General features: G+C 42.8%; 1 protein-coding gene and 1 long non-coding RNA gene across 3 annotated transcripts; one reads left to right on the forward strand and one right to left on the reverse strand.

Moving 5' to 3' along the window:
• Positions 1-15,799: 15,799 nt before the first annotated feature.
• On the reverse strand, positions 15,800-115,537 carry CARMIL3 (capping protein regulator and myosin 1 linker 3). 2 transcript variants are annotated; one of them, XM_063454867.1, is made up of 41 exons: positions 114,748-115,537; positions 114,449-114,535; positions 113,878-113,975; positions 93,816-93,866; positions 92,355-92,414; positions 92,135-92,253; positions 90,939-91,039; positions 87,250-87,320; positions 54,910-54,983; positions 54,751-54,826; positions 54,144-54,232; positions 53,290-53,384; positions 53,106-53,192; positions 52,779-52,888; positions 49,223-49,300; positions 48,671-48,747; positions 48,013-48,117; positions 47,284-47,353; positions 46,911-46,992; positions 46,373-46,469; positions 46,107-46,161; positions 36,840-37,012; positions 35,117-35,185; positions 34,735-34,828; positions 34,269-34,364; positions 34,065-34,193; positions 33,524-33,637; positions 33,229-33,401; positions 32,348-32,435; positions 31,670-31,792; positions 31,401-31,464; positions 26,575-26,804; positions 26,317-26,414; positions 25,960-26,212; positions 25,723-25,812; positions 24,854-24,917; positions 24,483-24,562; positions 23,792-23,978; positions 23,430-23,519; positions 20,084-20,173; positions 15,800-15,982 (listed from the first exon to the last, which is right to left on the reverse strand). In XM_063454867.1, the coding sequence occupies exons 2-41, from the start codon at positions 114,486-114,488 to the stop codon at positions 15,939-15,941; spliced, it is 3,984 nt and encodes a 1,327-aa protein (XP_063310937.1). In that variant the 5' UTR covers positions 114,489-114,535; positions 114,748-115,537; the 3' UTR covers positions 15,800-15,938. The 2 variants fall into 2 exon arrangements, with proteins under 2 accessions (XP_063310937.1, XP_063310938.1); XM_063454868.1 differs by lacking the exons at positions 23,792-23,978; positions 24,483-24,562 and having other exon boundaries at positions 114,449-115,536.
• LOC134611227 (uncharacterized) lies at positions 70,832-92,431 on the forward strand. The gene is made up of 2 exons (XR_010090887.1): positions 70,832-70,920; positions 91,880-92,431. It is a non-coding gene; the product is annotated as an uncharacterized LOC134611227 (long non-coding RNA).
• Positions 115,538-144,179: the final 28,642 nt, after the last annotated feature.

Here is a 144,179-nt window from a genome sequence, read left to right on the forward strand (position 1 = left end):
GGTATGGCTATCTGGGGTATCACATTCCCATAAAGTCTGGTCCATAGTCCAAAGGCAAGAGGCGGGCAATCAGCCCCCTCCAAGGACACGTGGCGAGGTCGGTTTCGCCACACTTCTCCCCTTTACCCCCCAGACTAACAGGGTACTTGACCTCCTGCCGGTCAGTGCCCTTGTTAGTCCAGCAGCCCACCCACAAGACAGAAACAGCAGAGCAGCCCACCCACAATAAACAGTTACTACACCTGGGTGAGGGAGAATCTTGTCCAGGTTCAGGTGCCTCACCACGGCTGTGTGGGGGACTGGTAGGCTGCCTTGGTGGGTTGCTGAGGGGGCAGAGACCAGCGGTACTCTGTCCTGGTGCCAGCACTACCACGGGAGTAGTCTGGTTGGAGCCTGGTTGCTGGAGACCGACTGTCTCCTCTTTAGCTGCACAGCTCTGCTGCTGGAGACCGACTGTCTCCCCTTTGGATACATAGCTCCGCTGTTGGAGGGGGAGACCGACTGTCTCCCCTTTGGCTAAGCAGCCTTGTTGCTGGGGGACAGGACTGACTGTCCTTACCCCCTGTGCTGTAGGTGCAGAGACCACAGTCCCATCTGCACAGTTGTGGGGCTTACAGTCTCCCCCTGGTACATTAAGCTGCCGCTGGGGAGAGGGGGTAACAAACTCCTCTCCCTTACACACTTTCAGCCGCTGGGGAGCAGGGCTGACCCTCTGTACTCCCTGTAGGCAGGGCGCAGAGACCACGGTCCCATCTGCGCTGGTGAGGGGCTTACTGTCTCCCCTTGGTGAGCTGCGCTGCCGCTGGGGAGAGGGAATAACAAACTCCTCTCCCTTACACACCTTCAGCCGCTGGGGAGAGGGGATAACAGGCTCCTCTCCCTGCACCGTAGACTGCCGCTGGGGAGCAAGAACGGCACCTTCAGCTCCCTGTAATGCACACTGCCGCTGGGGATCTGGGCCAACTGCCCAGCATCCCTGTAGGGCCGGTAGAGAGACCGCAGTCCCATCTCCACCTGCCATCTGTGGGTCTTCCCAGGACCAATCCGTGAGGCCCCTCAACATTTGTGAGTAAGGGCCACCTGCTTCCCCACCTGGCAACTCTGGCTGCTGCTGGGGATCTGGGCCGGCTGCCCAGCATCCCGGTGGGCCCGGTGGAGAGACCTTGGTCCCATCTCTACCTGCCTGTTGTGGTTCCTCACAGGACCAGTCTATGAGGACCCCCACTTCGGGTTCCTCTCGCCGCCTCAGGGAAAGATGGCTAACCTCCTCGGATGCAGCCTCTACTCGGCTGCTGTAACGCTCCTGCTGCTGAGCATACTTCCTCTCTTTTGCCAACCGGAATTCTCGGTCCAGCCTTGTGTTTCGCTCAGCCATGACCTGGTTCCAGATCACCCGGCGTGTCTCCATGGGTATATCATCCCCATACTCGGCCACTCGCTGCCTCACCTCGGCCAGCCAATCATCTCCAGAGCCAGAACCTTCCATACTTGTCTGCTCCCAGGGGCGCTGCACGACTGCTAGCGTTGCCCTCAATTTGTAAATCCAAACAGTGTCTCTGAGCTGCTTTACCTCACACTAGGACGCCATCCCACCGCTTGCCACCAATGTAACGGATCGCCTGGCACCCCGACTGGGTACCTCCGTTAATGGATGCTCCTAGCGCTCCTGAGGACTTCAAGCACTGCAGCAGACACCACAACCACCGACTCTGAGAAGCATAGGAATCCTCTCTAGCATAGGAATGCTGTATACAGCCGAATAGGAAAAACCATACGATAGGTTTACACTCCTAGCAGTCAAACTGGAACAGCATGCCACGAATCCTCCCCCCAATAATGAGACGACACTCCACCTTGAGGGTTAAGCAGGAACTCTGGACTGGCTCATCCAGCCTGGCTTTTATTTCCAACTCACACATACAGGCCACACCCAGGGGGAGGCATAAAAGAACCAATGACATAGATGTTACCTCCCACACATCCCCTCCCCTTAGTGTGACACATAATCCCATTATGCATACAGTGTAAAATATACTTTTACACAACTTTCATAACTTTAAAACCATACATCACATTCACATAAAAATACATATCCACAATCAATCCATTCAGGGAACAACATATTAAAAAATGGCATGAATCCGACCAGGGGTTCAAAAGTTACTAAAAGTATCTTTTGTTCCTTTCTGGCAGAAAAACATCCCCACAATGCACCCTGGTTTCCTCCCTTCTGCCCTGGAGTTAATTGGAGAAGTGATCCAATTACCCAGGACTAAAGGCAGACTCCATTAACCACATGGTTGCAAAACAACATAAAACACTTTAAAATACATAAAGTCACATTTACACATAACACACAGACATTTCAACTATCCCCAGATAGCTGGGATCTGCGCGCACAAAACTACCGAATAGCGCGCAGATCCTACTCACACAGTACAATTGCCATGGAGCTAAAGTCTTTCCCATAGTCTTTCATTATATGAATAGGCTCCATGGTATGGCTATCTGGGGTATCACATTCCCATAAAGTCTGGTCCATAGTCCAAAGGCAAGAGGCGGGCAATCAGCCCCCTCCAAGGACACGTGGCGAGGTCGGTTTCGCCACAACATACATAGACATACATACAGACATGCATACAGACATACATGTATGCATACAGACATACACAAACATACATAGACAGACATACATACGTAGACATACATGCATGCAGTCAGACAGACATAGACATACACACAGACATGCATCCAGACATACATACATACATACATACATAGACATACGGACAGACATACATGCATGCAGACAGACATACATACACAGACAGACATACATACACATACATGCATCCAGACACACAGACATACATGCATCCAGACAGACATACACGCATACAGACAGACAGACATACATAGACATACATGCATACAGACATGCAGACAGACATACATACACATACATGCATCCAGACACACAGACATACATGCATGCATACATACATACACATACAGACAGACAGACATACATGCATACAGACAGACATACATTCAGACAGACAGACATACATGCATACAGACAGACATACATTCACACAGACATACATACATACATACAGACATACACATACATGCATACAGACACACAGACATGCATACAGACACACACATACATGCATACAGACACAGACATGCATACAGACAGACAGACATACACAAACATGCATACAGACAGACAGACATACACATACATGCATACAGACATACATACAGACAGACACACATACACATACATGCATACAGACACACAGACATACATACAGACACACACACATACATACACACACATGCATACATACAGACAGACACAGACAGACAGACAGACAGACACATACATGCATACAGACAGACAGACACACATACAGACAGACAGACACAGACATACATACACACACACAGCTCATTTTCCAGCCACCCTCCTGTCTCTTACCTTTTCTTTGCAGGAGGGTGGCTGGGGATGATGGGAGTCGGCGCTGCTCCCTCTTCATTGCCGGGCTCTCCCTCTTTACGGCTAGGCGGGCGGGCGGGCGCGCTCCTCCCGCGCGGAGTGAGCTGGGAGGAAGTGAGCACTTCCTCCCAGCAGCACTTGCGGCGTTTTTTTTTTTTTTTTTTTTTTAAAAAGGGGCCCGGTCGCGCTATACAACGGCCACAGCGCTGACCGGGCCCCTGAAGGAGGGGGCTCATCGGGTGGCCCTAAGTGTGTGGGTACACAGGAGAGCAAACCGACAGATAGAGAAGCAAGGATAAAGAGAAAGCAGAGTCAGGAACAAAGCCAAGGTCAAGCACTGTCAGGATCGGGACAGGGATCCAGCACGCAGAGTACAAGCGTAGTAGGTACGTATACCGGACCTTAGAATGGCCGGACTTAACGTAAGGAGTAAGAAGAGAATGGTCAGAGACAAGCCGAGGTCGAGGGAACGAGAAGACAGGTAAGCGAGAGACAAGCCGGGTCAAAGGATAACAGAGATAAGCAGAGTAATACAAACAAGCCGGGTCAGAACCAAAGAGACAATAGACATACAAGAGCACTGAGTGACTAGACTGGCTAGAACCACGACAGGGCAATGAGAAAATGCGGGAAGCACTATTAAATACCCCGGTTCTAAGAGGTAATCACACCCCCGACGAGTCCTGGTTCGTGTTCAGGGTTTGAGTGACTGGTCGAGCAGGCTTGGCGTCATGACGTCGGCTACTGAGCGTCACGTCATAAAAGGGCGTGGATCCCTCGCGGCCGGCGTGTAACCGACCGTAGGAACCGCGAGGAACGGAGGAAACAGCCCTTCTGAACGGGAAAACGTCTAAGTCTCTCCTCTTATCAGAGGTAGAGACTACAGGTACCCTGACAGTACTCCCCCTCTCAGAAACGCCCACCGGGCGGAAGCAACCGGGACGAGATGGAAAGCGGGAGTGAAAAGCCCTGCGGAGGCGAGGAGCATGTACATCCTCCTGAGGTACCCAAGTCCTCTCCTCAGGACCATATCCCTTCCAGTCGACAAGATACTGTAACTTCCCTCGAGAAATTCGAGAATCGATGATGGAGTTGATCTCGTATTCCTCCTGACCCTCAACCTGAACAGAGCGAGGGGAGGAAACAGTGGAGGAAAATCTGTTGCAAATTAACGGTTTCAGCAAGGAAACATGAAAAGAATTAGGGATGCGTAAGGCAGATGGAAGTACTAGGCGATACGCAACCGGGTTAATACGAGTCAGAACCCTGTAAGGGCCAATGTAACGAGGAGCGAATTTCATAGAAGGAACCTTTAAACGAATGTTTTTTGTACTCAACCATACCCTATCACCAGGAACAAAAACAGGAGCCGCCCTTCTGCGTTTATCAGCGTGTTTCTTGAACAACATGGAATTATGTAGGAGAATTTGTCGAGTCTGATCCCACAACTTCCTCAGATTGGCAACATGAACATCAACCGACGGTACCCCTTGGGAAGGAGAGACCGAAGGAAGAATGGAAGGATGAAAGCCATAATTCATGAAAAAGGGGCTAGAACGAGTGGAATCACAAACAAGATTATTGTGTGCGAACTCTGCCCAAGGAATCAAACCGACCCAATCGTCCTGATGTTCGGAAACAAAACAACGCAAATATTGTTCAATTTTTTGATTGGTACGTTCGGCAGCTCCGTTAGACTGAGGGTGATAAGCAGAAGAAAAATTCAATTTGATGCCTAATTGAGAACAGAAGGATCTCCAGAAACGTGAAACAAATTGGGAACCTCTATCAGAAATAATTTCGGAAGGTATCCCATGTAAACGAAAAATTTCTTTAGCGAATATTTCCGCCAATTCAGGAGAAGTCGGAAGTTTAGGTAAAGGCACAAAATGAGCCATCTTAGTAAACCTATAGACTACAGTGAGAATAACAGTCTGTTTTTTAGAAATAGGCAAATCAACAATAAAGTCCATGGCCAAACAGGACCATGGTCTCTCTGGAATGCCCAAGGGTTGTAATAGACCACATGGAAGAGTATGAGGTTGCTTGGTCTTAGTACAGATCTCACACACTGCAATGAACTCTTCGATATCCTTTCGTAAAGAAGGCCACCAGAAATCTTTAGAGATTAAGGAAAATGTCTTGCGAATGCCAGGATGCCCCACCACCTTACTCTCGTGAAAACACTGTAAGAGCTCCCGTTGGAGTTCAGGAGGAACGAAGTGTCTTGCCACAGGAGTCTGCCTAGGTGCCAGATGTTGCAACTTCATGATTTGGTCAAGCAGTGGAGAATGAATTTTAAGACTTGTGTTGGCGATAATATTGCACTTGGGGACTATAGAGGATAAAACTGGCTCAGATACAGTAGAAGGTTCATATTGGCGAGACAAAGCATCAGCTTTAGAATTCTTAGAACCAGGTCTATAAGTGAGTACGTAATTGAAATGGGTGAGAAATAAAGACCAACGAGCTTGCCTGGAGGACAATCGCTTGGCCTCCCCAATATAGGACAAGTTCTTGTGGTCCGTCAAAATAGTAACAGGATGTAAGGTCCCTTCCAATAAATGTCTCCACTCCTTTAAAGCCATGATAACTGCTAGTAGTTCCCTGTCACCAATGTCATATCTGCTCTCCGGGCCAGATAGCTTTTTGGAAAAAAAACCACATGGATGTAATGGTTTATCCACACCTAACCTTTGGGACAGGATAGCGCCTACACCCGTCTCTGAGGCGTCTACTTCGAGTAGAAAAGGCAGAGTAGTATCAGGGTGAACTAAAATTGGTGCGGAAGCAAAAAGTTCTTTGAGAGTTTTGAAAGCAAGAAGTGCTTCAGTAGACCAATTCTTAGGGTCAGCCCCCTGTCTGGTCATATTGGTGATAGGAGCAATAATAGACGAGTAACCCTTAATGAAGCGCCTATAATAATTGGAGAATCCAATAAACCTCTGAATGGCCTTGAGACCCTTAGGTAAGGGCCAGTCTAAAATGGACTGGAGTTTATCTGGATCCATCTTAAACCCTTCCCCAGAAATCACATAACCAAGAAAGTTAGTCTGAGACTGATCAAAACTACATTTCTCCAGTTTGCAGTACAAGCCATGTTGAAGAAGTTTGCGCAAAACCCTTCTGACTTGTCTGTGGTGAGTCTCAATGTCCCTAGAATGTATAAGTATATCATCCAGGTATACAATAACACAGTCATGTTGAAATTCCCTAAGAACTTAATTGATCAAGTCCTGAAATACTGCCGGCGCATTGCAGAGACCAAAAGGCATTACGGTATACTCGTAGTGCCCATATCGAGTGTTGAACGCCGTCATCCACTCGTGACCCTGCTGAATCCTCACCAAGTTATATGCCCCTCTGAGATCTAACTTGGTGAAAATCTTGGAACCCTTTAAACGATCAAAGAGCTCGGTAATCAAAGGAATCGGGTAGGCATTTCTAACGGTTATTTTGTTCAAACCTCGGTAGTCAATGCAAGGTCTCAGCGTACCATCCTTCTTTTTAACAAAAAAAAACCCAGCCCCGGCAGGGGAGGAGGATCTCCTAATGAATCCTTTGTCTAGATTTTCACGAATATACTCCTCTAGGACTAAGTTCTCTTTAGTAGACAAAGGGTATACATTGCCCCTGGGAGGCATAGTACCAGGGAGTAGATTAATCTTACAATCAAAGGTCCTGTGTGGAGGTAAAGTATCGGCCTTCTTTTTGTCAAATACCGCCTTTAAGTCCAGGTACAGTGGCGGTATTTGTACTTCTGTAGAGTCGGTAGACTGAGTAGGTGTATTAACTATGCAAAGCGGTGAGACTTTCTGTAAACACTTCTCCTGACAATTCTGACCCCATGAGATTATCTCCCCTAATTCCCAATCAATAATAGAGTTATGTCTCTTTAACCAAGAATACCCCAGGACTATGGGAACAGAAGGAGATGAAATGAGTAACAGAGATATGTCTTCCTCGTGCAAAATACCAACAGTTAAGTTAACGGGTATGGTTTCACGAAAAATCACAGGCTCAACTAAAGGTCTACCATCTATGGCCTCAACGGCCAAGGGCGTCTCCCTTAACTGAGATGGGATAGTGTGTTTAGTGACAAAAACTTGGTCGATAAAGCTCTCAGCAGCTCCGGAATCTATCAATGCCACAGTCTCTACTACTCCCCTCTCCCAAGTTAAGGAAACGGGTAGCAGAAGCCTATGATCTTTATAATTATGAGTAGAGGACAAAATAGAAACACCCAAGGCCTGTCCTCTAGAGAAACTTAGGTGCGAGCGTTTCCCGATCGATTAGGACAATTTAGGCGTAAGTAACCTCTGACTCCACAGTACATACACAGCCCCTCCCTTCTCCTGTACTGTCTCTCCTCTTCTGAGAGATGAGTATTGCCTATCTGCATAGGTTCTGGAAAAGGTAAGGTTTTGGTCTCAGGACTTAGAAATGAGGGAGCTAGTTTGAAGGAAGGTCTACAGGTTCTATCTCGAGTGTTCTGCCTCTCTCTTAAGCGTTCATCAATGCGAGAGATAAAAGAAATTAAATCCTCCAAATTCTCAGGAAGCTCTCTGGTAGCAACCTCATCAAGAATTACATCTGATAATCCGTTTAAAAATACGTCTATATAAGCCTGTTCATTCCATTTAACTTCTGCCGCCAAGGACCTGAACTCTAGTGCATAATCCACAAGTGTTCGGTTATCTTGTCTAAGGCGCAACAGTAATCTGGCTGCATTGACCTTTCTACCAGGAGGGTCAAAAGTTCTTCTAAAAGCAGCTACAAAGGCATTATAATTATATACTAACGGGTTGTCGTTCTCCCACAAGGGATTGGCCCATCTCAGAGCCTTCTCAACGAGTAAGGTGATAATAAATCCGACCTTCGCCCTATCTGTAGGATAGGAACGGAGTTGTAATTCGAAGTGGATACTGATTTGGTTTAAAAAACCTTGACACTTCTCAGGAGAACCGCCATAACGTACAGGTGGGGTAATACGGGAGAAGGCACCTACAGTGGCTACCTCTAAACCTGAACTTACAGGAGAGATAGAATTATTACGCATCTCTTCTGGTGGATTATTAGGACGAGATAATAACGCCTGTAGCGCTAAGGCCATCTGATCCATTCTATGTTCCATGGCGTCAAACCTAGGATCGGAAGGACCAAGCTGACTACTTGTACCTGCAGGATCCATTGGCCCTGTCGTAATGTCAGGATCCGGACAGGGATCCAGCACGCAGAGTACAAGCGTAGTAGGTACGTATACCGGACCTTAGAATGGCCGGACTTAACGTAAGGAGTAAGAAGAGAATGGTCAGAGACAAGCCGAGGTCGAGGGAACGAGAAGACAGGTAAGCGAGAGACAAGCCGGGTCAAAGGATAACAGAGATAAGCAGAGTAATACAAACAAGCCGGGTCAGAACCAAAGAGACAATAGACATACAAGAGCACTGAGTGACTAGACTGGCTAGAACCACGACAGGGCAATGAGCAAATGCGGGAAGCACTATTAAATACCCCGGTTCTAAGAGGTAATCACACCCCCGACGAGTCCTGGTTCGTGTTCAGGGTTTGAGTGACAGGTCGAGCAGGCTTGGCGTCATGACGTCGGCTACTGAGCGTCACGTCATAAAAGGGCGTGGATCCCTCGCGGCCGGCGTGTAACCGACCGGAGGAACCGCGAGTAACGGAGGAAACAGCCCTTCTGAACGGGAAAACGTCTAAGTCTCTCCTCTTATCAGAGGTAGAGACTACAGGTACCCTGACAAGCACCAAAAAAACAACTGAACGATACAAGCACTAAAGGGAACTGAACAGAAACCTCGATAGGGCAAGGTACTAAGGAAACAGGTGAGTATAAATACCCTAGAGTTCACTTTGATTGGCCCCTGTCATATCCACGCCCCCAAAACGTGAGTGTATGGGGAATGTGGCATGACAGGGGCCAATGGGAGACTGTTTTAAATTTCGTCTCCCACTGTCCCTTTAAGAGCGCGCCCGAGACACGCGGCGCGCTCTTAGAGTCAGGCGGGACACGTGACCGCTTCTCGCGGTCACTGCCCGCCTTCCTGATCTCGCTGTCGGATGAGCCGCACGCGGCTCGTGCAGGAGCCAGACCGCGCGCGGCGAGAAGAGAGGACCCCGGCCGGCCCCTGGAGAGGGTAAGTACTGCTACAGTACCCCCCCTGAAGACACGCCCACCGGGCGGGGAGGACCAGGCCTGGCAGGAAAGCGAGAATGGAAAGAACGCACAAGGCGAGGAGCGTGAACAGCGTCAGCGGAAATCCAACTGCGTTCCTCAGGCCCATAGCCCTTCCAATGCACCAGATATTGGAGGCGACCCCGAAGAAAACGAGAGTCGAGTATAGCGGCCACTTCAAATTCCTCATGGCCCTCCACAGAAACCGGGTATAACGGTTGCACAGGAGAGGTTTTAACAAGGAGGTATGAAATACGTTAGGAATGCGTAGATTCCTAGGAAGATCCAAGGCATACGAAACAGGATTAACCACATGTAAGGTTCGAAAAGGACCAATAAAACGAGGAGCCAACTTCATAGAAGTTACACGAAGGCGAATATTGCGAGTGGAAAACCAAACCCGGTCCCCCACGGCATAGGATGGAGCCGCCCTGCGATGCTTGTCTGCCTGAACCTTCTGGCGAGCAGCGGAATCCACCAAAGAACACTGAAGCTGCTCCCAAGTAATACGTAAACCAGCCAAATGTTCATCCAGAGCTGGCATGCCCTGTAAGGAGAATGCAGCTGGAAGAACCACGGGATGCCGGCCATAAATAATGTAAAAAGGGCTCTTACCAGAGGATTCATGAGCAGCGTTATTACGAGCAAACTCAACCCAAGGAAGAAGGTCAGCCCAATTGTTCTGATGGTGGGATACGAAACAACGAAGATACTGCTCTAGTGATTGGTTGGCACGTTCAGCAGCTCCATTAGGCTGGGGGTGGTAAGCGAAGAAAACGAGAGAGAAATACCCATCTCTGAACAAAATGCTTTCCAGAATCTGGAAATAAACTTCCAATAAATTTCCTTGGATGAGGGCAACTTGACAAGAGACACAAAATGAGCCATCTTAGAAAAACGATCCACTATCCTCAGGATGACAGTTTTACCATTCGAAGGGGGCAATTCAACAATAAAATCCATGGATAGATTGGACCAAGGCATCTTGGGTATGGGCAACGGATGCAACAACCCACAAGGAACTCTGTGGGAGGACTTCATACTGGCACAAGTAGTACAAGCATGTAAGTAATCGGTGACGTCCTTGCGTAAGGAAGCCCACCAGAAATTTCTAGAAACTGCTGATAATGTTTTAGAAATACCAGGGTGTCCAGCAGTTTTTGTGTCATGATACAATGACATAATGTCCCGTCTCTTGGGGACATCAACGAACAGTTTATCAGCAGGCCACTCTCCAGGTGCCATGTTTTGTTTAGCTTGAATTGCTTGTAAGAGGGTAGAAGAAATAGATAGAACAGAAGTAGCTATTATTCTGTCGGGGGCAATGACAGGGGTAACATCAATTTCTAGTTTGTCAGCAGTTTCGAATTGTCTGGACAGAGCGTCTGCTTTAGTGTTCCGATCACCTGGTCTGTATGTGATTATGTAATTGAAACAGGATAAAAACAGAGACCACCTGGCCTGCCTAGAAGACAATCTTTTTGCTTCACTAAGGTAGGAAAGGTTTTTGTGATCCGTAAAAATGAGGATGGGATCCTTAGTACCTTCTATTAGATGTCTCCATTCCTTGAGTGCTAAAATGATAGCAAGGAGTTCGCGATTGCCTACATCCTAATTCTTTTCTGCTTTGGACATCTGTCTGGAAAAGAAGCAACAAGGATGCAATGGCTTTTCAGGTGAATCTCTTTGAGACAAGAAAGCACCTACCCCTATATCAGAAGCATCAACTTCAAGAATAAAGGGTAAGGAAGGGACAGGATGCTGTATAATAGGGGCAGAAGCGAATGAAGCTTTCAGGAATTCAAAGGCCTCAAGCGCTTCCGGTTTCCAGACATGAGTATTACCATCCTTTTTGGTCATTCTGGTTATAGGTGCTACAATGGCAGAAAACCCTTTAATAAAGCGCCTATAATAATTTGAAAAAAACAGAAAACGCTGAATGGCTTTCAAACCCTGAGGTAGAGGCCATTTTATGATGGCAGAAAGTTTCTTGGGATCCATACGAAAACCCTTAGCAGAGATTATATAACCCAAGAATTGGACTTCTGATTGATCAAATGAACATTTTTCGAGTTTACAATATAGACCGTTAACAAGAAGAGTCCTCAAAACTAATTTAACATGCATGTGATGAGTCTGTAAATCAGTTGAATAAATTAATATGTCGTCCAAGTATACTATTACAAGGCCTTAATTCGCCATCTTTCTTGGATACAAAGAAGAAACCAGCCCCTGCCGAGGAAGAGGATCTTCTTATAAATCCCTTTTGTAAAGATTCTTTAATATATTCCTCCATAACAAGATTCTCTTGAGGAGATAAAGGATATATTCTCCCTTTGGGAGGCATAGCACCAGGTAGTAAATTAAGAGCACAGTCATAAGGTCTGTGAGGTGGCAACTTTTCAGCCTCCCTTTTATCAAAAACAGATTTAAGAGACAAGTACTGAGGGGGTATAACAGTAGACACAGGAGGAATATTAGTATAATTCAAAGGGGTGATTTTAACAATACAAGACTCTTGGCAAGCATCACTCCAAGATACTATTTGTCCTGACTCCCAGTCAATAGTGGGATTATGAGTATGCAACCAAGGATACCCTAACACAAGGTGAGAGGAAGGAGAAGTAATGATCTGAAACCGAATGGTTTCAGAGTGTAACACCCCTGTAGACATATGTAATGGTACAGTTTCATGTGTGATAACTGGAGAGCATAATGGTGTACCATCTATGGCCTCAACGGCCAAGGGTATGTTATTTTCCTTAACAAAACCGGAATCTATAAAGTTTTCAGCCACACCGGAATCAACCAGGGCTAGTATATTCCCTGCTATGCAGTTTCTACCAAGGTGCAGGGAAACAGGGAGAAGCAATTTATTAAGAGGCAAATGTGAGGACTCTGATGTCACACCCAAGGCCTGTCCTCTATACGGTCTTAGGTGCGATAGTTTTCCGGACGCACGGGACATTCTTGTCTCATATGGCCCCTCCTACCACAATAAAGGCAAAGTCCCTCTTTTCTCCTATAAATTTTTGCGGCGTCAGTAAGTTTAGCAACCCCTAACTGCATGGGTTCCTCCTCTGACCCTTTAGATCCCTCGGGAGTCTCAGCTCTAGGTGAATTAAAGGGGACAAAGCGTCTATTTCTGGACTTGGTATATAGCCTGTCACGAATCCTGTTATCTATATCGATGAGATAGTAGATAAGGTCCTCTAAGGGTACAGGAAGGTCCTTAGCTGCTACCTCATCCAACATAGTTTCAGATAGGCCTTCCATGAACGCAGTAGTAAGCCCATTGTTAGTCCAATCTACTTGTGAAGCAAGGGTACGGAACTGAATAGCATAATCGGCTACAGATTTAGATCCTTGCTTAATTCTCATTAACGCCCTGGCGGCATTCTTTGACCTTTTAGTCGTGTCAAATGTTCTACGAAAAGCCGTGAGGAAGCTATTGAAATCATGTACCATAGGTCCATTAGCCTCCCAAATAGGATTTGCCCACTCAAGTGCTTTATCAGTAAGCTGGTGCATAAGAAAACCCACCTCAGATCTATCAGTGGGAAATGAACGTGGATACATTTCAAAGTGGAATTCCACTTGATTAAGGAATCCCCTACATGTCTTTGCATCCCCTCCATACCTAGGTGGCGGGGTTAGATGTGCTGAACCATTAGGCATATTAGCTGTGTCTGATACAGGGGTTACAGGAGGCGCAGGTACAGGTACCGGAGCTGTTCTGGATAAAAGTGTCTGGATGGCTTGAGCCATTTCATCCATACGGTGATCCTGTTCTGCAAATCTAGCCTCATGAGTGGCCATCTGTTGTCCTAAACCTGCGGGGTCCATGGCCCTATCGTAATGTCACGGTAATATACCCCAACACGCAAGAATAGTCCAGATAGTCTAGAGGCAAGAAAACAAGATACGTCTTACCGGACCTTAGAATGGCCGGACTCAGACGAGTACAAGAAAAGACAGAGTCCAGAACAAGCCGAGGTCAAGGGAACAGAAAGACAGCGTAAAGTAGAACAAGCCAGGGACTGGTACACAGGAGCGCAAACCGACGGATAGACAAGCAAGGATAAAGAGAAAGCAGAGTCAGGAACAAAGCCAAGGTCAAGCACCAAAAAACCAACTGAACGATACAAGCACTAAAGGGAACTGAACAGAAACCACGATAGGGCAAGGTACTAAGGAAACAGGTGAGTATAAATACACTAGAGTTCACTTTGATTGGCCCCCAAAACGTGAGTGTATGGGGAATGTGGCATGACAGGGGCCAATGGGAGACTGTTTTAAATTTCGTCTCCCACTGTCCCTTTAAGAGCGCGCCCGAGACACGTGGCACGCTTAGAGTCAGATGGGACACGTGACCGCTTCTCGCGGTCACTGCCCGCCTTCCTGATCTCGCCATCGGATGAGCCGCGCGCGGCTCGTGCAGGAGCCGGACCGCGCGCGGCGAGATGAGAGGACCCCGGCCGGCCCCTGGAGAGGGTAAGTATGCTACACTAAACAAAAATACAGCCAAAACGGAGAAACCAAGTGTGAAAAACATACACCATATGAATCAATAGCTTGTAAAACCTTTAGCAGCAATATCTTGAAGTGACCGTTTTATGTATGATTTTATCAGTCTCTTGCATCAGTGTGGAGGAATTTTAGTTTACTCTTCTTTACAACCTTGCTTCAGTTCATTGAGGTTTGCTGGCACTTGTTTAGACACAGCTATCTTAATTTCCCAGTAAAAATTCCAAAAAGACAAATGGTATAACAGTTACTCATTCAAGAACAAAATTGCAGCAGCTCCAAAATGCCGTCATATAAACTATTTAAACGTAATGATCCTTAATACATATCAGAAAAGGTATATTAGGGTTACCTTCTTCAAGTCAAAGAAAAAATATTGATCCGCACTCATTGCCACAGAATTTCAATCAGGTTGAGGTCTGGACTTTTAGTGAGCCATTGCAACACACACATTGATTCTTTTCTTTTTCTGCCATTCTGTTGTAGATTTGTTGGTGTGTTTAGGATCATTGTCCTGATACATGACGCAATTAGCTGTCAGACAGATTGAGTCACATTTGACTTTTGAACACTTTGGTATACAGAGTAGTTCACAGTCAACCCAATGACTGCAAGGTTTCCAGGTCCTATGGCTGCAGAACAAGCCTAAGTCATCAACCCTCCACCACCATGCTTGACTGTAGGTATGAGATGTTTGTGCTGATATGCGGTGTTTTGCCAAATGTGGTGCTGTGCATTATGGCCAAACATCTCCACTTTGGACTTGTCTGTCCTCAGGACATTGTTCTAGAAGTCTTGTGGTTTGTTTAGATGCAACTTTGAAAACCTAAGTCATGCTGCCATATTCGTTTTGGAGTGAAGAGGCTTTCCCCTGGCAACCCTTCCAAACAACCATACTTGTTCAGTCTTTTTCTAATTGTAAGATGAACTTTAACACTTAACATGCTGAGGCTTGTAGAGTCTGAAATGTAACTCTTGGGTTTTTTGCAATTTCTCTGAGCTTTGCACAAGTCTGAGCTTGGGGTGAATTTTCTGGGCGTTCACTACTTGAATGTTTTACACTTTTGAATAATCTTTCTCACTGTAGAAAGATAGACTTTAAATTGTTTGGAAATGGCCCTATAATACGTCACAGTTTGATGGGCAGCAACAGTTGCCTCTCTAAGATTATTGTGGATGTATTTCCTCCTTGGCATTGTGTTAACACACATGCTCCAGACCAGCAAAATGCAGTAAGGGCGTACTTAGTTTTTCACACATGGTGTCTCCATTTTGGCCAATATGTTATATGTTGTTGTTCAGCTGAGGTTTTATTTACCTAATTGTAAGATCTGCTAAGACACAGGTGATTGCTATTATGTCCTGATATGAAAAACCATAGAATTCAAAGGTAGTGTACTTTCTTTTTCCCATGACTGTATATAGATGCTAACAATAAATATGATCATAATGAGATTATAGCAAAACAGGACAGGGAGAATTTAGATTTCTATAAGTGTAAAGGTCAAACAGTGGCAAAAGCAGGAAAGTTCTTTCTTCTATGTTTGAACTAACAGACACAAACAGAGTTATAAATGTTTACAATTTTATTGTGTGCTGAAAACAATGCACAAATAGATGTTGGTGACTGTCCAGTACAGCCCAGTACTCTCTTCTTCCACCCATGGCATATCAGTTACATACACCGTTCTTCCTTTTGGCAGTGAGTCAGGCAGAGGAGGGCAGGCTCTTGGCATCTCTCTCTTTGGCTTCTATAGTATAAAAAATGTACATATTATTATTATGATGTTATTTATATATAACATATGTTTGCTGCCAACCTAACCATTTATATTATATATACACAAAGATGTACGTTAATCTTTTCACTGTAGCTCATGGTTTAGGTCCTCTCTGTAATGGCACAAGATGAGCTATAACCAGCTTGAGAACTGACTGAGGACCCACTGAAGGGCAAGCCATTTGAGCTGTTGCTTATTATTCTCTTGCAAAATTATTATTTTTTTAATGCTCATGTCTATGAGAAGCAACTGAATTCATTGACTCTGTATGCAAAGCACTGGATTCATTGATTCTCTAAGAGAAGCAATGGATAGGCAGATTGTCTCGATTGCTGCACATGCCCCATATGTCATCAATGATTCTCTATGAGCAGTCCCTGACTGGACAAACATTATCTAGATTTATGACTTCAACAGAGGAGGACTGGGCTGCTAAGAGAAGGCTGTCTCAGCACTGGATTACAGTTAAGCTTAATTGCAATGTAAATTATCATAATTTTTTAAGCACTTTTAGTGTCCCCTTATCTGCACAAACTAGGTGATTACAAATACAAAGAAACAAGTCGTGCGCTCAAACTCCCATTACTCCTGGGCGGCAGCAATGACCATAGTACACATCAGCCAAAATACATATAGTAAAAACCAAAGAAAAAAAGTTACCTGCGCTAACTAGGTGATAACACGAATACTTCTAATGAAGATATATTCAGAAGCAGTGAATGTGAACTTTAATAATACAACGATAACATACATAGCATAGATTAAGGTAATTTAACTTTTATTTTATTATTATTTTTATCAAAGGCAGTTTCAAAATGTTTTATTGATTTTTTTACTCCTTTCTTCTGGTTACATGTTCCATTATCATCTCTTTTACACTATATTTAGGTATGTAAAGACATTCACAATTTGTGTGTTATTTTGGATAGATGGTTAACATTTTTATTTATGTTGCATTGAGATGTGTTTGCTTTTGTTATATAACATTAGTTCTGATTAAAAGTATTGTTTTATAAAGCAGTAGGTAATTACATTTTGTTGTTGATCCAAATCTGCCAATTCAGGAGTTCACACAACCACTACATTACTCTTTAAAAAATAAAAATAAAAAAATTGTGACAAACAGTGGCTGTTCTGTTCCTGTGCACAGAGGCTGGGATGTGTTAGGCTTTACCTTATCTTGTCTACCTTCCTCCAGTGCTGAGTACTAAATCTTTAGTGTCACACTCACTAGAAGGGACAGATTAAGGGCAGCAGCGTGAGTGCACTGTCTCCTTACGTTTGTGCTTCATGCTCTGCTGCCCTTTAAATCTTTTCCTCCTCCTCGCACTTGCAAACCAGACACTTGAGAGCATAGAGCTAGAAATGGAAGATGGGATGAGAGCATGCACAATGGTGCTCTGTTGTTATGAACAGCAAGTATGCCAGCAGTAGGCCATACATAAGTTAAACAATTCATGACAGCAGCAGTGCACAGGTCCAAAGACATAGCTTGCCAAAGGCTAAATAAAGGCTGAATCTCAATGAAGCTGTCCAGGTGTCATGTCCCAGTAGTTTTAACCCTGCAACTAAAAACATTGCAGCTTTTGCAGGAACAGCTATTTTTCATTGCAGGGCTGACACACAAACAGCCACTAGAGGCGCTTCAGCCAGAATAGCTGAGTTAAACTCAGCTATTCCAATCAAATGGTCTCATAGCACATCATAATGCTTTTACTGTGCATGCATACCAGCCTCCCAATGTTACCTATGGGAAAACACTGGATTGGTTGAAACCATCTACACTGATGATCTCAGCCAATGAGGCAATCAGGGAGACCAGTGCAGACATAGCTGAAAGGTAAGTAATACCCTTTAACCCCTCACATGGGTGGGAGGGGGGCACTACAATAGGTAACAGGACACTACTCTAGCTAAATATCTCTATTCCTAACACTTTAGTGTTCCTTGAAACATGTCCTTGCAGAAAGCCAGCCTTTGTCCTACATGCTGCTAATTATTAGAGCTCCACTAGAGCAATCTAGGTAATCTACTTTCATTAGAATAAGAAGATGAACTTGGATGTGACAAAGAAGCTTGAAATCCAGTACTGGCATCCATGCATGATGTTATCCGTGTAGCAGCTGCCGTGCAGTTACCAAGTGTAATTGATGCAGCTTACTGAAAAAAATCTGTATTTATTATTTTCGATGTTTGTCTTGTTAGGCACACTCTCAAACTTTACCTTACCCCCTTAAGGACTTGCGCTATATGTCTGTCCAACCGTAATTCACCTCTTTCATATAAAATGCACCCCCTTATTATATATCATTTTATTCAGGGGAAACAGGGCTTTCATTTAATATCAAATATTTAGCTATGAAACATAATTTAATATGAAAAAAATGGGAGAAAATAAGAAATATTGTTATTTTTTTAGTTCTACATGACATTTTAACTGTCAATGTCATAATACTGTTTGCTTTTACTGCAATAAAATACACATATTTGTATTCAGCAAAGTCTCAGGTGTAAAACAGTACCCCCTATGTACAGGTTTTATGGTGTTTTGGGAAGTTACAGGGTCAAATATAGCATGTTACATTTAAAATTGAAATTCGCCAGATTGGTTACGTAGCCCAGGAATTAAATTTACACCCATAATGGCATACCATTTGCAATAGTAGACAACCCAAGGTATTGCAAATGGGGTATGTCCAGTCTTTTTGTAGTAGCCATTTGGTCACAAACACTGGCCAAAGTTAGCGTTAGTATTTGTTTGTGTGTGAAAAATGCAAAAAACGCCAATTTTGGCCAGTGTTTGTGACTAAGTGGCTACTAAAAAAAACTGGACATACCCCATTTGCAATAACTTGGGTTGTCTACTATTGCAAATGGTATGCCATCATAAGAGTAATTTTAATTCTTGGGCTACCATAGGGTCTCAAAGACAACGTAACCAATCTGGCGAATTTTAATGTGAAAAAAATGAAACACAAGCCTTATATTTGATGCTGTAACTTTTGAAAACACCATAAAACCTGTACATGAGGGGTACTGTTGTACTCTGGAGACTTCACTGAACACAAATATTTGTGTTTCAAAACAGTAAAAAGTATCACAGCAATAATATTGTCTGTATAAGTGCTGTTTCTGCGTGAAAAATGCAAAAAAGTAACTTTTACTGGCGACATCATCGTTGTAATACATTTTAGTGTTTTGAAACACTAATATTTGTGTTCAGCGAAGTCTCCCTCCCGAGTAAAACAGTACCCCCCATGTCCAGGTTTTATGGTGTCTTGGAAAGTTATAGGGTTAAATATAGTGCTAGCAAATTAAATTCCCTATACTTTCGGCATGGGTTGTCAGGCAGGTCCCGCTAATTGTAATTAATTAAGATACCTAATTATGTAAAAATATTATATAAATATATATGTAGAATTAATATATGTATATATATACGTATGTGTATATATATATGTATATATATATATACATATATACATTTTTTTTAAATATTTTTATTTATATATAGGTTTAATCAGTATCAGTCTACGTGTAATTTGATATTAATATATATATATATAATTATATATATATATTAATAGTAAAATACACCTAGACAGTGTATGTGTGTGTGTGTATATGTGTATATATATATACTTAGATCATATATATATATATATATATATATATATATAAAAGTATATTATTATTTTTTTTACACTGATTTTAATTACATTTTATTTTATTTCCAGCCAGCAGGGGGACTAACTGTCATTACAGGCAGTCCCCCTGCTGGCAATGCAGCAGCAAGCTAACCCGGCCATGTGATTGTGAGGTCCTCGCAAGGACCTCACTCTCACATGGCCGGGAGGGGGGCGCAGGAGGAAGGATCTGCTGCGGGGGACTCCCTGGGACCCCAGTTGAGTCCCCCAAACCGCGATTGCCGGCGACCGGGTAAGTAACAAAAATCCGGAGGGCGTACTATTACACCCTGCAGCGTTTAGAGCCACTTAGAATATGGCGTAATAGTACGCCCTCCGGTTTTAAGGGGTTAATATCCTGGTAAGTCAGGAAGGAAGTACTCACCAGTAATGTGGCGTAGTCCATGGTGTAAGGCGTCACCACTTGATGGCAATTTCTGCTCATTTGATGCCATTGTCATACGTGTTCCGTTACCTGAGCGAGCAGAGATAATTGTAAGATGAAAACAGTTTTCACCCTCATCCACATTCATGCATCTCGACCTTTTACAGTTCTATCTGAAGCACTACAATACTAAATACTGTCCTACTACAACAACATTTGTTATATGAATGTTTCTATTTCTCACAGTATGCAGACAAAGGCAGCTCTATAATTAGGTGATTTAGGCGTCCGCCTAAGGCCTCACAGCTGCCTAAATCGCCTTAGGGCAGATTGAACTGTCTGGTCTTTGGTCTATGATTGAGGGCCCAACCAGAGGCAGCTCTCTAATTAGGCAATTTACGGTGCAAAGCCCCTCCATTCAGTCTGCCCTGGCAGAGAGCCCCAACACTGCCTCCTGTCTGCAGCTCTGCCGGGTGTGAGCTGCAGACTGAGGTGTCTTGCGATCTCCAGCAAATCAGAGCATTGCTGCGGGTTACCTGGGTAATGCTCTGACTGGAGATTGCAAGACTTACCATGTGGTCTGCAACTCACACCTGGTGGAGCTGCAGACCAGAAAGCGAGCCCACCGGACTACCAGGGGAGTCTACCAGACCACCATGGAGAGAGCTGGACCACCAGGGGATCGTTACTGGGAAAAAAGGTATTTATGACCCTAAATAAAAAGTTTTTTTTTTCCAAGATATTAACGTTTATCCAAAATTGTTTAACCATTTGAAAAACGTATCGAAAAATATTAAAGGATCACTATAGGGTCAGGAACACAAACATGTATTCCTGACCCTATAGTGTTAAAACTACCATCTAGCCCCCCTGGGCCCCTCATGCTCCCATAAATATAGCAACATCTTACTGTATTCAAGCCAGAAGCTGTAACTCTGCATGCTGTTTGCCTCAAAAAAAAAAAAAAAAACAAGCAGTCTGCTGACCTCATTAGAAGTGGTGGCCTTATCCAATCACAATGCTTTCCCATAGGATTGGCTGAGACGGACAAAGAGGCAGATCAGGGGCAGAGCCAGCATGATTCAAACACAGCCCTGGCCAATCAGCATCTCCTCATAGAGATGAATTGAATCAATTCATCTCTATGAGGAAAGTTCAGTGTCTGCATGCAGAGGGAGGAGATACTGAATGTTTGGATGCATTTTAGGCAGCCATGACCCAGGAAGGATCTCTAACAGCTATCTGAGGAGTGGCCAGTGAAGTTATCACTAGGCTGTAATGTAAACACTGCATTGTCTCTGAAAAGACAGTGTTTACAGCAAAAAGCCTGAAGGTGATGATTCTACTCACCAGAACAAATTCAATAAGCTGTAGTTGTTCTGGTGACTATAGTATCCCTTTAACCCCTTAAGGACACATGACGTGTGAGACATGTCATGATTCCCTTTTATTCCAGAAGTTTGGTCCTTAAGGGGTTAAATCAGGGTCATAGTTACTAGGTAATATTGGCTGAAAAAAAGACTCACTCAAGCCTTTCGCTGCTGTTGATCCAAAAAACTAATTATGGCAATTTCCAGTTTTGACACAAATTTAGAGACATTCAGCCTAGGCTTCCATGTTCATGTACGAAGATCAGTTATTTGATCATAGTCACCAGTGGAAGCTGGTGAATTTTTAACTTTTTGGAAAACTAAAAATGACTCCTAGAACATGTTTCTACTCCTTCTTCCTCTAATATGGCATCCCCGTGTGTCCACCCATGATTAGCAATATAAATCTATTTTCCTCTATTATCGTCAAAATATTTGGAATAGAAAAATATACATAGTTTACATTGCTATTCCTTGGTAAAGACACTGGGATATGTATTTTAGTTTAGAAATGTAATCCTTATATAAAATAGTAAATTTATATATACTTATATAAATTCTAGATGTAAGCTGTATGAAAAAAATAAACCTATTGAGTATGTATATTTTGTATTCAGCCTAGAAGTCCAACCCATCAGTAGTTCGGTGATGAAGAAAAAAGGTTTTGTATTCAATTACCTGGAAGGCAGAGAGCACCAGGATGGCGAGTGTGACCAAACAATGATGCTTCTCTATAGCTGGATCATCTTCATGCACCCAGGGCAACTTTTGTGTTCTTAGGAGTAGGGAGGGATTTAAGTGGTGCCTACCTTCTTACCGTAAAGACATGCCGGAGCCAGCCGGGAGGCAACACCTGAGGGCAGGTACGCACCCATAATCGGATCGGTGATGCATGCCTGCCACCAGTATAGGAGCAGAAATGGCTGAAACGATCTCACTAAACACAAAACATACGAGTGCTGGCTGGGCATACAGCATTATTGCAATTCATTACTACCATAATGCCCAGCCATTTCTCCTATGTACAGGGGGCCTACAGCATAACATCATGGCTGCAAAACGAAGGGAAGCAAAAGAAGTGGAGGTCAACAAACACGCCACCTGCTGATGTCTGTTAATGGCTGCTCCAGAAGACAGGCCAGTGTTTTTGGGCATTATTATTGTAATTTATACAGCACCAACATATTCTGCACCACTTTACAATATTATGAAGGGGCTAATTTAATAATACAAAATGTTACAGGAACAATAAATAAAGACATGCTTCAAGGACCACTATAGGCACCCAGACCACTTCAGCTCAATGAAGTGGTCTGGGTGCCAGGTCCCTCTAGTTTTAACCCTGCAGCTGAAAACATAGCAGTTTAATTCAACTCTAGTGCTGCGATTCTGACTGTGAAAATCACAGTGAGAAGACGCTGACGTCCATAGGAAAGCATTGAGTAACAGCAAATATGAGTCTGTGGTGAGGGGGGTGTGTGAAAGAGTAATCTACAAGACCTACACAGAGGCAGCTACACATTTTTTTCTCAAACACATTTTAAAAGTTTGCTTTTAAAAATTAAAATACCTACCAGAAAATTAATCTGTATTCCATATTTACTTTTTATCCCAACAAAAACTGGTGGGGCCCTGTCCCTATGGGTCAGCCGCCACTGGTGGTCAATAACTCTTACTCTGTGTGCAGTCGTCTCCACATTTCTCTGCACATTCATGTCCCTCATACTTCGTGTATGTTTATCTATCCATCCATTGTAAAACCACTCCCATCTTTGTCTGCATTGTAGTGCAATTACCTTTGCTGCATAGCACTGGGAACCATGTTCTACGGAGAACCCATATTTAATAATTCATCATTTATAGTAACAGGAAAGGTGCACAAAATCGTATACAGTACCCTACACTCTGTGGTGGGATCTCTGCTTCAGCGTGCTGCAAATCTGCATGATAGGAAACAAAAGGTGTAAAATGCTCACCAGAGGAAGGTGGTTCTGCTGAATCACATGACTGCAATCTACGTGATCGCTGAGGCTTCAGAGGAGGCTTGCGGACAGGGGGGGCATTATCTTCAAAAGAGAGAATGGGTAAAAAGTTAGAAGCAAAGTTGGAAAGGAGTGACTGAATGGAAAAGATTATGTGAGTGGGCATGGCAAATGAGAAAGGAAGGGCAATGCAGAGAACAAATAGCAGAAAAGAGGTAGCAAGAGAACTGAAGACATTACAGAAGGAAATATCTGGGTAAAACATGTAGGTAGAAATATAGTGTGGGTAGAGGTGAGTGAGAGAGGGTGCAGTGTATGGTGGGCAGTCTTTGCAATGAACACTGGGCTGTTCCCACCTCCCCCTTGGGGGGTCGCTTCTTTCCCAGGATCTCTGATTCGTGGTTTGGGAACTGGGATTTCCTTCTTGGGCTCTTCATGACATTCCGTATCACCATGCCCCCCCCCACAGGACACCTTCCTACCCCGAGGGGCAGCGACCGGCCGCATTTCTGCAGGAGGGGGGCAGGAAACATTATGACCCCCCTGAAAAGACAAGGTGGGGGAGGAGCAATGAATGGGAGGTAAACATTCTCTATTACCATGTAGGGACATACTCATTCTTCCATTCAATTACAATCATTTGGCCTGCATAGCCATGCTATAGTCAGTAGTTCTGTTCTGTGTTTACTATGTGTTTTAAAAAGCCTTTCAATATGTTACAAATTTATTTCAGATTTCAGCTTCAATGAACCAGAGATACCATGAGTTTTAGCTTCTTTCCATTATAGCTAAAGCGTGTAGCATTGGTAAATATGTCACTAAGCAGCAATAGCTGCATCTTAACAGATGGTGATGCAATTCATATATTGAGATTATGTTGTTTATCATTCATCCTTTTCCCTTTCATACAGTCCCCTCCATGTCCCACAGCTCATTTCTGCCCATTATACTGTCACATGTAGTGAAGGTGACAGATTCCATGACCCATAACTCTCTTCTAGCTGTGTTAAACTGAAAGGACAGGTCTCCCTTGGGCAGAATCATTACCTCTTCTCTTGAAAAATTCTTCTGATTTCTTTCGCCGTTGGATAAACAAGGCTGTTTGTCCTCAAACGTAGCACCCTCCTCTGAGAGACACAGAGAGAGAGAGAGAGAGAGAGAGAGAGAGGGAAAGAGGAAACGGGGTAGGAGAGAGACAGACAGAGGTGAAAGAAAGAGATGGGGATACAAAGAGGGATTACAGGTAGTTACACAGAGGACGCATATAGAATAAAAGAGAGGAAGAGGCAGACAGAAAGGACACAAGAAAAAAAGAAGAGTGTGGAATGACTTGCTGATGGATGACAGAAGGGCAAAAAATGTAGTGTTAGGAATTAAATGAGGGAAAGAATGGTAGAAGGAGCAGTACAACCACTTACCACCATCCCCAGATGAGCGGCGTCTGTCATCGGGTACACAACTAGAACCACCGGTGTTATCTATCTGAAAATAGCAGCAATTTCTTTACTCAAACATTACAGTAACTCATTACAAGTCATGAAAACAGAACAAACAATCCAACAAAACAGCTTAACTTCAATTCATCACTTTTAAATGTATTCCTTTATTCTTGATAAGCCTATAATACTACCATAATGACAATAATGCATCAATGTTTCTAGTTACTTTTACAAGTAAAAATATGTATGCACTATATTAATTGCAGTGTCACTTACTAAAACCATCCCCACTTTCGGTTTGCTTTTCACGGGCTAGTTTCCCAAACTTTGTATTTCATTATGATTACACTTTATGGTGATATGTTCATCGATATGAAATAATTTTTTAATCCCCTGCTGACTGTATTGTACCCAGTTTACTAGAACATCTACTTTTGTGCCTGTAAAAACCCTAACATGCCTTTCATGTTTTAATTACCTCATCAAAAACTCACACCAACAAACAATTCTAAAAGTATGTTAACAGTCTTGTTTAAGTATAGAACGGTCTCTTGGAGGTGCACAGCATAGTTACTTATAACAATTAAAGGAACACAGTGTTAGGAGTATTAATTAATAATACCTAATTCCTAATAACTGTAGTGTTTTCACTGAATAACTTTCATCACTCAAGTTAAAATAATACTTTCAGTGACACATAATGACCTATGAAAATGCTAGACCAATATCTAGCAGTAAAGATATTTTTTCTCACTCTGGGAAGAAAACCTCTTAAATTCTAAATGATTAAATAATCTACTACAAGGCACATTACCTCACATGAAAGCACAGTCTCCTTTCTCACTTACCTCTCTCCAAACACGCCCACCATCCATCCCAGGTAAGGGAACTCCTCGGACCCTTGCAGGTTGCACCTCCTCCAGTGGCTGCTCACAGGACTGAAAATGACAAATTAACTGATAAATTTTGAGGATTATGTAAAAATATTCTGGCACTTCTGTTTTTCAAATCTCTTCATTTTCACTGCCCCCTTTGATTTTATTTTAATTCCATCCCTCCTCCAGATTTTATTTTGTTACTCTTACCGGAGTTCCTCGGCCAGGCAAACCCCTCACACTTCCAATATTTGGGGCTTCAGCCCCATTGGTAGCTATACTTCCATTGGTCATTAGTAATCCATCCAGTTTAAGGTGTTCAGTACTCCCCTCTGGTCCAGGAGAGGGTGGTGCAGGTCTTCCTCTTTCACGTTTTGGGGTTCGGCTTCTGCGGAAATGGAAAAGGCTACGGCGCCGCCTTTTTGGAGGTCCTTCAGGATCCCCTGACTGGGCTGAAGATACACTGAGGAAAAGACAAAAGAGGGTAAAAATGATGTTTGCATTTAATGATAAAGTCAAATGATGATGATACATTAGTGGTAATGAAGTCACAGCTTTACTAATTACCTGTGGGATTGTGTTAGGACTGTACGATGGAAAAAATCTTCCAAGCCTTCATCTAATGGAGCTTCTGGTCTCTCCGAGTCAGAAGCAGGACCACGGACCTAATGGGGAGGAACAAGAAATGAAATACTACTATATTTCTACATGGTGATTGGCAAGTTCCCCAAACTGATTAATTATTTTATGTCTTGGGAATGTTATTCTAAGAGAATGATAAAAACTATTAGTTCAATTACAACTTAATCCAGCCCTAAGTCTCACCTTGCTTCCTCCTGGAGCTCTGCGAGATTGCTGTTTCGGTCTGTCCCGGGTCTGATGCTGTAACTTACTCCCTTCTGTAGGAAGCTCAGAGAGCCCTTCCAAAGACACACTGAGAGAGCGAGACAGCTGACTGCTAGCAGATGAGGAGAGAGGTGGTGGAGAACTGAGGTCTCTGGAGCCTGGAGACCCTAAATCCAATGTCCTTGGACTTAACTCTTGCTCACTCACACCTAACAGACAGGGAGTAAGAATATGAGTTCATAAAACTAAAATATAGTACTGTATGTTAATGTAGTCTTTGCCATATTTCATACTGAAGCATGATAATTCAGGTGACAAACCTAACAATTCCAAGTATGGGACCAATGCTTGAGTGAGTTTGTATGTTCATGGAACATTGGACATCTAACCAACCATATCTAGATACCTACTGGACAGCTACCATAACAAGGGTACAATTAATTAACATTTAGGTTAAAAAAAAGAAACGAACTTGGACATTTTTAAAACTCTGCTAGTTTTGCTTAACCCCTTAAGGACGGAGTCAATTGTACACATCAAAACAAAACGAAAACAAAACCTGGAATTTGCTCTATATGTCTGTTCAGGCGTAATTCACCTATTTCATATTAAGTGCACCCACACTTATTATATATAATTTTGTTCAGGAGAAACAAGGCTTTCCTTTCACATCATCTATTCATATATATCTAAGAATTTATTATGAATAAAATCTAAAACAGAGTAGGAAATTAAGATTTTGTTTATTTTTTTTTAGTATTGCATGACATTTTAACTGTGAATGCCATAATGCTGTTAGCTTTTTTTTTTTTTATAAATTCTTTATTTTGAATTTTTCAATAGTATGGGGGTTAGGGTACAGAAGAGAAAACTTGGGATCAAGGGTTCTTTCACAGAGACCTTGGGTCGCATTAGTATGTTACATAACAGTTGTAAAGATGAGGTAGTTACTTCGCATTTTGTTCTGTAGCCTGTGCGGTTCTGCTTTGTTGCTGTAAGACTCTGTTCCCTTTTGTTAGAGAGGATTCTGTAACGTGTTCGTAGAGGGGGGAACTTTGTGTTGCAGTATATTAGGTTGTAACAGTTGTATCGATTTTGCTTATGGTTCGTATGTTGCATGGTGGTGTGCTTATTGTGTCGTTCGTTTCAGTGTGTGGTCTGTGTGTTTTGTGAGGTTCCCTTCGGGGAGAGTTAGGGCTACCATGTGGGGGGGGGGGGAGTGGTTGTTCTGGTGGGGGTACTGGTCCTCTCGCCTAGTGTGTAGACCTGTTGTCTTCTGGTTCCATATAGTTTTGCCTGAGCTTTACTAGTGTGTGGGTCCTTGGGGTTGGGCGATGTTGTTCCTAGGTCTCTTGTGGCCGTGCCTATGGTCTATATGTATGTTTCAAATCGGGCCATTCCCTGGAGTAGGGTATGTTGGCCAGGGTCTCGTTAGGTGTATCCTGGTCTGTGTATGGCAGGTGGTGATTTGCCACTTTTGGCTCCGTCTTGAGTGGTTGTTTGTTCCTTAGACCTGGGGTTTTGGTTTCTGTCGGGGGGTGGAATGCTGTTAGCTTTTACTGCAATAAAACACACATATTTGTATTCAGCAATGCCCATGAATAGGTTTTATAGTGTTTTGGAAAGCTACAGGGCACGTTCCATTTTTCAGTTTATGCCCATTGAAATTTGCCAGATTAGTAATGTTGCCTTTGACAACGTATCATAGCCCAGGAATGAGAATTACCCCCATGGTGGCATATCATTTGCAAAAGGAGAAACCCAGGGTATTCAATATGGGGTATGTCCAGTCTTTTTAGTAGCCACTTAGTCACAAACCCTGGCCAAAATTAGCGTTCATATTTGCTTTTGTACGAAAAATGCAAAAAAACTAATATGAATGCTTACTGTGTTTGTGACTAAGTGGCTACTAAAAAAGACTGGACATACCCCACTTGCAATAACTTGGGTTGTCTACTTTTGCAAATGGTTTGCCATCATGGGGGTAATTCTCATTCCTGGACTACCATACGGTCTCAAAGGCAACATAACCAAATTTCAATGTGAAAAAAAGGAAATTTAAAGGATCACTATAGTGTCAGGAAAACATAGCTGTTTTCATGACACTACAGTGCCCTGAGGGTGCCCCCACCCTCAGGGTCCCCCTCCCGTGGCACTGAAGGGGTTAAAACCCCTTCAGCAGCTTACCTTATTCCAGCACCGGGCTCCCTCGGCACTGGTGACCTCTCCTCCCCCGCCGGCGTCAGCGGAGCCGAATGCGCATGTGCGGCAAATGCCGCGCGCGCATTCAAGTTGTCAATAAGAAAGCATTTTTCAATGCTTTCCTATGGACGCTCTGCGCGATGGAGGCATAATATGCCTCCAGCGTCGCAGATGCGCCTCTAGTGGCTGTCCGGAAGACAGCCACTAGAGGCTGGCTTAACCCTGCAATGTAAACATAGCAGTTTCTGGGTGAAGTGGTCTGGGTGACTATAGTGTCTCTTTAAGCATTATATTTGACTCAGTAACTTTTGAAAACACCATAAAACCTGTACATGGGGGTTCTGTTATACTCGGGAGACTTTACTGAACACAAATATTAGTGTTTCAAAACAGTAAAACGTATTACAACAATAATATCGTCAGTGAAAGTGCCGTTTGTGTGTAGAAAATGCAAAAATCTTCACTTGAAACTGACAATATCATTGTTGTAATACAATTTACCGTTTTGAAACACTAATATTTGTGTTCAGCGAAGTCTACCTAGTAAAACAGTACCCCCCATGTACAGGTTTTAATGGTGTCTTGGAAAGTTACAGGGTTAAATATACTGCTTGCAAATTAAATTCTCTGGACTTTCTGCCTGGGTTGTCAGGCATGTCCCTCAAATTTATTTAATAAAATAATATGATTATGTTAAAATATTACATAAATGGGGGCGGGGCCTGACCACCATATTGTGAGGACGCAGCAAGGCTCAGCTGCTGATAAATCTTATGATTTTATACTCATGCAAATCAATACCCTGCCACTGATATCGCAGTCTGGCACCTTATGAGCGGTAATTGAGTCTGACAACTGTTGACGTGTGAGTGCGGTGTCCTCCAACTGGCTGAGGCCTGGTGTGTTTTACCAGCTAGGGAAGCGGACGATCTCTTGTCCGGGGCTGCCTGGCCTAATCTACCAACCAACGAGGCCCGTCTTCCACCCCCCTTTGGGCCGGCGGGGGTGTTCCCGGTCCCCACCAAGCAGTGCATACTCACCTTCCAGCGGCTCCAGGGTGACCCCAGTGCAGAAGGCTCCCACGCGGCCTGAATAAAATGGCCGCTACCGCCCAGCATGCCACACAGTCTTCGATGCAAAGCTGTGAAGAGAGGTTCCATGCCGCGTTTGACGCCATAGGTTGGAGGTTTTGGTGGAACGTGCGGAGGAGGCAATCCATAATGACAGCTGATGGGGTTCAGCCTGCTAGCAAATCCCCTGTTCAGAAGCCTGCTCATAACACTCCTGCTCGGATTCCCCCCTTCAACTGGGGAAGCAAACAGCATCCCAGGACCACTCACCGACCGACTGTGATGGCCACTCCAGAACTTTCACCTTTTTCTGCTGTAACCACAGGAGAGTCAACCTGGCCTTGTCCTTAGGGTCATTGTCATGCTGGAAAGTCCAAGAGCGTCACATATGCAGCCTTCGTGCAGAAGAATGCAAATTATCTCCCAGTATTTTCGGATAACAGTCTGCATTCATCTTGCCATCAATTTTCACAACATTCCCCATGCGTTTAGAGCTTACACAGCCACAAAACATCAGTGAGCCACCACCATGCTTCACAGTGGGGATGGTATTCTTTTCCCTATAAGCCTTGTTGACCCCTCTCCAAACATAGCACTTATGGTTGTGACCATAAAGCTCTATTTTGGTTTCGTCACTCCAAAGTACAGTGTGCCAGAAGCTGTGAGGCGTGTCAAGGGGTTATCGGCAACATTGTAACTGGGCTTTTTTGTGGCTTTGGCGCAGTGAAGGCCTTTTTCTGGCAAGTTGACCATGCAGCTAATTTTTGTTCAAGTATAGTCGTAAGTATAGTCCTTTGTATCCCGAAAAATTGTTTGTATCCCGAACAATTCTTCTGGCCGTTGTCGCTGAAATCTTTCTTGGTCTACCTGACCTTGGCTTGGTATCAAGAGATCCCTCAAGAGATTTCCACTTCTTAATAAATTATTGAACAGTACTACTGACTATCATTTTCAAGGCTTTGGATATCTTTTTATATACTTTTCCATCTTTATAAAGTTCTATTACCTTGTTACGCAGGTCTTTTGACAGTTATTTTCTGCTCCCCATGGCTCAGTATCTAGCCTGCTCAGTGCATCCATGTGAGAGCTAACAAACTCATTGAGTATTTATACACAGACACCAACTGCAATTTAAAAAGCAACAGGTGTGGGAAATTGCCATTTTAACCTGTGTGTGTCACCTTGTGTGTGTAACAAGGCCAATCATTCGAGGGTATGTAAACTTTTGATCGGGGCCATTTGGGTGATTTCTGTTATCATTATGATTTAAAAATGAGCCAAACAACTATGTGATAATAAATGGCTTCATATGATCACTATCCTTCAATAAAAGACATTTTGTTGCATGATCAGTCGTATTTTCAAAATCAATGCCACAATTTCACAATTTCTGCCAGGGAATGCAAACTTTTGAGCACAACTTTATCAGCTTATCCACTTTCCTGGAGGAGAATGCAGTAAGCACAAATAAAGGCGTACATAAGTAGTACTTTATGGAAAAGAATATGTTAAAAAAAAAAAAAAATATCTCACTGATAAATGCAGAAACTGGTCGAATTTTCCTGCCTTGAAGACGTTTTTTTATCACCATTGTATCCTGCAAAAATATACAAGAGTGAGAGAAGGAGCCTATCGAAGACAAAATACATTTTTCTACAATGAACCGAGCCACTGATGTTATGCATTTACCAGGACAGAACATGTTAGCACATATGTTCCCACATTTCAAATAAACCAATAATAGTAACCAATAAAGAAGATGTAGGTGTGGTGATCACACGTGTGGTGCTCTTATTGCTTACAATGCTGGTGTACATCTCTCCCTCATGAGTTTCCTGTTTATTCCTTGGGGGCGTCTGGGGAAGATATCCTAGATACCTCTGTTCCTCCTCCATCAGACTCTGTAGCTGCGATCTGTGACGGGACTGAGGTTTTGGAGATTGGAGATGAAAGAGTAGAATATATTGAAGGTACATACTATTTAGGATTATATTTGCCTCCTTTCTTGCTTCATGCTGTATCACATATAATATCTCATGCCAATCGTTAGTATATATGGAGGAAATTCAGCCGATTTTGCTTGGCAATAGATAAGCACACTGATCACTCAGGAGATTGTTCTCAAGGTTCACAAATTAAGGAGCTCCAAATATTTCTTAAGGGTTTATTCATTAAACTAGGAATTGTTGAGAGTTGACCAGGGAATTACAAATTGTTGGCCAAAATGAGGTGCAAAAATGTAGACTCTTATTTTGGCCTAAAACCTGCAATTCACTTGTAGATTCTCTTCAATTACAAATTTAGTTTATAACCCCATAAGTGTTTTAGTGGATAAGGCTGTCAGTGAATCAGATGAGATTTTTTTTTTAATTCAGTGGTAATAATTAGTGATCAAGATGACACTATATGAATGTACTCATCCTAATCTCATGCTCTTTCATACTATCCAAAGCTGCCTGGGTCTCTCAGTCACACATTACCAGTTTCCTGTGTGTTCTTTGCATTTCTTGTAACACTTGTTCCAGAACAGAATTGCTGAGACGTGTCATGAGTGAAAGTTGTGCAGCCCTGCAACAACACAACATGAAAATATCACAATTCTATATTTAAAGTGCATGCTATCACTCAGTTCAGAAACCTGAGCGTAGCTTGGCTAGAATCTCCTAACACAAATTTTGTACATTTCTTTCAAAGAACACTTGCTTACTTTTTAATCTGCCTCAGGTGCAGCTATCAATTTCAATCACTTGAAAGCAGCATTGATCTCCGTAGCTTTGATATTTGAAATTTAAGTGCCTGTGTGTGCCTTTTCATATCTCACATTTGTGTTTTTTCCATTATGGCCAGAATTGGCAGTCTAATGCCCACAAGGTGGCTTTACTTTTGAAATAGCAATGTCAAATGGTTCAACCAAATAACTATTACACCTCCTTTTATGTATTTTGAGTTAATTATGTTGTTCAAATGTCAAGGTGGTTCTGGGAGGAGCTGTCTATTTAATGGAATTGCATTTAATTTTTTATATTCTCTTAGTTACATCCACACCTTTTATTACTTTGTGTATTTTGGTACAGAGATCTGAAGAAGTGTGATTGTGTGTGATTGAAACATGTATTTATAATATTTAAGTAAGTGTTTTGTTACATTTGGTTTTAGAGATTATTTACATTATATAGTGCCTAAGAAATCATAAATATGGAATAAATAATTCTCTGTTAATCTTACACCACCCCCTATTCACTTGTTCTGTGTTCTTCTCTACCTCCCTACATCAGATTGCTCTGTAATAACCTCAATTGCTTTATTAGATCTGTTTCTTTTTGCTTTATAGCCGCCTCCTGTGTCCTTGTTACCTGCTCACCTCAGCTTACTGTGTATCTCATTCCCCACTTGCCGAAGCATATCTCGGATATGGGGAAGGCTGAGCCCATGCTGCTCCCTCAGTCTGCACAGCATTGCACTTCCTCTCTGGGCATCACGTGCTGCCCCCGGGAACAAGTCCTGAGTTGCTTCCCACATGGAGTCTGCAATGTTCTGAAAAGGAAAATTACATATCAAGAAATGCCATGTGCATAGTGAGGTAGGATGAAAAAAAAACGAGGTATATCAGGACACCTCTTCTACCAAAAGTAAGGAATATTCAGCTCTTTTTGTACCTGCAGTTCTCTATCTACTGCTCGAGACAGCTCAAATGAAACTGTCTCTAAAAGGCGTTGAGCAGGTCCTGAAGGAGACAGCCAACTGCCTGCTTCCAAGAGACGTGGCAACAACTGTAGAAAAAAATAATGGAATCTATAAATGATCAGAGCAATAATAGCCCAGGCAGGAGTTTTGCATGGGAATTTAAGACACCCTTTCATTCCCCTCAATTTTTGTGATTTAAAAAAGTTATTTTTGATGGGAGGTTGACCAGAGGAGTTACAAATGTTTTTTTAATTTACTTTCTATGTTCATCCATATTTACCAGTATTGTCTTTAACTGTGACTATGTGACTAACTGTGACTATTAATCTGTATAATGATACTAGTTTGTTTCATTTCATGACAGCCTTTCATCCCCACCATCTTACACATGAAGATTGGCTGATGTAGTCCCACAGGTATAAGAATACTAATAATAATGTATATGGCACGTTTCTCCTAGTCAGACAAATCATCAAGTGGGAACAGAGAAGTGATTACGTGAAAAGAACTCACGGCTCGACAGTTTTTAGCATCTCGGAGGAGCTGTCTTGCACACAGGATGTCTTCTTGGACAGTGTCAAGATCACAGGAACGTAGAACATTAATATGGTCATGTATCATCACAGAAAGCGTCTGCAACATCTGAGACCCAAAGACACATTATTTAAACTTAGAGCAAACAGACTATGAGAGGCAACTAAACAAAAGGCTTAATACCTGCTCTGCACTATTTGTGACACCTTGCTGGAGACGCAGTGCTCTCTGGTCAGAGATAACCACAGTCTGAGAGTTCCGCAAGAGACAGCTGTGAATCTAAGAGACAACATGAGAGACGGAGAACAAAGAGTGAGAAAACTGTATGGGGAGGGAGGGCCTGGAAAAGAGACTATTGGGGTGTGAATGTATTTTCCAGTGAGAGCACAAGATGAGTGAATTGTCAAGAAGTGAGAATGCAGGAGGAAAGGAGAACTTCTCCCATTAGAGGAAGAAGAGGAGTTCTCAAAGAGCACAGACAGAGAGAGCTTATTTATTCCAGAAGAATTAAAGATGCAAAATGAAGGGGTGCCATTTGGCACAGAACAAGGTGAGGCATTAGGTCCCAAATGAGTGTGAAGGAGACAATGCAAGGATGAGGGAAAAGTCTTATTTTAGAGAGTTCAGTCTCAAGTTTGTGGTCTGTCACCTTCCTCCAGGCACTCTCCGCTCTCTCGGGATGTTTCTGATACGCCTGACAGATATCTCCCACGGGGAAGGACATAAAACGTAGGCTTCGATTTCTGTGAGAAGATACCCAGATAAAAGAGACCCAGGTGTTGGGGTTACATGAGAGAGCAGATGATCAGAGGATAAAAATAACATGAGAGAGGTATTCAGGTTTTGGGGAAGCATGAAAGACAAGTTATCACACTGGAGATTGGGAGGCCTTATGCTTAATGAGGCTCAATTCCTACTATAAAGAGGTAAGTGTTGTTATTTGGTATATAACTAGCTACTGAGGGCATGATTCTACTTGGTATATAAATTATAGAAGAAGAAAATATTTTATTTACCAATTTACCACTTACTTCTCCAGAGCTCGAGCAACATCCATAAAACCTGATGCTGTAACTGCATTCCTGTCCCAGAGTACAGATCTAAAAGGTGGAAGGGTAATTAGAGATATAATCAGATTGTATATAAAGTGGACATCTGAAAGCAACTGAAAGCATAACTGGCGTAGAGATTTTCTCAATTTAGTTATTTTGACCTATTTATTTTTAAGATTTGAAATCCACTTTGAATTCTCCCTGAAAGTATTAGCTCACCCTATACAATGACAAAACCCTGTTTAACTCACTGCCAGTGGCGTACACATAACCCATTGGGCCCAGATGCAAAACTGATCCACGGGTCCCCCCTCCTCCCACCCTCTAACTTCCCCCCCGACAGACTGACAGACACACACACACACATACATACATACAGAGACACAGACACATACATACACACACGACACATACATACAAAGATACATACATACCATCAGGGGCACACATACATACAGACAAGACACACATACATACAAATAGACAGACAGGCACACATACATACAGACAGACACATACATACAAAGACACATACATAAATAAAAACAGACAGGCACAGACACAGACAGACACACACATACATAGAGACAGACACAAGACACACATACATACAAAGACACATACATGCAGACAGATAGACAGACACATACAGACAGACACACACACACACACACACACACACGACATACATACAAAGACTCATACATACAAATAGACAGGCACACATACATACAGACAGACACACACACAAGACACATACATACATACATACATAAAAACAGACAGGCACACACAAGACACACATACATACAAAGACACATACATACAGACAGATAGATAGACAGTCAAATACAGAGACAGTCACAGACAGACAGACACACACACACAAGACATACATACAAAGACACATACATACAAACAAACACACACACACACACACACACATAATATTTAAGTCACCCTCCTCTTTCCTAACTTTTAGGTGCAGGAGGGTGACTTTCCCTGGAGTCCAGTGGTGGCTCAGGCTGGTGGGAGTCAGAGTTCACATCACAGAGGGCCCGGTCGCTCTGTTAAAACGCCCAGCGTAGACTGGGCCCCCTGACAATCCATCTCCATCGGGTGGCTCTGACAGCATGGGCCAACTGATGTTCCCCTTGGCCGTTGGCCCTGGCGGTTTGCCACACCGGTCAGTGCCGCAAATGATGATTGCGGTCGAAGGGGTCTGCAGGGCGGCCGGGCCCCCTGGAGTGACAGGCCCGGTCGCAGCTGCGACCCCTGTGACCGCGGTATGTACGACAGTGCTCACTGCAGTGCAAACACTGTTACTAACTGATCAATGACATGATATATGTTGTGGATGCTCTGGGGTTATTGATGGTTGCATGCCTTTTTTTATGGTTTCTTTGTAAATGTTGGCTTGTAGTTGCAATTCCATAAAAACAGTGTTTAGAAATAATTATAAACAGAGACCTGGTAACACAGTACAACTAGCAAGAGTAGAACAGCCTGTGGCTCAATGCCAGTGCGTAATATTTATTATTTTTGCTACTTTAAAATTATTAAAATAATTGATATAGTGCCAACATATTCTGCAGCGCCAAACAAAAATTATATGTCGACTGAGAACAGTAAGTAAAGAGGCACCTTCTGAAATGACTTACTATTTGGTTTTAAGTACACATGGTAGTGTCACTCATCTCACCTTAATGTTGTATTTATCTGTAAGGTTTTCCCCAACATTTTCGCTCCAATATCCGACATGCTGTTACCACTTATATCCAGCTCGTGCAGTGATGTGTTACTTCCCAGAGCATTCAGAACAATGCAGGTACGAGACTTTAAACGGGAGTCAGCAAGAGAAAGAGACTGCAGGGACTGTGAAACAGAGGGGGATACACGAGTTTGTAAGAAAAAAGGATATATGGAACATGAAAAGAAGGAAATAAAACAACTACTGTGCAGTTGTAACCAAAATTATTAAACCCCAATTGAAAATCAGGTTTATGGTCAAAATTTCCAGATTTTCAACATTTTAAATAACTCAACACAATGAATTATTCAAGTGGCGACTGCTTATAATGACTTCTCCTGTCTCAAAATTATTCAACACCTTCATGGCAAGCATCTTTAGTACTTAATAGAGCCAGTGGCGTACTAAGGGGGGGGGGGGGCGGCCCGCCCCGGGTGTCACTGACTAGGGGGGGTGCCATGACTTCCAGTGTCATGTGTCACCCTCCATCATTACGCTGCGCACAGCCGCAGCACCTTTGCGGCCAAACACCGGCGGGACTTCCTTCTTTATGAGGAGGAGGGGGAGGAGCGTTGCGGGCCGCGGCGTCGCGCAACGTGATGTGCCGTCAGTCCGCCTTCACGGATCTTCAGCGGAAAGATCCATTTCCGGGTGGTGAGGCACCCAGTGGTCGGACTCGGCGGGCAAGCAAGGCATCATCAAAATGTAAGTATAAAGTAGTTATTTTATGTCTGGGGCTGAATTAATTAGAGGGGGGGGTGGATTCATTAAAGGGGGGGTGTATTAATTAGAGGGGGGGTGGATTAATTAAAGGGGGGTGTATTAATTAGAGGGGGTTGTATTAATTAGAGGGGGTGTATTAATTAGAGGGGGTGTATTAATTAGAGGGGTGGATTACTTAAAGGGGGGTGGATTAATTAAAGGGGGTGTATTAATTAAAGGGGGGTGGATTAATTAGAGGGGGGTGGATTAATTAGAGGGGGGTGGATTAATTAGAGGGGGTGTATTAATTAGAGGGGTGTATTAATTAGAGGGGTGGATTAATTAAAGGGGGGTGTATTAATTAGAGAGGGTGGATTAATTAGAGGGGTGTATTAATTAAAGGGGGGGTGTATTAATTAAAGGGGGGGTGTATTAATTAGAGGGGGTGTATTAATTAGAGGGGGGTGTATTAATTAGAGGGGGTGTATTAATTAGAGGGGGGTGGATTAATTAGAGGGGGGTGTATTAATTAGATGGGGTGGATTAATTAGAGGGGGGTGTATTAATTAGAGGGGGTGGATTAATTAGAGGGGGGTGGATTATGTAGAGGGGGTTTATTAATTAGAGGGGGTGGATTAATTAGAGGGGGTGGATTAATTAGAGGGGTGTATTAATTAGAGGGGTGTATTAATTAAAGGGGGTGTATTAATTAGAAGGGGTGTATTAATTAGAGGGGGGTGTATTAATTAGAGGGGGTGTATTAATTAGAGGGGGGTGTATTAATTAGAGGGGGTGGATTAATTAGAGGGGGGTGGATTAATTAGAGGGGGTGGATTAATTAGAGGGGGTGTATTAATTAGAGGGGGTGGATTAATTAGAGGGGGGTGTATTAATTAGAGGGGGGTGTATTAATTAGAGGGGGTGTATTAATTAGAGGGGGTGGATTATGTAGAGGGAGTGTATTAATTAGAGGGGGTGTATTAATTAGATGGGGTGGATTAATTAGAGGGGGGTGTATTAATTAGAGGGGGTGTATTAATTAGAGGGGGGTGGATTATGTAGAGGGGTTTATTAATTAGAGGGGGTGGATTAATTAGAGGGGGTGGATTAATTAGAGGGGTGTATTAATTAGAGGGGTGTATTAATTAAAGGGGGTGTATTAATTAGAAGGGGTGTATTAATTAGAGGGGGGTGTATTAATTAGAGGGGGTGTATTAATTAGAGGGGGGTGTATTAATTAGAGGGGGTGGATTAAGTAGAGGGGGTGTATTAATTAGAGGGGGTGGATTAATTAGATGGGGTGGATTAATTAGATGGGGGTGTATTAATTAGAGGGGGTGGATTATGTAGAGGGGGTGTATTAATTAGAGGGGGTGGATTAATTAGAGGGGGGTGTATTAATTAGAGGAGGGTGTATTAATTAAAGGGGGGTGTATTAATTAGAGGGGGGGTGTATTAATTAAAGGGGGGTGTATTAATTAGAGGGGGGTGTATTAATTAGAGGGGGTGTATTAATTAGAGGGGTGTATTAAATAGAGGGGGTGGATTAATTAGAGGGGGGTGGATTAATTAGGGGGGGGTGGATTAATTAAAGGGGGGGTTTATTAATTAGGGGGGTGTATTAATTAGAGGGGGGTGTATTAATTAGAGGGGGTGTATTAATTAAAGGGGGGTGTATTAATTAGAGGGGGTGGATTAATTAGAGGGGGTGTATTAATTAGAGGGGGTGTATTAATTAGAGGGGTGTATTAAATAGAGGGGGTGGATTAATTAGAGGGGGTGGATTAATTAGAGGGGGGTGGATTAATTAAAGGGGGGGTGGATTAATTAGAGGGGGTGGATTAATTAAAGGGGATGTGGATTAATTAAAGGGGGTGCAGCACGGGGGTGCAGGTTTTTTTTTTATTAAGGGGGTTGCAGTATTTTATTTATTAAGGGAGGATGTGCACTGCAGATTTTTGTTTTTTATTAAGGGGGTGTGCAGGGTTTTTATTAAGGGGGGGGTGCATGTTTTTTTGTTAGGGGGGTTGTGAAAGTTTTTTTTTTTAATTAAGGGGGATGTGCAGGGTTTTTTATGTGTACCGTGTTTCTCCGAAAATAAAACCGGGTCTTATATTAATTTTAGTCACACAAAACACACTAGGGCTTATTTTCAGGGTAGGGCTTATTTATTTACGGTACCGGTATGTACATTGAACCCCCCCTTTAATTAATCCACCCCCTCTAATTAATCCACCCCCCTTTAATAAATCCACCCCCTCTAATTAATCCACCCCCCCTTTAATTAATCCACCCCCCTCTTTAATAAATCCACCCCCTTTAATTAATCCACACCCCCCTCTAATTAATCCACCACCCCTTTAATTAATCCACCCCCCCTTTAATTAATCCACCCCCCTTTTAATTAATTCACCCTCCCTCTAATTAATCCACCCCCTCTAATTAATCCACCACCCCTTTAATTAATCCACCACCCCTTTAATTAATCCACCACCCCTTTAATTAATCCACCCTCCCTTTAATTAATCCACCCCCCTTTAATTAATCCACCCCCCTCTTTAATAAATCCACCCCCTCTAATTAATCCACCCCCTCTAATTAATCCACCCCCCTCTAATCCACACACCCCCTCTAATTAATCCACACACCCCCTCTAATTAATCCACCCCCCCTCTAATTAATCCACACACCCCCTCTAATTAATCCACACCCCCTCTAATTAATCCACACCCCCTCTAATTAATCCACACCCCCCCTCTAATTAATCCACCACCCCTTTAATTAATCCACCCTCCCTTTAATTAATTCACACCCCCTTTAATTAATTCACCACCCCCCTTATATAATTCACCCCCCCCTTTAATTAATTAAGTCCCAGACATAAAATACCGGTATCTACTCACAGTTCAAAGAGTCCGACCACTGGGTGCCTCACCGCCCGGAATGGATCCTTCCGTTGAAGATCCGTGAAGGCAGACTGACGGCGCTGCGCACGTCGTCATCACGCTGCGCACGTCGTCATCACGCTGCGCGATGCCGCGGCCCGCAACGCTCCTCCCCCTCCTCATAGAAGAAGGAAGTCCCGCTGGGCCGCAAAGGTAAAATGCCTAGGTCTTATTTTCGGGGTAGGGCTTATATTGCAGCCCACCCCGAAAATTCGGCTAGGGCTTATTTTCGGGGTAGGTCCTATTTTCGGGGAAACACGGTAGGGAGTGTATGAAATTTATGTGATCGGGGTGCAGGGTTTTTATGTGTACGGAGTGTATGAAATTTATGTGATCAGTGTGCAGGGTTTTTATATGAAGGGCGAAGGGCAGGGGTTTTCTAGAAGGGGCGAGACCAGGGGCTTTGTAGAAAGGGGCAGAGTTTTCTAGAAGTTTCTCACCAGCCCCTTTCTACAAAAGCACTGGTCTTCCCCCTTCTACAAAAATGGCGCATTTATACAAAACCCCTGCCCTGGCCCCCTTCTACAAAACCTCTGCCCTAGCCGCTACATCTTTTGAACTCAAATCCCTTTCCTATGCTATTTCTAAGGATCCGCTCAATAAAGTGGTATGGGTGCCAGGTCCCTTTAGTTTTAACCCTGCAGCTGAAAACATATGTTTCACTGAGGGTTATTCCAGCCTCTAGTGGCTGTCTCACTGACAGCCGCTAGAGGCGCTTCCGCAATTCTCACTGTAAAACTCACCGTGAGAAGACGCTGGACGTCCATAGGAAAGCATTGAGTAATGCTTTACTATGGGCAGTTTGAATGCACGTGCGGCTCTTGCCGCGCATGCGCATTCGGATCTAACGTCGGCAGGGGGAGGAGAGGTCACCAGCGCCGAGGGAGCCCGACGTTGGAGAAAGGTAAGTGGCTGAATGGGTTTTAAGGGGTGACCTCTTCTCCCCTGCCGACGTCAGCTCCCGAGTGGAGCCGAATGCGGCAAGCGCTGCGCGCACATTCAAACAGTCCATAGGAAAGCAAAAAATTGTGGGTGTTTTCTTACATTTTTATTATGGGGGGGTGCCACACTCAGGGTCCGCCCCGGGTGCCAAATGCTCTAGGTACGCCCCTGAGTAGAGCGCCTTTTTGTTACTTGCTGCAAAAAAAGTGCATAGCCAGACACCAGCTTCCTGCAGTGTTCCTGAGGAATGTTATCCCATTGCTCATGAGCAATGGCCTCCAGTTCAGTAATATTCTTAGTTTTCTGCAACTGCCTATTTTAATTCCCATCAGAGATTTTCTATGGGGTTCAAGTCAGGTCACTGTGGTGGCCACTGTAAAATTTTCCAGGACTTTTTCATTGTCTTGCTGGAAGGTCCAATGACGCCCAAACTTTAGCCTCCTAACAGACGGCATGACGTCTTCTCCTAGGATTTCCTGATGCTTCAATGAACCCATCTTGCCTTCCACACACAGCAGGTTTCCAGTGGCAGAGGATGCAAAGCAGCCCCAGAACGTCACCAAGCCACCACCATGCATACATGTAGGCAGAGTGTTCTTTTCATTCTTCTTCCTTCAGACATACCGCTGATCCATTGGCCTAAAAAGTTCCAGTTTTGTTTCATCGCGCCACAAACTGCTTATTTATATGATTTTGAGCATATGCCTGACTGTGCTCACTGAAATCTCCCTGCCTGTTGCCACCAAGTCTTCCTGCAGATATTTTGCAATCACTCAAGGGTTTTTGACAACATGCCTTCTCAGAAATCTGGTTGCAGCTTAGATAGCTTCCTTTTTCTGCCCAGTCCAGGTAGTGTAACCACTGTTCCTTCAAATTTGAACTTGCAAACTATGCTTCCAACAGTGTTTCTAGGAACATTTAGTGCTTTTGCTATCTTTATGTATCTTGTCCTTGTTTGTGGAGGGTGATGATCTCTACTCTTAACTTTGTAACCGCAGCTGGTTCCCCTATTTACCACTATAACGTCTTGACGCATAGAACTTAGCAGGGTTAACCATACAGATATCTTAGCCATAATTTTATGTGTAACAAAAATATAAATATAGACATATAAAATCCATTACAATAATTTATAGCAGAGTTTATAAAATTAAACTAGATGCTTGCAAATATCATTTTAAATAGAATAACATACCCTCTTGAACATGTCAACATCTCTCAGTCATTATATGGAGCGACAGTGTCTCCAAATCTCTTCTCTGTGTGTCTTAACATTTAAAAGGTACACATATTTATATCTTAGATGTCCATTTTAGGACCTCCCTTAACTTGGCAAAGATACAAGGCCATAACTAAAACGTAAGTGCACACGTCATCGGAAATTCACTAACTTAGGACAAGATGGCGTCTTAAAGTCTGAACATCTTATCTATTGTTTATACTAAAACGTAAGTTCACACTTCATGGGAAATTTCCAGATTTGGGGAATTTACACTAACTTTGGACAAGATGGCTTCCTACAGTCTGAACATCTTATTCACTGAATATGGGTAAGAGGTCATTTATTAAAGAAATATTTTCAGTTTGCAATATCTCTTATAAACAAAGTACACAGTTTAAGAAATACGACGTTTCATTCTAATATTTGCATTTGCCCATAACACTTTTGACTTAGCCATATTTCTAACATGAAGTCAAGCGTGACACTATACAAACCCCTAACCAGTTCAGGTATTATTGATTAGTTGCATCAGGTGTGCTAGACACAACACCCGTTTTTCATATTTGTGCTGTTGTGAGGGATTCTATTGAGGGGGTTGAATCATTTTGAGACTGTAGAATTCATAAGTTACATTTTTATTTGGATTTGGGGAAACCACTTGAGGTATTCGTTGTGTTGAGCTATTTCAATTGCTTTTGTTTGATTTGTTCATTGCAAACAGCTGAAAGTCTGTACATTTTTAAAATAAACCTGATTTTCATGGGGGTTGAATCATTTTGATTACAGCTGTGTGTATATATATATATATATATATATATATATATATATATATATATATATATATACATATATATATATATACATATATATAAAAAGGTAGCTTGCATTCAAGGTCTTTGTCATTTAAATTCCATGCTTTACTGAAAAATACGGAACTTTCTTCATGATCATAATTACTAGCAGATTGGCTCTGGTAAGGTAAGTATAAGTTGGGGGACTTCACCGGCATTGAAGTTAGGATGTGTCATTATGCCCTAACATTGTTAAAGCCCATGCCATTCGGGAAAAAAGAACATGCCCTAAATGCGCAAATGGGTTAAATCTTACCCTGACCATATGAAAAAAATCTACATATAATGCAGGGTTATTTATTAAAGTGAGAATTGGTATATGAAGGGTGAACATAGAAACAGGCAAAGGGGGAGGAGACAAACAGTATTATTTAATAAAGTGAGAATTCAAATTTAAGGCCAGTGTAGCCAAACTGAAAGTGTAGCTGGCATTTTAGCTATTTTGACCTTAGATTTGAAATTCACTTTGAACTCTCCTTCTCAGTCTAGTGAATAATAGTGTCAGTGTTGAATTATTTAGGGATGATTCCAGTGTTTGTTTGTTCTATGCCAGAAGTGCCTGGTTTATCTGTTTAACTTTTTTGTATTCACTTTATGAAATGTGCCAAAACTAAAATATCCAATAAACCACTTTCTTACATACTTTCTCTTCAACAACAGGGAGGCTAGTTCTGCCAAGATTCCATAACATGCTTCTCTAAAACCCTTATACGTCTCTCACTTTCCCCATTAGCATTACACTTTTAAGATTTAATCCAGTTTGAGGTATGCTACTGGTTTTATATGAGGTTTTTTTCTGACCTGGCAAAGCATACCATTAATTATTTCATGAGGGGTTTCCTCATTAATGTTTAGTGTGTACTTGATGCTGCAGTGAATCCCGATGCATTCTCTCATTAGAGAGTTCCTAGGAGCAGCCCACAATGCTGGAACACACTTGTGTCTAATGTTGTATCCTCAGAATTAAACTTTTGGCTAAGGTGGAGTTTTACCCCCTTAACCCCTTAAGGACCAAACATCTGGAATAAAAGGGAATCATGACATGTCAGACATGACATGTGTCCTTAAGGGGTTAAAGGAACACTCCAAGCAACATCACTACAGTGTGCTGTAGTGATTAGAGTGCCAGTAGTGTCCTGGAGCCCACCCATCATAAGTCATTAAACCATTTGCCTCATTTGCCACCACTACTTTGGGCTATGAGTTGGAAGTTCCTAAGTACGAACTCCCATTAGCTTTCCCAAGCTAAGACCTGTCCAGGTCTTAGCTCATTAACAGAGAGTAACCAGCTGCCAATCGGAGCCAATAAGGTAGCCTCTGCATTGCGTTGAAAGCAAGTTCTAACTTAGGACATTCCGTCTCTAGGCTAAAGGTGTCATACCTCCAGTGGGAGTAGCAAGGCAGCCTTGATATTCGGGGTCCTGTGACTCTCCCATCTTGCTGAACTCCCCCCAACTTGGAAGCAACTAAGTATTTTACTGCTTTCAATACTGGACGTGCTCACGCAATGTTCTTGGGTTTCTATGGCAACCCCACGCATAGTAAAGGAGTCCATAAGGTTACAGGACTCTGAATTAATGTGTGTTTTTATAGACTACATTTATAGGGTCATAATTGTGGGATAGATCTGACTCCCTTCTCAGGTCACACACCTTTGTGTAATTTGGCCCAGGGTGATGATGCTGTCCAGTAGAATGATGGTTATCCCTATAACCATCATTCTACTGGACAGCATCAGATACCATGACAGGGTAATTACCCTCTTCCTTGGGGTAATTGCCCTGTCATGGTATTTATTACCCAAAAGTATGTTCTGAATTTTTTAGTGTTCTTGTTGCTGATCCAGCTTAGTTTAGGCTGTTCTTCTTTTTATGGTATCCCAGACCCCGGCCTGTTTATGAGTACTTCTGGAATCCTTGACCTTGGCTTACATTCTGACACTGTATTTTTGTCTATGTAGGGCACACATTAAGCCCTATATGTAACAGAGGGTAGTGGAGGTAGACAGAACCTGGTGGACCCCAGCTAAGAAGCCAAACCATTCGAAAACAGTTTGACTCCTTACAATGGGGAAGCACCACAGAACTCCTGGAACCATTACTACTACAGCGCGCTGTTGTGATTATGGTTTTTGGAATGTTCCTTTAAGAAGTATTGGCTTTCTATGACAGCATCACAGCCTGAGTTAACAACCACTGACAACATGAAATATCTTGCATGTTTAATATGATGGATATGCTGTCAACAGAAGATAGGCAAAGCTGCTGCATAACAGTCCTGGCATACTCTGTCATGGGTTTAAGAAAATATTGTTTAAGATTGTATTTTATTGTAACATGAGTAGACAATAGCATGGCCTAGTGAACTTATGGAAGGAAAAACTGAAGGGGAAAATATTTCTCAATTTAATATTTTTTCCTACAGTGTAACTAATCCATAACCCTGACATTGCTTTGGCAAATGATAGTTACCTCTATATATTTTCATGTTTAGCTTTTATAAGCATTTAATACATTTTTATACACACATAGTGGGATTCTGTTTTATTACTACTCACACAGTCTTCATCCTGAAGAACATTAACTATACGCTGTAGAATCTCCTCCAGGACTCTGAAAGTAGAAAAATCTTTAAACGCACAGAACTGTTCTTTTCTACTATTAACATTAGTTAACAATTACTACATAACTTATTATTACTGATTTAACTTCAGCGTTACAATAAATTCCTTAATAAACATGCTTCACCATCCCTTGTTGCTCTCTTTGCTGCTATTTCCCCTGCCTCTTCTGCCTCTAATATACCCTACTATGACGAACTTACCGTGACTTAACAGAGAAGTTCCTACCCAGAGAGAGATGCTTGAGATGTCTATTTCTCCCAAGAGCTGGGATAAGAGACATCAAATGAGAATCCAACCCTGGCAGGAAAAAAAAATAAGTATCAAAAGAACAGTTGAAAACACAAAGGAAAATGTGAGAGAGGTTACCAGGCAGGGCTTTTAATTAAAACAGGAATTATGCAGATTTGAAAAGGGTACTGGACATTTTAGACTAAACATGCTAATATTTCTAATTCAGATATATTTTCCAAAGAAAAATCAATACCCTGGTCAATTCTCCACAATTATCAGGTTTGTGAGTAACTCTGAGGACAGATAGAGACTTCAAAAGACACATTATAACAAACAAACTGATAGCCATGAATAAACTAACAAAAAAGGGAGCGTGACAGAATATGAGATAATGGGAGAATCAAAAGTCGACATATTAAAGGTTACTTAAAATTATGTGTCCTTTTCTATATTAATGCAATTGTGCAAAAGAGGAAATGTCAAAGAATTTGCAAAACTGGTTCTTACCATTATCGGATATATTCAGACTGCCAATGCTACTGATTGGAGGAAACAATTCCTGTAAAATCTGAGCACCTGCAGAGCGCAGCTAAAAAGAATGGATTAATGTTTGGGAGACAGGAGTCCAGAAAGAAGTGCAACCAAAATAAACAGCAAATAGACAAGGAGACAGAAAAAAAAAATAATTGTTGAGATCCATGTCTGTTTCTTTGCCAGTTCTTATAACTATCCTGTTTTCTCCTACAAAATGTCAGTCTATCTCTTTCCATCTATCTATATTTTATATGAAGTATAGAGTCCGACAAAAACAATCATTATACTATACACAAGACCAACAAACACTACACCTATTTTATCTGCACATCTGCAGCACCCTTACTTCACAGCTGCTTAGATCGAGGTGCAAGTCCTGGATGTGAGTATTTGAGCAAAGTCCTTGTAGCAGAGCTCTGCAAGCGAGAAGGGAGAAATGAAAATTAATTATTTGGCTTTTCAATAATTTTGTCACAGTTATACTGGGCATTACTTACTTATTTTCTTTACATCCTTTGTAACACTCAATGCATTTTCCCTTATAACACCATTGCATTGCATTTATAGTTTTATCACTTTTCTACTTGTTTTGTCACTTTTCATTGTAATCAAAACAACAAATCACATGCAGTAAAATAGTCCCTACATTTACACAACAATAGCTTGAAAAATGAAGACATTAGGAAAAAACCTCCATTTGTTTAAAATACATAGGGATTAAGGAGAGAGCGCAGGTAACTTGTTTTTCTTTGGTTTTTACTATATATTGGGGCTGATGTGTACTGTAGTCATTTGCAGCCGCCCAGTGATGGGAGTGAGCGCAGGACTTATCTTTCTGCATTTGTATCCATTAGGAAAAAATCCTCACAATTGACAGACCAAATACTAAAACTAATGTTTCTCATGTAAAGAACTAACAAACAAACAGATACATACATAAACTATGACAGTTCTTTTCTTTGAATAAACATCAATTCTAGTGCATCCATTTTGTAGATTTACATGGTGTAATGGAAATTTGAATTTTTAAAATTTACTGGAATTTGCATAGACGGTCATGATGAGGCAATCTTACCTCAATAGTTCAGGGGGCACTTTGGTTCCACTTAGGGATACATGTGATAGAGACAAGGAACTTCCAAAAAACTTCTCCACTGATGGTAGTGTCTCTGGGGTCCTCCTTATAGTGAGAAAAATACTCCATTATCATATGATCTATTGAGTGACATCTAAATATAATCACACAGCCCAAAACGGCATATTACTCCTTGCAACCTGCAGCCTCTTCACAAAAACTACCACATTAGAGAATTAGTTCTTGGACTACCAGCAGAGATAGAATACCAAGTGGTAGTCCTCAAAGCAGGACTACCATATGAATTATTCCTCCAGAACAGGAGTTCCCAACCCAGTCCTCAAGTACCCCCTACCAGTCCAGGATTTAGAGATTACCCTGTTGTGTCTAGTGTTTTCTTTTTCTAAAACACATTAGTGCTTTAGAATACATACCCACCATACAAACCATATGGAAATAAAAACCAAAAACACCCAGCCACTAAATGATTTTTTCAAAAGTTCATAAGCCTGCTATAAATAAAGAAAAACTCCTTCTTAGCTCAATTGCAAATAACGAAGGCTATGTTAAAGAGAGTCCAATAAAACACTAATGGGACTGTACTTTGACTCTACTAACTCCTCAAAACAATGTATGTCTCTCCCACAGCCCTACTTACCTATGTGACAATGAATTCTTAGAGAGGTCCAGATGTGAAAGGCAGGAACAGCATCCAAGGGCGAGTGCCCCGAAAATCTTAACATAGATAAAGTACAGCTGTCATATTAATTAAACCCACTGAAAGAACACTTCTCTGTTCTACCTCTGGGGTTACAAAATTAGCCCTTGTTGAATATGTTTTAATAAATATTCAAAATGATTTAATTAACAATTACGGTAAATAAAAATCTTAGTTTTAATAATACAGAAACATCTACAACCATTTTCTATCAAAACAATTTCAATACCAAATATGTCCCCAGTCCACTAATATAACTTTACAACACTGCATTACTGTCCACTTGCATGCTTTCATTTCCAATTGTTGAACTGTTAGTCATAATTGTTTGTAATCATTCATAATCATTCTTACATAACTATCCTGTTCACCTCGGACTCATGGTTCTGCAACCCCTCATACCAAGCACTTATATCATTTTGACAAGAGCACAATGAACTATGTAGCCTGCTCCCCACCACCACAGTAATTCCTAATAATACCCCTTCTTACAGTGTCCACAGCACAATCTGTTCCTGAGAGATCCAAATAAACCAACGAATTTGGGTGAGACAAAAAAGTGTAAAGTGCCTGAAAAATATAAGAGCAGTTAAATAAAATAATGCAATGGTGTACAAGAGTAGTATAATTCTTAACAGGAAGAGGGTATATGGCATGGTTCTATTGGAAATAATGAGATATGGACATGAAGTGGTTCTAAGAAACACAACAGGTGTATGTAAGCATAACGTGGTTACAAATAATAGTAGTTAAGAGGAATTGTTCTGGGTTTCAATGATGATAGGGATTAACAACACAGGAGCCCTGCTTATGTAATGTAGCCCAAGGCATTGTTGAACATTCACCCATTCCCTGTGGATATTGAGGGTCCCAGGGAACCCTTGTTTGTTTGAAATTTTATATTATTAAATGTCTTATACATTGATGCGATCTGCCAGAGAGACGGCCTAACAGGGCTTTACATATGTGCCTGTCAACCCTATATCGAGTCGCTATAAGTATTCCTGAACTTCACACTTGGCTACCCCAGGCATCCTAAGCAGGCCTCCTCAGTTTGCCCACTACTAAAAATGTATGGGGCCACAGTGGTTCACTTCTCAAGTTACCCTAGCTAAAAATCAAGTAATCTCTCTTATGTTAAACAACCACTACGCCTTACTTGTTATGTTAGTTGACAAAGTTGATTATAATCTTAGGCAGCTCTAACGTTTTCCTCTGCATGTTTATTTTGCACACTGTATACTGTAGGCATGTTAAGCGCCCACAAGTACTCCATAATAATTATGCTTAACTACTGATATGACTAGCAGTTACCTCATGTTTAAATGCCTAACTACCCTAGAATACATAGGCGTACTTACCTGAAGCTAATATGACCTTAACATTAAAAAAATGTGCTGTCTCATCGAAATAAAGCAAAGTGATATCTTTAAATGTTAAGGACTTCATGCTACATGTTTCATTGTGTGTTTTGCGTATTCTTGCATTTGTTGTTGTGACAATGAAGGATGCTTTGTTCACTTATGAGCGACAAAAATAAAGAGTTACAAAAATAAATAAAAAATTATATATTATTACAGTATAATTTCTAGCCAAGGATAATAATATTGGGAATACTGTGACACGTTCAGTTCTATAGGGAGAATAACAAACAACGTGCTAAGAATCTTGCAAACCTTGGATCAATAACTTCTAATGTTCTAACAAGCAAAGCAGCTAAACATGGATTAATGAGGAGTTAGAAGGGCATGGTTACAAGAAATGCATTATATTAAGACGAGTTACAAGAATATAGGGTTAAGGTGGTTATATAAAGCTATATGGAGTTATAAAGACATGCAAATGGAGCAATTTCGATAAATAAAGGTTACGTTATTTGATGCTATGGGAGTTATTATTGAACTGTACAATGAGTGATAAAGCACAGTTGTGTAAGTACTAAGGTGTAAGGAAGTGAAGCTGCAGTTGTGGTCCCCCTCTGTGCTATGGAAAGTGAATACTAAGAACCAACACTTATCTGCAGTCTTGCTGCTCAATTCTCTGCCATTTAGAAGTTTAATCATTTTGTTTATACAAAAGTCCCTGCATGTGCCTTGCACAGTCTTCCTAAACACTTCCTATAAAGAGTCATCTAATGTTTGCACTTCCTGTATTGCCGGTCTCCACTATTTTAAGCTACTTAAGTGACTCCTCACTGCCGAACTCACCTCACCTCGAAACGCTCTCCTATCTACCAATAACTCTGAACGCAGAAGCCTACTCAAATATGGCGGGTGCACCTATACCTCCTGCAAAGGTAACTGTGCAGACTGTGTCTGATTTCTCTAACTCAATGGAGAGGTCTCTGCAAAGATTGGAAGACTTTTTTCAATGATTCTGGGCAGCACCGGAACACCGCATGACACCCAATCTTCATCAACTTCCAGAGGAAGACAGAGGAGTGGCAGGTGGAGGGTTGAGTGGGCCTCACTTGGGCATCGCCTCCCCACATATGGCAAGTTCACCTGCTACCTGCAGACAATGGGCCACTCGCAGACGGTGGCGACAGAACAGCAGGGCCCCTGTCTATACCCACCTTGGGAGGGACTTGGACTGTTGCAGACTCTGAGTACGTGGGAAGAAGGTGTCAGCCTTCGTACAAGCCTGGGGCTGAGGGGAGACCTCATTTTGCTCCCTGCACGCAGCTGCCTTCACAGACTCTCTGGTTAGGACACCCTATCACCCATGCCTGGGCATCGGCTGACTCTGGACCTCTCATAATATAACATGTGGTCCCACCACACGCTAGAGATGTTTCCCTGCCATGGGCAGACACCATCCTGCCCATGTCAGGCCTCACTCAGCTTCCATCTACAGAATGTTATGTACCATTTTCTTACTTTTGTTTTCTTGTTCTTCTTATCTGTCCATGCCTTTTTATTTTTATGTTCCAGTGGTATAGGCACAAATCGCCGACTTAATTATCAGTGGGGAATTTAGCTTACATGATACCTAGTACTCATATGCCTATGTACATCTTGTGAGATAAATCTTATATTGACCTGCTTTCTAATATAGGCAATCAGTCATGCTATCATTACCTATCTAGTCATTTAATCTTGCCTGTATTACAATCTACTCCTGATGTCTCATATCTGACTTATCTTCCGCAAACACGATTCCTTCTTTTCTCCTATTAAAATATAAAATTGTGCATGCCTTCTATAGTACCCCAAGTGTAATGTGTGATGCTATGCCTAAGGACTGCCGTTGGGGTACCTCAAGCTTGTTTGTTATAATCTTATGCACTGCAAAAATACAGAAAAGAATGTAAAAAAAAATATTAAACCTTATTTTTCTGTGTTTATGTAGGCTGTGTGAGTTGCAACCAAGGGAGGTGTGGCTAAGGTATCATAAACTGAAACTAAAGTGATGAAACTCAGAGAATGGAGAAGTGAGACTGCAACGGTATGATGTAGATAGTGGTGGCAGCACTAGGCACTAAATATTACATTAGTCCTGCAGAGAAGGTGAGATAGTGCTGTAGGGAAATAAAGACCTATATGAATGTGTGAACCAACGGAGAGAAAAACTGCTTAGAGAAGCTATGTGAAATAACAGAAATGGTATGCTTAAGGTTCATGGTACTAAAATAGATATTAAGAGAGATTATATAAACAAAAAATTGCTGAAATGAAATAGCATCAACAATCAAAGACATTATGTGGACTTATGATGTATAGTGCATCACAATGAGTTATAGGTGTTGGATGTATGGTAAGATATAATTAGTGACAAGGGGGGCATAGTGTAGAGTAATAGACAATACAGGTTTATTAACCATAGAAGAGAGAGGATAGAGGGGGTTCAGTGTACATGGAGATATGGTATCAATTGTGATTTTGCAGGATTAATAGGAAGTTATACATTAGCATTACAGAGGGTTGTTTCGTGATAATGACAGATTATATGGAAACATTATATAATGAACTAAGCTATAGGAGGAGGTGTGAGGAGCAGTTATGGTAATATGTAATAATGGAATTGTAAGGTTAAGGGTTAGTCTCACATTGGTCTCCTCACTCCCAAGAAGTCCAGGATTCTTACTGAGGGTCAGAGAGTGCAGCGAGGAGGAGAAAAGAGCATTCTGGCAGAGGGACTGACACAGAGAGAGTGCTCCTACAGAGAGAAAGGTCTCACAGTAATGTACACACATAATACATACCGTACTAGCAAAACAACACAACTAGAAACACGCCTATGTGTAAATATGCAAACAGAGAGTGAAACATACATATTCAAGACAAATATCACTTCAGATTGAATACTGTAAAAAATACACAGGAAATCACACAATTTCAGCATACAAACGCTACATTTTAGTACACTCTTGTACCTCTTGCCGTGATGTTTGTTTTGCTCAGATTGAGGCTGCGAAGTCCGGCATGAAAGTATAGAAACTGCTGTGATAGAGCAGCAATACCTAGACAAAGAATTAAGAGTTCATGGACCTAAATTGGGTTTCGATACACATGGGTTTTGTAAAGCAGCACGTGTTTGTAGCAAAAGGTTTACAGTACCTCGGTCTTCCAGGGGGTTGTGTGACAGGTTCAGTGAATGCAGAGAGGAGGCCGAATTATCTGACAACACAGAGGCCAAACGGAGAGCAAACTCACTGCAGGAGAGAGAGGGCGAGAGAGGAAAAGACAGAGGAGGAACAAGAAGAGAGAGAGAGAGAGGGATAAGGGATGAGAGAGAGGGAAGAAAGGTGGAAGGAAGAGGGTAGTATAGGGGACAGCAGCTACCCTATATTAATACCCACTGCCCTCCTAATATGTCTCACCTCTTTTGACTACTATATCACTATTCTTTCTCCTAAGCATGTTCCTTCTTTAAAAAGTAGTGTTCAACAGCAGTACTCAGAGGTCCACAACGACCCCAAGTCTTTCCTAAACTCAAACAGGTCAGTAATCATGTTGACTGCCCTAAACATACTATTGGCAGATCCATTTTTTATGTCACTGGAATATTCTGGTCTGTTGTGTCTTCCCAAAGACAACTATTGATCACTACTTTCAGACTTTTCAAAGAGATATCACATTCTGACTGTGTCATACTTCTACACTTTTGACCCTTTAATGACACAAATACCCTATATGTTTGGCTACAATCATGTCCTTTAATTCGCCTGATAAAACCCCACCTCAACATTTAACAACTCTCAGGCTGAGAAATGTCCTCCTCATCCATCGCTAATTTTCTTTTGTGCTACCACTGCATTGCTTATGTTTCATATCTAACTATACAATATGACAGCCCATGTCTCCTTCCCACCCAAAGCTTCATAATTAACCCTACCCATCATAGTTTTATGTCTCTCTATCCTTTTCTCAGTTTCCCAACTATTTCTCCCTCCTCTGTCACCCTCTCTCACGCTCTCAGTCCGCAGTCCTCTAGGATTAGCTCCTCCAGGTGCTGTGATCTTCCCACACAGTGTAGGATTTGCTCTGTCACCTCAGACCCCTGTGAGAAGATAGAACAACATAGCAAGAGGCAAAATATTAAAGAGAGTTACATTCAACAACAGGATCCCTTATCATAATTCACAGAATCTTCCATAACGTTACTACCTCTAGGATTCCAGGATATACTTGATGTGCCACTGATATTTACCAGTGCATATGAACATCTCTCACACATTTCCCAATTTTGCTTGTGACTATGGTAATCAGTGTGAAATCACAGCCCACAATAACCCCCTAGTCCAGGGATAGGCAACCTTTGGCACTCCAGATGTTGTGTACTACATCCCCCATAATGCTCTTACACCCATAATGCTGGCAAAGCATCATGGGAGGTGTAGTACAAAACATCTGGAGTGCCGAAGATTGCCTATGCCTGCCCTAGTCTATGCTTCAAACCGTTAATTATCATAGTCCCAGTGTGTCTTCTGACCATTCAGTAGATCTAGGCCCAAATGTGACCCTTGAAATACACGTGGTACCCTGTGTCACTTTATTACCCCATGATTATGTATTTACCAGTTTGAGATTTGCAGCCTGGAGTCTGAGGAAATACTGATTATAGGCGAGAGCAGCTACAACCAGAGCCAGGTCCCTGAAAAGGAATAAGATAACAGAGAGTGATATAACAGTACACTAGTAAACATACAGACTATACTATGGCCCTTACCCCCTGACCTGCTCTCTAGGTGGCTGAAATCCTGAAGGTTAAATTCCCGGTTGTCCTGTGAGTGGTAAATCATATCTACGTCCTAAAGGAAGACATAAAAAATGAGCCATGGATCAGAAACAAACATAAAAAAAAGGCGCACAAATCCGAATAACACACATGATGGCATATTCTAGGTAGTTCCCCTTATATATAAACCTTTTATATAAACTGCACCAGTTAATTAAGTTGTTTATTTGTTAGAAGTTTTACATACACTCTAGTGCATAACTCCCAAGTATTCATATTTAGGAGGGACGGTCCCTATCTTGGGTCCAAATCACTCTGTCAGTCTTTTGTATCCCAATGTCCATCTTTTCTTGAAGCTCCATATTGTTGGTGTATCTGAGTGTATAACAGAGCTCCACAGCAATAACACTCACAGTAATGTGTCTTTCAACTACAGTAAATGTATTTAGAAACCAGTCTGTGTAAATAAGATATGTTGTTCTTGTTATAAATTACATTGTAGTTACATAACATATTACTAGTAAGTCACTTAAAGGGACACTATAAGAACCAAGACCATTTCATCTCAATGGAGTAGTCTGGGTGCAGTACCCCCTTAACCCTGCAATGTTAATTTTTGCAGTTTCTGAAAAAATGCAATAATTATATTCCACATTTCACGCATCATCTAGTGGCAGTCTTCCTGACGGCCCTCTAGAGGCGCTTCCTGGTGCTTCCTGGAGTTTTATTCTGTGAAATGATGCTGGACGTCCTCACGCTTTGCATGAATACGTCCAGGATCTTTAAAAACCACATAGGAAAATTGATTCTATGCTTTACCACAAGGAAGCCCTAATGCATGCGCGGCGCTTGCCATGCATGCACAGTCGGTCCCCCATCGCTGACATTGTGGGAGGAGGATCCTGATCCAGTGCTGAGGGACCTGGAGTGGCGGTGGGGGGCTTGGACATCACCAAGGCAGAAGGACTTTATAGTGTTAGGAATACAGTTTTGTTAATATTTCTTACAAACAGTCCTGCCCCTGGCACCACCCCCAATCACATCCCTAAAATTAAAGTGTCGCTCTTTTTGTATTTGAAATAATGAGAGGTATGCTAATCTGGAAGGGCAAATAATGCACTATATCAATCTTTGCCCCATTGGCAGTCATAGTTTGGCTGTCCTCTGGATGGCAACATCTCTGGTAGAGCGCACCACATTATATGAGAAAGCATAGTCATAAAATACTCTGAATACCTGAACAGTAGCTGTTGAAATTTACCCTATCTAATTCTTGTACTTTGCGATTACTGAAGTCTTTTACAACATGATACAATTCCTTCTATGTGACCAAATACCGTATAGGCTAAGATTCCACAATATAAACAGTAATACTTTATTAAACACAGTCTATAGCCTATACGCAAAATTCCCAGATGTGAAAACCCAGGGATTTCACTAGTAAACATGGCAATGCCTAAATTTGTGAGTAATCCTGCCAAATTGCTGAGTCCAGGAGTACGGTCAGATTTTTCTGGAGGTATTCTCACAGCTGTTTCTATTGTTGCAAATAGATGTGAATGGAATTAATACATAGTGAATGTTTTAATGGATATAAAGCAAAATAGGGTGCACAGTGCTCTATTACCGCACACTATGTATCTTTGAGTGGTTAGTATATAAGGGATGTACTCTTCTTCACTATAAAGAGCAATACCATGTAATAATGCTACCGCCATAATTAATTTTCACGCTCATGTAGCAAGAATAATATATTCATGAAAGACTTTTCCATTTCCATAATAATTTCCCTGTTAGTCATGGGAGAGTCGACGCCAACGGGAGCAGAGACTTATGTCTAGCACCTGAGTATAATTTGCTCTAATTTTTCTTAATAAACACTTCTATTCCTATGCCACAGGCAGAGAGAGATTATTAATAATTTAAATTTTGTTAAATGTATCTACTGGTATCTATTTTTAGATTACATAATATAATAAATGATAGGACTTTTAAAATTAAAGGGAATTTTCATTCTCAAGTTATCATTATAATTAAAGATTTAAAAAAAAAAAAAAAGATTTATAATTGGTAATTTAAGGAGTATTAAGAGTGTGACCAACTAGCTGCTAAACTTTGTCTGGTCATGTTGTTGTTTGTAACTTAAAGTTGTATATAAAGTTAAAAAGTACATATAGTTAAATTTATACCATACCAAATTTATACCGGGACAATCCGGACCCCTAAAGCTTTATCTGTGAATAGTGTATACTCTTTTTTATTTTGAAAAAAGTGGCGATTTCAAATTAAATTTACACTTATAAATTAACCTGGTAACAGACAACCATTACTGTTACTTCCTGGTTTTATTAGCTCAGTGGAGCTAAACCCAAGAGGCAAGTCATTGCCCAGAGCATCTGCCTTGCAAAAACTTCTCATTGAGCTTCACTGGAAAGTCTAGGACAACCACAAAGTATGGGCTGGAAAAGTAGAAGATGGCTTACAAAAGCTGCAGGCAAGAGAAATGTTTTTAGAGACTTTTAGATATAACCCAAAGGGAAAAATGCACAATTAAAAGCATTCATGTTGTAATTTGGGGTATTTTTTATTTTATTTTGTATTTAGGCAATGGAGTGTTACTTCCAGTGATTTACTAATTGCTGTGGAACTCTGTTATACACTCACAGGGTTATTTACTAAATTGAGAATTCTCAGGTAAGTGAACTTCCTATTTAAGGCCAAAATATCCAATCAGGGAGCATAGCTGACTTAGAGAATGTTTCCATATCAGCTCTTTTTTTTTTTTTATTCTTTTTTTTTGCGCTGATAGAAAATACGGCATTTCTATATGGTATGGCTTGTGCAAAAGCCAGTTCACAATACATGTATCTTTTACATTACAGAAAGGAAGATCATATTGTTAAGGCATGCATTGGTTTGTTCAATGTTAAGTGGCTTGTTCACATTCTATCAGAGTTTTATACTATATAAGTAAAAAGTAAAAGGAACATTTAAACAGAAAGATAACACAATTAAATGTAGGTAAAGTAGCAGAACTGTGCCGCTGACGTTTTCAGTGCAGCCAGGCAGCTCTCTTTCTTTCTGGGGAACCTCCCCACTACCCGTCCGCCCCCGAGAGTCCCCCCACCGGGGCTCCTTTGTGGGCTGAAGCCATGACCTCGGCCGGAATCCCCACGAGGGAACCCAGGCAACAGAGCAGTGGGCCCCCCTCCAATCTCCAGCAAACTAAAGCGCCCACTGCCCCCAAGCCAGGTCAATGTGGTTATTGTGCTAACCCTATATGACGGCCTAGCTCTGCTCTTATTTTTTAAGTTACTTTGTTTTTGAGCACAGGTAGATTTATGGCATATAGTAGACATCACGTATCAGTGCACAAAGGTTAGAGCATACAGGTCTTGAGTGATGCAACTGAACAATCAAATTAGGGTACGTAGTTGGTTATGGTACATCTTTGTGTCAGGAAGTATACATCAGGTACAGTATTTGTAGTGGTGTCAGTTTGCTTATAGTGCAGTAGGGCAGGATAGATTCATATTTCGTATATGCAGGCCATGTTAACCACCCCCCCCCCCCGTAAGTAAATTTGTGCCTGCTCTTAGGCCCACCTTTTGGTAACACTCGTTACTGGCATGGCTGTGCACCATGTACCATCTCCTGTCTAATTTTTGGTTTATCTAGGGGTGCGAATATGAACAGATAGAGGAAAGAAGAGGGGGAGAAGCAGGCAGTAGGAAAGTGGGGAGAAAATTGTGGTAGAGCGCACCACGGGGTGCGAGGGAGCCACGGGTCAGACTCCTTAGTTAAGAACCCCCTGTTTGCCCGAGGCCCCCGTCCTCCCTTTACCTTTGGTTTGTTAGCATTCTAGATATTCCTCCCAGTGTTGCCAGACCTTTGTGAACGCCGGCTCGGTATCCATATTAGCTCTTTTGACCTTAAATTCACTTTGCATTCCCAAAATTTTTAGAAAATAACCGTGTTAGACACAAAAACAATATAAAGCTCCTAGTAAAAAAAAAAGGGATAGAAAAGAGGTCCAGAGTAATATGGACCAAAAACAGGGACTGTCCATACTAAATAGGGACACTTAGTAGGCATGTATTTTTTCTTCAGCAATTGCTGGGTTAACAGACAATGCCTTTTCCCCCACATGCATCAATAGTGATGGCTGTAGAAGAGGTTGGATGAGAATACTTGACAAAGGTAGCTGTGCCTTCTATCAAGTTTAGTCAAGCATAGGAATCCCTACTGATACCGGAGAAACTGACGGAAGCCAAGCACAGAGAGATGGACACAGGTTTCTTCAGGAAGGAAGAGATTCTTTATTCGATTCACCGACCGGGACTCAGAGGGACTAATGTCACCAAAAAACAGCAAAGTCTGAGTCCTGATCATACAGTGTAGGTCCCTTATATAGGCATGTAGCTCCTCCCATAATCAGTTCAACCTACACATACTCTTATCTAATCAACCGAATAGAGACTAAATTCCTGTTTGACCACATGGCTTGCCCAGCACAATGGAGGAGGGGAAATACTTGTATATCCTGTATTCCTACATATGCTCCGTACACTACTGATTGTATCTTAGCTACGTGTAACTGACTAACTGATACATCAACAAGAGCACATACCACGTGGCAATCTTGTCCTAGTAAATTTATTTTTACTGAGATTCCACCGCATTCCCCCCTTTGATGCTTCTGATATTTCACAATTCCAGATGCATCACTTAACCATAGTTTGCTTACACCTCAAGTTGCCATGAACCAGACCAGACTCTGCGACTCCCTAAGGACATGAATCTCTCAACATTCCTCTTCCTGTACTAGTTCTCCCTGATTTAGAGTCTCATACCTATATATAGCCATTATCTGTGCAGCAGCCTTTCTCTCTGCTATATTTTCTATAATGCGCTGCACAGACCTAACTACCAAAGGAATAAGACATGGTAGGAGAAGACACAGCATCAAGATTAGCATGACTCCACCTACCAATGCCTTAAGTCCTCCAAACTGCTCATACCAGTTACCAAACCAACTACTTGGATTATACCCTTTCCATACCTGAGTAGGCACATGCGCTAGTTTAACCATATGGCTAGTAAGCTCAGCTATTGCTTGCCCTTCATCATCTATTTGAAGACAACAATTGCTTAGGTTAAACTTCCCACATACACCTCCCTCTACTGCCAATAGGTAATCCAAGGCTAATCTATTTTGGTAAACGGCTGTCCTCATCCAAGTATTATGTTTCGCTAGGAGATTGAGCGCTTGCGATGTCTCGTTGGTAATTATCTCAACCACTGCCTGTAACCTTATAATACGGTTGAGCATATATATTGGGGTTCTATATCCAAAAGTACCATCCTCTGCCCATGTAGCTGGCCCATAATAATCTATAATACGCTGGGGAGGCCATTCATTATCTTCCCAGGTACCTATCTCTAGGGGTCCCCTTTTCTTCCTATGATTTACATCATATACCTTAACTCCCAAAGTCTCTCCTGTTTCAATAGGCAACAAGAAGAAGGATGGTTTGAGCATACCTAACACACATGCCCCTTCCCAGTCCTGTGGTAACTCCGAATAGGCTTTCTTACAACAGATCCAGTACAAATTTGCTGGGGCTTTCCAACTAGATGTAGTAGATTGGTCAAACCACACGTCCTTTAAATTGGTATAACTTGCAAACGGGTTAGGTGGTTCTGAGACATTTGAAGCCGACCACCAAGTTGTATTCTTTGTATTATCATCATAAGCTTTTTGCCCTAGACAAGTCAATTCTCCTACAGATGTATTAAACATTATTCCTTTCCTTGCTATGCAAACATAACTTATAATGGAGGTCTTTAATCGCCACTCAGATTTACCTCTAACACTCATTTGATAATCAGCTTGAGAAGATGTTATCTGTTCAATTGTCTCAGATCCAGAATACACTACCTCCTTTGCTTCCCAGGGCCATTGGTCTCCCATATTAGTACCTCCACACACATAGCAGTTGGTTACATTAAGACTACCGGCAATACTCTCGGCTAGATCAATAAACAGGTTCTTAGCATTATGGGGGATCTTATTTTCTACACTCATCTCCTCGTAGAAAGAATGGAAAACCTGATGAGTTTGGGATGCTACGGTATCGCTCTCTATCCCTATAAATAATATTGTCCCAGGATCCAAACCTTTTCCATATATCTGGAACCCAAATAAGTTTCCGAACCTATCAATAAACTGTTCAGGATTATTAATAAGTATATGTACTGGGTTACACTCCATAGACTTACAATATGGTTTGGTAGGCAACTTAGTAACAATCATATCCTTATCTACTGTCTGTCCTCAAGTTGCCCACCCTACACAAGACCAATATGGACAATAATTATAATTCTTATTTGGGCATTTTGGATCTATATACCGTATATACTCGAGTATAAGCCGAGTTTTTCAGCCCATTTTTTGGGCTGAAAAACCCCAACTCGGCTTATACTCGAGTCAAGGTCTGTATTATGGCAATTTGGATTGCCATAATACAGACCGGGGGAGAGGGGGGCTGGTAGAGCTGTACTTACCTGTTCTGCAGCTCCTGTCAGCTCTCTCCTCCTCCGCGCCGTCCGTTCAGCACCTCGGTCAGCTCCCAGTGTAAATCTCGCGAGAGCCGCGGCTCTCGCGAGACTTACACTGGGAGCTGACAGAGGGAGCTGAATGGACGGCGCGGAGGAGGAGAGAGCTGACAGGAGCTGCAGAACAGGTAAGTACAGCTCTGCCAGCCCCCCTCTCCCCCCCACTGAACTGCCACTGGACCACCAGGGAAGGAGAGCCCCCCTCCCTGCCATATATCAAGCAGGGAGGGGGGACGAAAAAAAAAAAAATAAATAAAATAAGAAATAAGAATAAAAAAAAATAATAATAAAAAAATAATAATTAATAATAACAAAAAAAGGGGTATAAGGACCACTATGGGAGGGGGGGGGGTATAAGGACCACTATGGGAGGGGGGGGTATAAGGACCACTATGGGAGGGAGGGGGGTATAAGGACCGCTATGGGAGGGAAGGGGGGGGGGTATAAGGACCACTATGGGAGGGAGGGGGGGGATAAGGACCACTATGGGAGGGAGGGGGGGGATAAGGACCACTATGGGAGGGAGGGGGGGGATAAGGACCACTATGGGAGGGAGGGGGGTATAAGGACCACTATGGGAGGGAGGGGGGGGATAAGGACCACTATGGGAGGGGGGGGGTATAAGGACCACTATGGGAGGGAGGGGGTGGGTTAAGGACCACTATGGGAGGGAGGGGGGGGATAAGGAACACTATGGGAGGGAGGGGGGTATAAGGACCACTATGGGAGGGAGAGGGGGGATAAGGACCACTATGGGAGGGAGGGGGGGATAAGGACCACTATGGGAGGGGGGGGGGTATAAGGACCACTATGGGAGGGAGGGGGTGGGTTAAGGACCACTATGGGAGGGAGGGAGGGAGGGGGGGGATAAGGAACACTATGGGAGGGGGGGGTATAAGGACCACTATGGGAGGGAGGGGGGGATAAGGAACACTATGGGAGGGAGGGGGGTATAAGGACCACTATGGGAGGGAGGGGGGGGGATAAGGACCACTATGGGAGGGAGGGGGGGATAAGGACCACTATTGGAGGGAGGGGGGTATAAGGACCACTATGGGAGGGAGGGGGGGATAAGGACCACTATGGGAGGGAGGGGGGGGATAAGGACCACTATTGGAGGGAGGGGGGTATAAGGACCACTATGGGAGGGAGGGGGGGGATAAGGACCACTATGGGAGGGAGGGGGGGGATAAGGACCACTATGGGAGGGAGGGGGGTATAAGGACCACTATGGGAGGGAGGGGGGGGGATAAGGACCACTATGGGAGGGAGGGGGGGGGGATAAGGACCACTATGGGAGGGAGGGGGGATAAGGACCACTATTGGAGGGAGGGGGGCATAAGGACCACTATGGGAGGGAGGGGGGGTATAAGGACCACTATGGGAGGGAGTGGGATAAGGACCACTATGGGAGGGAGGGGGGGGATAAGGACCACTATTGGAGGGAGGGGGGTATAAGGACCACTATGGGAGGGAGGGGGGATAAGGACCACTATGGGAGGGAGGGGGGGGATAAGGACCACAATTGGAGGGAGGGGGGTATAAGGACCACTATGGGAGGGAGGGGGGGGATAAGGACCACTATGGGAGGGAGGGGGGGATAAGGACCACTATGGGAGGGAGGGGGGTATAAGGACCACTATGGGAGGGAGGGGGGGGGGATAAGGACCACTATGGGAGGGAGGGGGGGGGATAAGGACCACTATTGGAGGGAGGGGGGTATAAGGACCACTATGGGAGGGAGGGGGGGTATAAGGACCACTATGGGAGGGGGTGGGATAAGGACCACTATGGGAGGGAGGGGGGGTATAAGGACCACTATGGGAGGGGGAGGGGGTATATGGACCACTATGGGAGGGATGGGGAGGGATAAGGAACACTATGGGAGGGAGAAGGGGGATAAGGACCACTATGAGAGGGAGGGGGTGGGATAAGGACCACTATGGGAGGGGAGGGGGAAGTAAGGACCACTAGGGGAGGGGAGGGTAAGGACCACTAGGGGAGGGGTGAGTCAGGACCACTGGGGGGGGGGGGTGTGAAGGAACACGGGGGTGGGGAGGTAAGGACCACTGAGGGAGGAGGAGGGGAAGTCAGGACATATGGGGGGGGGAGGGGGCGGCAAAATTTTTTTTGCCTACGGCGGCAAATATCCTTGCACCGGCCCTGCACACACTGCATTCACACACTGCATTCATACACACACACACACTGCATTCATGCACACACACACTGCATTCATGCACACACACACTGCACTCATACACACACGCTGCACTCATACACACACGCTGCACTCATACACACACACATACGCACACACTGCATTCATTATACACACACTGTAAATAAATATTCAATTAATATATTTTTTTTAGGATCTAATTTTATTTAGAAATTTACCAGTAGCTGCTGCATTTCCCACCCTAGTCTTATACTCGAGTCAATACATTTTCTCAGTTTTTTTGGATAAAATTAGGGGCCTCGGCTTATATTCGGGTCGGCTTATACTCGAGTATATACGGTACTTGTTCTAACTACTGGGGCAAATATACTTATCATTAGACCCATACGCTCTTTCCCATTTAAGATCCCCGCATACATTCCACGGTTTTCTACCACTTGATATCGCCTTACATGCATCAAATAGAAGAACACCCGAAGAATGTATGGTTTCTAGTATTGTCTTATTTATTAGGGTCCCCTGTGAGTCTCTATTCCGAAGGGTCAACCAAATTGTACGGGGTTGATACTCTGGATTGAAGCACTTAGGTTCTCCTACTCCTAAATGGCATACACTATAATCTATACCTAAGTATCTACACCTAGATACATATCCTTTACACTCATATTGTGAATGCCAAATAAGGGTCTGGGAAATATGATTACCTGTTTTAGTAGTCTTAATGCAAACCTCACAGCCAGGTGTGTCGGTACCTCTACCTTCCTGAATAATTAAAAATACAAATATACACATTATCAAATGCATTTATCCTGACATCTTTATCCTAATTCTTCGTCCGTGCGATGGCACCTCAGCTTCCAGGATGTAAGCGCTGCAAGGAATGGAGTCCTTCAAGTCCTCTCTTCCCTTCACAGAGGTCCCTTCAAGACACTCTGGCTATGTAACGTGGGTAGGTGGTCAGGCTTTATTATGGCCGTCAAAACACCCACTTGCTGATCTCTTTGATTACTCTAGAAGTCCCAATATCTCCTCGTCACTCCGACTGAGTTACACGCTTTAACCGGATCTTGCAGGGATTCTCTGGATCTGGTGTAGCTTGCCAAGAATCTACTGCTGCTGGTTTAACCCTGGAGTGATGAATCCACGGAGTCACTTCAGCCACCTTTATAGCTGTAGGGGTAGACAAAAGAACAACATAAGGACCCCTCCACTTTGGCCCCAACGGTACACTGTTCCACTCCTTTATCCAAACTTTATCTCCTGGATGATAACAATGGACAGGTGGATAAATATTCACAGGTAATCTATCTTGTACCCATTTCTGTACCTCCTCCATAGTTTTACCCAACTTTACAACCTGCTGCCGGGTAATTCCTTCTCCCAACTGACTTAAATCCCCCCTTAAGTTACCAAGTACAGGAGGTGGACGCCCATACATAATTTCAAAAGGTGAGAGACCCATCCTTCTGGTAGGTGTACTACGAATGCGTAACAAAGCTATTGGCAAAAGAACATTCCATTTAAGTTGAGTTTCTTGACACATCTTTGCCAATTGGTTCTTAATAGTTCTGTTCATCCTTTCCACTTTCCCAGAGCTCTGAGGCCTATATGCCGTATGAAGCTTTCACTTAATACCAAGTATATGAGTCAGTTGTTGTAGGCACTGGTGAACGAAGGCTGGACCATTATCCGATCCTATAGAACATGGTAGTCCATATCGGGGTATTATTTCTCGCAACAGAAATCGCACAACTTCTCCTGCTTTCTCTGTACGAGTAGGACATGCTTCTACCCATCCTGAGTAGGTACACACAACTACTAGTAGGTAGCGATGTCCGCTGGATTTAGGCATTACCATATAGTCTATTTGAAGATCGGTCATAGGGAGTCCCCCCATATACTGGACTCCCGGTGGTTTCACTGGTCCTTGCCTTGCGTTATTCTTGGCACATATCACACATCTTCGTACAATGGCTTGAGTCAAGTTGGACAATCTTGGTATGCAGAAATGTTTCCTGAGAGATTCTTCCATACTATCTCTTCCAGAATGTGTCCCGTTATGATAATTCTGGACAATTTCTACAGCTAGTGATGCTGGAATGACTATTCTTCCATCTTCTAACTGATACCAATTATTCTCCAGGTACTTCCCAGCTTCAGTCTTTAACCACTCTTCTTCTTGAGCTGTATAAACTGGAGTCCATTGAGACAGTGGGGTCGGTATAAGAGCAGCTATATGTTCCACATACTCCTGTTTTCCTGATTCAGCGGCACGCTTAGCTGCATTATCTGCCATCCGATTTCCTTTGGTTACATCACCATCACCTTTCAGATGCGCTCGACAATGTATGATACCAACTTCTTTCGGTTCCCACACGGCTTCCAGTAGTTGTAATATCTCAGCTGCGTACTTGATTTCTTTACCCTCTGAGTTCAGTAGTCCTCTTTCTTTATACAAAGCTCCATGGGCATGAGTGGTTAAAAACGCATACTTGGAGTCCGTGTAGATGTTCACCCTCAAACCTTCAGCCAATTGTAACGCTCGTGTGAGTGCGATTAGTTCGGCCTTCTGTGCCGATGTTCCTTTTGACAATGGCCGAGCTTCTATCACCTTGTCTATGGTTGTCACTGCATATCCCTTCTTTCACATAACTACTGCCGTCCGTATACTACTGGACATCAGGGTTCTGGATGGGAAAATCACGAAGGTCCGGTCTACTTGAAAACACTTCATCCATCACCTCCAGGCAATCATGTTGACTCTCAGTAGGTTGTGGCAAAAGGGTAGCTGGATTCAAGGTGTTAATAGTCTCTAGATGCACTCTCGGGTTTTCACATAACATAGCTTGATACTTAGTCATGCGGCTATTGCTAAACCAATGATTGCCTTTATAGTCTAGCAATGTCTGTACTGCGTGCAGGACTCGCACGTAGAGTTCCTGACCCAGAGTGAGCTTATCAGCTTTGGCTATCAGCAGGGCGGCGGCAGCTACAGCTCTTAGACAAGGTGGAAGACCACTGGCCACTGCATCCAGTTGTTTGGACATATATGCAACAGGTACATGATCCCAAGTACTGTGTCAATACTCCCACAGCCATTCTTCTTTGCTCGTGTACATATAAGTAGAATGGATGTGTATGATCAGGTAGACCTAAAGCTGGGGCACTCATCAACGCCTTCTTCACATCTTCAAATGCCTTTTGCTGTTCAGGGGTCCACAGGAAGGGATTGTGTTCTGTACCTTTTATAGCTGCATAAAGAGGTTTCGCCAATATCGCATAACTGGGAATCCATATCCTACAGAAGCCTGCTGCCCCCAAGAACTCTCGCACTTGTCTTCTATTCTTGGGTATTGGTATTTGGCATACAGCTTCTTTTCTTTCTGGCCCCATTATTCTTTGACCTTCAGAGATATGGAATCCCAGATACTTGACAGTTGGCTGACACAACTGGGCTTTCTACCTGGACACCTTGTATCCTGCCTTCCAAAGAATGTGCAGTAGATCATGTGTTGCTTGCTGACATATCTCTCTTGAAACTGCCGCTATTAACAAATCATCTACGTATTGTAATAGTACACATTCTCCTGCGATGGACTTGAAATCCAGTAAGTCTTGACTTAAAGCTGATCCAAATAGGGTAGGTGAATTCTTAAACCCTTGGGGCAATCTTGTCCAAGTCATCTGGCGTTTCGAGCCCGTTACAACATTTTCCCATTGGAATGCAAAGATACACTGACTTTCCGCAGCAATTCGTAGGCAAAAGAAGGCATCTTTGAGATCCAAAACTGTGAAGTAGGTAGCCCCGCCCGGAATTAAAGCAAGCAGGTTATATGGATTGGGTACAACTGGATGTATACTCACTACCGCATCATTGACTGCTCTCAAGTCCTGCACAGGGCGATACTCATCTGTACCGGGCTTTTGAACAGGCAACAATGGGGTGTTCCAGGGGGAAGTACAGAATTTTAGGATACCATACCTTATGAACTTATCCAAATAAGATTGTATGTTCTTCTTGGCCTTGGAATGGTTAACACTTCAAACCCCACCATAGACAGCCACTTCAAACCCCACTATAGACAGCCACTTCAAACCCGACCATAGACAGCTACTTCAAACCCCACTATAGACAGCCATTTCAAACCCCACCATAGACAGCCACTTCAAACCCCACTATAGACAGTCACTTCAAACCCTACTATAGACAGCCACTTCAAACCCCACCATAGACAGCCACTTCAAACCCCACCATAGACAGCCACTTCAAACCCCACCATAGACAGCCACTTCAAACCCCACCATAGACAGCCACTTCAAACCCCACTATAGACAGCCACTTCAAACCCCACCATAGACAGCCACTTCAAACCCCACCATAGACAGCCACTTCAAACCCCACTATAGACAGCCACTTCAAACCCGACCATAGACAGCCACTGGAGGCAGTATTAGTCCTGCAAAATCAGCACTGCAGTTTCTCTAAAAATTAAATGTTTTGCAGGACTTAGTGGGTTAGGGAGACTGCACTGAGACCACTTCTATGAGATGACGTGGTCTGAATGCCTATAGGTTCCCTTTTATGCAGTCACCAAAATGTTAATTAGCACCCGGAAAAAAATAGTAGATATCCCTAATAGTAGATACCCCTAAACATAAAAATATTAGATACCCCTAAACATATGAACTAATGCTCAACATTGCTTTAGGATGTCAGTGGGACACCAGAATTTTTCAGACAGCAGACCCATGACTTGTGTATTATGGATTCATGTGTGTTCTTCTAGATTAAAGGGATACTGTAGTGCCAGGAATACAAAACTGTAAACAGCCACTGAGGGTAGACTTATTGCTGCAATGTAAACATTGCAGCACTAGGTGCAAAAAGGAAACAGCACCCAGACAACATTAATGAGCTGAAGTGGTCTGGGTGCCTACAGTGTCCCTTTAAGATAAAGCTTTCTAAACTATGCAAATAATGCAATAAAAACCAATCTGCTACCAAACAATTTCACACTCATTTAAATTAGCCCAAGAGGGAGTAGGTATGGTAGCGATAGAAATTGGTTGGGATGGGTTGTTCTTGTTTTCTTTGAATTGTTCAGGCAATAAAGGAGTTAATCAATTCTTTACTATCTATTTCTGTAGTCCTGCTGGCAGTGAAATGTTTAATCTCTTTTCAGCAAGTCTCAACATGATATGGGTTCTTGGTAGAGTAGAACATGTGCTACTGCTTTATAAAACGAGTGACTGTAGACATTCAGTTGGTAGAAAGGAAATTGAAGACTACTCAAAAGCCAGGAATATGTATTGAGTAAAGCAATGATTGAGTAAAGCAATACAAGAATGTAACTTACAAATGGCTGTTTAATAATTTACCAGATCCCAGGACCGATGTCCCTCGACACTGGGTCATGCAGTGTTTCCTCTGACGTCATCCATTGGGGGGGCCTAATGCACATGTTTGGCTGCTGCCGTGTGTGCATTAGGCCTTCCCTATGGGAAAGCAATGCCGCAATGCTTTCCTATGAGGTTTTACTTTAAGCTGGATGTCCCAATGCAGTGCGCGAGGACATCCAGAGTCATTTAATTGAGTCAAACTCTATAAAACTGTTGGAAGCGCCTCTAGTGGCTGTCTGGTAGACTCTCACTCTCTAAAACTGCAATGTTTTATATTGCAGGATTATGGGGGGGACAGTGCACCCACACCCTGACCACTTCAATGAGAAAAAGTGCTCTGGGTACCCATAGTGTCCCTTTAAGCATTTGAGTACATTTACACTAAATAAAATAATGGTGTTCTTTGCAAAGAACAATTCTAGGGCAAATTTATAGAAGTCGAGCTTACCAGAAGGAATATTCTTTCAGTTTCCATGGTGATTATTTCACTTTTAGAACTTTGTCTCAGAATAGCTGTTTATAAATACTACCTTCTGCTATAGTTAGTCTTTTTGTTTTGCTGCTTTTTGTATTTAGGAAATTAACAGGGGAAATGTTAATTAGCATTTAATGGGGCAATATTACTATAAAATAACCTGTATCTTTCTAAACACACTATTACATTTTGTTGAGAGAAAGGTTGGTACTAATGGAACATTCTCCATAAATATGTGACGTGCACTCGTATTCAGCCTGAGTACCTCCACCAGGTCAGCCTACTTGCTACTACAAGGGGACTCTGAAGCACTTCAGACCAAGTCTCAAAAACTTGACTGGGTGTCTAAGTACCTCTTTCACCAGACAGGGCTGTTGTGAATATAGTTCTGAAGACCCTCTATCTTGTAAAGCAGTGCATTATAGCTTTACTGTAGCTTTTCTACGTTGCCTCTGATTCAGGTACCTTTCAAAAGAAATGTTATTAGCAACCATCATTACAATCCCTAACTTGACAAATCCCATGATGTATGTAAAAACTTCCGCCTCATATCCCTTCATAACACGGACACCAAGATCACTGCCTAAATTGTAGCTAACAGACTGAACCCACTGCTCCCAAAACTAATAACTGATGATCAAACTTGCTTTGTGGCCAGTAGACAGTGACTGGATAACACATGTAAATTGTCTCTGGTGTTGGAGCGACTGAGAGGTTCGAGCAGGGATAGTCTCTTGTTAGTGTTGGATGCTGAAAAAGTATTTGATTGCCTTGACTGGACCTTTTTGGAGCAAGTATTAAGATCCATCGGATTTCCAGCCCAGACTATTCACCACATTTTCGCACTATGCTTCCATCCTTCAGCCCAAGTCAAGCAGGTGGGTTTTCTCTCTCGAGGTTAAAAATGGAACGTGGCAAGGGTGTCCGCTCCCCTCTCTTCTTTATGTATTAGCTCTAGAGCAGGGCCGGACTTGCCCACCGGAATACCGGGAATTTTCCCGGTGGGCCGCGGCACATGGGGCCGGCAGGAAGCCCTAATGTACTATTTAAATAATGTTTCCCTCTTACTGACAGAAGCTGTCACAGAATTCAGGAGGCTGGTGCTGGAGCAGCCACATTAAGGCTGCTGGCGGCCGGAGGGAGCACTGAGTCTCCTTTTCTGATTCCCAGCAGCACTTATTCCGCGGCACAGCATGTTAGCTCCGCCCTGCATGTAAGCTGCACCCCTGTTTGGAAGCACCACCTCCCACACTCAAACAGGGGACCTTTCTGCAGGAAGAGGCCTTGAAATGGACTCCCAGAGAGAATGTCATCTCCCACAGCCTCCAGTGCCAGGTAGGGTTTATATACTATGTAGTGTGTGTGTGTGTGTGTGTGTCAGTGAGCTAAAGGAAGGGGGTATTGATTGAGTGAGGGGGGGTATTGATGGAGTGAGGGGGGTTATTGATGGAGTGAAGGGGGTATTGATTGAGTGAGGGGGGTTATTGATGCAGTGAGGGGGGTATTGATGGAGTGAGGGGGGTTATTGATGCAGTGAAGGGGTATTGATTGAGTGAGGGGGGGTATTGATTGAGTGAGTGGGTATTGATGCAGTGAGGGGGGCATTGATGCAGTGAGGGGGGTATTACTGGTGTGAGAGGAGTATTGATGCAGTGAAGGGGTATTGATTGAGTGAGGGGCTATTGATTGAGTGAGGGGGTATTGATTGAGTGAGGGGAGTATTGATTGAGTGAGGGGGTATTGATTGAGTGAGGGGGGTATTGATTTAGTGAGGGGGTTATTGATGCAGTGAGGGGGTTATTGATGTGGTGAGGGGGTATTACTGGTGTGAGAGGAGTATTGATGCAGTGAGGGGGGTATTGATGCAGTGGGGGGGTATTGATAGAGTGAGGGGGGCTATTGATGATGTGAGGGGGGTATTGATGCAGTGAGGAGGGTATTACTGGTATGAAAGGGGTATTGATGCAGTGATAGGAGTATTATTACTCCTATCATTTATTCTCTCAATCGGGACTAGCTGATTTTGTTACATTATCTTCTAAACATGCTATACCTGTAACCTCTCATTTTTCTTATTTTTGAGGTAAAAAACTCCTTTCCACATCAGACCTAACGATATGGGAGCAACTCTGTATAAATGCAAAACTCCCCCACATTGTAAACCGGATTCCATGTGTTACCAGTTGCTCTTGGACTCCACACCCTTCCTTGAATCTGCTCCCGCACAGAGATGGACAAGGATCTAAATTGGAAAAACAAAGTGGGCAAGAGCCTTGAAATCCCCCCTGCCCCTTCTATTCCCAACTTTCTTAATGAAATTGACCAACAAAACATTTATGAACACATCTTTTCTCCCACCCAAGTCTCTTTGGAAATTTGGAGCGCATGGATATCAGCACCCTAATATATTATGTTATAATATACTATATTATAATATACTATGTTATATTGAACTTTGTTGAATCCACACTTTGGCCTTTGACAGCTATCATTGGTACCACAGTTAAAACCCATCTGAACACCAGAGTGTACCTGTGTTCTAATTATGTCAGTTGCCAGACCGCGTGACGCACCCACATGTATCTCTTTTCATTTAGAAAGGATCCTGTTCACACTCTAGGACCAAAGGGCACTGAACCAATAAAGAGGTGTATAGAAATAGATTTGTACTGACATCTACACTGTTGCAACAATTCTTTATACACATATTATGCAACCATTGTGAACATCTGTGTGATTGTGATAATTGATAATATGCCTTGATGTTTTTTTTCTATTTTAAAATTTGTATTGTTTGTTTTTTAGAACAAAAGGGGAGGGTTACAAAGACCCCTCCCCTTTTGTTCTAAAAAAAACCCAAACAATAAACATTTTCAAATAGCAAGAAAAAAATCCAGGTAATTTCAGGAGATAGGCAGAAAACCACAAATTTCACAATATGGTTTATTTGCATAACACTGGCACACAACTAAGATAGTCACTTGATTATTTGGATCCACATCCTACAGATATGACAGACTTCATTTTGATCAAGCACGATTATCTTGAAAATATGGCTTGTTACAGAGGTTGTAAAGACTGTCTTGAAATGTATTCAGGCAGTTCCATTCTTTAGAGCTTTCTATTTTTAACATTCCCCAATTGTGCGTGACCATTTTGACAAAGTGCCAGGAGGTATGAAACATCACCTAGGCTATTTTTGGTATAAAAACCACCTTAAGACTGTGCAATATAGAATTTAAATTTAGCACACAACACATGGACATGAAGATCAAACAAGTACTCTGCGTTGTTCTTGACCAACACATTCTGAATTTTGTTAGATTTCTAACATATGATGATGGCCTATGATATTGCTGTCTCAGCTGTCAATCACAAACACATGAGATGGTTTGTTTGTCCACCAAGATAGCATTGTATCATGCATAAGAACACAGTGACACACTTGTGATATACAGGCAGTTAGCATTACCTAATGTTGTCTTCCAACAAATACAAGTCAGTTATGTCTCACACACTGCTTTTTTCTTGGATGTTGCATACTATACTATAGATCATACATACTGACTTTGTGAATATTCCACATATAGCATAGCTGCCAACTGTCTTGTTTTTGTCGGAACAGTCATGTGTTTCAGGCACTGTCATGAGGCAGTTTGCAGAATTAGGATATGGTTCCAGTGCTTTCTCTATATAGAGAACACACTCTCAAGACCTTTTGTCTCCCTCTTCAACACTCTCTCAATGGCTGGCCAGTAAATGAGTGTTATAGTACTAGGTGGATCTATGTGTGTAAATATTCTAAGCATATATGTGTTTCTACCATTAGGCTGATTTGTTTTTACATTAAAAGATTATCGTTAGCATCGGTTTCTCTGACTGGGGCTGACAGAGACTGCACCATTTCATTGTAAGTCCCGGTCTTATATTGAGAGATAAATAACACCTCCAATTATATAATTTGTGACAGTGTCACTTTAATTTATCAGATTTGGAAATAATTATACAGAACAGTGTGGAGTTATTGAGGTGGGTGCAGGATTCAATGCAGAGCGGGTGGAGGGTTAATACAAGATGGCATAGGGTTAATACAGGTGCAGCGTTTATGTAATGCTCAATCAAGTCCAGTGCAAGGATATTTTTCCACAGAGGTAAATTTTGTCACCACCCTCCCCTACTCCTCTTAATCTACTCCATCCCATTGTGTGGCTCTCCAGAGGTATAGCGAAGGGGGGTGGAGAAGGAGGTGTCAATGTCCGATGGGGTACCCGAAAGTCTTCAAATTTTCTGTCATCATTTAAGCCTCAATCACATTTTACCATTTCTCAGTTCTGCCCTCTCCATTCTTTAGGCAATGACACAATATTTAAAAAACAATGGTAGGTTTCGCACAGGTGCTTCAGTCTGGGGCTGGCGGCTGCCTGTAATACCTTAAATTAGTTAAACATTTTTGCTGCTTTACTGCCCACTGAATGGAGGAGCTGCACTGGTCCACCTGAAAATTTCATAGGGGCTGCTATAGGCGTTTATTTTATATATTAACTTCCATGGAAGAGCAGTTGGTAGGAGTGAGGAGCGACGGAAGCCAGTTGCTTCTCACAATATTCTGAATTCTAAATCCCTCCAGGATAAATAATGATGTAATATGCAGGCGGCCGAGACTCTGGGCATCACCAGACCTGTCCTGGTATCCATGCAGTTTCTGGTACTGAGAGTGTCAGTATGTTTGCATGAGCAACTCTGTGTGCTTGTCAGTATGTTTGCATGGATAACTGTGTGTCAGTGAGTGTGTTGGAGTCACTGTTTGCATGTCAGTGAGTGTGTATGGGTAACTGTATTTGTATAGGTCACACTGTGTGTGTGTGTGCTTGCAACTGAGTGTGTCAGTAAATCTGTGTGTAAGGGAGTTAGTATGATCCAGTGAGTTTATGTATGGGGCACAGATTGGTGCATGGGTGAGCTATGAGTGTCAAATAGTGATGTCCCGAACGGTTCGCCGGCGGATAGTTCCCGGCGAACATAGCGTGTTCGCGTTCACCACAGACGGCGAACATATGCAATGTTCGGTCCGCCCCCTATTCGTCATCATTGAGTAAACTTTTACCCTGTACCTCACAGTCAGCAGACGCATTCCAGCCAATCAGCAGCAGACCCTCCCTCCCAGACCCTCCCACCTCCTAGACAGCATACAATTTAGATTAATTCTGAAGCTGCATTCTTTTTTTTTTTGTGTTTGTGTTTATTATACATTATCCTCCATAGCCAGTAACCTGTGTTTATAATACATTATCCCCCCATAGCCAGTAACCTGTGTTTATTATACATTATCCCCCCCCATAGCCAGTAACCTGTGCTTATTATACATTATCCTCCCATAGCCAGTAACCTGTGTTTAATATACATTATCCTCCCATAGCCAGTAACCTGTGTTTATTATACATTATCCCCCCATAGCCAGTAACCTGTGCTTATTATACATTATCCCCCCATAGCCAGTAACCTGTGTTTATTATACATTATCCCCCATAGTCATTTATCGTTGGACCTAGGCAGCATGATGTCTTAGGCCGGCCCAGAGAGTGAGTGAGTGAATAATATAATATATATGTTCAGAAACATATTAGTAATATATGTAAATCGGGTTCATGCAAAGAGGGTGAAAAGGTATTAAAGAAAAACACACTTATTGCATCAAATTTACAAAGCCAAACTTTTAAAAGCTTTCCTCATTTCTTTCTCGGGATTAAGAATATATCGGTTGTAGACTGAGGATTTCCATCTGCCCAATCTTTTAATAATATGCACTGGAGTGTCAGTGTTGAAGGAGACCGAAGCTGCCCCTATTCTAAATGAAAGACCCAAGACATGGATACAACCCAATCTTAGGAGTAGTGTTCTGATGTAGAAGATGAATTTAGCCGTAGTCAGAGGGATTCAGTGAGAGTAGTGGTGAAATGTGTGTGGCATGACTGAGTGTGGGTAAGTAAGAGTCAAGTATTTTAACTGGGCACTAGTTCTAGGTGGGATAAAGTGGTATAGTGGATGGATGAGTAGTTTGGTTTGTTTTAGAGGTTTGTAGAGAAAGTATATAGTGATCATGATTTTTTGCGATATCCAATATTTTTAAGGTGGTCTCAAACAAACATAAAATGCTATATAAAATGTGTGGGAATATCGAATAGTCGTGTACAGTAAATCAGAGAGGGCTCAGAATATCGAACCATCGATCGGTAACCTGGATGAAGTAGGGGGTCTATCTGTTTTATTAAATACGTGTGTTACGGACCGTTTCAGCAGACAAGGGTTTAAAATCAGTTTAGGCGATATTCCCCTTTCAGATATAAAGGCAGCTACTGTAGAACACCAAACTCCCGAATTGAATACAAGTGAATTCACCAAACTCCCGAACTGCATACAAGGGAATAAGGTAGCACTCCAAACTCCCGAACCGGAACCTCACGAATAGCTGCTAGCAGACGAACAGGAAAAGCTCCCAAGCGGCTTACACTCCTGGCAATCAGTCTCTAACAGCATACAGTGAATCCTCCCAAAGACGAGACAGAGCTCCGTGTTGAACGTCAAGCAGTGGTCTGGTTTATTCAGGGCTACCCGCCCAGCATTTATGCAAGTCTCCCACCTGGTGGACACTCCCCTAGGGGACCAGATGGAAGACTGTGACAAGGGACAGACATACACCAATTACAGACACACAGCAGTAAAACATCCCCACAATGCATCCTAATTCCCTCCCTCTATCCTGGAGATAATTGAGAAGTCATTCAATTATCTCCCAGGACAGAGGCAAGACTCCATTATACACGTGGGGACACAAAGACAGTAAAATACTTTAAAATACATAAAGTCACCTTTTCTACATAAAATACAGACATTTCACATATCCCCAGATAGCTGGGATCTGAGCGCACAAAACTACCGAATAGCGCTCAGATCCTATTCACACAGTTCAATTGCCATGGAGCCAAAGTCTTTAACTACACGAAGGGGCTCCATGACATAGCTATCTGGGTTAACACATTCACATAAAATACCAAATGGACATGTGCTCGTTAAACTGTATGAACAGGAACCAGGCGGCGGACGGCTCAGCGGTGTTCGTGCAAATAAGTGTCCGTTTTTAGTTCCATAGTTTAAGTGCCGAATACCGCTGGCCGTACGGGACTTTTAAAATGGCCGCCGCCACGTGTTCGGTAAACGAACAAAGACCACCCTGCATTCGTCAATTAAGCTGCGGTTAACCGCAGCTTCAGGGTGGTCAATTGGCGGCACACTCCAGCTCCCGGGTGGTCGCGCCTTCGGTAGTTGGTTCGGTAGATAAAATCTACCGAACACCCCGGCAGAAAGGCACGAGTAAGCCTTTCTGCAGGGAAAATAAGTCTTTTAAAAGTCTGGTCCATAGTCCAAAGGCAGCAGGCGGGCAACCAGGCTTCTCCAATGCAATGTGGCGAGATTGCTCTCGTCACATTTGTCCCCTTTTCCAAACAGACTAACAGGGTATCTGACCTCCTGCCGGTCAGTGCCCTTGTTAGTCCAGCAGCCCACCCACAAAACAGAAACAGCACTACAGCCCACCCACAATAACTGGTTACTACACCTGGGTAGAGGAGAAACTTGTCCAGGTCCAGGTGCCTCACCACGGCTGTGTGGGGGACTGGTAGGCTGCCTTGGTGGGTTGCTGAGTGGGCAGAGACCAGCGGTACTCTGCCCTGGTGCCAGCACTACCACGGGAGTAGTCTGGTTGCTGGAGACCGACTGTCTCCCCTTTAGCTGCACAGCTCTGCTGCTGGAGGCCGACTGTCTCCCCTTTAGTTACACAGCTCTGCTGCTGGAGATCGACTGTCTCCCCTTTGGCTAAACAGCCCTGTCGGTGGGGGGCAGGACCGACCGTCCCTACCCCCTGTGCTGGAAGTGCAGAGACCACGGTCCCATCTGCACAGGTGTGGGGCTTACAGTCTCCCCCTTGTACACTAAGCTGTCGCTGGGGAGAGGGGGTAGCAGGCTCCTCTCTCGATAGAACACACTGCCGCTGGGGAAAGGAGACTGGGCTCTCTATTCCCTGCACATTAGGAGAGGGGGTAGCAAGCTCCTCTCCCATACATACTTCCAGCCTCTGTGGAGGGAGACCGACTGTCTCTACTCCTAATACAGTGTCCTGCTGCTGGGGAAAGGAGACTGGGCTCTCTATTCCCTGCACATTGATAATCTGCCGCTGGGGAGAGGGGGTAGCAAGCTCCTCTCCCATACATACTTCCAGCCGCGAGGGAGGGAGACAGACTGTCTCTACTCCCAATAAAGTGTCCTGCTGCAGGGGAAAGGAGACTGGGCTCTCTATTCCCTGCTGGACACTCTGCCGCTGGGGAATGGAGACTGGGCTCCCAATTCCCGGCACATCACTCGGCCGCTGGGGAATGGAGACTGGGCTCCCAATTCCCAAAAAATCACGCTGCTGCTGGAGGGCAGGAACAACTACCTCTGCCCCCTGTAACTCAGCCTGCCGCTGGGGAGGGAGGACGCTGCTCTCCTCTCCCTGCACTTCACACTGCCGCTGGGGAATGGAGACTGGGCTCCCAATTCCCGGCATCTCACACTACAGCTGGGGAATGGAGACTGGGCTCCCAATTCCCGGCATATCACACTGCCGCTGGGGAATGGAGACTGGGCTCCCAATTCCCGGCATATCACACTGCCGCTGGGGAATGGAGACTGGGCTCCCAATTCCCTGCAGTACTTGCCGCTGGAGTTCCTCCCAACGTGCCAGCTGACCTTCTCTTTCTGCCCGGTGTTGCAGATTCTTGAACACTAGGTTTCTCATGGACTGCACATATTTCTCAGCTGGATTGGGTCCGAAGAAGTTCAGCCGCAACCACATGATACGGTCAAATTCCTCTACAGAGTATCTGTACTCCACTGCTGGTTCCATTCTGTTGCTTTTAGGGTCGCTGTACTGGGACATGCGTTGCCCTTAACTTGTAAATCCAAAGAAATGGTGTCTCCTGTAGCTGTCCTTCTGGCTGTAGGAACGATCCCGCCGCTTGCCACCAATTGTTACGGACCGTTTCAGCAGACAAGGGTTTAAAATCCGTTTAGGCGATATTCCCCTTTCAGATATAAAGGCAGCTACTGTAGAACACCAAACTCCCGAATTGAATACAAGTGAATTCACCAAACTCCCGAACTGCATACAAGGGAACAAGGTAGCACTCCAAACTCCCGAACCGGAACCTCACGAATAGCTGCTAGCAGACGAACAGGAAAAGCTCCCAAGCGGCTTACACTCCTGGCAATCAGTCTCTAACAGCATACAGTGAATCCCCCCAAAGACGAGACAGAGCTCCGTGTTGAAGGTCAAGCAGTGGTCTGGTTTATTCAGGGCTACCCGCCCAGAATTAATGCAAGTCTCCCACCTGGTGGACACTCCCATAGGGGACCAGATGGAAGACTGTGACAAGGGACAGACATACACCAATTACAGACACACAGCAGTAAAACATCCCCACAATGCATCCTAATTCCCTCCCTCTATCCTGGAGATAATTGAGAAGTCATTCAATTATCTCCCAGGACAGAGGCAAGACTCCATTATACACGTGGGGACACAAAGACAGTAAAATACTTTAAAATACATAAAGTCACCTTTTCTACATAAAATACAGACATTTCACATATCCCCAGATCGCTGGGATCTGAGCGCACAAAATTACCGAATAGCGCTCAGATCCTATTCACACAGTTCAATTGCCATGGAGCCAAAGTCTTTAACTACACGAAGGGGTTCCATGACATAGCTATCTGGGTTAACACATTCACATAAAATACCAAATGGACATGTGTTCGTTAAACTGTACGAACAGGAACCAGGCGGCAGACGGCTCAGCGGTGTTCGTGCAAATAAGTGTCCGTTTTTAGTTCCATAGTTTAAGTGCCGAACACCGCTGGCCGTACGGGACTTTTAAAATGGCCGCCGCCACGTGTTCGGTAAACGAACAAAGACCACCCTGCATTCGTCAATTAAGCTGCGGTTAACCGCAGCTTCAGGGTGGTCAATTGGCGGCACACTCCAGCTCCCGGGTGGTCGCGCCTTCGGTAGTTGGTTCGGTAGATAAAATCTACCGAACACCCCGGCAGAAAGGCACGAGTAAGCCTTTCTGCAGGGAAAATAAGTCTTTTAAAAGTCTGGTCCATAGTCCAAAGGCAGCAGGCGGGCAACCAGGCTTCTCCAATGCAATGTGGCGAGATTGCTCTCGTCACAACGCGGTAATATGCTTTTAATGGGATAGGACGTTAGGAAAGGTGTGTGATTAGGATAAGTGGTTGTGGCTGTATTTACCTTATCCTGGGACCGACCTGGCTCCTAAGCTTGAGCCGCGCGTGGCTGGATCACTCCTGCCTCCAGCCGCGCGTGGCTGGATCTCCTCTTCTGACTTAGCCGCGTGCACTGACCGCAGTGATCGGTCACGTGGCCCGCCTGGCACTAGGAGCACGGCTCGAGTCACGAGCTTGCTCTTAAAGGGGCAGTGGGAGCCAAAAGTTGATTCAGGCTCCCATTGGCCCACCTCATTCAAGCACCCCCACACACAAACGTTTTGGGGGCACAATAGCTTGTATCTAAAAAACAAAAAACTTTGTTGACTATAATATAATAGCAGTTAGTTTCCTTCACACGTGTGAGTTTCAGGGCCTGCCAGGGCACAGTGTCACACCAGTGCAACTCATATCTGGTGTAACAGTAGTGTACATTTAAAAAAAAAATACAGGGGGCTTGTTGTCACCTTTCGGGGACCCATGGTGTTGTACGTGGCTGGGTGGAGGAAGAGACCTTCAATGACATCAGTGAGGACAAGGAACGGGACATGGCTAGCTTGGTATCCAACCTTGTGCAAATGGGGAGTTTGCGGTTGTGCAAATGCACTGTTTGCGGTTGTTTGCGGTGCGTTAAATGGGGAGTTTGGTCTGTCACTGTGAAGCGGGCGTAACCCTTATACTACCTGATCGATACAACATCATACCTGATGTTTTAAAGCACGTTATTCCAAACAATTTAGGAATGTTAGGTGATTTATGCCCTTTATGGATTAAAACCAGACTCTGCATCAACTATGTAATTTTCCATGGGAGTTTTGCCATGGATCCCCCTCCGGCATGCCACAGTCCAGGTGTTAGTCCCCTTGAAATAACTTTTCCATCACTATTGTGGCCAGAAAGAGTCCCTGTGGGTTTTCAAAATTCGCCTGAAGCCATCAATTGGGACTTTATACTTATCTTTTACTTATTCAACATTGTTTTATAATCTTTTGATTTTAAACTTAGAATAAATGTATTATTTTTTTACTACATCCCATTGGCTTTTCATTTTACCTTGCTGCTAAAAGAAGGGTTGGTGCCCCCCTCCAGAGGCACCCAAGTCTACTATCCAGAGCCAGGTTCTCACTGGCTCAGAAAAAGGTGAGCACTACCATAACCACTGTATGTGCAATTGCAAGTTTAAACCATAATACACCTTTTTTCTCTCCCTTTTCCCTGAGGAAATTCAATCCAGATTAAAGGGTGCAGTGTCTCCATACGACACTACTGTGGAAGTGATTTGAGCCTGTCCTGTTTGAGGCTCTAATCCATGTGAGTTTGATTATTGACAAATTATCACAATATCCTCATTTATCTACAGATTTACACTATATTGTGTGTATTGTTTTTGTTTCACTTCTATGTACCAACATACATCTGAGATTTAACCCTAAATCAGGGTAAGTGTAAATATATAGCGCTCCACTCACTGGACTAGTAAGGTCTGGATTTTTATCCAGTTCATACTAGATTCACTTTGATTCACTTCTATATTGAGTGGGGGAAAGAGAACACCCACCAGAGCAGTGGCGGATCCAGAGCCTGATCTCGGGAGGGGCACTTGTAGATTATTTAAAGAAATAATCCAGACACAATAACCACTACAGCTCAGTGTAGTGGTTATGGTGTCTATAGTGCCGGGAACCCCCTCCCAGAGTAAGTAGTCAAACCGTTTAAGAACAGTTTGACAACTTACCTGAAGTCTGCTGGGAAATGGGGCTGTAGTAGTGCATAGGAGCAGTAGTGTGTGTGAGTGGTGCAATGTGTAAGGGGTGCAGTGTGTGTGTGAGGGGGACAGTGTGTGAGCGTGTGTGAGAGCGGCAGTGTATGTCAGGGATGCAGTGTATGTGTGGGACAGTATGTGTGTGTAACAGTTGCAGTGTGTGTGTGTGAGTATTGCAGTGTATGTGTGAGTGTGGGCAATGTGTGTATATGGGGCGGCAGTGTATGGGGGCAGTGTGTGTGTATGGGGGGCAGTGTGTGTGTATGGGGGGCAGTGTGTGTGTATGGGGGGCAGTGTGTGTGTATGGGGGCAGTGTGTGTGTATGAGGGGGCAGTATGGGGGGCAGTACAGGTCTAGGTGGGTCAGTGTGTGTGTATGGGGGCAGTGTGTGTGTATGGGTGTATGGGGGCAGTGTGTGTGTATGGGGGCAGTATGGGTGTATGGGGGGCAGTGTGGGTGTATGGGGGGCAGTGTGTGTGTATGGGGGGCAGTATGGGTGTATGGGGGCAGTGTGGGTGTATGGGGGCAGTGTGGGTTTATTGGGGCAGTGTGGGTTTATTGGGGACAGTGTGGGTGTATGGGGGGCAGTATGGGTGTATGGGGGGCAGTGTGTGTGTATGGGGCAGTGTGTGTGTATGGGGGGCAGTATGAGTGTATGGGGGCAGTGTGGGTGTATGGGGGCAGTGTGGGTTTATTGGGGACAGTGTGGGTGTATGGGGGGCAGTATGGGTGTATGGGGGGCAGTATGGGTGTATGGGGGCAGTGTGTGTGTATGGGGGGCAGTATGGGGGGCAGTGTGGGTGTATGGGGGCAGTGTGAGTGTATGGGGGGCAGTATGGGTGTATGGGGGGCAGTATGGGTGTATGGGGGCAGTGTGTGTGTATGGGGGCAGTATGGGTGTATGGGGGGCAGTATGGGTGTATGGGGGCAGTGTGGGTTTATTGGGGACAGTGTGGGTGTATGGGGGGCAGTATGGGTGTATGGGGGGCAGTGTGTGTGTATGGGGGGCAGTATGGGTGTATGGGGGGCAGTGTGGGTGTATGGGGGGCAGTGTGAGTGTATGGGGGGCAGTATGGGTGTATGGGGGGCAGTATGGGTGTATGGGGGCAGTGTGTGTGTATGGGGGGCAGTATGGGTGTATGGGGGGCAGTATGGGTGTATGGGGGCAGTGTGTGTGTATGGGGGCAGTATGGGTGTATGGGGGCAGTATGGGTGTAATATAAGGGTATGGGGGCTTTTTTTTTTTTTAATATATATATATATTTTTTATTTAAATAAATATTCTATGTCCCCCCTCCCTTCTTACCTTTACTGGGGGGAGGGGGGACATTTCCCTGGTGGTCCGGTGGGCGATTCATTGGTGGTCCCAGTGGGGAGAGTGAACTCTAGCCCACGCTCCCGGGCTAGAGTTCACTCTCGCGAGATTTGGAGCGTTGCCGTGGTAACTGCGGCAACGCTCCAAATCTCGCAAGAGGAGGACTCGGAGGAGCTGCAGTCTGACCTCCGGGTCCTCCCTCTCACTCCCTCCCTCCCCCGCCGGCCGCCAGCACAGTGCCTGCGGACCGGGGAGGGAGATCTGTGATCTCCCCTCCGGTCTGCACGCACATTGCAGGGCTGGCAGGGGAGGGGAGAGGGAGACCGTCGGTATTCTCGGGGGGGGCAATTGCCCCGTTGCCCCCCCCCTGGATCCGCCACTGCACCAGAGTGTGTAGCTGCTTCTTGTATCACTCTAATATACCTATAAGCGCACTGGACACAGTAATCACCATTTCTTTAAAATTCGCCTGCCTATTGAAGTCTATGGCGGAAAATTTTATGTTCGCGACATCACTAGTGTCAGATAAAAATAAAGTTTTGCACTGGCAACACAAAATCAGGGCCTGGTACATATCAGGGAAGATAAGAAGATCTTCCATGACCAGCCCTCACAGGCTTCCTGGATCCCTATAGGTAGTTTAAGGCCTGCAAAGGTAAGGTTAATCTATTTGTAGATTACAATGTCATATCTGGTATTTATCTATATATTAATTCAGGGCATGACAAATTCCAGGCACCAGGTCGCCATGGCGACTAGGAAATCTGCCCTGGCACCTGGGATTTGTGGGCCCCTTCAGCCCCCGGCTGCCCGCCTCAGCCCTCCATGAGCCAACTGCCTGAGATTGGAGGCACTCAGTCGGCTGAGGTGGGCTGAGGTGGGAAGCCGGCCGGCCGTCTGGCTCATGGAGAACTGAAGAAGGCTGACAGGTGGCAGGTGGGCGTTAACCTCCCCGCTGTGCTCCCTCACTCGCCCTTCAGTGATGCCGGGAGCTGGGTTATTACATCAGTCTAGCCCGCGGCTCACTAAAGGGAGCAAAGCAGGGAGATGACAGCAGTCCCACTGGATCCCGGGGAAAGCTGGGTGGACTTAAATTTAAAAAAGTTATAATTAGTAAGTAAGTGTAAGTTTTGCAGTATCAGTTTGTGTGTCAAATCAGTGAGTAAGTGTGTGTGTCTATCTGTGTCTCTCTGTCAGTGAGTGTGTATGTGTCTCTCTGTAGTGAGTGTGTGTATATCAATTCTGTGTTTGTGTCTCTGTCAGTGAGTGTGTTTATCAAATCAGTGTGTGTGTGTCTGTTCGTGTTTGTCATTGTCAGAAAGTGTGTGTCTCTCTGTCAGTGCTTGTCTTTCTCAGTAAGTGTGTATCTGTCAGTGAGTGTGTATGTTAACATTGGAAAGGTGTTTTTACTCACCTATTTTCCCACGCTGGATAACGCCGTGGCTGGCCCAACCTCCATGGCTGAGATTATCAATCTTGACAATCTCAGCAAATCCAATGCTTCCCCATAGGAAAGCATATGGAGACTATTGCGCATGTGTGGCAAAACGCCACGCTGCCCCAATCAACTCCTACTCACAGAGATGCATTGAATAAATGCACACTATGCAGCCCTGACCCAGGAAGCACATCTAGAGGTTGTCTGAGTGACTGTCACTAAAGGTGCTACTAGGCAGTAATATAAACACTGCCTTTTCTCTGAAAAGTCAGTGTTTACATTGAAAATAATTCTGGGACAGCATATGGCCTTCAAAACAACTACATTAAGCTGTAGTGGTTCTGGCGTCTACAGTGGTGTATCCTGGTTTTGTGCTGCCCTAGCCAGGACAAAACTCAGGCACCCCCCCTTCCCTGCCCTCCTTCTAAATACACACACATTCATTGACAGACACGCATACACTAGCTAACAGACATACACATTCACTAACAGACACACACACACACTCACTAACAGACACACACACACATTCACACACACACACACACACACAAACACTCACACACTAACACACAGACACACACACTCACACTCACACACACACTCACTTGTGTATTTTTTTTTATTCAACTCCCCCAGCCTCCTTACCTTTGGGAATGCTGGGGGGGGGAGGTTCTCCCTTTCCCTGGGGGTCCAGTGGCTGCTGGGCGGGCGGCGCTGGCGAGGGAGCACTTTCCCCTGAGCTGTCTGCTCAGCTCCCTTGCGCACCGCGTCATATTCTGGCTCCCGGCATCACTCTGCGGTGCGCGAGGGAGCTGAACAGACAGCTCAGGGGAAAGTGCTCCATCGCCAGCGCCGCCCGCCTGGACTGTTAGCCGCAAGGCAAACAAGACATTTGCCCTGGGCACTTGGGGGCGGCTCTTTTTGCTGCCCCCTGGAAAATGCCTTGTCAGCCTCGTGGCTAAAACATCCCTGTGCATCTATAGTGTCCCTTTAAGAATTGTATTTTTGACTAACTTTTTTAGCTGGCTCCTAGATTCCAAGCAAATTTGTCAAGCCCTGTGTTAATTGCCGCTGATGAACTGTGAATGATGTTGATGCAACCACAATCAATCTATTCCATATTTTCATCACATTTACCATTATTGGATTGGTGATTGTGTGCCCTATTCCTGATGTGACACATTTCAGTTTCTGTGATCACAATGCTGCCAAGAGATGTTATCAACACTTTAACAGGACCATCAAACAAGCAAACTCAACACCTCAAAAGACTTAAAAAATTATTTTTCAAACAAATAACGAATATTTCAGATAATTAGAGTATGTTTCGTATGAAACATCCATTCAAAGGTACCTTAGGGAAACACAAATTGCAATATCCACATGGAACATAATAGATTAAGTATACACTTGTCAAGCATTGGAATCATCAGTGCACTTGGCTGTCTGTTATGAAGTTGAAAAGTCTGCAAATGCGCCAGTTTGTTTTGTTGTTTACCTTGGGATCTCAGTATACTGGTTTCAACTTTGTGAGGTTTTAAGACAACAACTGGCAGAGATACAGGCAGATAGAAAATGATTTATGAAATTTGGATTTTGACCACTTTACCAACCTAAAGTGAGAAAATAATGTTTTGGTTATCAAGGTCAGATTTGAACGTAGGGTAGGCTTTAGTGTATGTGTGTGCTACTTATTCATGGAACCTTTGCCTGGTTCTTAACTTAACTTGTTAATTGCTCTTACATTCTACTGAAGATTGCCATGTCAAGGCTACTGGTGTCATGATGACTTGATTTGTATGTTCTACATTTCACGTGCTGCCAGACAGTTCTTGCATTAACATATTCAGTTACAATTTATCTGACATCACTGCTGCAATGCATCTTGATTCTGGCATAAGAATCTAGAGCAAGGGTCAGGACCCTATGGCACATGTGCCATGCATGACACTCAATGTGGCGTTGCACGACACTCAAGGCTGCCAGGGACAAACAGGCTCTGGCCTATCAGGAGTCCCAGTGGCACTGCAGATATTTGCTAGTGCAAGTCAAGCGGTGACTGCAGGTGGTGAGGGACAACGCTCAATTTACACATTGCTCACTTCCTCCCAGCACTTGTGAATGGGAATCCGCACTGGAAGAGAGCAGCCCGCGGCAGCTATCGCAGTTCCTGCCCTTGACCTGTACCTGGCCAGCTCGATCCCCACTAGATCCCAAGGAAACCATCCACACTGTTAGATATACACAGAGCTGCAGAATCAGCCTCCCCTTATACTAATAATACAAACAGCCCACACACAAACAAACACACAGTCCCCACAAACACAACGCCACTGACAATCCACATATGTGCACACAACCCCACAAGCAGCCTCTCACATGCAGCTCCACACATACACACCACCAAACACACAATGTGACATATCATTCACACACAATTTCACAAGCAGCCCATATACACAGCCCCCATTTATAGGTATTAGACACAATATCACAAACTACTCATGAACATATTTAATACAACAGGCCACATATGCACAAATACAATGCTACAAAGCAACTGCAGCACCTAGAAATAACATAAGCACAATACGGCAACATACATACCTCAATTTAAAAAAAAAAAATAGGATTAGCATGCCAAGGGACTTCAAGATCTTGTTTTGGCACAGGAGTAAAAAAATAAGTTGCCCAAGCCTGATCTAGAGCCTCAGAGTTTGCTTTTGCAGTATTGGATACATTTTAAAAAAATATTTTGATATTCCTTTGCCCACTTTAGCATATGAATTCTGTTAAATTATAATTAGCACCATCGATTTCACTCACCCACTGAACTTCCTCCCTGCAGCAGACTCCATTATAATCACATAATGCAGCATACGTCTCTGAAAATCCACCTACGAAGGGTAACAAAAGAACAATTTATATACATTAAATCATAACCCACTAAATCCTCCCATCTGATTTATTAACCTAGGCAAAATAAAGGTGAGAAGTCATCAACTGTACAAAATATATGACTCCTTTACCTCATTACCTTGCTTGTTGACTCTTCTCTGTTTGAACACCCACTTACTGTCAAACCTCTATCTTCCCAAAGCTGTGAGGTATAACACTGAAACAGTAGCAAGTCCACTCTAATAATAAAGTGGTCAACGTATTTGAAAACACTGTTCACAGCCATCATATGTGATAAACTGTTGTGTACATCAACTATTTCTATCTGTTAGGCATAATCTAAGTCCTAAAATAACATATGCTTAAAGGAACAGTATAGTGTCAGGAATACAAACATGCATTCCTAACACTATAGTGTTAAACTGTGTTTAACACTATGAGCTGTTTAGCTCCCGGCCTCCTCAGATGGTTTTTTAAAAGGTGTTTAAACTTACTTTTTCTCCCTTGTCACACCAAACCATGCTTCCATGGCTGAGATCATCGATCTTGATGCTCTCAGCCAATCCAATGCTGTCTCATGGCAAAGCAATAGGAGGCTATTGCGCATGTGTGGCAAAATGCAGCACTTTGACAATCAGCATCTCCTCAAAGAGGTGTATTGAATCAGAGTATGGAGACGCAGAATACCAGGGCTGCACCCTATGCACCACTGAAATAGGAAGCAACTCTAGTGTCTGTCTGAGTTACTGTCACTAGAAGTGTTCCTATGCACTGATGTAAACACTGCGTTTTCTCTGATAAGCCAGTGTTTACATTGAAAAGCCTACAGGGACAGGCTATAGACACCAGAATCACTAAGCTGGTGTGGTTCTGGTGACTATAGTGTTCCTTTAATAAAGCCATTTTGGTGTATAGATCATGCCCCTGCAATCTCAGTGCTCAATTAGCTGCCATTTGGGTGTTAAATCACGTTGTTTCTGTTTATGCAGCCCTAGCTACACTTTCCCTGGCTGTGACTGACAGCTTACATCAAGCATGTCAAACTCAAAGTGTGGCACGGGCCACATAAACAAGGTTTAAGTTTATGTGGGCTGCACACACACACAAATACTCACTGACAGACACACACATACTCACTGACAGACAGGGCCAGACTAAGAGCCCATTGGGCCTGGTGCTGACAATTATGATGGGCCTAATTACAGAATCTTATCGACTAAAAACACTAAAACCATCATACCTCCAAGCATCATGTATCTGATGGAGATGGTGTTGGAGGGAAACTCAAAGGATGAAGCTATAAGAAAACACATACACTATGCTAATCTCTCTCTAATTTATGCTTTCATCTTTCAAGTAAATCCATACCCCCTAACAGCAGTGTCCAGTGAAGTCAATGGGCATGGTGGTGGGCCACTGATGCGAACCACGTGACCAGACCTGCGAAAAGGGGCGAACATGCCCAAAAAAGGGGACATGTCTGTCCAAAGAATTGGAAGGCCAGCCTTGCATCAGTGTCCCTATGTATCACAGTGTCAGTGTCCCCATGTCGCCCAGTCTCCTAGTCTCACTGGGAGACATGGGGACACAGACATTTGGGGACACTGGGAGAAATGGGGACACAGACACTAGGGACACAGAGAATGGGGACACAGACACTGGGAGACATGGGGACACAGACATTTGGGGACACTGGGAGCCATGGGTACACTGAGACACTAGGGACACTGAGAGACATGGGGACACAGATACTGGGAGCCATGGGGACACTGAGACACTAGGGACACTGGCTGGGAGACATGGGGACATTGTGAGACATGGAGACACTGTGTCCCTAGTGTCTTCGTGTCCGAAAGTGCCTCCCAATTTCCCTATGTCTCCCAGTGTCCACAGGTCTCCCAGTGTTCCCTAGTGTCTCAGTGTCCCCTAGTGTCTCAGTGTCCCCATGTCTCCCTGCTGCCTTCCCCCTCATCCCTCACTTCCCTGAGCTGAAGTCTGTCTCTGCAGGCTGGGAGCTGCTGTCTGAACTCTCTGTGCTGTGTAGCTCCTCCCCCGCGGATCAGTGAGTAGAGAGAGGCAGGGAGGGATATGCTGTAACTTCCTATCCCTGCCTCTCTCCACACACAGTGACCCCTACTGGCTGGTACTGGTTTTACAGAGTAATCTCCGTTTATACTGAGAAAAATATCTGCATTTGTATTGCCGGTATTACTGTAATACCAGCACGGCCAGGCAGCCTCAAATACCGTCTGTGCTGGTAAAATACCAGTCAGGTGGCAAACCTAAGAGTAGTGTGTAAAAAAAAAAAAAAAAAAAAAAAAGGCTTTTCAATTTATTTTTTATTTTTTAAATGGGCCTATTCCATGGGTCTGGGCCTGGAGCTACAGCTCCATCAGCCCCTATGTTAATCCGGCCCTGCTGACAGACACACACTGACAGACACACACACACACACACATACTCACAGACAGACACACACACATACTCACTGACAGACACACATACAGACATACACACACATACTCACTGACAGACAGACACACATTCTCACTGAGACAGACAGACACATACTTGCTGACAGACACACACACAGACACACACTCACTGACTGACAGACACACAAACTGACTTTGCACTTTGTTTGCTAGACATGTGCACACATGCCTTTTATGCTTTTTTTATGCCTTTTAATCTGCACCTGAACAAATTCGTTTGTCCAGAATTTACCTATGCAGTCTTATTCACTGATCAATTCATTGAATAAGATTCGACAGGAAAAACCTGGATGGATTGATTACTTTGGGAGCAGCTGAAACTCATTTGTACACACATCTAGTGTTTACTTTGAAAGTCCTTGTTTCCTGCTCTGTTAATTGAGTTTCAGACACACTGAGTAGGCTGATGCAGGCTTTAGCAGGTTACTAACAGAACTGAAGGTAAGGGAGGCCGGGATTAGGGCTACATAAACAAAATTATTTTAACTCCTTAATGGCAGAAAAATGCAAAGACGGATTGCAGGTGCATAATTTATACCAGGGGTGTCCAAAAGGTAGATCCCCAAATGTTTTAAAACTACAGCTACCATAATGCTTTGTCATTCTAAAGGCATGCAACGCATCATGGGAGTTGTAGTTCTACAACATCTGGGGATCTACCTTTTGGCACCCCGATCTATACTCACTTCAGTAAGCTAAGTTTGTTTTGGTGCTTAGTGTCGTGCTAGTTTAATCAACCAGAACATGTTGATACAGCCACATTCAGGGATACTGAACCAGGTGCGAAAAGAAAAAGAAGAAGTTAGTGGAGGAGAAACGCAAGCCCAAGTTTTAATAGTGAACAAACGATCTGCCAGATAATCAGCAATGTACAGTAAAGCTGTAAAAATATAACCACTTTTATACAACAAGCTCTGCCTTTGGAGTAGTCACTAGTTAGCTTACATTAAAACACAGGCTGCTGGTCCTCTATCTCCTCTCCAGAGGCTCCTGATTGCCAACTACCAGCTACAATTTATCATCCCTTACCACGAGAACCTGGTTTTCCTCTTTAAAGAAATATATCTACCATGTACTCTATATTAACATTACTGCATTCACACTAACTGCACAGTAACTTACCGCAGATGCCGGGTGTTACTGCAAAACCTGCAGTGTCAGAGCTTGGTGATGTATTCCTGGAACTGTCTGCAGATTCAGGATACTGACGCCTGACTAGACACCTGGAAGAAGAAGGGTAAGAGCCCAATAAATACTGGAGAGCACAGGTCACTCATATTGTTATCTCCGTGGGCCACAGCCTGGCATTGATCGGTATGCTGCGGATTAGTTGTGCTAGGTTCTGCTCTGGGTATAATGTACTTGCCAGAGTGGGCTTGGGTGATGTATAAAAAATTTTTGTTCTGCTGTTTTAGAATTGTTTGTGCTGGCATCAAGACAAGACAAAGATTATACTGATATAAAGTATGTTTGTAATTCACCAAATGTATGTAGCTAAGATTCAATCTCACTCCACCATTACATACATGTCAATCTATTTTACCCCACCACTACATACAGACCAAGAATTTTCCCCACTTATAGCTACCACTGTCCCATACAAAATAATTCCATCTCACTCTAGCTCAACAATAATGCCATTACTTTTTGTTATATGTCCCCATTCTATAATTGTAAAGCGCTGTGGATTATGTTGCAGATGTATAAATGCTAATAATAATAATAGTGATTAGTCACCAATCATACCTCAATCTAACACTACAAACTGACAAAAGAATAATCGTTGATTCTATTTCACTATACCAATACATACAAACCAGAGAAGGCACCAATCTCACCTCGCACAACCACTGCATTCAAAGAGTAGTCTCCTATGTCACCTAACTCCGCCACTACAGTATTGCATGTGCAAATACATCCATTTCTAGAATGTATTGTGGAATGTTACGTAAGCACATATTTTCATAAAATAATACTGTTTGTATCGCTGACAAAAATAATTGTGCCTGTCATATTTAACCTTTCCTATTTAATGTTTCCTTTTTTATTGATCTGGAAAAAAGCAAGCAATAAAAGCTCCAAACCATTATTTGTGCACTAATCATATTACTACAAATGTGGAAAGCAGAACATCAACTATTTATACAGCTGGAAATGGAAGTTGTGAATTCTCCCCCGACAGTTCAAAGTATACTAAGTGGTAAATGTACCAAAAGTTAAAAAACCAGTGATCTAGATAAACCATCAGGCAAATTACTACCACATACATTGTTAGTATGACAGAACGAGAAGCGTTTATTAAACCAGAGTGGACTTACACTGTGTCTGGAGAAGGGAATATTTTGGATAATGTGGCCTGGATGCAGTTAATGAGCTGGTCAGTGTTCTGTGCACTAAGTGTCAGCTGGAAGCTTCCTTTCTCGGTCTCAATAAGAATCTGCAAAATAAAAATGGTTTTATGTAAGTAATTGGCTCACGTGCCCACCCAATATAGAGGTAGACACACTTTCCTAAGATATAACTTCACCAATACATTACCTGACTGATTGTGATGGCTGTAAGAGATCGGATCTCCAACACACTGAAAGAGCTTTCAATCTATAAAAGGCAAGAAAGACATGAGAAAAAAAGAAAAAACAGGTGGAAATACAGACAAGAGAACAAGATGACTAGAAGAGATAAACTTGGAATAAAAGAGCAGAGAGTGAGAGATGGACAGAATGGGGTAGAGAAGAGATTGAGAGCTGGTTAGAAAAGAGTGGTGGATGGCCAGAGAAGGAGAAGAAATTTGGTATGGCGTAATAGAAGGAAGGAAAGATGAAGTATAAGGAGGGGTAAGAAAAAAGGAGAGAGTAGGTAAGGAAAGAAAAGTAGTAAAGAGGATAAATAAAAGTGTGTAGAATGTATTGGGTAATATAGAAACATAGAATGTGACGGCAGATAAGAACCATTTGGCCCATCTAGTCTGCCCAATTTTCTAAATACTTTCATTAGTCCCTGGCCTTATCTTATAGTTAGGATAGCCTTATGCCTATCCCACGCATGCTTAAACTCCTTTACTGTGTTAACCTCTACCACTTCAGCTGGAAGGCTATTCCATGCATCCACTACCCTCTCAGTAAAGTAATACTTCCTGATATTATTTTTAAACCTTTGTCCCTCTAATCATGTTGTGGTAGTTCTCCTTCTATTAAATATGGTCTCCTCCATATTTAACTGAGAGAAATAGTAGGGAATAGCTATTGTGAAATATTAGATGAATACTTTTCAGGTACATACAAATAATGCAATGAAGGATCTATGTCTGTAGTTTACTGGGATATTTGGGTGGGCTCACTTTATCTCTTGTCCTTTTCTACTTTTTAGTATTTGTAGAGATTCATATACACAATGTAATATTTTCAGTTATATCTAAACTTATAAAGGATTTGTGCTCTTACACATTTTAATGTTGCGATTCCTTTCTAGAGCTCCCATTTTCATATGATGTTTTGTGTTATTACATAGACATTACGTTCAAAATATTGTCTAAAACCTGGAACTTGGAATGCAAATCACGTCAGTGACTAGAAAATGCACAGAAGAAGATTAAATAGTGTCTGTCATTTGCGTGCAAAAAAAAAAAAAAGAGTAGTCTGACTGGAACAATAGTACCTGAATTTCACAGATATTTGTAAATTTTCTTTATGCATTTTTACCTAAACTGAATTGAATTGACGTATTGTTGTTCTTTAATTGTCTGTGATCAATAGTATAAAATTGGCAGCTAAACTATAAAAAAGGCTATTGTTTCCATTATATTTGTCAATTATACCTACCTTCTGGAAAACTGCATTCATGTGTCTGTTCTATTCACACTTTACATTAATGTAATTTGAATTTTAAAGATACAGAATAAATTTGAATAGGGAATCAGAATGAAGTATGATTATATATTTTTTTCTAAAATATAAGTGTACTTTGTGCTCAAGGCATATGAACAGTTGACAATCTACTCACCTTTGCCGGTAGCTTGATGTAGAAGATGTAGAATCTCCAGCATGTTGTAACCTTAGAGACACAGAAAGGAATGAACATTTTACTTAAAGCATTCAGAATGCCACTAGTTCATTTGTGATAGACAGGGCCAGACTAAGAGCCCATTGGGCCTGGTGCTGACAATTATGATGGGCCTAATTACAGAATCTTATCGACTAAAAACACTAAAACCATCATACCTCCAAGCATCATGTATCTGATGGAGATGGTGTTGGAGGGAAACTCAAAGGATGAAGCTATAAGAAAACACATACACTATGCTAATCTCTCTCTAATTTATGCTTTCATCTTTCAAGTAAATCCATACCCCCTAACAGCAGTGTCCAGTGAAGTCAATGGGCATGGTGGTGGGCCACTGATGCGAACCACGTGACCAGAACTGAGAAAAGGGGCGAACATGCCCAAAAAAGGGGACATGTCTGTCCAAAGAATTGGAAGGCCAGCCTTGCATCAGTGTCCCTATGTATCACAGTGTCAGTGTCCCCATGTCGCCCAGTCTCCTAGTCTCACTGGGAGACATGGGGACACAGACATTTGGGGACACTGGGAGAAATGGGGACACAGACACTAGGGACACAGAGAATGGGGACACAGACACTGGGAGACATGGGGACACAGACATTTGGGGACACTGGGAGCCATGGGTACACTGAGACACTAGGGACACTGAGAGACATGGGGACACAGATACTGGGAGCCATGGGGACACTGAGACACTAGGGACACTGGCTGGGAGACATGGGGACATTGTGAGACATGGAGACACTGTGTCCCTAGTGTCTTCGTGTCCGAAAGTGCCTCCCAATTTCCCTATGTCTCCCAGTGTCCCCAGGTCTCCCAGTGTTCCCTAGTGTCTCAGTGTCCCCTAGTGTCTCAGTGTCCCCATGTCTCCCTGCTGCCTTCCCCCTCATCCCTCACTTCCCTGAGCTGAAGTCTGTCTCTGCAGGCTGGGAGCTGCTGTCTGAACTCTCTGTGCTGTGTAGCTCCTCCCCCGCGGATCAGTGAGTAGAGAGAGGCAGGGAGGGATATGCTGTAACTTCCTATCCCTGCCTCTCTCCACACACAGTGACCCCTACTGGCTGGTACTGGTTTTACAGAGTAATCTCCGTTTATACTGAGAAAAATATCTGCATTTGTATTGCCGGTATTACTGTAATACCAGCACGGCCAGGCAGCCTCAAATACCGGCTGTGCTGGTAAAATACCAGTCAGGTGGCAAACCTAAGAGTAGTGTGTAAAAAAAAAAAAAAAAAAAAGGCTTTTCAATTTATTTTTTATTTTTTAAATGGGCCTATTCCATGGGTCTGGGCCTGGAGCTACAGCTCCATCAGCCCCTATGTTAATCCGGCCCTGGTGATAGACTCATGCCAGATGGGGCATATACCTACTATCTCGTAAAAAAAAAAAAAAAAAAAAAAAAACTATAAAAGGTGCACTCATCCTGCACAATAATCCATGAAAATATACGGGAAAAAAAAGTTAAAGTAGTACTCTGGACACCATCACATCTTTAATGCATTTAATAGCGCCTAGCCTCAGTAATATGCTGTAAATCTTGCATGATCTAATATGCCGTAAATCTTGCATGATCAAATCTTAATTAACCCCTTAAGGACACATGACATGTCTGACACGTCGTGATTCCCTTTTATTCCAGAAGTTTGGTCCTTAAGGGGTTAAAGAATAAAGAACAAAAAAAAATACATTCTGCACCTTAAGCCTGCCTCCTTTTCCACATCTCCTTTGTTCTACGTAACAGGTGTATGTATAGCTCAGTTGCTGAGAGACCACTGACTAAGTCAAACTGCTGGGTGTCAAGCAGCCTGCATTAGTAGAAGAGGTCACACAGGGAAACCTGCCTCAAGAATATCACTACAACATAGCATTACAATTGTAAAGATGATTCAGGAACTCGGTCAATATGTCCCACCGGTGTTCTATTGAACCAGTATATATACGAAGACTTTATGTATATTGATGCTATATACATCTTTGGTAGGCTATATTGATGGTTCAATGACTATTCTTACTAAAAAAAAAAAAACTCAGGAATAGCAAAAAGTAAACAAACTCTTCATCTCACTTGCAAATACTAAAAAATATTCTAAACATTAAAGGGACACTTCACTGCCCAGATACAAAATAAATAAAAATCACTGTTGAGTAGATATATCCCAAATGAAAACTTGCATGTATTTAATGTTGCATATTTCATTGGAGTTATATCTAAAAACTGCTTGCAGAGGACACCCTCTTCACCCATAAAGCTTTTCAGCAAGCTAAAGTGCTTTAGGTGTCTGGAGTGTCTCTTTAAGTTAGATGTCTGGTCACATAAAGACTACTTTGTCTTCAATGCCTGATATTCTCTGGCCCAAGGAGGAGCTAGAGTCAGCTCTATTACCTGTGTCAGGGAGGAGGGTATTGTGGGAAATCTTTCTTTGACAAAGGAAATAGAGCTGACTTTAGCTCCTCCTTGTGCCACAGAATGTCAGGCATAGGGAAAATACATAAGACAAAGTAGTCCTTACTTTGTCTTATGTTTTAAGGAAAACTAGATCACAAATAAAGTAAAGAAGAACATATTCTGAGAGAGGAAGAGAAGAGGAAACAATAGGAGAAAGGTAAGTTCGGCATGACAGTGTCGCTTTAAGAACGTTATTTTACCAACTCATATAACACTTGAGCACTATTCATTGGCTGAGAGCTGTCTGCTGATACAGCATATATTATGTAAATATGACACAGTGTTCACAACATGGATAATGTAAATATAGCACTGTCCACAATGTAAATGGTATCAATATGGCACAATGTGGATCATGTAAATATGGCACACTGTACACTGTGTAGATCATAGAAATATGTCAGGATGTACAAAGCATCTAATTCCAACAGGGTTAGTCACTAAAGTGAGAATTCAAGGTGGATTCAAAGTGAATTTCAAATATAAAGGAACATTATAGTGTTAAGAACACAAAGCTGGAAATAGGAACCCTCTGCCTACTCCCTCACGAACCGACCCTAAGTGATGTAAAGGGTTAAACCGATGGGGGGAACCTAATGCGCATGTACGGCGAGCGCCAGACGCGCATTAGGTCTTCCCCATATTAAAGCATTGACTAAATGCTTTTCTATGGGATTTTTCAACATGGTGAACGTTGTGACAAACTCCCCTTTTCAAGTGAGTTTGCCACGAGTTCCTGGAGGAGCCTGCTTGCCAGCCTCATGCCCACAGACTATGGACCTTGTAAAATGCGATGTAAAAGTCTCACTTCGTGTATTTGGACTATATGGTTCGGTAACCGAACAGCCGCACAAACCAGGAGACCACCCTGGAGCTTTTTAAAGGGACACTATAGTCACCAGTGCAACTACATGTATTCCTGACCCTATAGTGTTAACAGGACCATCTAGCCCCCCTGGGCCCCTCATGCCTCTTAAATATAGTAAAAAATCTTACTGTATTCAAGCCAGAAGCTGTATCTCTGCATGCTGTTTGCCTAAAAAAAAAAAGTCTGCTGACATCATCAGAAGTTGTAGCCTGATCCAATCACAATGCTTCCCCATAGGATTGGCTGAGACTGACAAGGAGGCAGATCAGGGGCATGATTCAAACACAGCCCTGGCCAATCAGCATCTCCTCATAGAGATTAATTGAATCAATGAATGTCTATGAGGAAAGTTCAGTGTCTGCATGCAGAGGGAGGAGACACAGTGCTGCCCTGTGCTCTGCTGACAGCAGATCTGAGTGGATTGAGGAGTTTTATGCCTCAATCAACTCGGAAGTCCCTCTGGTGGTATTCTGAGTGACTGCAACTGGAGGTGTTCCTAGCTTTCAATGTAAACACTGTATTTTCTCAGAAAATACAGTGTTTACATGAGAAAGGCTGCAGGGAGCTATAGTTCTCACCTGAACAACCTCATTAAGCTGAAGTTGTTCAGGTGACTATAGTGTCCCTTTAAGCCTCACTGATACTTTGTAGCAATTTCCACCGCAGTGTTCGTCTGGGTGGTCGCAATTCCTATGGACGAGCACAAGGTGGCGGCCATTTTGTTCGCATGAACACAGGCAGTGGTGTTTGGTCGTCGAGTTCATGGAACTATTTTCGGATACTAAAACTCCCGAACACCGCTGGACTTCCATGATTGCCTGTATTCGGCTTTATAACACTTAGGGAGACACTGTTCAGTGGAAACGTTCCCACGAACATGGTGAACAAGCTCCAGGGTAAGACTATTGACTATGTTCGGTAGTTTGTTCGTTTTTAAACTACCGAACTAGAGTGACCACAAGCCCTGATTCTCTGAAACTGTTTTGGGCATGGGACCATGCGTGCGGTCGGTCAAACAAATGACTTCCAGGAAATTCCTGAAGCCCTGAACTGATCTAGGTGATTTTTGGATATATTGGTCAGCAAAATCAAGGCTATCAGGGGATCTAACTTTTGTGGGGGTTTTATGTATTATTAGGGTACTTTGGGGGTGTTTGGGGGAAAAAGTATGGTTTTTCTGTGCTTGGAGATAATTGGATTAGATTAGTACAGTTCCTGATCCAATTCTCTCCCAGGCACAGAGGAGGGATTATCTGATTTTGTATGGGAGTGTCCTGGACCTAAAATGTAATGTAATCGTGTGTATGTTTTTACTGTAGTCTACTCTCAGGTCCAGGGGGAAGTGCCCCTTGCATGGGGACCTGCATATAAGGCCAGTTGTGGCTGCCATTAAACGTATTCCAGCTTGTACTCTAGAACTATGTGTCATCTGGTTACTGGAAGGGGAAAGGGCTAATCACTGTTCCAGTGTGCAGGATTCAATGGGGAAAGTCCTTAAAAGGACTAGAGCTCCCAGGACTGAGTCATCCAGTGCCTGGGGGTGTCTAGAGCGAATTCCCCATTCGGCTCCAGGAGGGAGCGGTTCCAGGACCACAGTGAAGCCACGTCGACTGAGGGCTAGAGTGCTGAGGTTTGTCCCCTGTTCCAGCTAGGAAGTGGTCATTGGTGGTGGTACCCAGCCAGGGGTACAGGTAGCTCCGATACAGACATCCTCATGCTTTGCTTTGCATAAGGACATCCAGGTCGTTTCATGGAGTCAAACGCTGTAAAACTGCAGGAAGCGCCTCTAGTGACTGTCTGATAGACAGCCACTAGAGGCAGTCTTAGTATTGCAATGTAAACATTGCAGTTTCTCTAAATGTTTTCTATTGCAGGGTTAAGGGAACACGAACACTGCACCGAGACCACTTCAATGAGATGAAGTGGTCTGGGTGCCTATAATGTTCCTTTAACCCCTTAAGGACCAAACATCTGGAATAAAAGGGAATCATGACATGTCACACATATCATGTGTCCTTAACCCCTTAAGGACCAAACTTCTGGAATAAAAGGGAATCATGACATGTCACACATGTCATGTGTCCTTAAGGGGTTAAGGGGTTAAAGTCAAAATAGCCAAACTGGAAATTTTCTCTAATTCAGTCATGCTTTCAGTTTGGCTACTCTGGACTGAAATTTAAAATTCTGTTTGAATTTACTTCGAATTCTCATTTTAGTGAATAATCCTGCAGTTTTCTAAACTTCTAATAAAAATGAAGTGTATGATCTCTAACAACCACTATAAAACCAAACAACTCAAGTGCACTACACAAGTACCACTTGAATAACATTTTAGGTTTGTGACCATTTAATGACAAACACTGATAGGTTTATTAGTAAATAGCTCTGGTCTACGGTTTTAAAAGCCAAGAAATCACTATGGAGACCGATATAATATTGCTGCTCATTGCTCTGAACTGCTCTTATATATAACCCATAGGCGTTCTACATGTCACATGTAGTTAAAATCCCATTATAGCGCCTAGAGCAAATACTGTAAAAGGAGGAATGCAGCCTGCAGGGCAGGGAACAAACCACTAACAGCATAGTACTGTGTACATGTCATGGGTTATTTAAATGTACCATGTTCACAACAATGTACATGTAAGTACACACAAAAACTATAGGGCAAGATTTTTGAGGAGCTTATGTTAGAACATAATGTGGAAATATTACTTTGCTGGAACCAAAGTAAATACATGGAATAATTTTCCATTACAAGTGATACATGTTAATCAATGGAAAGACTGGCTAGCATGTACTTAAAAAAAAAAAACACTGTAGGAACTATAACCATTTCAGCTCACTGAATTATAGTGTCACCGTGCCACCATTTCAAGCAGTCTAACTTTAAATACATTTCCTGGCCACACAGAGCCCAGCCCCCCATGGCGGTATGGCTAAGGCAAAGCCCACACATGATTTTATGAGCAGAGAAATATGCATACTACTATACATAAATAAAATATGGTCATCCCGGGACTTTCATTCGGACTGGATAATAATGTTGCCTAAAGCGGTGGAGCTACACCTCCGATAGCGAAGCGACAGCGAAGGGATTTAACTCTGTATGTGCAGCATTTATTGCTGCATGTTTTCATTGGGGATATATCTAAAAACAGCTTGCAAAAACTGCACATCTGCTGTCTGCAGCCTTAGCAAGCTCTCCCCTTCTTGCTGAGTCAAGTCTCTCTGTGGCTGTCCAATCACAGACTTTCCAATGCAGCCCAATAAGAAATCTTTGTAAGGCAGGTACTCTGGGCAATTGCCTGCATTGTGAGTTGGCTCCACTGAGCTAACCAAACCAGGAAGTAACAGGAGCAATTGTCAGATTCACACCCTGATAGATATAACAATGTTGATGTATAAATGACCATTCCTATTGAAAACTGAACTTTTTATAAAATGAAAAAAAAAACCATACTCTTCACACATAAAACACCGTAGCAAGCTAAAGTGTTTAGGTGTTTGGAGTGTTCCCTTAAATCACATTATTTATGCATCCCTAGCCACACCTCATTTACAAGTCTGTTAATTGCCTGCTAATGCGAACATAAAGCATTACCCCCTGCCAGCAACCTCACGTGTAAAATAAGACCGAGGAAACTATCGAAACCAGCAAAGATAATTCCCAGGAAGAAAGAATTCTTCACAGCCTGGGAAGTGTCTTGGGACACTTTGTAGCACAACATTAATGTATTTGTTTCATATACACAAGATACAACGCACTTCAATGTTGACAGATTTTATTCGTTTTTTTATAAAAACACCTAATCTATGCAAAAATAATGGGGGTTTAGTTACATTATATGATAATACATTGCATAAGCCTGCCACAACGTCAATGTACCCCATCTTTGGCTTTCCTAGGGCTATATATGCTAATTTTGGCATTTGTACAGTGCTTTGTCGTAGTTTCCTTATTGGTTATCCAAGACCATGTTTCATTTATTCATTCTGTTGTATTCTGACTCTGGCTTGTACCTTGGCTTTTCTGACTTATGTATTCCTTGATCTTTGGTTTGTCTTACCGTTTACGTACACGCTGTTTCTCTGACCATGGGTTGTTCCGTACTACTCTATTTATTAACGTTAAATCTGGCCATTCTAACGTCTGGTAATACTTTTTAGGGTTTCTTGTTATAATTTATTTAGTTAACTTAAGTTGTGCGAGTTGGGTATTAGTTTATCCTGACAGCAGGATTATGTAATATGAGCCACATCCACAATCTGCTAATGATACATCCCACAGAGAGGTTTGTCTTGCCATGGATCCTCTTCCTTTTCTGCATCCTTCACCTGTTGTTGTTTCAGGCACATAATAGTTCACCTTTGAGAGCCATCTTCATGAGGAACCTGTGGATGCTCTGAGTTTTATCCAGACACCTTGACACTCATCAAACCCCAACCTCCTTTCTTCCAGTTGGTGTACTGTCTCTGGATGTTGGATTTTATGTGGAAGCATCCATTCATCATGAGTAGTTTCTTGATATCCATGATGTCCAGCTTTTGTCTTGGCCAGGTTTTTATTCCAGGTTGGTACTTGATGACTGGTAGGGTGTATGTGCTGGTTGTATGGATCTTGTACTTGCCATTGAGCTGGAACTTTAGGACCTATCTGACTCTCTGGAGGTACCTGTATCTTTCTATCCTCCTTGCCTCCACCTCATGGATGCTGTGTGTTTGTGGTATTCAAAGGTACTTGTAGCAGTTCTTTATGTCTCCTTTCTGGCATTCAGGCACTTCTCATTTCTTGCAACTCTTTTAGTTCTCTTTTAGTTCTGATCATCTTCCATCTTTTTGCTATCATCAACCCACACTTATCTAGTCCAAACAATATTTTTATGTCCATGCTGTATACCCTGGTTGGGTGGATCAGTGACTCTCACTCTCAGCATACAGGTTGATGTTGTATATGTAGAGGAGGTGGCTGATGGTAGCTCCACTCTTGAATCTGTATACACTCTTTGTTATGATCTGGCTGATGGGGTTGAGGCCTATGCAGAACAGCATCAGAGAAAGCACATCACCTTTTCATAAGCCACATTTGATGTTCATTTTTGTAATTGTCCTGGGTTTGACTTCTAAAGTTCTCTGCTTTCCCATTAAATTCTTGGTTAAGGCTCTCAGTGTCTTGTTGACCTTATATCTTGGTCCTTAGCCCTTGTATCTTGTTGGCCAAGCATTCCTGTATCCATGTGTGTGAAACTGTGTCATACATAGGCTTTTTTGTAGTCAATCCAGACCGTGCGTAGATTGATCTGTCTGGTTTTGGAAACCTTCTGGCCAGCCCAATGCTTTTCAATTGCTGTGCAGAAATATTTTAAGCTAATGCTTCTGTGAGAACTCCTCACTTCTGCATTTGACTAGTAAGGAAGGGAGCCCTTCTAAAAATGACAAAAGGTGTTACCAAGGGAAAGGGGGATATTAAATGATCAGTTTTCTTGAAATCAGCATTTTATAAAAGTTTATAAAATAAAGCAAAGTGCACAGCCATTTAACCTTTAAGGCACTTAAGCAAGATGGAATTGCTTTAGGGGACTGGAATCTTCCATTCAGACTAGCTGGAGTTGAAATCATTTTCCGCAATTCAATTTAGTAAGTAAGCAGTGCAGCCAGAAACAAATAGTCTCCACCCATAGCAAAACTACTCCATAGGCAGATCACAACACCATAACTTATTCAGTATATGTCACTATGTTTTATCAGGAGTAAATGGCCTGTTTTCATTTTTTTTAAATTCAGTGTTGGGTCAGTACAAATAGATTTGGAGGAAACTCAATTCCTCTGGTTATGAAAAAAAAATACACACCCAAAAACCCAAACCACCAACCATTCACTTCATTGACACCTGCATCCACTCCTAAAAAACACAATATTGCCTCCTTACCCTACAGCATTAGGGATTAGGGTTGATAAAACCGAAAATATGCGTCAGTCTTCATGTGTCATTGTAAGCCAATATAAGTGTTAGTAGTCCGTATGTGCCCAAATGATTATCTGGTCACAGATACAGTTGTGTTTGGCTTTCTGGAAAAGTTTGAATGTGTTGGAAACTTGTGTTAGCCTAGGATATTCCAGATAAGAGATTTATGTCAGAATCCTGGTTATACCTCTCATGATTAGACTGCAGGTGTTCTTGTCTGCAACAAGGCAGCATGTATTCCCTTATTTGTCAGTGTTGAGGAAGCTGGCAAGCTGGTGGGGAGCAGTACATGCCTGCGCTGTGTGCTCCTGCAAGCCCGATTAGTAAAGTTCTGGCATTTTGCAGGTGTCGTGGAGCTCCTGTACTCCAATTGAGTACCTCCACCAAAGTAGCACTTTACCTGGAGAAAGTTAGTAGAAGTGACTATAGCACTGTCCCCAAACTTTAAGGGATGAACCAGCGTAATTTATTGTCACAACTCCCACTTATTTATACCAACATTCCCAACAGAAACAATCTAATCCTACCTATGCGCTTCAGTGTCTGGGACATAACTCGATCAAAGACAGGATCATTTAATTAAATACCAGACAACAGAGTGCTTTACAATAGTACCCCCAAAATGTAGTGTTCCACACAAGTAACATTACCATATCCTACATCCCTGGATAGTGCTAGCCAAAAAGCCTAAAATGTCCAAAAAGCGCCCAGATCAGAGGTGCCCAGCCCAAGCAATTTTCATTTAACATTTGACTGGGCCGCAGCTAACCTACAATACAACGTAGGATTTGAGGCTGCAGTTGAGTAGGTACCAGTCAAGAATAGTAAGTCCCTGGCGTTCTTGCTCCCCCTAGTTCTCGGTATTGTTCAATGGCTCATCACCTTTGCTACCTCCCCTCAAATTAGCACTCTGCTGGGTGTCTGTGTAGCTGGGAAGTGCGTGATGGAAATTTTACTGAGCAGCGACCCCGATCCTATCTCACCTAGAGTTCTAGCCTTTCGACTATGGTTTGTGCTGGTGGGCTGCCCGGTTGTCCTTGCTATGCCTGCAATATCTCAGGACTGGAATCAGAGTACTCTGCTGTACTGGAGGTGCTGTTATAGCTGGGAAAGCAAATCGTTATTGTGAGTTCTTTTGGGTGAAGTTTTGTTAGAGTCCTGTACCGGTTGTCAATGTGACCAAACCAGGCTCCATCACAGCAGTCATGTGCCGTTACTTCAGTGATGAAGCTAGCTGATACTCACAGCAAAGTGAAGCAGTTTCCACTGAGAGCCATGCAACAGATGGGTGGGAAGAGAGCGTATATTATGTTTGTTTCTAGCTGTGCAGGTGTATGGGAGTGTGGAAATAGGTATTTTTACGTAAGGATTTGAGTACAGATTTTTGTGTTCCTGTAAGTCTAGATTTATGCATGCACAATTGTCTGTAAGTATGGATCTTTAGGGCCTATGGGAGATGGGTAAGATGACTTTGAAAGCCCGTATTTAAAAAATAAATATTGCAAGCAGTTATCCTATCTTAACAATCCTCCCCCCACCCACCCCCTCTCCAAGGAAGTAGTTATTTTTTTTTGAATCACTAAACTTCTAGCAATAGCCCTTTGGCAGTACTTCATGTAATAGTGAGGGATCCCATGACAAAGCAAACACTAAAATCCAATTACATCTATGGGTATGTATGGCTTGTCACAGTTATATAATACCATTTAAACACTGCTTTATGTATTTTACTGGATGGAAAGAAAAACTGTGATTTTTGTCATTGGCATAAAAACATAATCTCCATTATGTGATAAACAAATCTAATATGCATGCCATATTATACTATATGTTTTTATTTACTTACTTAACCTTTGTGTGCTAGATTGTAACCCATTACAGCTGGAAGATAATGCAGATAAATTCACTTACACTTGGTTTGTGGTTTCAGTATTTAAATATTCCTGGTACTAACAACTGTAATTATCCTTAGCAAGAATTATTTATAAATCTATCATCAAATCCTATCAAAAGATGCTATTGAAAGTTCTTTTTTTTTCCTTCTTGTCAAAAAGTTAAATCCTCCTACACGCCATCATGTTATCCACAATCTACTCACTCACACAAATAATACAATTTTCTTCAGCCCATTTCATATCATGTCTACTGTATTCTTTTATCTTCAAGTTATCAAATTTTATTACATTTTTCTCCATATTATTTCACCTGAGTACACTCCAAGATCAGGTACACTGGTTACTGAGTAATCTTTCCATATACATGGCCAACCAGTCAAACAGGGAACATAACACACAAATAGAAACTAGGGCACTTCTAAAACAAAATCACTTTAAACGGTGTAAATTATTTCTATGAATGCTTGGACTCTTAAAATTTAAAATGAATTTTATAAAATTGTGTTTTTTACTTATCTCTGTTTATGTATTTTGGGTAAACGTTGATCATAGCAGCAGCAGCTCAAACAAATTCATAAAACAGTTATAATTATTAGGGATCGACCGATTATATAATCGTCTGATATTCTGCATTTTCAGCAATATCGGTATTGGCAAGTATAGATACCAATATTGCAGATAATGCAGACCAGGGCCGCCAGCACACTTTTACTTACCTTCCCAGCAGCTCCCTTCAGCTCCCCTGTCTAAATCTCGCGAGTACTGCGGCCATCAGAGCTCTGCCACGGGTTACCATGGAAACGCTCCGTGCGGCACACAGGCCGCGAGAGTTAGACAGGGGAGCTGAAGGGAGCTGCTGGGAAGGTAAGTAAGAGTTTGCGGGGGCCCCTCTGCACAGTCCGTGCCACCGGACCACCAGGGAATGCTATATCCCCTCTCCCTGGCCAGGTAAGAAGCAAGGAGGGGGGGACTAAAACATAATTTTAAAAAATTAAGTTAAAAAAATGTAAATGCCCCATCCATATTACACACTTAACATACCTACACAAACACTCACTGCACAAACACACACAACACAAATATGCACACTCTACATTCATTATATACACACACACAATACACAAACACACTGCATTCATTATATACACAAACACACTGCATTCATTATATACACACACTACACAAACACACTGCATTCATTATATACACAAACACACTGCATTCATTATATACACACACTACACAAACACTCATGGCACAAACACACACTACACAAACACACACACTCGGCATTCACTATACACGCACTCTACATTCATTATATATACACACAATACACAAACACACTGCATTCATTATATACACAAACACACTGCATTCATTATATACACACACTACACAAACACACTGCATTCATTATATACACACACTACACAAACACTCATGGCACAAACACACACTACACAAACACACACACTCGGCATTCACTATACACGCACTCTGCATTCATTATATACAGAGTACACAAACACACTGCATTCACTATACACACACTACACAAACTCACACTCTGCATCCACTACATAAACATACACTGCATCCACTACACACACGCACTGCATTCACTAATCAAATACGCTCACTGCATCCACTACACACACATATATTCTTGAAAACATAAAAAAATTCTGACTGGCATGTATATTTTCTGCATTTACCTTAATAAAAAAAAAGATTTCCAAAAAAAGAGAAAAATAATAAACATGTTCAGTTAACGGTAGATTTGTGTGGAAATAGTTTATTTTTTTAAAATGGTAAATGTACAGAATATCGGTACGTTATCGGCTATCGTCCTGAAAGTTCACAAATTATCGGTATCGGCTCTAAAAAAAAAACAATATCAGTCAATCCCTACTAATTATTAATTATCTTGTTGTCACCAACTGAAAAATAAGCTTCCATTAAATATTTTTTTTTAAATGTAATGGTGCTATAATCACCAGAGCGTTAATATTGAACACATATAATATTGTAATATTTCTACTTTTGGATATGTTTTCCATGTAAGGGAAATAACAAACAAAAATATTGTATAGTGTAGAATGTCACAGTCTAAATTGTGAAACAAGGAAATTATAAAACCACTTGCAAATGTGTATATTTACTGGGACTCTCAGTCCCTTGACTTCTTTCTGATGGACCTCTGGACGTTCTGGAGTCCCAGGCTCAACAAACAACAGTTAAAGAGATAACTAAAGTACTCTGATTTTTTTCAAATTTTTGTAGTGCAATGACAGATACATTATGAATATAGACATACTTATAAGAACAATAAAACAGGTATCAGAGAAAAGCAAGACACAAGCCAAGAACAACTGCAATCTTTTAAATAATACATTGCTAAACAATAACTGCAGTTATTAGGAATAAATATTGGTAAGGATCCACCAGATCCTTGTGTTAGCCTCATGTTAGTGGTAGGCTAACATGAAGCTAACACAACTGAAATTAAAATATCTTAGAGCTAGGCATCATACAGTAAAACGAGATACAAATTGACTGTACTATGGCAGTCACCTATAGCAGAATTAATTGTGATGAGCCAATGCCACATTTAGGCCACACCTGGAAGCTGGTTCCATATCCAGCTCTCCAAGCCCAGGCTTAAATACGAGCCGGTAACAGAAGACCACTAAACCCTCCATATCCTGTGGCAGGGTTAAAGTCCTGTGGGACTGCCACTGCACAGATAGTCCTCCGGGGTTGTGGACAGCTGATGGAAACAACATTCATCTTGGCTCAATGCCCATATTGAGAGTGATAAGCTGGGATTTCGCCGATGCTCGCCACTGCAGCAGACAAGATGAGTTGGGATTCTCTTTCATGAGACGCCTGCCTATGGACCTGGTACCAGTAGTTTCAGGCCAGGATATCGTCCGTTTCTCCTTTCCATGGAACACACCAGACATTCCAATACATGTCTGTATTATAAAGCGTCTCCATCATGCTTTTTTCCTGTCAATTGTCCTTTCCTTATGCCCTTTGTCTCTTAATGATTATACTCCCATCCTTGCCAGTTGTCTTTATTTATATTTATTATCATTGCTTCCTTGTGTTGGATCCCTATACCTACTCATCTCCATTTTGTACTGCAGTAATTCTTTATGATATTAGAAGTATATACTGCCTCTGATAATCTATGTATTTCATGAGTTTGTTGTACTGATGATATTATAGGCGCACAGATTAACTGTATTTTCCCCTTTTGAATATATTATGTATACAGGGTTTGACTTCTCTTATTTTGGATAATATTTTAATATAATAATTAACTATACCAATTTGAGTGCCATATCCTATTTATTGATTTAGAAATTTGGAGGTTGGATTGTAGGGTGACCTTGATACCGGCACCAATATCCCTATTGAGTGCCATCATCATAAATATTGTTTTTATAATCACCTTTAGTTGACTTCCATTTAAAGAGTCACTCAAGGTACATTTTATCATAACTCCTATTGTTTTTTTTTCACTCAATAGAAGAGAATGGACTGTGATAGAGCATCATGCAGATAATCATCCTGATTTTTTTTTTGTGTGGAATATAGCCAGATGCGTCATTATTCCATCCCCTTGCCTCTTACTTGTGTAAACAGTAAAACAGATGATTCCCTTCGTTTTTTCCATCCAAGTGAATGAAAGACGCTTACACATACAAAAATCCGCAACTTGCTGCATCTCACATTCAGTAAAAAAGAGATGTACTGTATATACTCGAGTATAAGTCGACCCGAATATAAGCCGAGGCCTCTAATTTTACCCCCAAAAACTGGGAAAACGTATTGACTTGAGTATAAGCCTCGGGTGGGAAATGCAGCAGCTACTGGTAAATTTCTAAATAAAATGAGATCCCAATAAAATTACATTAATTGAATATTTATTTACAGTGTGTGTATATAATGAATGCAGTGTGTGTGTGTAGTGTGTATATAATGAATGCAGTGTGTGTGTGTAGTGTGTGTATATAATGAATGCAGTGTGTGTGTGTGTGTGTAGTGTGTATATAATGAATGCAGTGTGTGTGTATATAATGAATGCAGTGTGTATATAATGAATGCAGTGTGTGTATATAATGCAGAGTGTGTGTGTATATGATGCAGTGTGGGTGTATATGATGCAGAGTGTGTTTTTGTGCAGTGTATGTAAACTGGGTGGGGGGAGGGCATTTTCATTTTAATATTGTTAATATTTTTTTTTTATTATTATTTTTATTATTTTAATATATCCCGGCATATTTTTTTATATATATTTTTGTCTCCCCCTCCCTGCTTGATACCTGGCCAGGGAGGGGGACTATATTATTCCCTGGTGGTCTAGTGGCATGGGCTGTGCAGGAGGGGGGCTGGGAGCAAGCTCTTACTTACATGTGCAGCTGCTCCGTTCAGATCCCTTCTCCTCCATTCCGGTCAGCTCACTGTGTAAATCTTGCGTTATGCGTGCCGCGCGGAGCGTTGCCACAGTAATCCGTGGCAACGCACTGACGGCCGCGGGTCTCGTGAGATTTACACAGTGAGCTGACCGGAACGGAGGAGAAGGGAGCTGAACGCAGCGGCTGCACATGTAAGTAAGAGCTTGCTTCGGCCCCCAACAGGAATGCCGGGCTTGTAATGAGCCTGGCGGTACTGGTCTGTATTATGGCATTGTAAGTTGCCATAATACAGACATTGACTCGAGTATAAGCCGAGGGGGGCTTTTTCAGCACAAAAAAATGTGCCGAAAAACTTGGCTTATACTCGAGTATATACGGGTATATGTAAGCCAGTCCATTCATTTCCTCAAATAATACATGAGCTAAGTATACACAAGTTTTCAGCACATTTAGTTATGTGAGAAATTATTGTGCGCATGTGATATCATATTCTCGCGTGTGTTTAGCAAACCTTTTATCTATTTGGATAAAAGCATAGGGATTGAGCAAATGTCAGTGAAGACTTTGCCGCAAAAGAAAGACATATTTAACATAAGTTTTATGTATATATATATATATATATATCCAATAATAACTATAATATAGTAAGTGCTGTGGAATATATTAATGCTGTATAAATGAAAATAATTAGAATTTTTATTATATATAAATTCAAAAGAATTCCCCGTTTGACTGTCTGTTTGAGGCTGTTTATTGCACACTGTGATAACCTCTTCATCTGCACTTCATCACATATAGAACATGCTATTTCTCCTCACACCCATATCATAATACTGTATCTATTCATATGTCCTGTAATGTACTTCATCCATTTTCTCTGGTTTGATGTGATCTCACTTTATTTTCACTACCCCCACATCAAAGATTTCACTTCTGTTCCAATCAAATCATTAAAATATTCTCTTTTTCTTATCTCCCTTTTGAAATTCCTTTCCTGCTCAGTTTCCTTCAACCTACATATAACACAACAGTTTGTCCAATATTAATGTGTTCACTTGATTCATCTTTCACCCCCTTATGTGAGTAGTTCTATCAGTAGTCTACAGATAAAAGCTGCAAAGATTTAAAAGGATGGAGTGTGACCTCATGCAACCTGTAAAACTCTTCTCTCCAAATTATGCCGTCCAAATATTTTACCCCTTCAGCTCTCTCTTGCAACTCATACCGTTAAAAGAGTCACGCATTGTTTAGCCTATTTTGTCAACGGTTTTAATATTAACCTATTTACTGGAAATTTCTCAAAACACAAACATGCCTAGCATGAATCTTCTCAAAAAAAATATATTTTTAATGTTGATAATTTTCTTCCTTAAGTGTCTTAAAGAAACACTGCAATCTGTATCTTGAAGTATATACACTACCTTCGTGATATGGCTCTGAAGTATATATCTCCATATATATATATAGTTGAAGAAAAAAGGGTGCACTCTCCAGGTCTTTTTAATGTGGTTTATTCAAATTATTGCATGCATTTTGTCCTGATTGACGTTTTGACCCCAGTGGGTCTTCTTGAAGAAGCATTTACATAGTGTGCAAAGTCAGCTTTACCGTAACTAATTTCATTGTCAGACAGTCCACACAAGTTTTGTCCCCCTACATCCCTCTTAAGTTTCCATACTCAAGCAAGAGCATATTTTTTTTTTTGGGGGGGGGGGGGGGCTATTCCATGGGCATGGGCCTGGAGCTGCAGCTCCATCAGCCCCTATCTTAATATATCAGCCCCTATCTTAATATACACCGGCATATTATTTTATATATTTTTTTGTTTCCCCCTCCCTGCTTGTTACCAGGCCAGGGAGGGGGGCTATATTATTCCCTGGTGGTCTAGTGTATAGGTGTGTACTCTATAGGCTATATAGCCTATAAATAACTGGCCCAAAGTTTGCAGACTTAGTGTCAACTTTTAGGGTGACGTAACCCTATGTAACAGAAGTACAGATTATAAGAGGAAATAAAAATTTCAAGAGAGAATTTATTTGGTCTAGAAACAAATAAAAACGAAATAAAACACTTTTGAAGCAAACAGCATGCAGAGCTACAGCTTCAGGCTTGAATACAGTAAGATTTTGCTATATTTATGGAGGCATGAGGGGCCCAGGGGAGCTAGATGGTGGTTTTAACACTATAGGGTCAGGAATACATGTTTGTGTTCCTGACCCTATAGTGATCCTTTAACCCCTTAAGGACACATGACATGTGTGACATGTCATGATTCCCTTTTATTCCAGAAGTTTGGTCCTTAAGGGGTTAAGTAACTTGTTGAAGTATTGCACTAAACACAGATCTGTACACTTGTTGCACTTTAAAGGTATATAGTGCTCCACTGTTTTTTATTGAGAGTATACAAAATGACATTTTAGTACTTTGCTAGCCTCAAAGTACATTAGTTGGCCTGTTCGAGCAGAATTAATGACAGTTGCAGCATTGAGTGGCTTACTACTACTTGTGTCTTCACATGAGTTCACACCTCACCACTACAATAAGATAAAAAGGGGCCTCAAATGGAACAGAAAAAGAAAGAGATGCAGAGAGGAAAAAGAGGCCTAAAAGAGTAAGCAGAGACTGAAATTAAAGTGATATTGAAGAGAAGTTGGATTTAAGAAGGAATGTGTCATGCGAAAAAAATAAGGATCTAAACAGCAAGTCAGTGTGTCTGAGAATCAAACTGAGCATGTGGCGTACTGGAATTTCAGGAGAACTGGGGATTAAGGAAGATTTGATGCTGCTAAAAACAGGACTTCTGCAAAGAAAATGGAGGCATTGGAAACAGGTGGATGAACTATAGAGAAGAGTATTTGAGAAGAAAACAGGAAGGGTCTATGATGGAAAAGATCTAATGAGAATTAGTTTCTGACAAAACAAATCTGAATTTGGGAACTACAGATAGATGGTAAAGAGGTCAAGGGAAGGGGAAATCTGATAATCTATAAGGGGTTGAGAAGGAGAGTGGAGTATCTAAGAAAGAAAAGGTGTTTGAGAAGGATAATGGGGAATATGAGATGGAAAGAGTGGTCAGAATAGGACAATGTGGTGTCTGAGATGGAAAAAGACCCCCCCCCCCCCCCCAAAAAAAAAAAAAAGTGTGGCTATAAAGGAAGGAACAGGTGTTATTGAAACAATAACATAATGGAGGAAATTGATATTTAAAGGTTAATATTGATAAATATGGTGTTTGGGAAAAGATGAGATTGACGAGGTGGCTGAAACTGATAGGAGGGGCCCACGCCATCGAAATTCAGAGGCAATGCAGAGCAAAGAAAACATAGCAGTTAGACACCAACCTATGCAGACCTATACAGAGGGAACTGTGCCCCTTCATGGGCCGGTAAGGGAAAGCGAAAATCTTCTTCATCTGCCCAGTACACATACTGCACGGGCTTCTGGTCTCAACCTTCGTCTGGTAATATCACTGATAGTATCAGGTTACCATGGCAATGCTCTAACGCTATGAGAGAGCTGGAACTCACAACAAGAAAATACAAGGTCTCCAACTGCCAAAGGTGCAAACCAGAAGAGCTCGCTACTGGACCACCATGGATCTAGATTCCCCTCTCCTTGGCCCAAGGTAACAAGATGGAATGGGGGACACACTGCAGCTGTCTTAACAATAAGCTATTTCTTCGGCTGATAGCATGCAGGGCGTCAAGGTACCACAGCAGAGCAATTCCACCCTTGAGAATTGGCAATGGGAAGGGGGATGTTGAGATTTAAAAAAAATCAGTTTGCCCATATTTGATGAGCAGAGGGAACCAGAATACATGCCTGCAGCCAAGGAAATCTAACAATTATGTCAAATAAGCAAATTAATCATTGTTAAAATGGCACCTGTCTCTCTGTTTATGGTTAACACTCTAGTTTATTTATAAACCACTGAAGACAACTTTTATGAGAGTTGGTAGAACCCTTTCTTCCATATCTCAGTAGCATATGTTGTCCAACTTTGTCATCACAGAAGACTATATTACATGTGTGATAATTACATTGTGGACCTAACGATACTACTCACATGGGCCCACATAAGTCACATAGGCCACTCGAGGTAAAATTGGATACATTTACCGACTCAGCTATATTCCCAATTTGGCTTATTTATATGTAAACAATATCTGGCAAATTCAGTTTTTAATTCACTGTTGTATGTATATTTTAATGTGCTAATAATATTATATATGTGTGATCTGCTATGCCTTGACTCTTATGCATTCTAAAAGTGAAAAAGACATTGGAATAGCCAAAAGGAAGGAGAGACAAATGTAATCTTTTTCAGAAGCAGGAAGTTATGTAGGGGAGAAAAGAAAATATGTTGCGGCAAATATAGAATAGTTGTAAAAATGTACTCACCAGGATTCTGTCTTCCAATTTTCGAGGTCTGGTCTCCAGTTGGACCCTCTGGAGACGAAATTCACCACCTGCCCGACAAAGCAACTGCCTAATGCTGTCTGTGGATGAAACATTGGGCAAATGGGTGTCTTTTCTAGTTACTTTCAATTACAATTAAAACTGTTATTGGCAAGGTGAATTCAGCACATTGACTCTTCTCACTGAGGAACAGGAAATCAGTACAAAACAAGTAACATGGCTCTCACTGATTATATTATCATTATTGATATCACGACACAAAGCATCTTTCAATGGCATCTCGTGAGAGACCCAGATGAGCAAATATAAATAAATATGTTCTATACCTGAGAGTCACAGTATGTAACAGCATAAGGATACACTAGTATTAATACACTGTTCCCTCCACCACTCCACTCCAGTACAGAGTATAATACCAACAAAAATGGGTGTAAATACACAACGACCTATTTTTAAGGATTATTTACATTTATAAACAATAGCAGGCCTGCTTATAGGATAGATATAGGATGGATAGAGCTAGATAGCCTCTCACATAGCAGTGCACACTCACCTTGCAGCGCTCTGCAGGGCTCAGCACACAGTTGGTTCATGGTTGCTGCATTTCTCGCTCTGTCATTAGATCAGCTGCACAAAGCTCCTGTGAACAGAATGTTGGGATTTATATAGATATATAAATATACACAAAGTGCGGGCACCTCACTGCATGTATACACCCATCCACAGGGAGAGGAGAAATGCCCGTGTGTGAGCAGTGTGCGTATTGCCTTTCCCAGAGGACAGGATGGAATGTAAAGCCCGAGCACACTGCAGTCCGGGTCTGAGAGTATGGCTATACGCAGTGCTGCTGACCTCTCTGCCGGGCGTTACATGTCACTGGAAGGCTGGGCTGTCTCTGGCTTGCAGGCTGTGCCTCTTTGGATGGTACTGAATTGATGGTGTGTGAAGCAGAGAGACAGGGGGGAGTGCGTGTGTGTGAGACAGAGGGATGGAGAGAGGAGGGAGTGCTGTGACTGGATGTGCTAGAATGAGACACACGGTGGAGAAAGAGAGTGTTGTGCTTGGATGTGCTAGAATAAGACACGCAGAGGGGAGAGGGAGTGCTATGCCTGGATGTGCTAGAATGAGACACACAGTGAAGACATAAAGTGCTGTGCCTGGATGTGCTAGAAGGAAACACGCAGAGGGGAGAGCGTGCTGTGCTTGGGTGTGGTGGAATACGAGACAGAGCTAAGGAGAGTATGTCCTGTGCCTGGTTGTTTTACTTTGAGTAAACAAATAGGGAGAGAGCTGTGCCTGGTTGTGTTAGAATGAGAGACACACAGATAAAGAGAGTGCTGTGCCTGGATGTATTGGAATAAGAGACTCGGATGAAGAGAGTGCTGTGCCTGGTTGTTTTACATTGAGTAAACAAATAGGGAGAGAGCTGTGCCTGGTTGTGTTAGAATGAGAGACACACAGATAAAGAGAGTGCTGTGCCTGAATGTATTGGAATAAGAGACTCGGATAAAGAGAGTGCTGTGCCTGGATGTGTTAGAATGAGAGACTCAGATAAAGAGAGTGCTGTGCCTGGATGTATTAGAATGAGACAGACAGAGTAGGTGTGATTCTAGGTGACTGGGTGTGAGAAGATCTGGTTGTGTGTGAGACACACACAGAAGGTGGCTCTAGTGGTGTTTGTGAGGCAGTGTGAAGGTGTGTTTATGAATGTTATGGTGCTGATATACTTGTGAGAGGAATACTGTGTGGGGAGGGTTACTACACTGTCCCATTTAACCCTTTGCTGCAGAGTGTTTGCCATGATTTATACAGACATAGAGATTCCACCAAACCCTTTTCCCAAACAAATTACAAAAGCTCAATAACCATAAATAAGCACAGGAAGGGGTTTCCCATCAACAAGAGTAAAGGTCTCTCCAGTATTTTATACAGAGATTTCTAAGTGGAAATATATCATGGGAATGTTGCCTATTTTTAGGCCAAGCATAGTGAAGAAGACACAGTTCACCTCCAGCTCTGATTGCAGGACAAGGTGCTGTGAATACATAGTAATCCTGCTACTTTGGCAGTGTTACCTGCCAACAATACAAACTGACAAAGAGGGACCCTTTCATTTTAGGGTTGTGAGTGTGGGTGTGGCCTGGGCTGCTCTGAGAAATTACTTCCTAATAACAATTTGTGTAAATAAAATGTAATTTTGAAGAAGAATGTATCGTTATGTACACAGACTGATTTCTGAATTTTTATTGTAGCTTGAAGGGACACTCCGGGCAGCTAAACAGGTAAAGCTTAAATTATAGCTAATACAGTGAGGGGGGAAAGTATTTGATCCCCTGCTGATTTTGAACGTTTGTCCACTGACAAAGAAATTATCAGTCTATAAGTTTAATGGTGGATGTATTTTAACAGTGAGAGACTGAATAACAAAAAATAAAAATAAAATCCTGCAGCACCCGCAAGGTCCCCCTGCTCAAGAAAGCACATGTACAGGCCCGTCTGAAGTTTGCCAATGAACATCTGAATGATTCAGAGGAGACCTGGGTGAAAGTGTTGTGGTCAGATGGGACCAGAATCAAGCTCTTTGGCATCAACTCAACTGTTTGGAGGAGAAGCAAAGCTGCCTATGACCTCAAGATCACCATCCCCACTGTCAAACATGGAGGTGGGAAACATTATGCTTTGGGGGTGTATTTTTGCTAAGCAGACACGACAACTGCACCACATCAAAGGGATGATGGACGTGGCCATGTAGCGTCAAACCTTGGGTGAGAACCTCCTTCCCTCAGCCAGGGCATTGAAAATGGGTCGTGGATGGTTATTCCAGCATGACTATAATCCAAAACACACAGCCAAGGCAACAAAGGAGTGGCTCAAGAAGAAGTACATTAAAGGGACTCTCCAGGGAGGCAATTTTAGTCACCCGGTTCCAGCGCCGGGAGCCTCGTGAAGCCGCGCCCCCTATTTCGTCAAAATGACGAAACAGGCGGGCGCAAGCAGGGAGCAATCAGACGCTTCCATTTGGAAGCGTCATTGCTCCCTTGTGCGCATGCGCGGCTTTGCCGCACATGCGCACATACTTCAGAGGGCGGCATTCATGCCGCCCTCTGAAGTCCTGAGCGCACTACCGCGCATGAGCGCGGTGTGCGCGGCCGCGAGCTGAGCTGAGTGACAGCTCAGCTTGCGGTCTTTGCCCGCCCCCCTCCTCCGCTGACAGGCTGGAGAGAGAAGGCGCGCACACAGTGCCTTCTCTCTCCTAAACACGATTGCCTGCAGGGAGCTATAGATCTCACCTGAACAAATACATTAAGCTGTAGTTGTTCAGGTGACTATAGTGTCCCTTTAAGGTCTTGGAGTGGCCTAGCCAGTCTCCAGACCTTAATCCCATAGTAAATCTGTGGAGGGAGCTAAGGGTTCAAGTTGCCAAACGTCAGCCTCAAAACCTTAATGACTTGGAGAGGATCTGCAAAGAGGAGTGTGACAAAATCCCTCCTGCGATGTGTGCAAACCTGGTGGCCAACTACAATAAACATCTGACCTCTGTGATTGCCAACAAGGGTTTTGCCACCAAGTACTAAGTCGAGGGGTCAAATACTTGTTTCATTCATTGACATGCAAATCAATTCATAACTTTTTTGACACGCGTTTTTCTGGAATTTCTTTTATTTTTATTGTGTCTCTCACTGTTAAAATACACCTACCATTAAAATCATAGACTGATCATTTCTTTGTCAGTGGGCAAATGTTCAAACTAAGTAGGGGATCAAATACTTTTTTCCCCTCACTGTATATATTGTAGATATTATATATATTGTAGATTGGATTAGCCGTATTAGTCCAGTAGACAAGATGCCAAAATACCAGAGTATTGCAGTATGCAATGATACCTTTTTTTATTGGACTAACATAATATTTCATTATGTTATTAATATTAGACAAGATTTCCTGTCTTCCTCAGGTCTGGAGCAATACTGATCAATCTGATAGAGTTTAACACTAAAAACAACTGATGTTAGAGAAGGGGCGGGGGGAGTAAGGGGGATGTCATAAATAGCAGAATATGTGCCTGAAAGTGAAAGGTGCAGGTTGGCTGAGAATTATGTACCCCTGTTGGTCATCACTTCACCCAGACTGGTCACGCCATCCAAAACCTCAGGATTAAAGTTATTAAAGGGAATTTCAAAGACTCTCATGAACGAAAGACATTTGAGATGAAAAAGGACTTAAAAGGACACTATAGTCACCAGAACAACTACAGCTTAATGTAGTTGTTCTGGTGAGTATAATAATTTTCAGGCAAACATGAAAATTTATCATTTTAATGCAAACACTGTATTTTCAGAGAACAGGCAGTGTTTACATTGCCCCTAGGGACACCTTCAAGTGGCCACTCATCAGATGGCCACTGGAGGTGCTTCCTGGCTCAGGGCTGCACAGTAGGCAGCAGTGCCGTTCAGCGTTTCCAGGCTCTGCATGGTGATACTTAGTTTTCCTCATATAGATTCACTGATTCATTGCATCTCTACGAGGAGGTGCTGATTGGCCAAAACGGTGCTTGGCCCCGCCCACTTGCTGATTTTAGCCAATCCATTGCTTTCCCCATTGGCAATTCTGATTATGTCACCAAGGGGGCAGAGCTAGTGCAGGCAGACCAGCGCGGCGCTGGAAATAAGGTGAGTTTTATTAACTTTTAAAAACCCAGAGTAAGGAAGACAGAATGATCTATAAGATTAGGCAGAAAGAGGCTAAGCAAGTTATAAGAGCTTCCAAATCACACACAGAAGAGAAAATAGCACAGTCCGTAAAAGGGGACAAAACTGTTTTAGATACATAAATGAGAAAAGGAAAGTAAAACAAGGATTAGTTAGATTAAAAACAAAAGAAGGAAGGTATGTAGAAGAGGACAAAGGTCTAGCACTCTAGCTGACTGCCTCAATTAATATTTTTGTTCAGTATTTACAGATGAAAATGAAGGAAAGGGGCCTCAGTTTGGAAAAAGGACAAATGAATCATTTGTTACATGTGAGTTTACAGAGCAAGAGGTTCTATTTCAACTGTCAAAAGTAAAGACAAATAAGTCAATGGGACCTGATGGAATACACCCAAAGCTATTAAAAGAGCTTAGTGGTGTACTAGCAAAACCATTAACAGATTTATTTAACCAATTATTGTTAACAGGAGTAGTCCCAGAAGACTGGAAGTTATCAAATGTTGTGCCCATTCACAAGAAAGGTAATAGGGAGGAGTCGGGCAACTATAGACCAGTAGGCCTGATTTCAGTAGTGGGGAAAGTAATAGAAACCATGTTAAAGGATAGGATTGTTGAACATCTAAAAACACATGGATTTCAAGATCAGAAACAACATGGGTTTACTTCAGGGAGATCATGCCCAACTAATATTATTGATTTTTTTGATTGGGTAACTAAAATAATAAATCAGGGTGGCGCAGTAGACATTGCTTACCTAGATTTCAGTAAGGCTTTTGACACTGTTGCACATAGAAGGCTTATCAATAAACTGCAAGTTTGGATTCCAATATTGTTAAATAGGTAAAGCAGTGGCTGAGTAACAGACAACATAGGGTTGTAGTCAATTGAGTATATTCGAAGCATGGGCTTCTCACCAGTGGGGTACCTCAGGGATCTGTACTTCGACCCATTCTCTTTAATATTTTTATTAGTGATATTGCAGAAGGTTTTGATGGTAAGGTATTTTGTCTTTTTGCTGATGATACTAAGATATGTAACAGGGTTGATGTTCCAGGAGGGATAAGCCAAATGACATATGATTTAGGTAAACTAGCAAAGTTGTCAGAGTTGTGGCAACTGACATTTAATGTGGATAAGTGCAAGATAATGCATCTTGAATGTAAAAACCCAAGGGCAGAGTACATAATATTTGATAGAGTCCTAACCTCAACATCTGAGGAAAGGGATTTAGGGGTGATTATTTCTGATGTCTTAAAGGTAGGCAGACAATGTAATAGAGCTGCAGGAAATGCTAGCAGAATCCTTGGTTGTATAGGGAGAGGTATTAGCAGTAGAAAGAGGGAACATTTAAATACATAAAGGGAATCAACACAGTAAAGAAGGAGACTATATTTAAAAGAAGACAAACTACCAAAACAAGAGGACGTAGTCTTTAATTAGAGGGGCAAAGGTTTAAAAACAATATCCGGAAGTATTACTTTACTGAGAGGGTAGTGGATGCATGGAAAAGCCTTCCAGCTGAAGTGGTAGAGGTTAACACAGTGAAGGTGTTTAAGCATGCGTTGGATATGCATAAGGCTATCCTAACTATAAGATAAGGCCAGGGACTAATAAAAGTATTTTTAAAAAATTGGGCAGGCTACATGGGCCGAATGATTCTTATCTGCCGTCACATTCTATGTTTCTAAGGGGGCCAAGCCACCTAAATAGTGGGTGTAACGGATCACCTGGCACCCCGACTGGGTACCTCCGTTGAAGGATGCTCTTAGCGCTTACAGAGGGCTCCAAGTGCTTCGCAGACACCACAATCACCGCAGACCCCACGAACCGCCGCAGCTTGGTTGGGGTCTCGCCGTCTCCTACCCACCCTGGACCTACGACAAGGCTCCAGGTTCCAGTGGGTGAACCTCTCCTCAAAGAGAGTGAAGCAGGAACAAGCTCTTACAAGAGCTTAGAAGTGATTAGCTAAGAGAATATGCAGAGCATAGCAATCCCTTGTAGTGATATAGCGATTCCCCCAATAAGAGACAGGACTCTGGGTAAAAGAAGAACTCTGATGTTTAATGGCAGGTACTCTGCTTTTATGCAGTGCTCCCCTGCAAGGGAGATGCCCACAGGCAATTAGGCATTCACCAACCAGACAACGGTTACATCACACATATTCCCTCCCCTCTGCTTGGGAGATAATTGAGTTTCTTACTGTATCTACTCAATTATCTCCAAGCTAAAACTTATACATTTTTATAACTTTATGATTTTGTATCACACATGAATAAAACTATATTTTTATGAACCACACAACTTGGGGACAAACATATCAAAAATTCGTATGAATCGGTTCAGTGGTTCCAGAGATATTGAAAAAGTCTCTTTGGACCCAAAACAGTCCCATCCGAAGGCGGCGTTCGAATAGTCGAACGCACTTCGACTTCCGTCGAAGTGAAACCGGGGTTGCGTTTCCGTGGTGTTAAATTGTCGACTGGAGGTCTATTTTACCCCCAAAATGACAAAGTCCCGTTCGAACGTGTGTTCGAATCTTCGAACGGGACTTAGTCTCCAGCCGCAGTGTCGAAGGGTAGGGGAAGGTACAGGTGTTCGACTGGATTAAAATGGCCGCCGCCACGTGTTCGACTGTCCAATGGCGGCCACTTCGACTACTTCGGCTGTATCCGAAGTGTCATATCGAAGTACCAATCCTTTGTACAAAACAGTTAAAGGGCCAGAAACAGCATAACATAAGTCCATAATGCCCAAATACAGTTCTTAAAGGGCAATACGTCCCAGGGCCATAGTCGCAGGGCAGGAGGCTAGCAATCAGTCCTCTCCAATGCCCAGTGGCAAATGGCAGCTTGTCACATACCCAGCGGCAGTGTGTGTTATAGGGAGCCAAAGGTGCCGTCATTCCTCCCTAGTGGCCGTGTGTGTTACAGGGAGCTGAAGGTGCCGTCCTTCCTCCCCAGCGGCAGTGTGTGTTAAAAGGGAGCTGAAGGTACCATCTTTCCTCCTCAGCGGCAGAGTGTCCTGCAGGGAGCAGAGACCGTCGGTCTCGCACCCCAGCAGCAGGACAAAATATTGAAAGGGGAGACGGTCGGTTCCCCCCTCCACCAGCAGAGAGAGGATCAGGGAGAGGAACCTGCTACCCCCTCTCCCCAGCGGCTGAAAGTGTTCCAGGGAGAGGAGTCGGTGACCACCTCTCCCCAGCGGCAGCTTAATTCACCAAGGGGAGACCCTATTCTCCCAGATGGGGCAGATGAGGCAGTTGGTCTCCACCCACAACAGCAGGACAATATATTGAAAGGGACAGTCAGTCCCCCCCTCCACCAGCGGAGAGAGAGTCAGGGAGAGGAGCTTGTCACCCCCTCTCCCCAGCGACAGAAAGTGGGTAAGGGAGAGGAACTTGTTACCTCCTCTCCCCAGCGGCAGCCTAGCCCACCAAGGGGAGAAGATAAGCCCCACACCAGTGCAGATGGGACCGTGGTCTCTGCATATGCCTCCCAGGGGCAAGGGATGGTCGGGCCTGTCCCCCGACAGCAGGGAGGTTCATCTAAAGGGGAGACGGCCTGTCATGCCCTCCAGCAGCAGTACCGAGTTCAAAGTAGGGAGCCTACTACGCCACTCCCCAACTGGGCTCCAACCAGGCTACTCTCATGGTAACGCTGGCAGCAAGGCAGAGTACCGCTGGTCTCTGCCCACTCAGCAACCCACCGATCCGGAGCACTAGTACCCCCCAGAGCTGAGATGGAGCTCCTGGACATGGACAAGCTACCCACTACCCCAGGGGTAGTAACTTTTTCTTGTGGGTGGGTTATACTGCGGATTCTGTTTTGTGGGTGGGTTGCTCGACTAACCAGGGCACTGACCGGCAGGAGGTCTGGTGGGTAAAGGGGAGAAATGTGGCGGAACCAGCCCCGTCACTTGTGCCTAGAGAGGACTGCTAGCCAGCCTCTTGCCCTGTGATTATGGTCCCTGGGAGGTTTGGCCCTTGAAATAACTGATTTGGGCATGTTGTATTGTATTATGCTGCTACTGGCCCTTTAAGAACCATCTGGGGACATACTGTGGAGTTACTGGGTGGCCACCATTTCATGTATCAGAAGCACATGGTGAGAACAATGGATGAAGCACATGGTGAGAACAATGGATGGCCGCCATTTTAACTCACATACACTGTTGTGACTTTTCTACACGGTGCCATCTCGCCGGTATTTGGTGCACAAAGACATCGTGCAGTAGTTTTAAACTATACAACTGGGGACACATTATACAGTAATTATTTTTTTTATATAATCTGTATATGTTCTGCAGAATCTGCATTAAACTGTATCTTCCAAACTACTGAACAGATCTGGGTGAATTTACCCAACTATATGGGGTTATTGCATGTTTTGGGGTCCCTGTGATATGTTTTATTAAACTGTATTCCTCTGCCTGTGATAATGAGATTACCCATTGTGTTCAGTAATCATATCACAGGCAGAGGGGAGGATTTTGTGTGGGAGTGTCTGTGTGCATTGTACGAATTGATTGGTTGTTCTGTAAAACCCTGTGGGCTGTACTATGTTTGTGGATTGGGAATAAAAGAGGCTGTATGTGCCAGTACAGTCAGAATCTGCTTAACCCTCAAAACGAAGTGTCGTCTCGTTATTGGGGGAATTGGATTGTATGCTGACTGCCAGGAGTGTAACCCTTTTGTATGGTTTTCCTGTTCGGCTGTTTCCAGGATTCGTAGAGTTTGCAGTTCGGGAGATTGGTGCTTACAGTTGCTGCCTGTGCATCTGGAAAGGGGAATATCGCCTAAACGGTTTTTAACCTCTGGTGAGCAAAACGGTCCGTTACAGTGGGTTAAACATTATAGGGTCAGGAATACATGTTTGTGTTCCTGACACTATAGTGTTCCTTTAATGTAGGCTCTGGCTGTTTCACACACTACCAAAACCTTTTATAAACACACATCTTAATATCTTATATATAGTTCTTTTTCAAAATTCTAATTTCACCTTTATTGGATCAATTTATATACATACATATATGCAGCTATATATTAGCATGCCCGGATGTTTTCCTTTTTTTTTTTTAACCCCTTAAGGACTGGACTGTATTTGCGATGTTGTACATTTGCGACCAGGCCTCTTTTTACACTTTTGTGGTGTTTGTGTTTAGCTGTAATTTTCCGCTCTCTCGTTTACTGTTTCCATACAAATTATATATTTTTTTTTTCAGGACAAAAGGGGCTTTCTTTACATACCATTATTTATATAATCTCATGTAATTTAATTTAAAAAAAATAAACAAATATGATGAAAAATTGAAAAAAATACGTTTTTTTACTTTTACTTGAAAAATCTTTTACTCATCTACAAAAGCAAATGAAAAAAACTGCTAAATTGATTCAAAATTTTGTCCTGAGTTTAAAAATACCCAGTGTTTACATGCTTTTTTTTTTGCAAGTTATAGGGCTATAGGTACAAGTAGGATATTGCGGTTTCAAAACATACATTTTTAAAATTTATCAATAGTAACAATATTATCTGTCATAAATCTCTGAATAACACCCCACATGTACATATATTTTTTTTAAGTAGACAACCCAGAGTATTCAATATGGAGTATGTCCAGTCTTTTTTAGTAGCCACTTAGTCGAAAACACTGGCCAAAGTTAGCATTCATATTTGTTTGTGTGTGAAAAAAGTAAAAAAACGAAATTGAACACTAATTTTGGCCAGTGTTTGTGACTAAGTGGCTACTAAAAAAGACTGGACATACCCCATTTGCAATACTTTGGGTTGTCTTCTTTTGCAAATGATTTTTGCAAAACAGGAAAACGTATCACAACAATTATATCATCAGTAAAAGTGCTGTTTGTGTGTGAAAAATGCAAAAAAAAAGTCACTTTCACTGACAATATGTGATATGTTTTACTGTTTTGAATCACTAATATTTGTGTTCTCCCGAGTAAAACAGTACCCCCCATGTACAGGTTTTAGGGTGTCATAGAAAGTTACAGGGTAAAATATAGTGCTAGCAAATTAAATTCTCTGGACTTTTGGCCTGGGTTGGCAGGCAGGTCCCTCAAATTGCAATCAATAAATTTACTTAATTATGTAAAAATATTACATAAATACGCACGTAGAATTTAAATATATATGCATATTTATATATTTGAAGTCTACGTGTATATTTATATAATTATTTATGTAATTTTGTATATGGACATATGTATATTTCGTATTATTTTTATTTATATATACATAGATATATATACAATTTCATTTTAAGTGTATTTTTATATAAATATATATATATATATATATTTTTTTTAATTCTTTATTTTAGTCGTGCACAAAGTTAACAAACAGCCTTGGTGCACCACAACAGCGGTTCCAAGGTATGTCGCACTACAGTTTTACAAGATAAGTTGTGACATTCGCTGGTCCGGCACATTTTTTTTTTTAAAGTAGATGCAAGGTTTTCAGGAGAAATGTTCTGGGGTTCGACAAAGAGGAGAAACATGGTATACATATGGTATACATGAGTTTGAATCAAAGAGTGAGCTTAAGGGAGCCGTCAAGCTCTGCAAGCCTGCCCGGTTGGGCATCGTGTAGTTAAGCACGTTGGCTACCTGTATAAACATGCTGCTGGTTATAAGAACACAGTGCTTGCCACATGAACATCTTTGTGAAATTCTATGGAGCTGCAGAGTTGTAATATGAAGACTAAGCAAGCTTAACATGTCTGAGATTGTATCAGTTATTTAGGTAAATTGTAGGTAGGGGCAAATATACATGCAGGCAGGATACAGGTCATGCAGATAGGGTAGACTAGAAGAGGGTACACTATATACATTTGAGCAATACTCTGCTATGTCTAGGGTAACTGGGAGGGTATACGCATGTTTCACTATGAAGATGGTAATCTCAAGACATATGTAGGTGAACAGATGTTATTGCGGTACTCAGTTAAGCTAAGGGGCTCATGTTGCCGCAACAGCAGGCACCAATTAGTACGAGAATACAGGTGAGACAGTGTTTTAGCAGGCAGTACCATCTCTAGGGTAAATGGTTTCAGGCGCCATTTTGACTTATGCCACCATGTCTGCTTCAAGGTAGGGTAGTCTAGGGTACATAACAGGTAAGCGCTTTGCCCTTTAGAGAGAGTACGCGATCTTAGCTGCCACATTGCTCCGGTATAAGGAGCGTAAGTTAACACTATAACACTGGAGAGTGTACATGTTTGCTATATTATGTCATAGAGTAGGTAAAACATTGTGTTTACATTAGGGTAGGTTAGGTTATACATTGCAACTTTTTTTTTTTTTTATTCTTTATTTTTCTTGTGCATGCAGTTTCCAAACAAGCTTATAGCGCCACGACAGCGAGTACAAGCTACATATTGGTTTACAATATCATGGCAGAGTTATCAGCACATTTTAAGTTTTGTAAAATGACACGCTTAAGGTACATGAAGTGAGATAGCGGCACGTTGTATACAGTTTAAAAGTCAAGAGTAATACAGATGTGTACTTAGGTCTGCCCACCCTCTCGATTTAGTTGCTCATAGCTATGCTGCTTTAGTGTAGTAGGCTAAATAAAGCATCACTTTAACAACGCTGGTTACTTGTGTTACATATTATGCATCATTCAGGCGGTCATCACTTAGCGGAAGATATAACTTATTCTAACAACATGACTAGTCTGGATAATACCACATCTATCTGGTCTAAGGCTGTATACCTTCATATGACTAGTTTGCATGAATGAGTATGTCTATGGTTAAACGTCTATTCTTAAGGCTGTAACTAAGAATGTTTTTGTTTATAGTGATATCTATTGCTATAGCTTAGAATAAGTGTACAGGTAATAATAGAGTACATGCTGGAGTGAGGTATGTTGCTTCTTTAAGAATATCACCCTGGTTGATCGAGGCTTCTGGCGTTGCCACGGCAGGTAGGGGCCGGCACCATGGTAGACTCGAGGCCGCACGGGAGGGAGCTGTCTGTTGCTGAGCCGATGCCCGATCTGCTGTATTGTTGTAGCAGGGGGTTGCCTGTGAAGGCTTGTCGCTTTTCTCCACGCTGGGTTACTCCGTGAGTGTAGCTGAGTGGAAGGTGGGTATGGGGTTAACTTGGTGCAGCAGTGCCTTGTTTACAACAGAAGCGGTGTAGTGTGATGGAAATGTCCTCCGTGTCATGCTCCTCGGTGTAGCAATTTTCGGCAGTGTGGATGGAGCACCCCCATAGTCCACTGCCGGTCAGATAGCTGTCAGGATAAGTGAGGTCGGGAGGTCGTGGGTCCACTGAGCTCAAGCCCGGTAGCTGCGCTGGTTACCGTTGCCGTGTGAGGGGAGATGGCCGTCCCTCTACCTCTTGCGCACATGGCGGCCGCCATCTTAAGTGCTGAGCTCGGCCCACCATCCACAGTAATGTTGTCGCAGGGTTTTGGGGTTGCGGTGTTGTGGTTGGGGCCGTCGGGTGAGGACCGGGATCACCCCCACCGGTCCATAGGGGGGGGGAACGGTGCCTGAGCTCAGCCTGCATGCGACTATCCAGCTCAGCGGTTCGGCCCCGCCCCTTATATACATTGCAACTTATCTGGGCACATGCAGAAGGTGGGTATCAGAGCCTCAGGGCTCCGCCAACGGTAACATTGTCCCATAAATTGTAAGCTGGAGAGACAGGAGTTTGGACTCCATCTCTACATGCCTGTCCATTTACCCCCCTAGCCTATGCCAACAGGGTCTATTGAACTGTCCAGCATAGAGGTGACTTGCCAGGGAGCGACTTGCTCTATTGGTGAGGAGATACTCGGCCATAGGTAGCTTGAGTGTCGGCTCAGAGGTGACCGGGGAGTTCTCTCCATGGAGCTGAGGACAAACGCCTGAATGATGGGACTCGTCACTCTGCGGTAGCGGCTGGCAGGGTGTCGGACCACTCTTCGCCACCCCAGTTGGTCGTGCTTACGTCGCTTTACTGTAGTCGAGTTTTTTTTTTTTGTCAATCTTTCTTTTATTGAAGCATATAAGATAGGGTACAGAAGAAAAGGAGGGAAACGTATAAGTGGGTTACAGTTGGGGGTTAAGACATTGTCAGCTTTAAAATATTACATTTCCGGAATGGCGATGCTTCATTTTTCTTTTTTATCTTGTCGTTTAGCAAAAACATAGTAGAATCAAGAGCCATGCCTATCTAGTTAGGCTGTTAAAGGAGAAACAGTATGCAATTCAATTTCGTAGAAAACAACCGAACAGAACACAACAAAATACACCCAAAGTAGCGTTGCAGATATTCACAGAGTATAGTAGGCTGCTTATGTTCTAGAGGTAAACAGGGGGGTGCTAGTAGCTATATATAACAAACAAAATTAGTATTCTTTCTTATACCATGTGCGTTTTGCACTCGTGAGTGCTCATTGCTAGGGAACTGGTTATGTCGAGTGTATTATTACTAGGATACAGCTATTATACTGTAAATAGCCATGCAAGTTAGCTCACCATTAGTGCATCCCTGGGTGCAGGGCCAGCGATAAGCCTCACCGCAGTGGCACTAGGCAACAAAAATGATTAGCAATGTAAGAGCATCCGTATTGTGGTAGCCTGTGATCATGTACTTGAGCTGCACATTTTAAAACTGCAGTATGTCACTTAAGGTTTACGTTCCTACCAAGGTAGGCAATAATAGTACAGGCTGTATGCTGTTCAAAGGTAAATCTTACAGGTTATAATATTTAGCAACTTTGTACTAGCTATCCTAAAGATTATAAGACACCAGTGTCCAGGTATTGAGGCATATGCAGAAATGAAAGACAATTAATAAAAGAAAAGGACATAAAACTCAAAATATGGTGCATGGCGTTTAAGGGCTAGAGCAGCTGCTCAGATCGTTAGGTGGGAAAGTCCAGCACAGTGCCAGTCCATCAAGGTAGCTGAACCGATTCCGTCAGGAGGCAAGGTTGCTGTGTCGCTGGGAATGGTAGCACTGGCCTATTCTGTCTGAGTCCTTGGAAGCATTCAGCCGATGCCGGTCAGGATCAAGGCTGGTGTCGGACGGATGGATGGTCGGTTGTTCGGCAGTGTAGTGAGATAGACGTCAGTCCGTGGGGTAAACGTGCAGAGGGGTTGAGTGCGGTGAGAAGCTTCTCCCCAGCTCCAGGCTTTACATTGGGCCCCCACCTCGTGTCCACAGACTCGGGTACCTCTCTGGGCCGGGTCTTTCCCTTTATGGGCGCTGTGGAGGGATCTGGTGGTTCTCCGCCGCCGGCGGCGGGCGACCCTCCTGCGGTGTGGTCGGTGGTTTGGAGAGAATCTCCTGTTGGGCCTCTGCCTAGAAGGGCACTCCGCCATTGAAGAATTGGCGGCCATGTCCGGGATCTGCCCTCTCCGGCTCGCAGTCTCCCGCTTCCCCACTACTGCAGGTTGGTTGGGGGTTTGATGTAAACGCCGCTGCTCCAGTTTTTCCCAAAAACTATTCAGCAGAGCATCCAGGCGTTCATGGAGGGGCTGAGTTTCTGCAGGCTCCGTGTTAAGGATTGTGGTCGCCATTTTGCGGTTTACAGCCTGCTGGTGCGGAGCCTGTTGTGGAGTGCCATCGGTTTTTGCATCGTTTGTGGGCTGATGGTACATGTCGATGGGGACCGGGATAACCCCCGCCGGTCTTGGGGGGGGGAGGGAGGTCCGATACTGCGGGTGCTGCGAGGATCGGTGAGCTGGGAGAGCGGCCGCCTCTCTCCAGCTCTGCGAGTTGTAGGCCTCGGCCCTCCGGTTCAGCATCACAGCGGGCATGTAGGCGATCAAGGTGTCTCCCGGTACCCCTGCTCCTGTGTGACAAGGCAGGGTGAACTGGGGTGCAGAAATTGTAGATTACCCCCTGATTTTTGCTTAAAACCGGGATCAGGCTCAGGAGCTCTCAGTAAACGTGTCTGCTCAGCTCCCCGGTCAGGCTCCGCCCCCCTACTGTAGTCGAGTTTTGAGCCTTCTTGCAGGTGTTGCCGTTGGAAGGTTGGGTTGCTCTTTGCTGAGTTTCCCGACTCTCCACCGCATCCTCCATGCACACCGAAGCCCAGGGTCTGCAAGCAGTCCGTCTGTTTTCCCCAGGCTTGGGGGCCTTGGGTCTCGTATTGTTGATTCACACATGGCGTCCGCCATTGTGTAGGAGGTCCAGATGGCCCAGATGGCTTTGCCGGAAGGCCGTCTCCGCAGCACCCGCCATGGGTGGGTAATCGGGGGGGGATCACTGCCTTACTCCTTTAGGCCACACGCGTCGGGTTACGTGGCAGGTCCCCGGGCAGAGCCTCTGTTACTGGGGGTTGCATGTGGGCCTCCAATTTCTCCCAGAAGGAGGCAAAGATTTCGTTCAGCCGGAGTTCTGTGTCCCTCCATGCTCTGCTGAGGCCGGCATCATGGCAGGCATCCGCCATTTTAGAGGTCTCTCTGGTATTTTGCTTAGAGCTTCGTGTCGCTGTATCGATCACACTGCTACCCATGTGAGGGTAGACCGGGATAACCCCCGCCAGTCAGAGTGGTTACAGGTGGCCACAGCTCAGAGTGTCGCTTGGATGGTATCATCCTATTCACCTCGATGTCAGCAAAGGCTTGGTGGCCTTTCTGTAGTGAGAGATTGCTGTTTTGTGGGCAAAAGTCTGCTTTGTGTCTTGCAGTCGGCAGGAGCTGTTGAGGCTAGCGTCCACTTAGCTCTGCAGTCAGGCCCCGCCCCCCCTAAATATATATATATTACTAACAAAATACAGTTAGAATAAAATTTCATATAGATATATATATTTTTTTATTATTATTATTTTTACATGTTTTTATTTAATGTAAATTACTTATTATTTGTATTTTATAATAATATTTATATACAATATATAGTTATTATATATATTGTATATATATATATATACACGTGTGTAATTTAATTATATGTGTATTTTTATATTAATATAAAAATACACTTAGTATGACATTATATATATGATATATAGACATACACATATATAATTTTTTATTTTTTTATTAACTATAACTTACATTTTTTAATGAGTTTTTTAAATGATTTTACACTAGCAGGGAGACTGCCTGCCACATGGACACCTATTGTGACCATGTGATCGCTCTGCAATACTCTGATATTTTGGCATCTTATATATATATACACACGTCTGAAATCTCTTCCCTTTCAAAGGTGATTTTCGTTTTGTGAAAAGCCCTTAGTTGCAAGCCACCAAATCTTCCAACTGATTCTCGACCATCTTTGAAGTGTTTGTGCCACACTCTTATTTGTGCTGCACTCTTTGCAACATTCCCAAAAGCCTTCTGAATCATCCGAATAGTTTCCGCGGAGGAATGTTCAAGCTTAACAGAAAGTTTATGCAGAGTCGTTGCTCTACTCACTCAGTCATTTTGAATTAGACGACCACAGTACACAGCTCAATATCTCACTCAGATGTAGGGATCGACCGATTATCGGTTTCACCGATATTATCTGCCGATATTCTGTATTTTCGGCAATATCGGTATCGGCCAATAAAGATAAATCGGCCCATTACAAGCCTGGCAGTCCTGGGGGGCCCGCAGGAAGCTCTTACTTACCTTCCTAGCAGCTCCCTTCAGCTCCCTGTGTAAATATTGTGAGTCCCGCGGCCGTCAGAGCGTTGCCATGGGTTACCATGGCAACGCTCCGCGTGCAGACTGCGAGATTTACACAGGGAGCTGAAGGGAGCTGCTGGGAAGGTAACAGCTTGCTGGCCGCCCCACTGCTCAGTACATGCCACTGGACCAGCAGGGAATGCCATAGCAGGGAGGGGGGACGAAAATAAAATAAAACTTATAAATATTAAAAATAAAAAAATGTCCCCCTTCAGAAACACACAAACACTCTGCATTATATACACACACACTACACCAACACACACTCTGCATTCATTATATACACACACACTACACACACTCTGCATTCATTATATACACACACTACACAAACACATTGCATTCACTTTACACACACCACAAACTACATTCACTATACACACACCACACAAACACACATACTCTGCATTCACTATATATACACAAACTACACAAACACTCACTGCATTTACTATACACACTACACAAACACACCCTGCATTCATTATATAGACACTACACAAACACACACTGCATCTACTACACAAACACACACAGCTCCCCAGTCTAAAATAAACTGCATTCACTACATGTGGCATGCATATTTTGTGCATTTACCTTTAGAAATAGTTTATTTTTTCAAAATGGTAAATGTACAGAATATCAGCAAGTTATCGGCTATCGGCAAGTTATCGGCTATCGGCCTGAAAGTTCACAGATTATCGATATCGGCTCTAAAAAATCTATATCTGTCGATCCCTACTCAAATGTAGCCCTGACCTTCTAATGAGGGTAGTGCTTACCAGATGAGAGTAATATACTTGGAAATCCTCGACAATTTACCTCAAGGGAAACATTACAGTACTGGGAATTCACCTACTTGGCAGCGTCTCTTGATTGATATGTGAACAGCTTGCCGCTGAGCAAAGGAGACCAGCTAAGGCAGGCTCTGTGTCCTCTAACCCTAACTAGCCACAGCTTGAAAGACAACTTTATGACTTGATGCAATTTCTTAATCCTCACTTTGCACTATTGTAAAGACATGCTGAGAGTCCCAGTCTTTCTACATGTGAATGACAACATACCGAGCATGGGTGATATTCTTCAGAATATCAGAGGCCTTTGTTCTTGCAGTGAGCAATGGTGTTCAACATGTTATTTAACCCCTTAAGGACCAAACTTCTGGAATAAAAGGGAATCGTGACATGTCACACATGTCATGTGTCCTTAAGGGGTTAAAGGAACGGCCTTCTTCCTAGATGGAGCATTCTTATATACAATCCACTTGTGGCATAGTTGCCAACATTTAAAAAACAATTCCAGGGACAATTTGTAGCACAGCTATCAATTACTACCTTGAAAATGTACCACATCCACTGTCACAAAGCTCCGTCCACTTTGCCCAATCCACATAATTAATCTCTGCCTACTTATTGGTGCAGATTACAGGGTCTACTCAATAAAGAGAGAATTACAGGGAATTGGGATGGTAATTTTAAACTTAAGGCCAAAGTAGGCGAGTTGGAAAAATTATTCCATTCAGCTGCACTATTTCGACCTAAAGATGTGTATTATATGTTTATTGCAACTTTTACACCCTCAGTTTAAAATATACACATATATCTTTAAGCCAGTTATTGCTGGCTCTGTAACTCATCAAACCCCTTCTTTATAAACAAAACTTTTCGTCATACCCGTTAAATGGGCATTAGTGGTCGCGGCTCTCTCTTTCGTAAGAGACGGCGACCCATCCTTCCCTCAGCCGCGGACTCTATTTCCCATGAGTCCCCGGTTATTACCTTTCGTGTCCTTTTTCGGCTTCCCGCCCTTTCGCGCCTTCAATGACATGCTTCCTTCTTCGCCCTCTGACTGACGGCAGCCATCTTCCTACGAGTTTCCTGCTCTTTTCGGCACGGATTTTCATCTCGGCGGTCGGAACTCCTCATGCTTTCCACTGGACTTGGTAAATACTAATTTTTTCTTTCGAACAACTCAAGTGCTACTATTACTCTAGGGATATTTTTATCGTTCATTTTATTTTCCTCTGTATTTCTTCACAGATAACCAACGAAATACAAACCTGCTAGGATTTATTTTTTCAATAAAGGAGGGCTTTTGTGGGTGACCACCACTTACTACTGAATCACTCTGTGTGTCATTGTGGGTGACCCCCACCTCATACCATACAGTATTAACACTTTTAGTGGGTGACCCCCACTTTTCTTATCTCATTCTAGTGTTTTACAGTGTATTAACACTTATACTACAGTGGTTGATCCCCACCTCTTACTCATAATAAAGTTACAGGTGATCTCACCTTTGAATCAATAGTGGTAACCCCACATATATTTCTAATATTGTGTATATGTACACCTGGTTTAACACTTGCAAGTGAACCACAATGCCAGTTATTATTATAGTGGCTAAACTCACTCACTATAAATCAGTGGCTAATCCCACTAAATATAAAAGTGACCCCCATTTATTGCAAATTATCTGATTTCACTATTGTCAGTTCTACCACATTAAATCAACATGTCTGACCAGTCTGAGCCTGCAGTTTCACAGGAACTTCGTTCCTGGCTCATTTCCACTATTGCGGAATCTATCCCCAAGGCGCTTGCAGCCTTCCATGACACGATCTCTACCGAGGTTAACCCAACTACGCGACTACCCTCTGATTCCGAAGACTCCCAACATTCGGATCAGGAAGAGGTAACGCCCAAACTCCCCTGGAAAGGGGATAGTATGTCCCTTAAGTTGTCCTTCTCACGCCCCACACAGGCTACTACAGACCTCTTACAAAGGTTCTACATCTGTGGTAGACGATTATTATCTTGGCTATTCTGATGGGGAGTTTTCAGCGAATGCGCTAGGAGACCCCATGTCGGAATTTGTCAAAGAAACTTATATAGATGATCCAGGCTCCAATCACACTAAACCCATGGAACCCGAGTCAGACACCCTTCTGGATGCTTCTGGCGCTCCCTTTTTTGACCCTAGGGTCATTAAACACCCACGCTCTGCCAACTTCTGTAAAATGTGGCTGTGTAAGCCTTTAGAAAAGGAGATAAGGATGACTTCCGGCGGACTGCAGAGGGAAGCAGTCGCAAGCACTTAGAGCTCCGAGCCCCAAACGTCGATAAAGCTGCTAAAGTTAAAACAACTACATTCACAGACCCCCAATCACCCGCAGAGACTCACCTGGAGTATGGGGAAGAAAAATAAAAAACCGGGTCCGGACAAGACAGCCTCTGAGCGGACAATCGGTGAAATGTGGAGGCAAGCACGAGGCACGCTGGAGCCTAATATGGCGGCCCTCCACGGCGGCTGTTCCGATTTCTCAGACGATCTCTCTGGAGACGCTGAGGACGACTACCTGACAGCCCCAGCCATCGCACGGAAGACCAAACCTCACACAAATGACGGTGAGCTGGTAACCACGGGGGTTATGAAAGCTCTACTGGCAGAGCTTCAAAAAAATATATTGACGGATGTATCTGCCCTCAGAGGAGAACTGCAGGGCCTGACAGGCCGTATCAGCACAATAGAGACAACATCACAAGGACACCAGCAGGATATATCGTCCCTGCAACGAGCGGTACAGGACTTACAGAGGCAGACCCAGATACAGGAACGCCGCTATGCAGCCCAAGAGGATAACAGAAGAAGACAAAATCTAAAGGTCAGGGGGCTCCCAGATGAGATTCCCGAGGCCGACCTGCCGCACGTTATACGGCGTATGATAGCGGCCATATTACCGCAAGGCCAGACCAAAGCCATCACCCCTGTGGACCAATTTCGGATCCTTAAACCTCCCAGAGCGCCTCCCTCGGCTACAAGGGACACTATAATCACTTTCCAAAATGGGAAAGAAAAAGCGACGATTCTCACGGCCCTCCGGGGTAAAACCCCCATGCAATTCGAAAACAGGGGACTAACCTTCTTTGCTGACCTGTCGGGTAGCACCCTAGCCTGGCGCAGATCGCTCCAGCCGCTCACCTCCTTGCTCCAACAGCATAATATCAGCTACCGCTGGCGGAACCCTAGAACCCTCAGTGTTCAGCAAGGAGCGGTCTCTCACCTGATCCACGACATCCAGGAAGCCCCTGACCTCCTGCGAACTCTGGACATTCCGCAGACCTCGCTCAACCAGGAAAGACTCCTCCACCCGACCACCCCAGCACAAACTTGGGACCCGGCAAAAATCACAAAGTTTATCCCAAGAGGCTCGACCCCTGAATCCTACGCTGCGGTCACCTCATAAATACACACAGCTCCCCAGAGTCCATATCACCTTTGGACGCTGACTGAAAACCACCCCAGCAGTCACCTTTGAGATATGCGGACGCCCCACAAAGCCACCCATCGGTGAAAGGGACTGTACTCAAGCCTACACATTTTCCGCACCATGGTCCACGCGACCTGAGAATGCCCCTTGGAATATTGCTGTGGACGGGGACACAACCTGGGGATGGCGGGACTCTGCTGAACGGGACTTGGGCCATTGCTACAACGGGGGCAGTGCCCTCCGGAGGACAGGAACTGGCTGACAGCTACACTTTGGTTTGTTCCCTCGGGGGACGCTGTCCCCCACCCACCCACTCACCAGCAATTCCTTTCAAAGTTCCCCACATAGTCCCCCAGATGATATCAGTGCCCAGCAGCACCACCTATTATTTCCTATTATTTCCTGTTATTTCCCACCTATTATTATTATTATTTCCTATTAATTCCTACCTATTATTTCGCCAGAGCCGATCGGGCACAAGGCAGCGCATGTCTATAACCAACACATCTCCCGCTCCTAACCCCCACATCACTCGAGTGACTCCTGAAACCATAAGTCAAACATGAGGGGCGAGACCCACATCTTATAAAATTTTAATAGTATTATGCTACTAACCTGATTGCCTAGAAAACCCTGTAACGTTGTCATAATAAGCTGCATCTATTCGCCCTAGACGTAGATCCCCATAACAATATGCATGCACACCTTGACTCCCCCGTTAAAGCTATCACCCCGCTTGGCTTACACAGTGTCTACTGTAGGCAGGTTAAACATCCATGAGGAATACATACATAAACCCTGAGGCGGGCGATATCGCCTTGATTGATCATCAGAGCGAAGCCCCATTAAATATGCAATGCTCGCTATAATTGATAGTAATTACCTCTGAAAAACAATGTGAGCATGCTCTCTAGTTAAGGTTAATCCTGCCTGTCAAACGCCGCCGCAGCGTACGTAAATATCAATCAATACCATACCATAGCATGTACAATCCCACGCTAGCCGTGAATGTTCAGCGTAACCCACAGCATAAACCTTATGCCTGTATTTTCCATGATCTGCTGTCACTCTTCTCATATATCTCGCTATCACCATCTGGCATAGATCTGCTCTGCAGTACCAATCTGTATTTATCACAGTTAAGCTCGTGTTCCATATATGAGGCAAAGATAACGCACGAAGGTCTTATGTAGAGTTAGTCTAAAATTATAGAGGTGTGATCCACCCGAATACCACTGTTAGGCATGTTAATTGTTGTTAGCTATAACTTTGCTGTACTGTCTATTGAGCTCTATACATACGGAAATTAGACTTGTCTCTCGGACTACAGTTGTAGGACCTCTCTGAAAGCCTCTCCAAAGGGTTTTAATTGTTGGTTAACTAAACTGTTTATTCACTACTTTGTCACTCCTCTGAATAATCTTTCCTGACATACACCTTCTACTAACCTATTTAACAAAATGGGACACCAAACTATTGTACTACCGTTATCCATTTAAAAAATGTGCCTGTCTAAATTTCTGATTTGTGCCACAACCTGTAATGCATCTGTTTACCGTTTTACCCTGATGCCGCTGTCGTGGCGCATTGAGGTTACCTGTTATTCTTGCGCACAACAAAAATAAAGAATTTACAAAAAAAGAAAAGGAGATAAGAGCTAAACTTAGAGCCGAACGCCCTCAGCCAACTATTCCAAATAAAGTTTCACATACGCTAGAATTTGACCCTTTGTTGGTGACATTTCTCACTAGATCAGGCAAAGACCCCTGCAAGGGTATCCAACAAGGTCTTAGATCGACCCCGCTTTTGGAGCACACTCAGTATTCATAAACACTCAGTATTCATAAACACTCAACCCAAGCTAAGCAGATCTCTTTCAATGCATCATTTTGCACAGTGGTTCCCAACCCAGTCCTCGAAGACCCCCAATAGTCCAAGATTTAGGTTATACCAAGTTGTGTCTAAGGTGTTTTTAAAAAAAAAAAAAAAAGCAAAAAAACACTTTAGACACAACAGGATAATCCCTAAATTCTGGATTGGTAGGGGGCACTTGACTGGGTTGGGAACCCCTGATTAGCAAATTCATGATGAGGCACAAATCCTCTCCTCCCCTTCCCTAACAACAGTTATGTTATTGTCAGGATACAAGTTCAAGTATAAAAATATTGATAATTAAACCACATTCCAGCACATGACCCTAATCCCAGATCAGGTAAACAGTGTTTTTCCCCCCCAAAAAAACAGCTACCTCTCAAAAAAACTGCCAAACAGAAAGAGATAATAATGTAACAAACCTCACTGATCCTTATAGGCCATTTACATTATATCCACTGTGGCCTTACATAAGGAGGTAACCTAGCACATTCCTATTTCCTGATTTCCTTAACAATTATTAACCAAACCTTACTCACCCCTCCAAATGGCCCCTTGCCCGCAGCCAGGACTGAACGCCCACCGGGATACTGAGAAATTTCCCGGTGGGCTGCAGCAGGTGAGGTAATCATGGGCCCCCGGCCCTTTAAGAGAGCTCCAGACCGGCCCTCTGTCTTCCTGTCTGCTGGGAGGAAGTGTGATGAGGTCACTTCCGCCCAAGTAACAGAGTGCCGCTGGGGAGGAGGAGGCACACACAAAGAAGATGGAGAGGGACTGAGGCAGCCAAGTTCATCAGACTCCCATCAATCTCAGCCATACAGCTCCCACTGGACCCCAGTGAAGCCACCCTTCTGTAAAAGTAAGGAGACAGGAGGGTGGCTAACCTATGTAAATTGATATGACTGTGTGTGTGTGTGTATCTGACTGTGTGTGTGTGTGTGTATCTGACTGTGTGTGTGTGTGTATCTGACTCTGTGTGTGTGTGTGTATCTGACTCTGTGTGTGTGTGTGTATCTGTGTGTGTGTTATCTGATTGTGTGTGTATCTGACTGTGTGTGTGTATATCTGACTGTGTGTGTGTGTGTATCTGATTGTGTGTGTATCTGACTGTGTGTATATCTGACTGTATGTGTGTGTGTATCTGCTGTGTGTGTGTGTGTGTATCTTACTGTATGTGTGTGTATCTGACTGTATGCCTGTATCTGGCTGTGTTTGTGTCAGTGTTTGTATCTGACTGTGTGTATCTGTTATTGTGTGTGTTTATCTGGCTGTGTTTATGTCAGTATGTGTGTGTATCTGGCCGTGTTTGTGTACCTTTGTGTCAGTGTATATGTGTGTATGTATATCTGTGTCTGTGTACTTGTGTGTCAGTTTGTATGTGTACCTGCGTGTCTGTGTATATGTAGCTGTGTGTGTGTGTGTGTGTATATGAGTGTCAGTGTTGTAAGTGTGTATCTATGTGTGTGGCAATGCATATATCCCATCATTTCAGTACACCCCTGCATTCCAACACTAACACTGCACACGAATACATCACGTATGTGTATCTATGTTCCTGTGTGTAGCTCAGTGTTTGTGTAAGTGTGCATCTGTGTGGCAATGCATACATCCCAGCATTCCTACGCCAACACTGCTCACAAATACACCCCTGCATGTGTACCCGTGTGTCTGTGTGTATCTTAGTGTGTGTACATGCCTGTGTCAGTGTGTGTAAGTGTGTATCTCTTTGTGTGGATATGCCAGTGTTTTTATCTGTGTGTGTGTACGTGTGTTTATGTATGTGGCTGTGTGTGTATACGCCAGCCTGTGTCAGTGTGTGCATGTGTATAGATGTGTGCATCTATCAGTGTGCTAATGTGTATCTGTGTATATATGTGTATGTATATCTGTGAATGTATGTCATACATCTCGGCAATCAAACACAACATGCAAAGACACCCCTGCAAACATTACATACAAACACACATTTAAATTCAAAAAGTATATAGCAACACAACCCATCACTCAAACACCAACCTACATGCACACAAATATTGTATACAACAACATGCTCACATTCAAATGCACAAACCCTGCTCACAAATACAGCCCTGCAAGAATGGCCAAATGATGGATGCCCAGCTGGCATTGATACCGGAGAAACTGACGGAAGCCAAGCACAGAGAGATGGACACAGGTTTCTTCAGGAAGGAAGAGATTCTTTATTCGATTCACCGACCGGGACTCAGAGGGACTAATGTCACCAAAAAACAGCAAAGTCTGAGTCCTGATCATACAGTGTAGGTCCCTTATATAGGCATGTAGCTCCTCCCATAATCAGTTCAACCTACACATACTCTTATCTAATCAACTGAATAGAGACTAAATTCCTGTTTGATCACATGGCTTGCCCAGCACAATGGAGGAGGGGAAATACTCCTGTATTCCTACACTTGCTCAGTACTCTGTTGATTGTATCTTAGCTACGTGCAGCCAACCGACCGATACATCAACATATGCAAGTGCACATACCATGTGGCAATCTTGTCCTAGTAAATTTATTTTTACTGAGATTCCACCACAGCATAGCATAGTGGGAATTGTACAACAGATGAGGATCTATCTTTTCTCCGCTCTAGCGCTAGAGGGGAGGCTCAAAACAATGTCTTGCACCAGGGCCCTCTCTACATTAGTTCTTCCATTGTGTTGGGATGGAGGGCGTGATTGCATGCCAGGGAGTGGAAGTGTGTGGGGAGGGCAGGATCCAGAGGGCCTAAGCAAATGCTTGCCTAGGGCCCAATCAATGTTAAAGATGGCCCTGGTCAGTATCTGGAACCTGGACAAGAATGTATTATTTTTCTTCAGTGATCAACAATCACTTACCAACTGCTCACAATTGCCCCCAAGAAAAAAAATCTCAATACATTTTCTGAACAGGACACCTCGCCACTCTCCATGTATATTATGCACTCAACAGCTTCATCAACCAGAAGTCTCCAATATGCTTACTACAAGCACCATGACCACTTCAGCGATTTGAAGTGGTTATGGCTGTATGTGCATTGACTCATCCCAGATAATGTCAATTTGTGCATATTCCAAAACATTGTACTGCATTCATTAGCAGAGATTGGTCAGCTTATGCTCTTTCAGCCGATGAGTGGCCAGTGGGATTAAATTCTGGCTTCTGCACCTCTGCTCACTGGTCACTGGAGGACAGTCGGTACCCAGTGGGGGTCCAGGTAAGTGAGTAAACCATTGCAAAACGGTTTGCCGCATTACCAGGAAATTGGGTGATGGTACTCCTGGCGTCATAACCACTACAGCGAGCTGTAGTAGTTGTGATGCTTGGGGCAACCCTTTAATGAAATGCTCCTAAAACTAGACCTTAGCTATTTCATAATCAAGTCATGCTTATTGTATCAGACATGTGTATACCCCTTTTAAAACCCTTTAAAATCTCCCTACCCATAACTGCATTTTCAAATTTCCCCATCCATGGAATTTACAAAGAAAATAAATAGTCACTGTTCTGATATTGAGAAGGGAAGGAAACAGGTGGAGGACCCCTACCCACTAAATCAAGGTAAAATATTGAGTCTTTCTAATTTCCCATAATTCCTCCTGTTCCATGCTACAAATATATCCTATACTTCCCATGTCTTTCATGTAATGGGGATAGCAGACTTTTAACTAATCTAAAATACACAGACCAGAAAACAGGAATCTACAATGCAAAAATATACAGAGAAAAACCTAGGGCAATATTGCCAGTATAGGGGGTATGAAATGTTTGAGATCACTTCCTCTAAGTGATGTAATGCGTAAATTGAGGATTGTTCCTCACCACCTGCAATCACAACCCCAAATTGATTGTAGGCATATCAATATATTGCTGAGTATCTTCGCATCGATATCAGGACATGCAGGAGAGAAGTAAAAGAATAATAGTGCAGAGTTTCTATCACAAGATAAACCTTTTAATAAACATTGCACTTACAAGATAAAAGCAAATAATAATGGAGCGCTTTTTAAATGCGCCTGGAAGCTCCCGTGGGTTGCCATCAGCCTATAAGCACTGAGGTGTACCAGCTGTATATCGTTATTTCCGGGCTTGCGGTTCAAGCCTCATTTTAATTTAAAGTTCTGTCTGTAATTTGATGATGTCATCATCCTTTGCCAGTATGCGTTCCACGCTCGTGAATGCGTTCCATTAACATTACGGATACAAGAGTCCATAAAAGTCCATCATACATCGATGCAAAGAATAGTATATAACAGGAAAAAACTAAGGATTAGCTAAAAGCTGTTTTGAGCCAAAGATGCAAGCATGCATAATAATGTTATAAAAATGATAAAATAAAATTGAACAATAAAAAAAAGAATAACTGAGAAAAAGGTGGTGTGGTATAAATAAATAAAAGGATAAAAATATTTAGATTGTCTCTAATCATAAAAAACCTGGCAAAAATGTCAAAATAAAGATGAGTAACTCTTATGAAAAAAATATCAAAAGAGTATGGATGGAAAAGAAAAATTGTATAAATAAGAAAGAAATAACATAAAGCATAAATAGTGAATAATAAAAAAAAAAAAAATGTAAATGGAATAAAATGAAAAATAACATAAACATGAAAAAAAATTAGTAAAGAATAAAACTTACAATAAAGATAATAAGAAAACATCAAAATGCGATAAAAACTTTTTAGAAAAAAGATGTGTGTTAGAATAAAAAGATAATATTATAAAGGGATAATTGACGATACCACTTTCTCATTCCTTTATACAGAATTTCCAAGAATCACAACTTTTTATTTTCTCCCGAATATACACAAGTACAAAGAAAAACCCTTACATCAAAAAATTTTTATTTACAAAAATACGCCCAAAAAGCGTTATTTAAAAGACACAAAGCACCTTATTCAGGAGCTAGAATCAATAGAGTGGCAAGATGATTTTATATCGGTCATGACATCCCTCTACACCATTATCGATCACGATCTTGGTTTAGAAGCAGTAAGACGTAATCTAGTTAATGATGAAGAAATGGGATCGGATTTTAGTGTCTTTTCAATTAAATCTATTTATTTCATTTTAACACACAATTTTTTTAACTTCAATTAAGAGTTTTATCTCCAAATTAAGGGTGTACCACCATGGGCACCAAATTTGCACCACGTTATGTGCTCTGGAGACGCTACATTTTTTAACTTTGTTAACCAGAACTCTTTATCACTAGCTTTTTTTTCAAAAATTGGTCAAACAGAAATTGACTTTTAAGATCTAACTATTTATGTAGAAAATCAATTAATCAAGACTAAAACCTTTTTCAAAACAGTTGATTCAAACAGTTTCATCGATAATAAAAGTGGACACCATCCAAGCTGGCTCAGAGGGGTTCCAAAGAGCCAATTCATTAGAATCCGTAGGAACTGCAGTGACCAAAAATTATTTTACAAACAGGTGAAGGTTTTAAAGGAACATTTTTTAGAAAAAGGTTATCTTAGAAATATAAATTCAGAAAGTAGGTAATATAAATAGGAACAATTTACTTCTAGACAAGAAAAAAGATGACCTTATTAGGAATTCTAGCTTTGATTTTGCTTTTAATACACGTTTTAACTCTAGAGCTTTTGATGTACAACGCATCATTAAAAAACATTGAGTGATACTTTAAGAAGATTAATTTTTAAAATAACAACTACCTCACAATCCTAAAATCATTTTTAAAAGGGGGACTAGTTTCAAAGATTAGGAACCAAAAATACGAAAGAGGAAATTTATACATGTGGTAATTGCAAAAGTTGTAACTACAAATATACTGTTCTAAAATAATTTAACAGTAATCAAACTTCTGAGACATTTAAAGATAAAAAGCCTGGTTACCTGTCTCTCCACTCTTGTTGTATACCTGCTAACTTGCCGTTGCGGTGTGCAATATGTAGGGAGGACAAGAAGAAAGGCGAAAGTTAGATTTCTAGAACATAAAAAACAATATTAAGAAAACTCTGTAATCTCACTCAGTTCCTGTGCACTGCAGCGAATGTCCCTCTTTTTACCTGAATAATCTCCAATGTGTTATTATTGAACAAGTCACTTTAGATCATATGATTATATCTTATGATTCAACTGAAAAAAAGAGAAGGGTTCTGGATCCACAGGCTGCAAACGATTATTTTATTTTTATTATTCACTATTTATGCTTTATGTTATTTCTTTCTTATTTATACTATTTTTCTTTTCTGAACATACTATTTTGATATTTGTTTTCATTTATTTTGACATTTTTGCCAGGTTTTTTTATGATTAGAGACAATCTAAATATTTCTATCCCTTTATTTATATATACCACACCACCTTTTTCTCAGTTATTCTTTTTTTTATCTTTCAATTTTATTTTTCATTTTTATAACATTATTATGCATGCTTGCATCTTTGGCTCGAAACAGCTTTTAGCTAATTCATAGTTTTTTTCCTGTTATATACTATTCTTTGCATCGATTAAATAAAAATGAGGCTTGAACCGCAAGCCCGGAAATAACAAGATACAGCTGGTACACCTCCATGCTGATAGGCTAATGGCAACCCACAGGAATTTCCAGACGCATTTGTTTTGAACGAAACGTGTAGGGGTTTCTTTAAGTGCAGGACTTCCCAAACTTTTATGGGCCGAGACCCACTTTTCGAAACGATAATTTTTCGAGACCCACTTGCTTTTAATGCATAATTTAAAAAGTGAACACCATGGCAATCAGCTTTAGAGGCATACAATTGGCACACCATAGCAATCCGCTTTAGATGCACATAATTGGCACACAA

The sequence above is a fragment of the Pelobates fuscus genome, chromosome 5 (assembly GCF_036172605.1).
Source record: "Pelobates fuscus isolate aPelFus1 chromosome 5, aPelFus1.pri, whole genome shotgun sequence".
In the NCBI taxonomy this organism is placed as follows: Eukaryota; Metazoa; Chordata; class Amphibia; order Anura; family Pelobatidae; genus Pelobates; species Pelobates fuscus.

Excerpts from the sequence above, each read along its gene's own strand:
- CARMIL3 (XM_063454867.1), bottom strand. The coding sequence starts at position 114,488 with ATGAACCAACTGTGTGCTGAGCCCTGCAGAGCGCTGCAAG. Across the intron at positions 54,827-54,909 it reads TTCAGCCACCTAGAGAGCAG|GGACCTGGCTCTGGTTGTAG; the intron begins GTCAGGGGGTAA and ends ATTCCTTTTCAG. Across the intron at positions 33,638-34,064 it reads ATGCTAAAAACTGTCGAGCC|TTGTTGCCACGTCTCTTGGA; the intron begins GTGAGTTCTTTT and ends TTTTTTCTACAG.